Genomic DNA, 132,728 nt, shown 5'->3' on the forward strand with positions numbered 1-132,728 from the left:
TTTTCCTACTATAAACTTTACTGGGAATATAAATTGGATTTGGAGTATTTAAAGTAGGATTAAATGATTATTCGCTTTTTCAACGGCTGCTTCATTAAACTAAGATCTGCGCCAACTTTATTCACAATTTGTTTGCAATTTTGTGCTTGCACAACAACAACAGCAACAGCAACAACAACAACGCACAAAACAAATGTAAACTTTTGCGAACCACAACTCGGACGCTGGAAACTCTTGAAGTAGTTCGCTTTTTGCCACTTTATTAATTTCAAAATAAAATAGCACAACCATTAACAATGCGCACCAGCAACAAAAACAAATGCACACACACATACACAAATACACTTACACACCCTCAACGCGAGACATGTAGACGTGCTGTAGGTGGGCGTGTCCAAATCGGAAATACCCTAAGTAAACATACAGCGAAAATATTATAACACTTGTATTTGTGGGTATAACAGTTTGAATTATCTAAAAGGATTTTTTTTTTTTGTATATAATAATAATATATACAAGTTTTTAGTATAATGATTTATCTATTTAATATTTACTTAGCTAGTCTTGAGATAATATCAACTCTTGTACCTTAACTCGCATTTCCCACAACAAACACGCAGGTGCTCGGGTATACCCTGCTTCATAATGCTCACAGGGTATATGGCAAGCCACAATAAACAAGCAAAGCGGCAACAACAAATTCTGAAATGCAGCTGTGGGTAGAAAAACTATGCTCGCTCGCACATTGGCTGCAAACGTGTTCTTCATATTACAGATTTAAGTACTTAGAATGGGATCGTATACGCACACTTTTGTAGTGCAGTGTAAAGAGCAGAGCACAAGCTTCTGCTACAACTAGTACAGCTATTGCTGCTGCTGCTGCTGCTGCTTCTTCTGCTTCTTCTTCAGCAACTGTTGTTCGTTGTGCTTCTTCTTGTTCTTTGCACGCTCCATAGTCATTTGGAGCATATGTTTCGAACATTTTTCATAATCAAAAAGCTTTTAGCGGCGGACAGTGGCAATGATGGCCACGACGACAACGATGCGGCTGCCACACACACACACTTACCTATCTGCCCACTTGCCACGCCCTCCCGGCCAACCCTGTAGCCGCACTAAAAAGCTGCAAAACTGACTAACTTATTGCAGCCAAGTGGAGCTTATTGTCCGTTTCATTTTCAAGTGCAGCAGCGTGTAAAATCGCAATAATGCACTTTCCAAACGCTGCACAGTGCTCACTCGCAGCGTTTGCTACCGATTTGTGGCATAACGAAAAATACACAATAAACAAAACAAAAATCAGCTTGACAAACAGTTGCAGTTAGCTTGACCAACTGTGAGTGATGCCGAGCTAGCAAATACTCTAATAAGAATCCAGTAAGATTTGTGTACAGATATGTAAATAATGAAGTAAATCAGTGTTAACAGCATACATATATAAAATGGAGATGTAAGTTGATTAAATATAAAAATATAGCAGCCTCTCCATACAGCTCTCGATTGCTCATTTTGAGGAAATGGAATCGACAGGCTATTGCAATTATCATTTGATCTAGGCTTAAGCTAAGTTACTGTAGGGCAAAAAAAAATAAATAAAAAATGTTTCATTCGCGAAACAAAATTTGAAAATTGCACGAAAAACCATGAAAATACTATTAGCATAGACTGAGCAGTAAATGTTCCATAAAGATGTTCCATAATATATATACATATATTTATTTTATTAATATACATAGATTCTTCTTCTTCTTTGCTGGCTCCAAACAGCAATTTAAAAATCAATTTAGCGGCTGAGAAAAAAAGTGAACCAAATATGTATATTAGTTCAATAAAATAATGTTGGCGCATAAAATACAAAAATATATATATTTTATTTATTTTTATATTATTATTTATTTTATTTTTTTTTTTTTTTTGCCCAAGCTCATCAAAGGACAAACAGCATTTGTCATGCCAATTGATAGTCGACAACAAGTAGAATAACATCAACTAACAACTGAAAAGAGAGCGAAATAACAAATTCAATTTATCTAGCAAAACACACACATACACACACACACACACACACACATGTACATACACATTGTCGAAAAAACAAGACGAACAATTGAATTCAATTTCCATAGGCATTAACATGTTGCCAAACATTTATAACAAATTGTTTATAACATTGTTGAGATGCATATTAAAGCATACTTATTTGCCAAAGCAATTTAAAATTGTTTATTTATAGTTGACAGTTGGGCTGCGTATAATATTATATTTGCATTAAGCAAACATCAACTCCCACATTTAATTGTTGTTGGCTTTTGCTGTGCGTATTACGCATTTTATTACATTTCCGAATGCTTTTAATTGCCTTTCATTAATTTTTACGCAATGCCGGTCATTGTATGCAAATAAATTGCGCATACGCCTAGTTTGCCAGCTGCAGAAACAACAGCCAACACAGAGATGTACATATATGCGCCATAAAGCACAGGCGTAGTGCAGCTTGAGCTGAGCTAAATTCCAGAGCAACCCGTTAACTTGCCTTTTGATGCTACAAATAGAACATTTAGTAAATTTAATATATATTAGTATATTAATATTAATTTAATTTTAATTGCCGAATTTCTGGCTTTGTCATAGTCTTTGAAATTCCTAACTTTAGTCCGAAATTTGCACAAATACAGTTTCACACGGCCTTTGGGAAATATCGCTGTGTATCTTGTAGATCGAACTCTTCAGTCCGATTGTCGTTATCGGGGCTAGATTCATCATTGCTCCCTTTGGGACTTTTCAAAGCAAATAGAAGCAGGGCAACAACGAGGAATATACAAATTATGCAAAATATTAAGCAGGCAATCATCTTGACGCTGCTTCTCCCGCTGCAAATTGGAGAAGCTTACATAAGCAGCCCACATGCTCGAAGGGGGTAGAAGGAGGGGCTTGATGCTTACCCGCACATCGCACAATTACACATTCTCAACAATTTTGATTTTATATTTGACAAGTTCGCAATAGGCTCTTAGATAACTAAATAAATCAAATATTATATCAAATAATTGAATACAATTGAAATATTTGTCAGACTATCAACTAAAACAGCTGAGAGTGTTCTAGGTGATTCGATGAAACCTGCAACCAATTTCATGACTCTACTCATCGTGGAATCTGTTACGCCTCCTTCTGCATGGTACACACATTTATACAAAGGCATTATGACCAGGCTTTCCATGGTCAATAGCAAGTAGACGACTGCTGAATACTCATAAACAGCCCCATCAATTCATCGACTGGCCACACCCATCGCAGTGCCTATATTCCACAGCTGATGCGCATCTTCTGAACATAACCCAAAGCATTCCAAGTATCAGGTCTGCAAAGTCCCATTTCCCCTTGGCTTACAGGGTATTCAAATGATGCCCCGGCAGCATATTTTAGCTTTCAGCCACATAATATACATATATTTTTATTTGCGCACAATTTTGATAGCAATGCGATGGCAAATTCATAAATTCGATTAACTTAAGCCAGCAGCAGCGCATTCAATTGTTGTTAAGGGCCTGCAAAGCCAACTGCACAAATGAAATTTAAAAATAAATACAAATAAAACATAAAAAAGAAAGGAAGAAAAAAAAAAAATATATACATGCCGCATAATCGAAATGTATTCTGGGTTTTTATTGCGACTGCGAAGTCAAGGTAGCACTTGAATAGCCGAGGGTGTGCGGGCTGCGAGGGTAGCGTGGCAGGGGCGGTGATGGCAATAACAGCATTTTAACGCCTTATGGTCCATTTAGGTAAAAGTGCCATTTGGGCTGTGGGCTTAACAAGAAATTATTACCTCGGGGCGGCTCAGCCACAAGACTCAAACAAAAAGAAAGTATGTATTGATATAAAAAAAGCGGCAAAAAATAAGCACAAGACATTTGGGATTAAAGATATCGAGCGAAGGTAAGCTAAAGCAGAACTGAAAATCTTAAAGATATCAATATCAATATCAATCAGTAAGCCGCTTGACTTTGTTGTTTGTCAGTAAGTTTTTGAGAATGTGAATGTAGACAAAAATGATAGTAGGATATATACATATATATATATATATAAAAGTAGTATTCCAAACAAACAACAACAAAAGTTAAATCATCTAGTCATTAAAAGTTTCTAGCTCTTATATCTTCTGAAATCGACGAGCTCAAACATACGGACACACGGTCGGAGGGACAGACAGGGCTAATCGATTCGGCTAGTCATTCTGATTAAGAATATCCCATTAATTCTAAACCACTATTATATTACTTCATAAAATATCATAAGGATTTATAAATTCATTACAAATTATCAAAAATAACCACTTATAATTGACTGTTATATGGCAATTGGCAGTCGACTTCTTACTTTCAATTTTCCTTCAACTCACATCTAGTACTGAAACGAGTTTAAAATAACCTAATGAATTAAGTTCATAAATTTCATGACTTTATGCAATGCAAAATATGCAAACACTGCAAGCATAAACAAACACAATTCATATAAATATTACAGTTCCTATAATCAGTATTTTATATAATATTTACATTTTCCATTCTAGCCATCTTAGTAGACATTGTTTTTAACAAATTTCTTAAAATTATTTTTATAAATAAAAAAAAGAAAAATTAAATAAAAAAAAAAATTATTCAAATTGTAGGCAAATTTTACTAATTTAATCATGACCTATCGAGACCCAAAACTATTTGTGGTCTTCATGACTATTGTGATTTTTGATTTCCTGTTTCTTCAGGCAATTGAGGCTGTCAAAATGGATAAGCCGAAGACGGAAAGGAGCAAGTGAGACAGACCGATGGCTGTGCCAGCAAAATCTGATTGAAACTGAGCAAAACGTAAGAGTACTGCAATCAATGGAGATCAAGTCAAGTTCACTGTGATGGAAGCCGCAAAGGTCTGGAGAAATCGTCAATGAATACTCTTTAAAGCTTAGACCAAATATTCTAGATAGCTTTAATCTTTGTAAGCCTAAACAAATGAGATCAATGCACAACAAATGTCATGGAGTTAATAAGAAAATAGTAATAAAGACGATCAAGAATATATCTACAGATATATGTATATATATTTATTTAGATAGATATTCGGATAAATTGAGATTATCCCTTAAATACTGATTCAATTTGCCATTTCATTTCCATCCATTGTCCAGATTGGAGTGCATCGCTTCACGGACCTCCATTGAAGCCCGAGGCTGGCCACCTTTACGGCCGCTTTATATTAACGATGCGTCGAACTTATGGCGGGGTGCAAGTGCTCCAATTGAGCGAACTGTTGAGCTGAAATCTGTGCCTGATAGCTTTCAGGGCGCCACGAAATTTGGTGTGGCAAGCATCCACCCGCCACAGCCACGCGCCCCCCGTAAGCCCGCAAAGTTTCAACTACTTTCGTGGCGTTACATTTCAATGAAATTTCCATAAGGAAACCATTTAAGAGCTGCCGGAATACGGAACGAAGGAAATCTGTGAAAAACCGCAATGTCAGTGATGTTGCCCTTCACCCGTGGCCCAACGCCTCAATGCCCCGCCCACTCCTGATTGTTGTGTGAGGCAAAACTGATGCTAGTAGTTAACGGTACTTTGTATGCAAAGTGCAAAAAACGGAAGTAAAGCGCCGAATAGTCGAAGCAACTAGCCCAAGGGGGGCGTGGGCGAGGGCAGATGAGTGCCCGGCCGCAAAGCGCTCAGCAGCTTGTGTTTGATTATTTTCGTTTTTTTTTCTTTACGGCGGAGCGGCTGCTCCTAGCTACTTTCGGGTGCACTTTATTTTGCAGATTGTTAGCGTTTATATCCGAAGCAGAAAAGGAGCAGCACCAGCAGCAGCAGCAGCCGCCACGCTGACAGCTGACTGAAATGTCGAAAGTAAGTTGAAATCGCTTGGGTTCAGGCTCCATCCGTTTGGAAGTGCTCGACGTGTCTATGTATCTACGTATCTACGTATCTATCGTGTGATTAAGAACGTTGCCTTGTATTTAAGTGTTGGCCCTAAGCTCTTTGTTACTCTTTATGCTCCATTGAATGGCGATTGGCTGGTGTCGTGCGTTCGATGGTGTGCGGCGGGCGCTGCTGCGATAAGTAGGAGTGGCAGTGGTGCGAGCGCCAGCGGCCAGCTGCCTGCTGCCATGGATTGGATACTTGAGCATACCATTACCACAGATGCGGCAGCTTTGCGCACGGCTTTAGATACAATTTATCGATAGGCACTTAGTTTGCCCACACAACTGGCTGTACTCTATGCACAAATCCCAAAATATTGAACGTTTGTAGGCAATTTACTTTGAAATTTTAAATTAAAAATTAAAATAAAGTAAAAAAAAAAATGTTTTTAATAAACAAAAATTAATATTATAATGTAATAATGCAAGTTGAGATTTCAATATTTTAAATATATTTTTTCCAAGAAAATTACAAAATAATAAAGTTGTATATATTTTCAAAAATATTAATATTCTCTTAGATAAAAAAAAAAATATTTAAAAATATAATTTTATATAAATATATAATATAAAATAAAAAAATATTTAAGAATATAATTTAAAAAATAATTATAATATAAACAAAACCTTTTATTTCCAAACAAACAATTCTTTAAATTCTTAGTTTATTAATTATATTTTATTAATTATTTTCTCTATTTCTAAAGGGGAAAAAAAAACCTATAGAAGCAAAACAAAATTAAGAAAAAGAAATAAATAAAATTTTATTAATTTAGAAATAAAACTAAAAAAAAAATAAAAAGAAGTACGCTTATTTATTTTGTTTTAATAACAATTATGATATTTGATAATATTAATGTGCTCACATTTAATAATATATATAAATATACATTGATGTTTACACATATATTTTTAATTTTTTTATTATATTTAAAGCTTTATATTTAAATTAACCCAAAACCAAAAGCTTATTATACTAAAAATTTATACATCGAGCTTGAAGCTGTTTGATTATTGTAGATGAGATCTGAGCACGCATTTCTAGTCGTAGTCGTAGTCGTAGCCGTGTAATTTCATTAATGCCCTTTAATATGGTGTGCGCAACGCATCAATGAATTTCATTTCATTGGATCGTGGGGCACTTTTATTCTTTCATTATGCCGATGGCTTCCATCGTTGGCAACCTTCAATTTCTTATTTTTTCCAATTTTTTTGTTTCTGCTTTAAATTTTGTTTCTGTTTTTTGTTCGGTGTTGCCGTCACTTCTTTTTGATTGCCTTTTAGTACATTGAACATTTGGTATTTGCTATCTGCATGCTTCGTGGAGTGAATGGGGCGAACGGGAGGGCAAAAGAGAGGGGAGTGGAGCTTGCCGTTACTTCGATTTGTTTCTTATTTAAATTTTGTATACGCTTCGAGCGACACAGTAGCAATGCCAGGGCGTGCGGCTGTTGGACAGGGCTGCATTAAGTGCTTTTGTGGGTGCAAACGCGAATTAATGCGAGCCAAAAAAAAAAAAATGGAAAAAAGAGGAAATCGTTGCGGTTGCCAGCTGTAACGCGTTTAATTTATACGCTCGCCTCTGCCAGCAGAACAAAATAAAGAATGGCAAAAAGAGCAGAAATAAAAATATATATTTATTTTACAGCTGCTTCAGCACTTAGAGATATGTATGGCTGTGTGTGTGTGCGTATGTTGAAGAGTGTTGCGGGCAATAAAAAGCAGCCAGCGAGTGCCATTCAACACCTTTTTCTATTTTGGCCAAAAAGCTTAATAAACAAACGGTCCAAATGGGGTGCGGATGCGGATGCGGATGCGAATCCGAATCCGAATGCTGCTCGGGCTAGCAATTGGCGGTGACTCTGGGCCCAAACCAGCGCATAAACATTTAAGTCCACAATTTGCACAGCACGTAAAGAGGCAGAGCACACACACACACTTACATACACACACACACACACTGCACCACACACCCAACCGAATGCTAGCCAAATGCAATTTTCACGTGCAACCACAACGAAATTTATGCCACACCAGTAACTACAGTTACAGCTAAAGCTACAGCAACAGCAGCTGCTGCTACTGGTGGTGCTGCCACTGCTGCTGCTGCTGCCCCACCCGCATTCACATGCCACTGACAATGGTTGACACCGTTCGCCCGCAGCCGCAGCTGCTACACCTTTCACCACCAACGCATATGAGCCGAAGTCGAAGAGTCGTCCTCGTCCTCGTCCTCGTCCTCGTCGTCGTCGTCGTCGTCGTCGTTCTCGGCATCGCGGCTTCATGCGTGCCCGGCTACGTTGTGGCAACATAAACATAAGACCAACAACAGCAACAACTGAAATAACAACGGCAACACGCTGCATCACAGCAGACTCAAATGCATGCCCCATGGACAATCTGAGCCGTGAGCGAACCTTTTGGCCAGCTATAGCGATATGTCCACAACTATTTCCCAGACCAAAAGCTGCACTACGAGAAGAGAAGGCTTCTTTACTATGCTAACGCAAAGTTTTAATTGTCACAAGATTGTAGTACAGAATTAGGGGAATGCTTTCAGCTTAAGTTACTCGATCAGCTAAAGCTGAAATGGAATTTGGAACTCCAACAGATTTCCGTAACTTCATTTTAGCCTTAGAGATATTATAACATGATGAAGGGAAACTTTTTGCGCCAAAGAAGTCGCTGATCAAGTTGTACGAATGCAATAAGAGCAATTGAAGCTATTTCACATATCGAATATTACAATACAATTTTCATAATATTATAATATGAGATCTGATTTTTTTCCTTGATATATCTTTGAAAAATAAATTAAAGATATTAATAAAGCTTCAAAGCTGTGAATACCTTAAGGGAGCTTTGAGGATATGTGATGTTATCATTAAATATTAAAATAAGAATAATAAATAAGAATAAGAATAATAAGACTAAGAAAATATTAAAGAAGGAAACATGAAAGCCTTAAGCCTTGAGAAAATTTACTATAAATTTATAAAATCATCATGCTAAGCCAACTTCTGTGCTCTGAAAATCTTAGACAAGTCGCTTTGAGCCGAAGCTAAATGTATTACTAAACACTTGATGTCTCTGTCTCGAAAATTCTGAAACCATAAGACATTTAAGTAAATTAAGGTTAAACTATGAATTATGGGATGAACCTATTGGAGAATAAGAAAAAGCTCTTCGAAATTAAAAACAAAATAATAATAATATTTCCACTATATTACATTTGAGTAATATGTAAATATAAAATAAATACAATAGCAATTGAAAATAAAATATAAAAAGCTGCTGGAAACCAAGAAACAGACTGCAAATTGGCCATTGGCTATACGGGGCTATAGTTTCAAGTATTGGTCCGGATTCCTTTTGTTATACTATTTGTAATGTCTGTATGTGTGTGTGTGTGTGTGTGGGCAGCATTGTAATGCAGCGCTATCACCTGGAGCTGCATTTGCTCAGTAGCCAGCTTATTTATTGCTGTTGAATTAAAATGAAAAACGTTTTGTGCTGGCCGAGACTCTGGGCTCAGTTCATGTTCATTTCGAAAGGGGCCACATGATGACATAACCCAATGGAGAGCAAAGCGATGCGCTTCCGCTTACCAACGACACTGAGCAGGTGGAATGGACTGGAATGGAGTGGAATGGAAGGGCATGTTGGGGAGCACGATGGCTGGACGCACAGGCTGGACGCTCAGGCTGCTCAAGCAGTCATAAGCACGACTCATGGACAGCTGCAAGTGAGCTGACTTTGGGTTTCCGCTTCCGCTGCAATGTGTCGCCGCCATTATGCAAATGCCGGCAGAGCATCGCCCAGCCCCAGCCCAGCTGAGATCCTTGGCAGCCTGCACAGGTCCACGACTCATTGCAATCTGCATTTAAATGACCCACAAGCATTGTGGAACGCGAACGCGCTGAGATTTTATCGAGCATCGTCTTGTCGCATCATTTGCAAAAATATTAAAGAAAATATATAGCTATAGCACCTGGAATAATGCATAAAGCACCCCAAGGAGCCGACACAGCTAGCTGCGTGCCTGATGTCCTGAAATGAGATTTTTTGCATTTTTGTTTTCGTTTTTTTTTTTTTTATTTTTGGTTTCGTAATTGAAATTCCTTTTAATGCTGTGATTCCTATGGGCTTTGACCAGCCAGCCAGACGAAGTCAACTAATGATTCCTGGCCGTTTTGATTGATTGCCTTTTCAGATATTTCCAAGGAAATGCAAATGAGTGTCGTAGCTAACATAAGAGGACATCAATAAGCATTCCTAATAGATCGAATAGTCAATCAAAAATATTTAATATGCGCCGACATCTGACACAAATCTAAAGCTAATCGATGCTGTGCACTATGAGCCGATTGACAATTCAATGAGAATGAAGTATCGAATATGTAATAGACGGCAGTATTTTCAGTATTAAGTTATTCCTCTAATGCTACAGCTGCTTTAGGTTGGACCTGAGAGAGCGAAGCACCCGATGTCGTGCTTTCTAAAGAGAAACAATGTGTAGAGTCCCAAAGTATGTAAAGCAAGTATAAAATCTAAAGCATCAATTATAATAGCATAAGCTCTAATATGCCGAAAATTCTGAATAATTATTAGAGCTCTGACTGGGCAGTCATCAAATCCACAAATCTAACTCACCTAGCATAAAGCAATACAATGGCAACAACTAAGTTTGCTCAAGACCAAAAACTCGAGTCTTACTAGATTATTCAGTTATTGTTGTATACATGCGTGGCTTAACTTATTTATAGCAATATTTTGCTAAAGAGTTAAAGTAGGCAAAGTTGGCGCTGCTATTGTGCGACCGAGTCGAAAAATAATTTTCACAGCAAAGAGAAGAGGAGGAGAGGGAAGAGCTGGGCACGGCAAGAGGCGGCAAGGGGCTTCATTCCCCAGCCATTTTCATAACTTTGACAAGGTAACATGTAGAGTCGAAAGACTGCTAATAAAGTTACATGCAGACACACACACACACAGACAGACTGAAGAAGAGTGAGGGAGAGTGAGAGCGAGAGAAGCACTTAAATTGTGTGTAACTCGCGTTTTGTTATGAGCCAGCAAAGCACGCTTCAACTCCACACCCATCCACACACACACACACACACACGCATATCTACACTCACACACACACACACACAGCTACACTCACATGCTTGCCCAAGAGAGTGGTTAACGTTTTTTCATCGCCGTGTTTACTCTTTTTCATCTTGGCGCCATGACTCTAATGACAGGACCCCTCTTGCCGTCAGGTGGGTGGGCCGGGCAGGGCAGGGCAGGGCAGGGTGGACAGGTAGGCAGCGATAAGCGCCAATAAACATAAAAAATAAAAGTCAAGCCAGCTCACACCGCCTCCGTCCCGCCTGTCTGCTAGCACGGCGAAAAATTTTAACAACCACACGAGATTTTTGTCGAGCTTTTTTACGGCTCTCATGGATTTTCGCCGGATTTTCAACGCATCAAATTGTCCAATTGTTGTTGTTGTTGTTGCTCGCGCTCATACGTTGCCAAAAAGATGACTCACAGAGGCGAGCGAAGCTGGAGCCACTCTCCGCCCGCTCCTTGGGGTACGCAAATTAGTTCGCAGCGCAAATCCATTAATTGAATTATAATTTACAAGCGCAATTCCGGCGTTGCTGGCGACGCGCCCCCTGGTGGTGGCAATGTGGAGCAAGTAAACAATAAAGATGTCATATACACCAGCCTGCCGTGGGAGTGGGAGTGGGGCGTGGCGGTCGTATATTCGGGGAAAGGCCTTGTTATGCAAACGTTGTATTGGCAACAAAAAATTGTTTTACATATTGGCATACCCTTGATTTTATTCCTTTTTCGTACGCTGCTTCGTACGCTACCGACATTTCGATATACCCTGTAGGCATTTAGGCAACAAAGTAGGGTAAATCGCATTTCATCTGTAAGTTGATCGAGCTTAAAATTTATATTATATTTCCATTTAGAGTTTCATTTGTGACAGCTTCACATATGCCGTTGTATGCTATCAAAAAGAATACAGGGTGTCTAGCAGTCAGTCAGCCAGACCGAAAATTGCACTGAGCTTTTCACCTTGTTTACCAAGCATCACAAATATTTTGTATATATTATTATAAAATGAACACAGCAAATATTGAATTTCAATTCGTTATATTTTTTTAGAGTGTCTTTCTCTCTTTTATTATATTTGATTTTTTGCGTTGGATTTCATTAAAAATATGAAAAATTGTTAGCCGCATATTTGGAAGAGGAAATATTTTTTAAATGCAATTGATTGCGCTTTTAACGAGCATATTGTAAAAGAGTTGGATTTAATTAAGCATAGGAGAGATGTAAACAAAAATTTGATGAGAAGCCCGAAGTAAATGATTTTCCATTTATTTACATTTAATTAATATTATATATAATAATGAAAAAATATTATAGGAACAATTTGAGAGCAGTATGCAAATTATTTAAGAAATTTTCAATTAATTTTCGTACATTGTTTATTTAAAGGGAAGGCAAGGTAATTAAGACACTCGAGTCTACCCGACTTGCAGATACTCTGGTGTCAACCAAATGCCGGGATAAATATGTATATATAGATAGATTTAGATAGGTACAGTTATATATATATACATTGAGATAGATTGCAGAAAATATTGAGTATATATTTATTGGTTAATAAATAAATAATGTACCCTGATTCCGGAGCTCATCGAACCCATCTGGCAACCCTATGTATATCCTTTGACAAAGAGGCACTATATGTCTTACAGACTCCAGGTGGACATTTGAGAGATATCATATTATCGTCAACATACAAAAAATATTGTATTTTTATTATTAAATAAAAATCAAATATAGGTCTGTCAAGTATGAGCAAACCTGTAGAATTGCCAGATCGGTCTGTCTAATATGGACAGCCCTAATAATAATATTATTATATTTTTCAATATTTATTAGGATTTTCCATTTAAACCTGTTGGATGCGAAATTTCAGCTTGGTCCGTCATACACTATAAACATATATGTCATTATACCCCGCAATCAGCGTACATTTCCATCGAGCAATTAGTCATCAGCCTGGCTTCATTGAGTTAGCGGGCATCCCTCAAACATGTTATACTCCATTCAAGCCGAATGGAAATTGATACAAAGTGAGAAGCCAGCCAGCAAAGCTGACGAAGCCTATGGCAAATTGAAAGAAATGCAATTGAAGTGAATTGACGTTTGGACGTGGCTCATAAATTCGAATTATTAATAAGTTAGTCAGATCGATTGCGAGGCGTTTGTCAATTTGTCGCCTCAGCAGAAGAGACGCTGCCAGACAATGCCACAAGTTGCAATCCCAGTGGCAGTGGCAGTGTCGAATGCATGGCAAATAGAAATTGGCAAACACGCACCACAGCTACACAGATGTAGCAAGTTGAGCAAGGATGTGTTGCATGTCTCTGCTGTTGTGTCCTGGCCGCCTGCCCGCCTGCCCGCACTGTGCTGTGCTTGTCATGTCGAGCGTCAGCTTAACATGCGATCAGCGACAGTGAACGACAGGCTGAAGTGGCATGCTTTTGCAATAGACCAGCAAGCCACCACAGCAGCACCACAGCACCACCAGTGTGCACTGTGAACTGTGAAGGCGTTGACAGACAGCAATTTGCAATTGCTGAAATAATTTCGCTTTAGATTATTTGTCGCCCACTTTTGATGCGTGTTAACTGCCAAATCAATCGTGCCGAAAAGCGAATCCAGCAAAAACGCCATGCTCAGCGACCATTAAAAAGCAATTTAATTTACTCAAATTTAAGCTCACACACACACACACAGAGATACATACATGTATATCTATATGTATGTCTGCTATAAAGTATGCTGCACACATTTTGCGAGCAGCTTGCAAGGCATCAACATTTTTGCAGCTAGATAAATTTCAATTATTAAAATCGAATTTGCATGGCACGCAGTGGGCGGCCATAATGACTGGGGCGTGGCAGAGTGGATGTCGTGTCGTGCCGTGACACACACACTTATCGTTAGCAACACATTTAAGTTCTAGCAAATGTTATTTAGCTGAAAATCAAGCGGATATTTAAAATGCGAGTGGATACAAATACAAATTAAGTTTATATTTTAAAAAAATGTTGCAGTTATTATAAAATATATTAATAATAAATAAGATGGCTATACATTCGATTGAAGTGAGAGAAACCAGGATAAATCAATGGCAGGAAAAAAGTTAATCAATAATGAGACAGAGAGAACGAGAGAGAGAGAGAGAGAGAGAGAGAGAGAGAGAGAGAGGGGAAGAGGGAGACAGAGAAAACAAGCAGGAGAGAAATAATGTGTGGACGTGGGAGAGACAAAGATAATAAGAGAGAGACAGAGAGATAATAGCTACAAGGTAAATTCAATAGATATGTATCTTAGAAGTATTTAGATGGCATGTATAAAACTATATAATTTGGTTATATGCTATTTCTCTTAGTGGTATCTTATCTTAGAAGTATTTAGATGGCATGTATAAACTAAATAATTTGGTTATGTGGTATTTCTCTTAGTGGTACAAGAACTCAAATCTATAATAAAAATATATATATAATAAAAATATATATAATAAAAATATATATATATATTAAGCAAAACCAATTTTAAATTCTAATAACAGACTAAACTTTATTCATAAACTTAAGGAAAAATAATTATCATTTATAAAGAATAACTGTTTAAAGGTAAGCAAAATAAATCAAATAATATAAATCAAAGCAATTCGCAACACTAATTCACACTTGCCATGCTACTGCGCAACACTGGCGCTGCGTTGTTTGTATGTTCCAAGAAAAAAGCAATTAAAGCGAATATTTTTGTTTATTACCAAATTCATAAATTATCAGATTGGCCGCACTCTCCATATCTCTCTCTCTCTCTCACACACACTCTTTGTCTCTGTCTCTTGGGCGTGGTCAGTCGTGTATTCGATATGTTTTCCAATTAATTTGTATGTCGTTGCAGTGTTGAATAACGTGCTTATGTCCAGCTGTCAAATCTCTTAAACAACAACAACAACACAACTACAAAGTGTTTACAAAACTAAATAAACATTATTTCCCATACGCTCCATTTATCCGTTCTATGCAATAAATTTGTAAAATTGCGAATTTTCTGCTTCAATAAATTGTCAAATCTGCAAATCAACAATAACTTAATCTATGGGACCTTCACACAGCACAGCATCGTTCTAGGTGTAGGTGTGTGTGTGTGTGTGTGTATGCGACTGCATGCAATACACATACATATATAATGTGCTGTTAACGGCTCATAAAATTGCACTTTAAAACGCGATTCGCAGTCGCGAGTCGAGCGCAGCAAAGGACAAAACAAAAACAGGAAGTGTCAACGACAACGTTGGCTAGAATTGCCGACAACAGCAGCAACAACAACAACAACAACAACGAGGCAGCAACCGAGCAGCAACGACAGACCCAATAATTTTGGCCTGGGTAACTCAAGCAGTTGTGAATATATAAAATCTAATAAATAGTAAAAAAAAATCGTTTTTTATAAAATTGCATGAAGGTTGATTTCTTTTCTATCTGTCTTAATAAGAAGATAAACAAATAAATAATTTTAAGAAAAATTAATAGATATTTTAAACTTTAGAACCGAAAAAATTTTAAGCTAAAAGTATAAAAAAAAATAATAAAAAAATAAAAAAAAAAAAAAAATTTAAACACGACTTTATAGCAAAATTTTTATCACAATTGAATTACAAAAATCCCTTTAGACCTTTTTATAGATCTTCAGAGGTGCCAAATTGGTGTGCCGAATTGGGTATCTCTATCTGCATGTTTTTTATATACACGCTTTCCAACTCTCGAAGCCACCCTCGCACTCGCTTACAACAACAAAGAGGGAGCGAGTCGCATTGTCATTGCATTTGTGTCTGCAACATGGGCACATAAATTTGAAATTGGCGCTGCAGTTAAAAGCAATGCAAAGTTTATTTTCAAATGAAATAAACGAAAATAATCAAAGAAATCAAAGTTAAAACGGAATGTGGTATAGAAAGTAAATGCAGATGAAGTTAAATTAAATTAAATATAAGCAACTTTATTTAGATATAGACAGTGTCGACATGACTTTCTCCAAAATCTTAAATATATATTTTCTACTAAAAAGTTCTTCGACTTGAATGAAGAATGTACACAAATTATATAAATAAATTGGTCTGCTATTTATTTACTAATTTATTTTTTTATTTATTTATTTATTATTTTTTTTTTTTGTTATTTCCTTAAAATGTATTTAAAACGTATGACTTATTATTATTATATTTTTTTATTTTTAGTTTGGTTTGCTAAATTCGTATTTATACTCTAGACAATTAAGTTTAAATCAAGCCCATTTCCTCCTCTCTCTCACTCACTCTCTCTCTCCATTTTTATATATGTATCTCTCTATCTCTCTCTCTCTCTCCGATGCCCTCACATACACCCATGCGAATGTGTGACTGATAAAAATAATGATAAAAAAGTGTTGCATATGCACGGGCGCCGCGAATAATTTTGCGTTTTTTGCTGTCTTCCCCATTTGAGTGCAATTTCGCTGCGTTTGTGTTGCATAAATATGAATGCATGCACATATATTTATATGTGTATATTTTTTTAATATGCTCGCAAATGACAAAATGAAATAAAAGATAAATACTCGATACGAGCGCAAAAATCACACACAAAATACACACGCATACACTGAGAGAAAACAACAACAATATCAACAACAACAATGCGCATTTTAAAAACAAATATAAATAATGCATAAATACGATGACGAACAGCGAAGCGAGTCATAAGACACGACCCATTTAAGTTAAATGCTCGCACGGGACCAGTCGTTGTTGCTGCTGCTGATATACCCTGTAATTTGACCGCAGTGGGAAGTATGGAATGAACAGAAAGTGTGAGTGAAATTAGATAACCTGATTAGTTGGAAAATTATAATAATAATTTAAATTAAAATTAAAATTTATAATAATAATTTATAAATTATAATAAAAAAAAATGTATATTTATGCATGGAAATATTTAAATATTATTAACCGATTAAAAAAATATTAAGCAAAAAATCCATTAATGGAAGTGACTATATGAAGGTTATTGTAATTGCATAGCGCCAATTTAAATAAATATATCTTATATTCAATAGACCTCCAATTGTATTTTTTATGTATTCTATTATAAGTATTCTCTTGGCATATATTATCATACAGTTTTTATTTGTTTTCTCGATTAATGTTTTCAATGAAAAATCATACTACTACTTTTAATTCTATTTCAACTCATGTTACTACAGCCTGGAGAGAAAATTCAAAAGCATTTAGTTTTACAGGGTAACTGCTCGTCAAGTCGCATTCATTCGCTTTTAAGCTTTGGCTCGTTGTCATGAAATATTCATGCCATATATTTACATGGAAGGCATTAATTTTGCAATTTCATTGGCGCTTGTTATTATTATTATCATTTTTTACGCACACTTCACCTTCTTCTTCCTCTGCGTTTTTTCATAGGCGTAGCGCATAGCGCTAAACGGCGCAAAATTGATATATGACACTCCTTTGCCTAAAGCCCATAAATATGCAACAAATGACATGGAATTTCATACGGCAGTTGGGAAACATTTAACGAATGTGTTAAATATATATAGAGCTAGAGTGAGCGAGAAGTATATTTTTATTTATCCCTATCCAAATCTATATCTATATTATTTCCATATGGATAGACTCGATGCCAAGTTTCAATCATAGAGAACATTCTCAAAGATAAATATAATATTGTTGATTTATAATAATCATAATTCCATTCTCTCAGAGATTGGAAATATATTGAAAAGCTCATTAAGCTAGACATCTGCACCATTTAGCTATCTATTTTGTATAGATATTGATATTGTAATCGCAGTGATTTAATTTCGCGTATCTATAGTGAAATAAATGAGAATCAATGATTTGTTTGCATTGTTAAGCCCCGATTCACATTTTGCATGCACAAATAAATTAGTCAAATATGGTTATGATTTGCGCTGATTTGTAGCCAGCATCCATACACCAAAATTTAGAAATATTTATAATATATATGTAGGTACACGCAATGGATAAAGTAAAATAAATCAAATTTGGGCTGCTTTCCATTTTGCGCCAATTCATAGTTTTTGCTTGAACAATTGAAATTAGTTGAAAATATTCGAATAATAATTAGTGACGCGACCCGTGCCCTTCTTGATTATGAATACTACAAGGATATCCTTTTGATATCCTTTTTATAAACGAAGTCAATTAAGGGCTTGGACAAATCGAGCTCAGCTCGTTGATAGATGGATATTTTATGAATACATGTGACATTACTGACCAGCCGCATTCTGGCCCGAATGCCTGTCGGGATGAGGGGGTCGCCATTATAGGCTGCCATTTTTGATGCTGTTTTGTTTCCGCTTCCGCTGTGCACCGCATGACGCAATATGAGTGCACAAAGCGATGCGCTTTTGTTGTCGTTGTTGTTGTTGTTGTTGTTATGATTGCTGTTTTTATAATATCTCAATTGAATTGGCATGACAATTTCAATCAATACACAGCACGAAATTATACAGAGTTATTAATTTTCAACAGCACTCGTTAATCCCACAACAAATATGTGAATTTTCATATGAAATAACCGAACTATGCCGCAACACCGCAAAGAGCAAAGATTGAAACTACCAGCGCTTCACTCTGGGCAGCCAAGTCGCCCAGCGTATATATCAATATGAGCATATGTGAATAATTACATACATATATACGAGTTAATGACAATTATGTTGATTCACTTGAGTAGTTACCTGAGCGCACCTTTTAGAGTTCTTATGCTTACGCCTATCCGTTACATATGTGTGCATTCGAGTGGAACAATAGATTATTGGTCGAATGGTCGAATGGTCGGAGAGCAAAATAAATAATACATAAATACAATATGTAATGTATATTAGGGCCAATTGCGAATTGTCTCATGTTCGCTCATTTTCATGTTTTAATTTGAAAGCTGGCGCCATCTGCAGCCAACTATACATACATACGCCAAAGCTCGGATTTATTCAATTGTAATTGGGCACGCGAGCGCCATCTGCAGTTCGTTTTGTATGATTTAAGCAAATAAACGAAGCACACAAACCATATATATATATATATATAATTTATCACCAAATTTGGTGTTAAGAGGCCTATTTAGCCAACTTAGGACGGTAGTCCTATTGTATTCGTTAAATCATAAAAACACAAATGGTAGTTGTCAGAGTAAATTTGCACACACATTTAACAGATTTGCTCCACATGTTAACAGCTGAGCTGGGCCGGCGCTGTTAGCTTATTCGCTCATTCCTAGCTGCACTATCAGCTGTTTTGTTGTTTGGTTATTATTATTTTTTCCCGTCTTGTTACTGATAAGAAGCGACGCAATTAGATTGAGCCACTAAATGCAAAACATCGCTCAAAGATGAGCGGCAACATACACGGCATCAGTTGGTTTCCCAACTTCCCCGACAAGTTCGTCTCCTGGGGCCAGGAAATCAATTTGTACGAAGTTCGCAGCAAAGAGGACACAACCCAGAAAAGTCGCTTGCCCTACATTCCGGTCAACTTTCTGTCCAACGAGACGCGCTATCAGTACGCTCGCTGCGTGGCCACCTCCTATCACAGTGACCAGCCGATCATTGCCGTCGGCCTAGCCGATGGCAAAATCGGCATCTGCAACTTCCGCGACACCTACGACAGCAGCTGGGAGTACAGTATGGCGATATAGCGTCTACGTCTCCCATAAAGCATTTATCAATTCGAATTTTTTTCTTGTCATCTCTTTGCAGCACCCCGACAGCAGCGCATGTGCACGTGTCTTGCCTGGAACGAACTCGATGCAAATATATTGGCCATTGGCCACGATCGACATCGCTCCGATTCTTGCATCACGATTTGGGACATTGAACGGGGCGTGCCCAAGGAAACTGCGAATTTCTTTGGCCTGGCCGAGGCGGCAAATTCGTTATGCTGGGACCACAATCATCGTATGCTCATCGCTGGAATGAGCCAGAAACTGATCAAGCTCTTCGATTTGCGGCGTAATTTAAGCAAATTTATATGGTTGATGCCAATTTAATATCTATTCTTCTTCTTCTACGTCTCATTGTAGAGAGCAACACCACCTGCCAGTCCATACAGACGAAGACAGTGCAGGGCCTGTCCGTGGCGCCCAATGGCAACTATCTGTGCAGCTATGTGGACTCCGTGATCATGCTGTGGGATCTGCGCGCCATCGAGCGACCCTTGAGACAGATTCAGTCGTCCAGGAATCACATGCAGATCAGTTGGTGCCCCACGCGCACGTCACTGCTGTCGTCGCTGCAGCGCGACTCGCCGTACATCACGCTCTACGACATTCGCAGCGTGGACAACGAGTCCTGCCGCGACGTCTACCATGTGAAGCGCCAGATCAGCCCCCTGCCAGCCAAGTATCAGCACAGCGGCAAGTTTGCCGCAGTCAACTGGCTATCCTGGCATCCACGCGACTTTGAGCGAGCTCTGCTCCTGGCGGATGCCCTCAATATATTAGAATTCCGGCTGCCAGCCAGCTTGCATACGGCATTCAGTAATCGGAGCAAGCTGCCGCTGCTAATGCAGCGTCCTCTCTATGCTCCCGCGAACGTTGGGTCATCCACAAACAGCCAGCAGCCGACGCAGGCGACGAGCAGCTGCATCACGAACAGTGCCGGCAGCACGCTGAACGAATACAACGTCGGCTCTTCCTTGAGCTTTGATTTTCTGGAGCGCGAGCTGCTCGAAGAGAATCTGCTGGAAGAGACGCGACAGCGAGCGATGCTGGACTACGGCATTAAGCCGGACAACACGCGACTCGCTGAACTCCATCTGAGTCCGTATCTGCGCAACGTTTGGGCCACCCTCAACAATATGCACAGCGAGGAGCGCCTGACGGGCCTGAAGGCCACGCTCGGCATCAACCTGGGCCACACCTCGGAGGCGCTGATGGCCAGCTCGCGCATTGAATCCCAGTTGCTGCAGTGGCCCGACGGCATCAACAACTCAAACAAACTGGTTTCCTATAGGTAAGCGCGACAGAACCGCAGCTAATCCTTATACCATTTCATCATCCGTTCATCACCGTTACAGGAGCGAGCAGCGGGATAAGGCTCTGAAGCTATGCGGCTGGTCATTTGAGCACGAGCTGGACCGCTTCATCGACGAGCTGTATGCGAACAAGGAGTTCAGTCGGGCGGCCATGATCTGTGTATTCCATTTGAAGGTGCTGGCCGCTTGCAATATATTGTCCCGGGCGGCGGACAAGATGCGCGATCCAAGCATGTATCGGATCACGGCGATTGCGCTGTCCAGCTTCAATGCGGATCGCTGCAGCTCGACGTGGCGCAACCAGCGCTCCAGCGCGAACATGCAAATTCAGGATCCGCACTTGCGGGCCATCTTTTCATTCCTCACCATGGAGGGGGACAATTTCGATGCGGTGCTTCGGGAGGAGGGTATCTCTCTGGCAGATCGCGTGGCCTTCGCCTGCAAATACCTATCGGAAACGAAGCTCACAGAGTACATCAAGCAGCGCATTCAGCGCTGCATCGAATGCGGCGACCTGAATGGATTGCTGCTGACCGGCGCGTCCTTGGATGGCATCAATATACTGCAGGCCTACATGGATGCCAGCTTTGATGTGCAAACGGTAGCCCTGGTGGCCATCAATTACTTCCACAACGAGCATTTCGCAGACAATCGTATCCAGTACTGGGTGGCCAGCTACTTGGACTATCTGAACAGCTGGGGCCTGTGGGAGAAGCGAGCGGAGCTGGATATTAAAATCGAGAATATATCGACACGAAGCGCTCGCACCGTCTACCTGTCATGCAATTTCTGTGGCAAATCCGTGTCGAATGCGCTGCTGGATGAGCCGCGACCCCGCAGCACCAGCACCAGCACGAATCGCTTATCCTCGTGTCCCAGCTGCCGGAAGCCTCTGCCACGCTGCTCACTCTGCCTGATGCACATGGGCACCATGATAAACACGAGCGCCAGCGATAAGACGCCAACGGAGCTGCAGGGTGGCTGGCAAATGAAACCGTTCTCCAAGTGGTTCTCCTGGTGTCAGACGTGTCGCCACGGCGGCCACACCGAGCACATTGTGCAATGGTTTAAGTAAGTATATTCTTATTATTTAAATTGCATTGCGTAACCCGTCTCACTTTTGATTGCAGACAGAATTCCGAGTGTCCCGTGTCGTCCTGCAACTGTCGCTGCTTTGACATGGATGGCACCAAACCTAACGCTTTACGCGAGATTTCCTAGCTGCTCTTCACAGACTTGCAACAACAATTACATGAAATACGCCCACGCCATATGGTTCGCCTTAAACTGATAAGTGTTCATTGTACTTAGACAACGGCACATGTGCCCGTAGCTTAAGTTTATTATGACCTACAGCTTACAGCTGCTCAACTGCATTTTATAACTACATACATACATATATATATCAAAATAGAAGCACACACATGCATTGCGAAAAGATGCCGCCAAAGCAGTTAAATCGACTCAAATTCAAAACATTTCACATATTTACAGCACTGGCATAGAAAGTATCGATTGTCGATAGAAAACTATTGTATATGTTGTTTACTTTATTGTACATCTAATTTTTACTTTTAATATGCTATGCTGCAAATTTTTTAAAATCTTGTACTGGATATTGGTGATTAAATCGAAAATTTGTAAATTGTCTTTAAAAGAACATATGATTTAAGTTGGCCTGATAAATGAACTAAATCTATGAACGTTAATCGCTCGGCTCATTCGGTTCAAAAGTTTATTCATTTGAATCAATGTCAAATTTTGATACAAGTCTATTCTACACGTTTTTGTACGCGTATCACACTTTGTGTAAATTTATATAATTTTTTATATTATTTTGACTATAAACGTTGTTCGTTGAATTAAATACATATACCATACATATCTATCAGTTCTACCAAATTAATTGTTCAGCAGTTTGTGCGTCCCAAAGAGGCGAAAGAGCGAAATAAATCGCAAGTGTGTGTGCAAACTACGAATTTCGGAAGCAAGGGGCAGACTGAGATTACAATCAACGCACGCTTTGTTACGCATTCCCTTGCACCGCTTTTATTGTTGGCCGTCGGTTGTGGTGTCTGTTTATGTGCTAGAGTGGTCCGGGAGATAAGCCAATTCACGTTTTGCTGGTTTCGCTCGGAATTAAAAATCGTGAGTGCAGCTTGCAAATTAAAAATGCTAATAAACGTTGAATAAAGCTCGTAAATGGATGTTGCCAAAAATACTCCTAAGCGACTAAGATTAATAATAGATCAGAAGAATTTGATGTGTTCCTAAAATACGAAATACCTTGTCTAAATATGACGTCGATATTTTGTTGTTGCTGATATTGTTTTTTTTTTTAGTCCCAACAATGCGAACTGCGAAAATTGAAACATTGCCAAATAATATCAACCTGCTATCAGCGCGTGACCCTCAAAATTATTTCAATTATTGTTCGTATAATGCTATGGAAATTTGAGCTTTAAAGAGCTCAACATTTGTAAAATACCCCTTTCTCAACAGCTAGATCGTATATATTGATTTGAGAGACATCCTTTAATTGTAGACAAAACAGAACTTTAACACTCAACCAACGGCTTATTATGTCATTTAACTAAATTTAGATTTGAACGCACAACGCTGAAATACTTTGCATTTGAAGCTCTCTGGCTTAAGGCGCTCTCTCGCTCTCAATACTTTAATTATTTCTGTTTTGTCATGTCATAACTTTTTATACCTCAATCTTTGCTTCCCTATGCCATTCATGTTTATGTTGTTCCAGTTGTTGTTGTTCATGAAGTGAGCCGGCGAAATGCACAATGAAAACAACAGAAAGCAGCGAGTGCGATTGAGAGAGTGAGAGATAGAAAAAGAGAGTGAGCAACAGAAACAGCTGACGCCATTGAGCAAAACGGCGTCTGTTGAGGGAAAATTCAAATTATTGCAACAGTTATTTATATTGAACAAAGCGAGCCGGACAAGCGAGCGCTCGTCGCTCGGTCGAGTTTTTATTGTTGTTTGCCTCATTATTAAAAATAAACGAAACGATTCCGAACGATACCGAACCTATCCAATAAAACGCTTGATTGAACTGAAGCGTTCCTTTGCATATGAATGCAATATCGAAGCAAAGCTTAATAAAAACAAACGACTAAACTAAAATCAACACCTAAAACTCAATATCAAGGTCAGCAGCTTCAAGAAAAATCTATAAGGCGCACTTTCAGCTGGTGTCTATATCAGCATATAAATATTTATATTCATATTCTAATTGCATTTTTCCTTATGCCTCTCGAATAGAGATAGAACTCGGAAAAATTCTGCTTGCTCAGCATAATCTGCAGTGTGAGCTGCTTAACCAGTGTTTGATAAAGTGCATGAACTTGTTCGTCGAAGGACAAGTGCAAAGCGCTCTGAGCGAACTTCGAATTGAAAGCTCTCAGTTCCAATGTGCTCTTCCGCATGCGTTACGTGATCCATTGAGAGTGCACATCAAATTTGACGAGTCTAATTCTCACATTGTTGTCCCACAAACTATTCAAGCAGTAGCTGTCAAAATCTTTTGTTATTTGTCACAGATGCTGTACAAATATTGGGAATCACTGTAATTGCGAATGCAGTGATATTCTGTGATAGTTCTGTGAGTATGTATTGCGACTTTTGTAGCGCAGTGTAAACGTAAGCGTCACATGGCTATTTGTTTTGGTGCTGTCATTTGTGTATCTACCTGCCAAAAAAAAAAAAGAAAAAATCAAAAAATCTATGAAACATTTATATTGTTTTTGCATTATTTCATTAACATCTTGTTGAATTGTTAGTGATAAGAGTATTATATAACAACCAGTAGAGGATAGAAGATGACGCGCTTCATTAAGCAAACCCATGCTTAAGTTCGAGCGGTGGGGAGGCACTCATTGTCGCGGTTGATTATTTGTATTCATTTATTTTCTTTTATTGATTCCCTGAGCCGCAAATAGCGCCTAGTTAATCACGCAACATACCGTTAGCATATAATGTGGACCTTGAAAAGAGTTTTGCTTTGATCTCTACTTTCAGTTTGACGGTACGGTGTCCTCCATGCTACAGCGCCGAAGGTAAGGCGCGAGACGACGAAAAGAAAGAAAGATCATCCACATCATCATCCACACAGTAAACACATTCAATAAGACAGAATGTTACGCAATACGCCTTTCGCCGGCACGCCCACTTACAAATTACTGCTAGGCTTTGGCCTCTGTTCGCTGGGTAGTGCCATGCTCTACGCCTACTTCAAGTCCCGCAATGACGGCACGGATGAAACGGGCACGAACAAGCAAACAGCGGGGGAACAGGAACAAATGCAGAAACAGAAACCACAGCAAAAGGAAATTTGTCTCAAAATCGTTGTGGACAATGACCATGTACCGTTGATTATTGGACGCGGCGGCGCCAACATTAAGCTGATTGAGGAAAAGAGCGGGGCAAAGATAAGATTACGGTAAATATTTGACACAAGTCTTAGGCAGATAAAGAGAAGAGAAAGAGCTCAATTTCTCTCTCTTTGTTTGTTATCGATATTAAGCAAAATACAAATAATGTTGACCATTGTTATTCCCAGCGATAAGGACAACTCCCATAAGTTCTGCGACATAAACGGCTTGCCCGATGCGGTTAAGGCGGCTCGTGTTATGCTCATCAAGGAGATTGAGCGTGCGCCCATCGTCAAGATGGAGCTGCAGGTACCACTGCGTTTGGCCAACAGGATCAGTGGACGCGGAGGCGAGATAATACAGGACATTAGCCGAACATCATTGGCTAAGCTCAGCGTCGATCTAAATGGACGCAATGGCAAGGCCAAGATCATCATTGTTGGCAACCAGAAGCAGGTGAACATCGCCCGCAAGCTGCTGGACGACCAAATCGAGGAGGACGAGCAGCTGCGACTGGCTGTCGATGAGGTGGAACAGCATCGCGAACCACGACGTTCGCCCAGCTACAGTCTTACCTCCAGCGTGTACTCATCGCAGACGTCGCTCAGCTCCCAGCCGCCGCGAGACAAGCTAATGGCCTCTCGTGGAGATGACAAGCCCATGGAAGTGTACGTCTCGGCAGTTGCATCGCCCACAAAGTTCTGGGTGCAGCTGGTGGGCCCGCAGTCAAAGAAGCTGGACGACATGGTCAAGGAGATGACCACCTACTACAGCAATGCCGAGAATCGCGCCAAGCACCAACTGACCTCGCCGTACATTGGCCAGATCGTGGCCGCTGTCTTTAAGTTCGATGAGAAATGGTATCGCGCCGAGATCGTAGACATTATGCCCAATCAGTATAATCCGAATGAGCAGGTCATCGATCTGTACTTTGTGGACTACGGCGACAGTGAATATATCTCTCCAGCAGACATTTGCGAGCTACGCACCGATTTCCTAACCCTAAGGTTGGTAAATCAAATATTTGGGTTATGTATCCCCTAGTAATGGCTGCTAAAATGCTTCCAGGTTCCAGGCAGTTGAGTGTTTCTTGGCTAACGTGAAATCAACTATTGTAGATGAACCTAACACCTGGCAAAAGGCATCTATAAGCAAGTTCGAGGAATTCACAGAGGGTAAATATCATTTCCTTTTCGCATCGAATCGAACATTTTTATAAGTGTTATAATTTGGACAAACAGTTGCCCATTGGCGCAAGCTGATCGCACGGGTGGTCACTTACAAGGAGCGTCCGAAGGTGACGAGCGCCGCCAATGCGTCCACACGAGATGGAACACCACTGCCCGGCGTGGAGCTGTTCGATCCCACCGAAGGCGGTGAGGTGAACATTGGCGATATGTTAATAATGCAGGGCTACGCCCTGCCACTGGATGATGCATATCCGGTGCGATCGCGCTCCACGTCACCATCGACTCAAAGTGATTCCACTATCGAGGAGCTGTGCGCCACAAATACGCCCCGAACGCCGCTCACCCCTATGTCGCCCATGTCGTTGTCAATCACAAACGATGTGGACAGTGTGGAGGATGCACATTTTGCCAATCAGCTGCAGCACTTGGGGCAGAAGTTGAACGGCAATGACCTGAGCCATATCAATCCAGTTCAACTGACCACAGACGACATTAAAAACAGGAATGGAGAAGCCATCGAGAGCACACACAGCGATGTGGCTCGCTAATGCAGATTGGCTATTCTTAACTCTCAAAATTAGTCTAAGCTAAGCTCTCGCCTTATGATAATTGTGGGTAGTCATTGTAAAAAGGCAGCTCCCTACTTGATATGTATATAAACTTAAAGAAACCTAAAAGAAAAGGAAACAATACAAAACAATTTTTTAGACTATAAGTAATTAAGGTATTGAAACAATTTCTTAATTTATCGTACGAAATTTGACTGTTATTGTGCTATATGAACAAATTGCACCAGCATAATTCTTGATTTCTTGTTTATTTAATAGAAACGCCATGTTACTTAGGCTTAAATCAGATGTACCCGAGGTAACTGGTTAAATAATTTTGTAATTAACATAAATTGTACTGGACTATTGCATTATGCCAGATATCAGAGGCACATCAGAGCCCAGCTTTAGCGTTAAAATTCAAACTTTGTACATCAAACCCGAAATACAATTTAAAAAAACACTGTTGTACTTAATACTATTGCAGTCTCTTTAATGTGCTCAGAGAATAGACCATTCAGATGAGTATATCGTTGGTAGTGTTAATAGCTATAGGTGGCAAGTAAATAGCTCGGATCTGGCTGCGCAGGCGTGCGATTTCCATGTCGTCGCGTTCCATTTCGCGTATGAGCTGCGAGAACTGGACGAGACCCTCGCGATTGCCGGGAAAGCCATGCGCTTTGATTACCTCCAGCTGCAGCTGCATGACCAGTGGAAAGACGTGCTGCATCATAAGAATCATTTCTTTGCCCGCTGACGCTTTTGCTTCAGATAGTTTTTTAGAGTTCTCCGGCTGATTCACTGTGCGTATTATATCCATAAGTATTTGCTTTGCACTGTCATTATTGAAACTGGCCAGGTAGGACATTTCTAGCTAATTATATATATTTTTGTATTTTATGTTTAGTGCAAACAAAATATATATATATTCCTCCACACACACTGCACATACACACGCTCACCTTGCTCTCTGACACTCACGTAGAACTGGCCATTCACAATGGAACGCGCTTGTAGTGCTGTTAAGTACCTAAAGCCAGAGAACAGCTGTTCTTTGGTTAACACAGCGAGTTAAATACATTTCGAGCAGAAAAACTGTATACGTTGACCTACAAACTTTTTTTTTTTTTTCATAAATTTAATATTTGTTTTTGATTCAGAGGTGCTGCACCAATTTTGGTGTAAGAAGTATTACAACCGTGGCGTATGATTCAGTTCATCGTGCGCGGCATTGCTCAACACTAGACGAAAAATGTCACGTCGAAGAAACAGAAAAGACACAAAAAATATATTATAAAGCTCATTATGCGCAAGTATTTAAATAGATACAAAATAATATAAAAATATGCAATTGTATACTTAGTATGTGCTTTGATTGATTCGAAAAATTGTTAACGTAAATTATAAAGTTTTAATAAAATATATAAACAACAACGAAGGCGACGTAGTTTATGGGTGCATCTCTTTAGTGCGAAAAGAAGAAAAAACAAGAAGCGGAAAAAGTGTGACAAAACCAAAAAAAAAAAAAAAAAATCAGCGAAACTTGCAGTATAATAATAACACACAAAGTAATAACACGGAGCCACACACACACACAGAAAGACAAACGCACACCAACACGACAGAAGTACACAATAGGCAGCAAAGAGGAGGCAGGTGGCAGCTCAGTCAACAATTGTGCCACACATACAAAAAATAGAAATAAATAAAAATTAAGAAGAGACCACAAAGAATCATAAACATAATGAATCGTAGCGACGGCTTGGTTAGGCGCGCTGTCAAGCCACGCGAGAATGGAGCCGAAGGCGGTGGAGCGGGATTGAATGCGAACACACCGGACGACAATCAGGACGCGCACGACAGCAACAAGGATCAGGAGGATAACATCGATGATGGCGACTCCAAGGAGACACGTCTTACGCTTATGGAGGAGGTGCTGCTGCTTGGCCTTAAGGATAAAGAGGTGCGTTATTGTCGTTTACCTGCAGTATGATAAGACAACTTATCAGCTGCGTGCATATCAAGTTTTGTTTATCTTTAGTAAATAGTATTTCATTTCACCAATATACATTTATGTATGTATATAGAATTGCTTTTTTAGTTTGCTGTTAGTGACGACAGCAAAGTTTTCAAAACTACTTAATTGGCAGCTTCCGTTATTGTTTTCTGTTTTGGCTACTTCTCACTCCTCTTTCACTCATTCGCCAATCGTGCAGCTCATCATCAGTAAAGCTTAATCCATGCTTTTTTTTTTCATTTGCTGCTGTAGGCTTAATTCACGGTGCATTAGTTTGTGTTGAAGTTGTGTGTAATAAGCTTTAAAGCTCAAACTCCGTAATTCTGTTAACAGTAGATGGATACAGAGAAAGACAAGGAACGAGTTTAGCAGCAGCGCTATCAGAAGTATGCTTTGGCCTTTTCGCTGTTCAGTTTATCGTCAATTGTGTGAAAGCTGTGTGATTTATCAAGTGGCATAATTGAAATTAAACCCATACATCAAAAACCCAACTCTTGATGATCTTTTCAATTGCCTTAAAGCTTTTGGGCAACTGCGATCTCTTGAGCTTTTTCCCTTGCCGCATTTTGACTTCTGAGACCCTATGGTCGAATTCCAACAGATGTGCTTACGCACAGTCTTAAGCTTAAACAAGTTTCGTCAAGTCTTCCACACTCATATTTAGCTCGTAAGGTGCTCGTTTCACATTTGCATAATTACGAAATACTCATTAATCTCGCACATGCTTGGCAACAGCTGCTGATTCCAGTGGCTCTCTCATTGTTTGTATGTGTATGGAGTATCCATACGTGCCCGTATAGGGCTTGCGAATGATTCTCATTCTGCCTTTGCCCGTGCAATCGCATTGTGCTTTACTTGCTGCCCTGTTTTATCATCTCGTTCTATGAGCTTGTTTGTGTGCATGTGTGTCTATGTGTGTAGAGCTTGCTTCCAAACTCACCCACCACCCCCACACAAGTCGTGGAATTTCAACGTGTCGTTCGCTTTCCACTTGTTCGCTTTGATCGTTTTGTTTCGCATTGGATTGGTTTCTTCTTCCATCTACTGCTTCTGGTACTGCTGCCGCTGCTGCTGCCACAACTTTTCTTATCAGTAATTTTATATATACATATGTTTGCTTTGCTTTTTTTTTTTCATTTAGCTAATTACTTGAGGAAGTTACTGTAGTCCGTTCCTATTCTTATTTATGTACCCACTTATCGCAAATAACGTCATTAACAAAATGGTTTTTATAGCATTTCAATGGGAGTGATAATGGGAGTGCGTTGTAGCAGCCCTCGCATATTTCGATCTATGACTCGCTAATGGTTATTAGTTAAAATATGTACATACATATATATTACATGTTTATAATTCTTATATACGATATATCAAATGGGGTTACATTTTACAATTTTCTGGCTGGTTCGTCACAATCGAAGGGCCGCATTATATCGTTTAAGCTTAAACAAATTCAACTGTTTAAACTTTGAACAGTTGGCAACGACAGCTGTAAAAAGTCAGGAATATTTCGTATCGGACTTGTTATAATTCGGTTCTTATATCTACATGGAATTTTAAAAATAATATTAATCATATAAACAGTTATCAGACAAACACTTAATAGATATAAATATATAAATATGTCTTCATTATTATTGATAACATATATTATAAGTCCTAATTTGATTAGAAATTGTCTATTTGGATTAGGGTTAGTTTCTTGCTCTTTAGCAATTTGCTTGAAAAATATGAAATCCTTTATGTAATTTGGCATGGGTATGAATTAACAAATGTCTACTATTATACGAGGTCAAAATTATAAATTGCTTTTTATACCCTGAACCCATTAAAAATGGGAAATCAGGGTATAATGTTTTTGTGTAAAAGTATGTAACAGGCAGAAGGAATCATCGCAGACCCCACAAAGTATATATATTCTTGATCAGCACGATGAGCTGAGTCGATATAGGCCTGTCCGTCTGTGCGTCCGTCCGTCCGTCCGTCCGTCCGTCCGTCCGTCCGTCCGTCCGTCCGTCCGTCCGTATGAACGCCGAGATCTCAGAAGATATAAAAGCTAGAGAGCTGAAATTTTGTGTGCATACTCGTGTATACCATACGCAGTACGAGTTTGCTTTATTTTTTCGATAACTCACCCGATAACTTTTTTATCGAGAATAATCGAAAAATTGATTTTGTTTTTTAAGCCTCATCGGAGATCTATTATACGTAGAGATTTCAGATTTACTGTGTATATATATATGTAGAATACAAACATTTTGTAATCAACAGATTTTGGATACCACGCCCCCTCCGCCTCCAATTTGTAAAAAACGTATTTCAAGTACTAGAGACTTGTGCTTTAGAATGTACACACATTTTGACCATATGATTACGCTCTGAAAATTTCATTAAGATTGCATGTCTACAAAAAAAGTTATTTATCAAATAAATTCTCATACTATTGCCCACACTGCAGCGCAGCCCAAGCGCAGTCGCTGCTTACTGCGCAGTTAGCAGAGCGCGGGCGCGTGAGGGTGGATGCATGTAAATGTATGTGTGCGTGCATAAAAGAAGTGCAGAATGATAAGAATATCAGCTTGGAGGGTTCAGGGTATCTCCTAGTCGAGCAGTCTCGACTAGAGTCTTCTTACTTGTTCTTATTTATATGTATTATGTGTGCTTTTCTAAAGAGATTTCCATAAAAAACAACGACACGATTGGTAAAAAATGAAACACGAAACATGAGAGATGATGTCGAAGTGTCACTTCAAATAGTATATATAAGGAGTTATGAAATCAAGTTTAAAACCAAAGATTGTCAAGAGCATGAAAATTGATAGATAAAAATTTTTAATAGGTGCTAAAAATGCATGAAAATCGACAAATTGACTTAGTAGCAATGTCTGAGCTTCAATTGGAGCTCTACAAGTAATTCGTATTTAATACATTCTATTGATACTTTATTTTAACAGGGTTACACATCTTTCTGGAATGATTGCATATCAAGCGGCTTGCGTGGTTGTATTCTCATTGAGCTGGGCCTGCGTGGACGTGTTATGATCGAGAAATCGGGCATGCGGCGTCGTGGCTTGTGTACAAGGTATCAACATACATAAATCTGATCAGATCCATCATGATCGGCACTAATATGTGATTTGTGATTGTGTGCAGAAAGCTAATACTGAAATCGGATCAGCAAACTGGCGATGTTTTGTTGGATGAGGCACTGAAACACATTAAGGAAACAGATCCACCAGAGACGGTGCAAAGTTGGATCGAATATCTGAGCGGTAAGTGTTTCACTTGGAACGGGGTAAAACAAATTGAATGCTTAAATTTCAATTGCTGCAGGTGAAACTTGGAATCCACTGAAATTGCGGTACCAGCTGAAAAATGTTCGCGAGCGTCTGGCCAAGAACCTCGTCGAAAAGGGTGTGCTCACAACGGAAAAGCAAAACTTTCTGCTCTTTGACATGACGACTCATCCGCTCAGTGATAATGTGGTTAAGTGCCGTCTGGTCAAGAAGGTAAGTGAAGCCACATGCTAAATAGTTTTGTGCATTTCCGAAATAATCTTCAAATTCGTATTACAGATACAAGACGCGGTACTTTCCAAGTGGGTGAACGATGCGCAACGCATGGATAAGCGAATGCTGGCACTTATCTTCCTGGCGCACGCCAGTGACGTCATCGAGAATGCATTTGCGCCGCTCAACGACGATGACTACGAGGTGGCCATGAAACGTGTGCGCGAACTGCTCGACCTCGACTTTGAAGCGGAGGCGGCCAAACCGAATGCAAACGAAATACTTTGGGCTGTGTTTATGGCGTTTACGAAATAGAGCGATTTCCTAACTCCAGAACCCCTCCCGCAACCTGGCACCACAGCAGTCAGCAGCAACACACACACATACACACAGAGTCACACACATATATACACGCTCACACACAAACACACGCACACTTACACCAACACTCCCAAGATTTTCATATTCGGCTGCTTGTTTTCCCACTGAATCGGGTGATTCCAAATGCGCCCGTACTTCGGATTTCCTTCAGTTAATTTAAAATACAAAAATCGTGCGAGAGACAGTACGCTGGGTTATAGAAACAGATATGTATATATATTATTTTCTATATTCCGCCCTCAAAATATCCGATGAAAAATTATTCGTTTTATTTCGTTTATTTTTTGATTATTATTTCATTTCGCAATTTAATTTATATGAACGAATTGCTAGCTATTAGTTGAATTTTACTAACAATTATATGCCGTATTATTCCATAAATTGTGTTCTATGTAATTTGAAACATTTTCGGCATGCGAATAAACGATATATCAAAATTTCATCAGAGGAGGAGTCGTCATCGCTTAAACATAATACAAATAATTAAGTTGTAAACTGCAAGTTTAAATGATATATTCAATATTTTGAGCTGCGACCGGTTTTTTTATGTAATTATATAAACTTAACGTTAATTGTAAGAACTAACTCTGATGCAAACGCATTAGCATGTTTAGAAATCTGTCATCTGTGTGCCCTGAAAGTTTGCCTATGCTAGGATTCAATTTAAATTTAAATAAATTCTCTACTTGTAATTTGGAATCAATTTAAAGAGAAAAATTCACAGAGTGACGGACCGTGTGAGGGATTGCATCTTAGGCAATGTTTATTTAATTGTTATGAATTTCGGGAACATTGAAATCGAAAACTTTTCTAAACATACAAAACGAAAGAAAAAACAATCTAAAATTTATGTAAATGTAAAATGTGCACGTCAAATAATAATAAATCTAGATATTTAAAGGCCTAATAAATATAATACAATATAAATATATATACATATTTAAAAATCGTTTAACTACTTCTCTTTCAAATTTGTTAGGAAAAACTTTTATTTTCAGCATGCCAAATTTATCTTCATTTTAATTGAAATATTTTATTACAAACATTCGAATCCTACTGCTGAGAGCTTGGTAGGAAAATGGATTGTTAGATAGTCAAAATAGAATTTTTTCAGATCTCTGTTTATGAATTTACGAGGTATATCATTTTTCCAGCTCTGATGCAATTTTCGTATATATTTGATTGAGTGTCCACGGGAATTGTTTTGTTATTTTAACTTATTCTATAATCTATAAATTTATTCTCATGTTTATTAAAATTGAGTAAATTATTTAAGTCTAATGAAAACGATATTTTTTAAATATTTTTTAATAAACTTTTTATTTCCTTTTTTGCACAAAGATTTTGAGGGTTGTAAGGGAGAGGGGTCGCATATACCGATTAAATATTAAAATAATTCTCACAAGAAATTTAATAGGTATTCATAGATATTAATAATCATTTGAATTACGATACAACAAATACATTACGTGTGGATAACGAAATATTGCATGAGCTAACATAGTTTTTGTTTTCCAATTTATCTTGTTTTCTGGAAACTATGTAATTTCTCCATATAACTCAAAAATCGATGTGTAAACAATAATCATTGTATCAGGCTTAATTCACTGTTTAGCTTTAAACTAGGGAAATTTCTCGTGTAACTGTGGTGCTGACATTTTTAATTTTATTAAAAATATCCACGTAATTTGAACGGACAATTTAGAGAATGAAAAAATAAACACGAAAATAATTTGTCTAATTGCAGTTGCTCGTTTAACAAATGTTTATAGCGCAGAAATTCACATACAAACACACACCCACACACAGATAAGCATATGGAATACTTAAGATTGACAACAGAGAAGTATAGAGAACATGCAAAATGTGGAAAGTTTAATAAAAATAATGGAAGATTTGTAACGCTCGAAATGATGTCGCGGCTATATGTTTATATGTATATATATATGAATATGTATGTATAATTGAATTTATGTCTGCTCTATACGCTATCAATATGCCAACGCTCTCATTTAAATCGACGACTGCTGAACGAGAGACGACGCATGCGCGCCCGATTCTGTGAGTAGCTCCTGGACCAGCGCTCCTCAGTGGAATAGCAGCTGGCAGTCGGCGATTTATGTGAGTTGCCTACGTGCTAACTTAACAGGTCCTTGATCTCCTTGTGCATGTGGCACAGGAAATCCACATAACTAGCCGAGCCATCTGTGCCGCGATCCTCGATAAGGAAATGCCGAAACACGCTCTCCAGCTTGTCGTTCTGCCGCACACAGGTGACCTGGAAACAGCCAAATGGAGTCAATACATTGCTAACGGAGTTCACTTAGTTATTCTGCACAACTTACCCGCATGTATCGCGTGCGCTCTGCCATAATCTGGTCGATGATGCCAGTGATGCGACGTGCCAGCGGCGTATCGGCGGCGATTGCGAATCGCTCGGCATTCACCTGTTGCGTGCATTGCACACCGAATACGGATTGCACAAACGTGGGCGACAGGGACTGGCCCAGCCAAACAAATAGATGCACACCGTTCTCCAGTATGTATGCGCCGTCTTCGGTGATCTTCTCATGAGTGCAGCGCACCGGCGTTGGCAGCGACGACTCATCAACATCCACGTTGTGTATCGGAATGAAGCGTGGATACAAATAGTTGACTGACATATTCAGATCCATGGCCAGCACAAATTGTATAACATAGGAGCGATCATCCAGAGTCATATCAGAGCCGCCAGAGACGGCATCGTTCTTCAGCAAACAGGATGCGTACAGCGGCAATAGTTTCAGGCACTCGGGTAGTATCAATTGGCCAGCGGATGTTGGCGATGTGCAGTGCTTGCGATAGCAGGCCAAAATCTGTGCTGATCGCTGTATGAGATTGTCTTTGACCTGTTTGGGCGAGTGCTCCATTAGCTTGAAACAAGCCTGCTTTGCAAAGAACAGCATCATGGCGTCCAGGTCACAGCTCTTAAATACATCCGCAATAGTTACAGTTACGCGCAGAGCTAAATTCAATATGCGCAAACGTCGCTGCCCACTGCACGATGTATACAGCAGAGCCACCTGTAAGTACACATTTTCCTCCGGCGCCAACTTATCATCATGTTTGATCTCAATGCTCACCGACTTGGTGGCATCTGTAATATGTAAAACCAAAAGAATTTGTTGGAATTTGTTAAGCAACTCAGATTTATGCAATTGCTCGCCGGCTACTTACCAATGCTCGCCAGCTCCACGTCAGTGGTATTTGACATGTAGAAGTGTCCAAAGAATTCCGTAGGTCGAATACCGGCCGAGGTGCGAACACGCATCACTGCATCAAATGCGATCGGACGTGATACGTTCTTAATGATGTCTTCAATGAGACGCTTGCCATCGAGTTCGGCTTGGAAGTATGTATACTTGTAGACCTCGCCACCAGTCAGCCGCGACACTTGTCCAATGGTCGCAATGTCAATGTAAGCATTGTTGAACACAAATAGATCCACGGAACAGCCCTGCTGTACGCATTCCTGTCCCAGCTGATTGTACACTGTAGTTTGGGGCGTCAGAACCGTCTTCTCCTTGTCCGTGCCAAGCAGTTTGCGATCATCGCGATTCTTGAGCTTGCCAGGTGCCTCCGCGATGGGCAGCGTTGAATTGAATACCAATAGCTTGCCAGAGGCATTCGATGCCTTGAGCGCTTCCAGACCGGCCTGTATGGCCGGATAGAGTATAGTTTCTGTTTCCTTGGTGTCGACAAACATGCGCGGTATTTCCTCCATTAACGCATCGATCACCGCGGCAGACTCCTCTGGATGACAGAGGAAACCATCAAGCAGCGGCATAAACATCTCCTGCACATCGCCCACAACCATCATCTGTGGTTGAGCTAAACTGCTTTTGATGTTGTAGAAGTGAACGGTGCTGTTATAAGTTATGAAGCCGACGCGCACCTTCGACTTATCCTGGCCCTGGTCAACCGGCAAATGTTTGAGTATGTTCTTTATTTGCGAGCAAAGCAGATGCACCAATCCGGACTTGATCGTATTGTACGATACATCTATGATGAATATAAACGCGGGCACCTCTGGCGCCGTATTGTTCTAAAAAAAAAAAGGAGTCCGATTTAGCGAAAGAATGGAAACAAATCAAATGGTGACACATACACGACAGTAATCCTTGGTGGCGAGAAATTCATAAGTGCCCAAGAGCAGTTCCGGTCGCTCATGCTTGTCCACACGCTGTCCAGTATGATCCAAGTGCTGATAGTAATCGGGATGCACTACAAAGAATAATTTAAAAATTCAATTCAAGCTTATGAGTTGATTCTTTAACGTTCACCTTCCGTTGTAACCTTGCACATAAGGCACTGGAAACGGCGGCCAGCGTCCACGAACTGCATGTTGGGCGACATATAAGCTTTGCAGCGGTTGCAACGTATTGGGCCCATGTCTCCAAAGTTCACAATGGGCGGTTCCATTTCACCTTTGCCAATGCGCGCTAGAGGCGAAATGTTGAGCGTTAGGGGTAGTGCCGTCGTCTTCAACAAATCACCCGTATTGGGTATGCAGTAAAGCGAGGAGCGTATAAAGCGCGGTGACGAGTTGCCTTGATCGTTCACCACAAACTTCGTGGTCACCAGCGGCGGCAATAGGCCCGGCTGGTTTGTTACAAAGATTCCGCCGGCTGCTTGCTGATTTTCAATCATCACCTGTATGGGATTGGGCATTTGGTCGGGATCAAGGCGACGCGGTGGCGCCTGCTGATACATACTTCCAGCTCCTGGCATGGGCGGTTGCTATAATAATTGATAATTGATAGTATATTAATATCTTTGCAACAAGATCTATTGCAGCAGATACTTACGTTATAGCCAGGACGGCCGGGTCCTGGTTGTCCAGGATAGCTGCCAGGCTGGGGAGGATAGCCAGGCATGGGCTGTTGTGGTTGCTGTCCAGCCTGGGGCGGATAGCCGGGCATTGGCTGAGGCGGATAACCAGGCATGGATGGCTGCTGCAACTGTTGCCCGGGCTGTGGCGGATAGCCAACTGGTTGCGGTGGAGCTGCGCCAAATTGTTGTGGCCCAGCCTGTTGTCCTGGTAATGGAGGTGCACCTGGATATGCACCCTGCACAGGACCCGGACCCGGAGCCGGCTGACCAGCATACGAGCCTTGAAAGTTGCCAGGTGGTGGCACTCCATAAGGATTACTGTTTTGACCACCAGCTGCAGGTGGTTGTGTCACCATGCCAGGCTGCGTGAATGCAGCTGCTGGAGCAACGCCAGCGGCTGGTCGCTGAGGTGGCATGCCAGGCTGCGTAAATGCGGCTGGAGCAGCAGGTCCAGGCGGCATCTGCGGTTGACCAGGTCGGCCATAGCCTCCCGCCTGTGATACAGGTGGCAGTGGCTGTCCAGGAGCTGTAGATGTTGGCGGCAACTGCTGGGTAGATGATTTTGGTGGCATGTGCGGCAAGCCTGCCAAGCTGGCGCTATTGAGTGTCATCTGGTTAACGCCGCCGGGTACGTTTTGCGGCATGGTACCAGGTGCCGATGTTTGTTGTGCCATGGTAGATGCCGCTGATGAGGGTGGATACATCGACGGCGCTGGCGACGGTGAGGGTCCTGCTGCAGCTGCAGAAACGGGCGGAGCCGGAGACGGGGACGGACCTGTCGAACCGTTTGCATAGGCTGCAGCGTAGGCATTGTTGTTGTTATTAAAATTCATGCCAGAACTTGCCGGGGGCATGGGCTGCGACGTTGGCGGTGCGTTCGAGTTAAATTGATTAAACGGGCCCGATGGTGCAGCTACAGGAGCTGAAACTGCAGCAGTGGGCATGCCAACCGGTGGTTGCGAGGGCTTTAAGGGATTACCACTCACACTCAGGCCACTCATCGACGTGGTCAACTTTCAAAAGGCAGCCAAAGAAAGACAACGAGAGAGACGGGGAGATATATGTAGATAGAGATAAAGAGTACTAAATTAACTACATGCTAAAGCAATTCAATTATGTGTGCGCTCTTATCAGACAGCTTCCCATATGAAATACTACTTGACCTCTTTACAGTGGCTGCGACAGAAGTAAATAAAGGAAACACTATCGCCATAGCACATAAATTGAACTTATTATTTGTGGCAGTACCGATAACACGACTTAGGAATTGAAGCTCAAGCTCACCTGCTGCTGATAGTTGCCGTTTACATAGGGTTGCTGAGCAGATGTCACTGGAGCACCATATTGTTGTTGTTGTTGTTGGGTTGGTGGCTGCTGTAGTGGCTGTTGATGTGGCTGCTGTTGTTGCGGCGGTGGCTGCGATTGCAATGGTTGCTGTTGCTGCTGTTGCTGTTGTTGTTGTGATGGCCAACCCGTCGGTCCCCGTGGAGGCCCCGCTGGATATTGTGGTTGAAATTGTGTCGACGGTGGACCATACATGTTTGGATTCATTTCTTTATATATTGGCCTGCGAGCAGCGACTCAATATGAGCACATAAAACCGTAGCAACAACTTTCACACACACAACACACTCTAATTGCAGCTCAAAGTTCGCGTTCTCGTTTTCACGAATTTGAACGATTTCAAACGTTGTTTCGCTGAAATTTGGGCCTAGATGTGTTGTCTTGCGTTTGTTGTGCAATTTTTTGCAGCTTTTGCTGGGAATGGGCGCTCAGGTAACGCAGTTTTTAACAAAACTTCCAAGCAAAAACGAACTTCCACGTCAGTTCGCTAATTCGATTTTTTTTTCTGCTACTTATTAGTTACATTTGACAGTTTGCCACGTAAAGTTGTCGCCTGTGCGACATATATCGATATTTTCACTGATGCACTAACGATGCTTTCGATATGTTGCACGATGTTTTGAAATATATACTGTAAATGTGTTAGAAAAATCACAAATTTTTAAATGAATAGTTATTATCCATTCAAACGAATTACACTATTATTTATTATGCCTTATGAATCTGTGCGCTGAATGTGCAACTGCAAAATATAATTTTAACTATTGCAGTTGCCGCAATGAAATTAGAATAGTTGTGTGCTGATATATCGATACCTAACTACCAAAAATACTGCAGCACAAATAATCATTGCCACTCTGTTATTTAGCTTACAGTTACATTTTAAATACCAGTAGAAATGTAAAATCGAGTTTTATTTATGACAATTAATTTCGTAGAGTATTTACATGGATTGAGTGAATCGACTCACTAAAGTATGGACGATTGGTCGGTTGATTGTTAGTTTTATATTGTTTTTTCTCGAAACGCACAGTTGACTGAACACCTTCAAAAAACCGAAGACCAGTATGTCGCTCAATCTCGGCAATGTCACAGAGATATTCTACCAATTCGTTGCTGGTGCATGTTGAACTAAGTTTATTATCTATTATGTAGCCCTCCATATAGGGAGTACACTCCGGCAGCTGAGGATCAATAATAAGCACCTTAAAATAGTGTGAAGGCATTGGCAACGGAATCCAATCAACAATTTGATATTCCAGACTCCAATCCTCGCCAGGCCGACAACAAGGCAAATACATAGGACCCGTGTAAACATACACTGAATGGTATTTCTCAGTCATTTGGGAAACATGTTCTTCCAGCTTCCGCCAAATCTCGCGCTTAAAAGCTTTGCAAACGCGTGTGGCCCCGCAGCTCAGCACATAGACATCATTGTAGCGGAGGTGCAGTGCATCGCCGTCTGCCTCGGTTGTTAGTTTCCTATAGTTGCCCTTCAAATGCTCACACATCCATTTGGGAGCATTGGTACTTAGGTCTTGCGAAACCACATAGTCTTTGTGCACATATAAATTCTCCGTGCTGGGCAGGCCATATTTGATCAGATCCAGCAAATCGGGCGATAGCGACTCTGGCCTCTTATCGAAGAAGATACTGTTAAACATATCAAATAGCGCGTATATCAGACGATCGCGTATTTTGCTTGTCAGACATTTGGAGCGATTCCACAATCTGTCCTCGTGATCTGTTCGAAAGGTGGACACCTAAACAGGGATATTATTCAGGTTGAGCTATATCAAAATATATTAAAAATATACCTACGAGTGGGTATAGTTTTCGGCGATGGTGAAACACGTATGGGTCAGTTTTGATCATCCAGAACAATTGGCGAATCGCACTTTCCTGCTGGAAATAGGCACCGAAAACGAATCCCGTTAAGCCCGCCAGCGCATAGAATGCACAGCTCTGTGCCCCAGGATCTACAAAGTGTGACATAATGGATTGCAACTAATCTATTTAGGTAACTATGTCTTTTAGTGCCACCTATTTACTATTAATTTTGTGTTGGCTTTTACAGATCTCAATAAACAAGTGACAAACGTTAATGATATCATAGCCTACTACTAATCTCTAAAAGACATATTATGTCTGATATATGAATAGTATGTTTCATAATAAAATAAGTTCAACTTTTTGAAATTTATTTGACTTTTCAGCTTCACACGAAATTTATGCAAAATCTCGAAAAACTTTCGATTCACTTGGATAGTTGCTGCCAAAAATTGCACTTCGGCGCATGCCCTGAAAGAAATGTAGGCCTGCAAAGTGCTCAATCTCCCGAATATCGCAGAGGAAATCGCGTAGGGTCGATTGATTCGGTATGGGCGCATTGGGGAGCACATACGCCTCCATATAGGGCTTACCCAAGGGCAGCCTCGACTCCACCATGATCACCTTGAAGAAGTGCGTGGGCACTGCCACCATGTTTTCGCCAATCATTTGGTACTCCACGGTCCATTTACGATTGCCCTGTGCCCGGGGCTTAAACAACGGACCGGTACACACATATACCGAACCGAAACTCTGTGCTAACTCCCTAACGTAGATCTCCAACTTGTTCCAGGCACCGCTATTGAAGCCCTGGCCTATTTGTGGCGCTATGTTGGTCAGCAAGAAGGTTTCGTTGCAGTGCACTTGTTGGCCCCGATGGTTGCCAGCGGCCGCCAGGTGACCACGATCGAAGCCCGAGTGCTTATAGTCGGCGAGCGTTGAACGAAAGTTCGAAGGCACACTCAGATCTGCACGATAGGTGGCGCTAGCGCGACCAACGCCCCGTGCACCCTGCAAATTGGCCAATTGCAAGTGCTCGCAGACCCAATGCGCCACGCGATTGCGGCGATCGTAGGACAGAACGAAGTCACTGTAGAGCCTCACATCATCCAGGCCCGGAAATCCATACTTCATAATACGCTGCACATGATTCGGCGTTCCATTCGGAACGTTGAAGAAACCGAACTGTGGATCAGCTCTTGCATACTATGATTAACTTTAACCACTCAATTGGACTGGCATACCGCGGCGAAGATCTTCGGACTGATATAGTAGGCGTAGACATCCTGTTGCACGAGCTGCTGCAGCTGCCGTGTTGCATGGGTGTGTTGAAAGTAAACGCCAGCCAAAAAGCAACCAACTGCAGAGGCCAATCCAAATGCCACGCCCAGCAAGTGCCAAAGGCGTCGCATGAATAATAAAAATAGAACAAACTGTAAATTTTGAACTGGATTGATTCTGGAGTATTTATACAGAGTTACCTGCGATTTCCCTCTACCCCAACCACGAAGGGAAACTATAATAATAACCAAACTAAAAAATAAATTTATAATAAATAAACAATTATATATAATAATAAAAATACTAGTTAATAAATAAGAAATTGAAATGAATAAATAAAAATAAAAATTAATAAAATATATGGGTTCAATAAATTATTATATTGCTGAAAAATAATTTTAGTCAACAGCTATTGGATTATTGGATCGTTGTTCCTCTAGAAAAATTTTATTTCCTCACTTTTTGTGAAATAAAAATAAAATAGAAAAGATAATTTTGTTTAAAATTATATTCACAAATCATTTTGCCTGTAATGTAGTGTGAAATAGTTAAATTGCTAGTTAAGTTACGGTTAATGAAGACATTGCTCTGCCCATTGCAACGTCTAGAGCAGGCGAAAATGAACTGCATTGAGATGCATTTGGCATGCGATGACTGCTTTGATTGACAGCTGGGCAGGACACAAGGACATGGCGTGGATGCATAATGCATAATGCGCCTGCACATGGGCGTAGCGCGACGGTCGATAATGGGGGATACGTATTGAATTGCCGACAAACAAATTAGAATAACTTTTTTTCTTTAATCTGTAATCCATATGCTGACTTATGATTCAGTTCAAACAGATTCACGACTGTGAACAACTTTAAGGGGTTCTCGCACCCCGCTCGCGTACGCCTCGCACATCACGAACAGGAGTGTCTGCATCGAAAATGCCATTAATGGCTCTGTGCGGGTGTACGCATAATTAAGCTCGTCAAATTTTGGCCGGCTTTGGACGCCGTGAATGTTGTCTTAAGCGACTCTAATTAGCCAATTGTTGTTGTTGGCGATGATTGGCCTAACGGATGATTGGCTTAACTCCTCGTTGCGCCTGATAACAACAGATTTGCTCTGCTACCCAGATTTGCATTATACACTTCAGCATTTACATGTATATCAGTTAAGTGCGGCTGTTCTTACTCTGTTGCAAATTTTTCATTCAATATTTTGGCAATTTCTTTTCCGCCTGCAGTGTGACTTTCCATACCCCTAGCCCACACCCATTGCCCCTGCCCTCTCGCAGCGCATGAAAAAATTGCAAACCAAATTTCATTTTTGTCCTTTGGAGCTGCAGATAAAACGGAATTCGCAGTACAAAGTGCAGCGGACGTAAAGCTCCCAGCCCCAGCACCAATTGAATCGAACCAAGAGAGATAGAGAGAGCGAATGAGTAAGGTGATTTCCAGTCGATTTAATGGCCAAACAGCGGTCACATCCCGCACAAAGGCAAACAAACGGCGTCTAGCTGTCACTTAATCGAAGCCATTAGCGTTATTAGTGCAAGAACTCCATAAACTGCCGCGTCTACTCCCAGGCCTGACTGGCGGCCAGGTAGAGGGCAAACAGCGTCTGTATATTGTGTATGTAATCCGATTGGGTTTCCAGTGGCCCCTCCACACCGAAGTGTTCGCTCAGCGCCCGTACGTAATCGACCAGCGAGATTTGTTGCTGCAGACAGGCGCGATAGGCCTCGTCGACAGCCTCCTTGCTGGCTGCGGTGCCGAAGGAGCGGGGCCAGTTCTCCAGCAGGGCGTCGATGTCCTTTCGGGGCTGTGCATCGTACATGGATTGCGTCATGTGGACCTGCTCCACCTCGGCAATCCACTTCTCAATGTCCTTGGCCGTCTTTGCGGTGGGCACCTGCGTCGCCGAGCGAGCGGCATGGCGGGAATTGCCGGCTCGACTGCCGCTCAGCACCGAGCGCAGCTTCATGTTCAGGAGGCTGGGCTCACTCTGTGCGCCGGATGGCTCGTCCAGCAGCACGAGGCCCAGGCGCTGCAGCTGCTCATCCAGTTCGCGCTGACGCGGCGCCTGGGGCTGCAGCAGAGCCGGCGCCTGCACCTTCAGCATGGCGTCCACATCGCCCACGGCGGGCACAAACTCCGGCACAAAGGGCTGCAGGTGGTAGGGCGTCTCGATCGTTTGCGGCGTATACTTGAGTATGTAGGGAAAGAGCTCCTTCAGTTCCGGTTGCAGCGGCAGCTGCTCCCACTTATCCGGCGTCAACTCAAACGTGGTCCCCTTCTCCCGCTCCAGCCCAGCGCTGGACCGCTGCTGTGTCTGCGGCTGTGGCAGCTTTTGTTGTTGCTTCAGCAATTTTACGCCTGTTGCCAGCTCTCCGGCTGCCTCATCCGAGCTACCAAAGCTCAGCTGGTCATCACCCATGGCCATTGGCTGCACGGCATGCACATTCCGTGTGCTGCCCGGCCGTGTCAGTGGCCGTGAACCGGACGCCGCCATGCCGCCCAACTGCAGCTCGCTATCGTCATCGTCGTCGTCGTCGTTATCGCTGTCATCGCCCTCGTCGTCGTGGTCAATGATGTCTTGCAGCAGGCCATCGTCGTCCGCGGAGCTGCCCTGCATTTGCTGTCAAATGTGTTTAGTATATTGTTAGTATATACTGCATCGGACATAGATATACCATATCTATATATATTTCTCTCTAATTATTCACCTACCATATTCCGCTGCCTGCCGCCCGCTCGACTTGCTGCTCCTCCGCTCGCCCGGCTCGACTGGCGCTCCATTGGCACCCTGCTCAGATGCTTGCCATCCGCCGACCCACTGATTGTGATCTCTTCGTCATAGTAATTCATTTTCTAATTCCTTCCCTTATTGAGGCTGTTCGCCTTGATGTGTTTTTAGAATTTACCTTGCTGCGAATTCGAATTTTGCGTACTTCCGCCGAATCGCAGATTCACTTGCTACCTTTTGCAGGTGTTATGCTTTTCTTTTGCTTTACCTGCGCAAAGGAAAACAATTGTCAATTGTTTTGGGCCCATCCGTTGCCTTGGCAACCAGCGCGTTGCTGTTGTCGCTGTTGTTGTTCTCTGGTGTCCCGGCTTACTTACATGTTTTCTGGCGAAACTCTCTTGCTATCCGTGCGGCTGTCCGGCGGAGGGAGCGATAGCCATTGCTGGTCGGATTTAATTACATTGAAAATGGAAATCTGATTTTGCAATACCCTTCCAGCACCTCATCGATTGTCGGCGACCATTGCGACTGTTGTATACATTGTGAATACCTGTCTAATTAAATGAATGAATTCTCAGGCGTACGTAGGCCTGGTTTTACGACGACTGTTCATTAATGAATCCCAGTTTGGGTTTTCTTAAAATGATTTTATGATCGAGCTGAGATTTGCATACGCTCAAACCAAAGGCTATTTTGTAACTGGCGTCTGTTCTAATGGCTCTAATGTCTGGTCGGACTTAGCGTCAGCGAAACCCTTTTCTAAATATGTGGATCACAATAATTAGTTTCGATATTCTTTTAAAGCTCTCCGAAATACGTCTTGTTCTTAGAATAGAGATTTAGTACACTTAGTTTAGTATACTTCAAAAGTCCAAATTATTAAGAGTATTTACGAATAAGTAAGAATTGATTTTGTTAAAATTAAAAATATATAAGAAACATGATTGAATGATTAAACAAATGTTTAAGGGAAAATAAAACACAAGAACAAACAAAAACAAAAACAAAAATAATAATAATAATAATAATAATAATAATAATAATAATAATAATAATAATAATAATAATAATAAGAATAATAATAATAATAATAATAATAATAATAATAATAATAATAATAATAATAATAATAATAATAATAATAATAATAATAATAATAATAATAATAATAATAATAATAATAATAATAATAATAATAATAATAATAATAATAATAATAATAATAATAATAATAATAATAATAATAATAATAATAATATCAGAGAATTTTTTTTAGAATTTATTTTAAATTCCTTCTCAAACTCTCTAGCTCAACCCCTCTGATTACTTTCTAGCGCCGTCCATGCGCGCATTGGAACCGCTCGAGCGCGTTGCGGCTCGATGTGGTTCGGTTTGACGTGCAGCCACGCAACCGCAACAGACGTGAAAACACAACACAACAATTTTGGGTTTTCATTCGGTTTTGGATGTTCGCGCTGTGCGTTTCGTTGCGGCTGCTGCGTGTTTTAACGGAACTACCAAATAAAATAACGACAAAATACGTTCAAATTGCATGCTGTTTTTAACAAATGCGCCAACAGAACAACAACAATAGTTCATAAATGAAATATCTAAGCAGATTTGAAAGTAAACAAAAATTGGTAGAGTGAGCTATCAAATCGTTAAACAATTAAACGCTTTAATAATTAACGCTGATTACGCCGCTTTAAATACGCGGTAAATTTTGCATTAAATCTTGCGCAACTTAAAAGATATTTTTTATAATACGAAGTTAATTAATAGCGCCTTTATAACGCTCGGTGTGGCTAGACTTCATTAATAGCTGCTGTCTCTCTCCCTCTCACACTGTGCGTGAGTGTGTGTGTGGGTGTGTGCGCGTATAGGTGTGTGTGTGCCGCGCCTTGCGTCTCGCACAATTTTCATTATCAGACGCTAAAAGGATTACGAACCCGTTCATCTCCATCTTCTCCAGCAGCAGCAGCAGCAGCCTTGCTCTCCGTTTAGCCAAATATTTGCGAGCATACGCAAACGGTAAGTTGATGCCCCTTGACCATGCCCCTTCACCCATCCCTGGCTGAACCTGCTGCTTTATGTGTTAGCTTTCACGCCTACCTCATAGGTTCTCTTGTACCTCACCCAACTCTCCGGCAACAAAATGTTTTATATTCGCGCACTGTTAAAAAGGGTTATATCTGCCCCTGGCCCTGTCCCCGTCCTCCCAGCCTCACCCACAGCTCCTCTGGCAGCCGGGTCAACCAAGTGTTGGCCGCATTGTTAGCTTAAACTGTGCTTTGTGCCATAACTCGAAGTCTGCCCCCAAAACTTGCGCAATAAAATGAAATTGTTTTGAATTATTGAGATCCGAGGCTTGGGAGCCCTGTTATTTGTTCTCATACCCTGTAAATGTGGCCGACAAAAATAAAAAACTAGAAATCAATTTTGATTCCAAGGGGTATTCTTCTATCACATTGGTCTTACAGCTCGGTCGAATCATATTTTGAAGACGGGCAAGAAATATAGAAATAACATAATAATATTTTATTTTTGAATATATCTTGTGTAGTCATGTACAGGGCACCTTCAAGTCGATCATGCACCTGCTTAATGTAATTTATTTTTGGCCGTAAAGGTCAGCAAAGAGTTTTCATTGCTGGGCTTCGACTTGGGTTCCGCTACACATATGGAGAGTTTCAGGACTCGAATAGGTGTCTGGAGCATTAACAGTTAACATGTTGCGGTTTTTGATTGCTCCAAAATGCTGCGCGTTCCTCGTTTTCGATATATATATATATATATTTTTTTTTTATTCATTTTGGCATTCGCACAAAAAAAGGTTCAAAAGGTTCGCCCTTTTTATGCACTGCGAAACAGTTTGGCGAAAATTGGATATGGTGCAGAAAGTTTATTGTCTGGAGCTGAGCTTATCAATATACATATATATAAATATATGTAGGGAAAGAGAAAGATAGAGAGTGAGAGAGAGCGAGCGTCTGCTTAATCCATTCGAGTTTGATAACAACTGTTTTATGGACTGGGGTCAATGAACAGACATCGCATCTGACATTCAAAGATACCAAAAAAGAACATATTGGATAAATCAACGGCTTTGGCTTAAGCTTATATAATAATGAAACTTGCATAGCATTCTATTAGAAAACCTATATAAACATTTCCAGTTTTCTTTAACAAATTTCTTTTAAGAGTTAATCAGAACAGAAGATTCATTCAATCTGTTGTAGAATTTCTATTATATACATACATATATGATAATGTGTTAGAACTAGGTTAATATATTCTTTTGCTTCTTAGTTCACAGTTCTGTTAGGAATTTACAAAAATTGGTATCAACATTTTATTATCTTCACGCTTGTTGTTGTCTTTTGTATTCTACTTTTTATTAATTTGTTTCTATAGTCTATCGTTTTCTCAAGACGATATTTAATCAATTTTCTTAATCAAATCAATAAAAAGAATAATAATGGTTTTCATATTACTTAATGTATCTTGCCTATGGGCAATCTTGAGTTCAATTTTAGCCGTTTTCATGCAACCTTGGCCACAATCAATAGCAAACAGATTGAGCAATCTAGCTACCTGCGTTATTGATAGCTGCGTTTCATTACAGAATCGAATCGAATCGAATCGAATTGAATTGAATCAAATTGAATTTACTGGCCTCATGCTCGCGGTCAATTCTCAGCAGGTCGATTACATTTGGCATTCATTGCCCATTTGATGAGCGGCTAATTAATTTCTATTGAAGCACACACATAGATATATTCGACATACATATATCTAAAGGCAAACTTCCTTAAAATGGCCAATATAGATGCCATTGCTTGTGGACGTTTTTATTTGTATTTGCGGTCTGTTTTATTGTAATCTTTTATGGTGCAGCCCAATGTTTTGCCTCAACTCTCATAACTGCCGACCTACATATATACATATGTATATGTACATACTTGTGGTAGGAGCGAGCTTTATAGCGCCTAAAAGTGAACAGCACTTGCTGTCCACTTTCCATTTCATTGTCTCGTGCGCTTATCGCAGTCGTTGCTTTTGGCCTAAGCATTTTTATGTCTGTTTTGCTTTGTCTCTGTCTTTTACTTTTGTGGATACCCTGTATACAGTAACAATGGGAAAAATTGGGCATTATGTCAGAGTCATCTCCATCAAAATCCAAATTTGTCTGCTTTAATTCTTTTCATTTCCGCAGAACTTAACAAGTCTCAAAGTGAGATTTTTAATACGAAGATATCTTTTTTTCCTTTACTTTAATATTATCAATAGTATATTTAAATATACAATAATATTGACAAAACTGTCTTTCTTTATATATATATATATATTTCGAGTATAGAATCCAGTTTCATTCATTCCGTTCCATAGTAATAAATAAAATCTAGCCAGAGATAAATCTATAACTGTTGATGACTACTTACAGGGTATGCGGCAAACGAGTTTTCTCACTTATGTTACTCCTACTGCAGCTATGTTTGTCTGTGCCTGTGTGTGAATAGGCTTAAGGATGCTCGCGCTGGCTGGTGCTTTGCTTGGGGTCTGGGATAATCATCAGCATGCGCGGCCATGTTCTCAAGTTCGTCGACGCTTCAAGTTCAGCGAAAGTGAAACGTGTCGGGTATTTGGTTTTGGTTTTAGTGTTGGGTATAGGTTTTAGCTGAATAGGCTTAACGGTAGCGCCGGGGCCAACGTCAGGGGGAGCTATAAAAATAAAAATTGTTTGTGCCGAGTGGAAAGTTCGTTTGGCAATTTGAATTGAGTTGCAGTCACAGTCACAGTGACACTCACAGTTACGCTACGCCACACACACGCACACACACTCACACACACACACACACACACACACACAACAAAGGCAAACGACAAAGTTTTCAAGACCCGTCACAACACATAAAGCGATAAGATGCCAAGCAGTAGGCTCAAATTATGTTTGACATTTTCAGCCAGATTGGTTTTTATTTAAATTAGTTTCGAATACATGCTGTAGGCCTAGAGTACCAGCTACCCAGCCCCAAACCCCAGCTCATGCTCCCTATATGCTCGCTGAAGTGTAAAAATAAGTTTAGAAAAAAAAGCGAACAGAAAATAAGCAAAACAAATTGATTTGTGTGTTTTTTTTCGCTTTCTGCTGAGACTTGCAAAAAAGTTTTTAAATAGAGTATAAATAAAGTGTATTATAATGAAGTCGAACTTCATATAAGTATATAAAATTATATGAATATAAATTACCGAGAGAAACAAGGCAGAATAAACTCAAGCTGAGCTATATCAAACACTTTAAAGTCATATAAATATGTATTGAATTTAATAAATTCTTAAATTTATATTATATACTACATATAGTATATGTTTTCCATGCATACAATAAAATCTTGACCAAACTAAATTTTTAGATATGTATATATATTTTTAACAAGAATACCTTATTTATTTATATAAGGGTATCCAAATAGAGTCTATTAACGTTGTTTTTTCCTGTTTATATTTACTTTTCATTTTCATGTCCAACTGCTGCCTCAGCTGTTGTTCATGAGCTTTGATTGAGTTCCTTGAAAGTTTGCCAGCTATATGATATGCCATAAAAATAATAAGCAAAATCAGTTTCAGCTGCCGACTTTGAGACTCGGATTTCAGCACGGTCTCTCGATGACAAATTACAAATAATCGCTTGTTTGCAATTGAAAATATCAATACTGAAGGCTGTAGAGCATTTTGTTTTTATTGGATTTATTTTCATGTTCATTTTATTTATTTATTGTTTTTATACCCTGAACCCATTGAAAATGGGAAATCAGGGTATAATGGTTTTGTTAAAAGTATGTAACAGGCAGAAGGAGGCGTGGCAGACCCCACAAAGTATATATATTCTTGATCAGGGCGACAAGCTGAGTCGATTTGACCCTGTCCGTCTGTCTGTCCGTCCGTCCGTCCGTCCGTCCGTATGTATGAACGCGTCGATTTCAGAAGATATAAGAGCTAGAGACTTCAACTTTTTTTTAAAATGTCCGTATATATCACGGGCATATCGAGTTTATCACTAAAAAACGATAACTCATTCCGATACTTTTTTATCGATAAAAAACCTTATCGAAGATCACTTAAAAAATTATATCTCCTACATCTTTCAAGCTAGAGTCTCCAAATTTAAAATGTATATTAAGACGCATGTCATACAATTTCGGTTTTTGTTAAAATTTACCCCCCACCCCTAAATCCACCCCCTCACCCTCGTCTTTGTAAAAGTCGTATATCAAATACTAGAGACTTGTGCTTCGGTATACACATACATTTTAACATTATGATTACGTTCTGAAAGTTTCATTACGATCGTACGTCTAGAAATTAAATTATTCAACAAATAAGTTCTTATAATATTGCCAACACTGCAGCGCAACCTAAGCGCAATCGCCTGTATATGTGAGTGTGTGTGTATGCGTGTGTTTATTTGTATGTGTATGTGTGTGCGTTTGTTTGTTTGTATTCGTGTGTGTGTGTGTGTGTGTGTGTGTCTGTGCTATTTATTATTGAAATATCAGTTGCTTGTAGGGTTCAGGGGATCTCGTAGTCGAGCAGTCTCGACTAGAGCTTTCTTTCTTGTTAAATATATTCTCAAGCGAAACGAGCGTGCAGTGAGTCTAGGCTGTGTTCGATTTTATTTTAGCTTTTTTCTTTATAGTTATTTACTGCACAAGTTGTCGCTAAATGAAATGCAAATAATTGTTTAGCAAGTGTTGCGCCTCAAACTGTATAAATATATGTTGAAAATAAATTTCGTATTTGCTCAAGTGTCGTCATTGTTGACAATTGTAGGACCCACAGGAGAACAAAATGCCGGCTTTTGCCCCAGATTAAGTAACCTCGCTGACTACAGCACTCATTGTCTGAAGGGCGCACAAAACCAATATACCCCACTTGCACAGTGCAAACAGAGTATAATATTCCTTAAATTAAAATCTGCTCAGCTCTTTAGACAAGTCTGCAAATTACACTCCATTTGGCGTGAGCATCGTGAACAGTGTAAATGCCTCACAAACTTGGGGTCTGCCTCCGATAATAACATCTCTATATAAATGGTTTCACATCATCGTACATCAACTGAGCTGTCACCCTGGCTTAGCAAGTGCCTCGAGTGTGCCACATCATTAATGGACATTTATTTGGCCAACACCTGAGACGGCGGCGCCACTTGGCCGATAGAGTATTTATTTATTTCCTTTAACTTTAGCTGGCGGAACAATCAGTCTCATTGACAACGATGCCCCTACAAAAAATATTATTATTGTTGTTGTTGTTGGGTCTTCGACTGTGCCTTGATAGCTTCATTGGCAGCTCTTGTCATATGCATAACATTTCATTTGAGTCTCGCTTTTCCACTGCCCTTAGCCAATGTTAATTTTGATAAATGATACAACTTACATTTTCCGCTTCGCTCATCCAGTGATGAGTGCGTTTTTTGTTGTCGTTGACAGGAATTGTCTCTGGGAAAATGGGAAATCCAAGATTGATTTTTATAACTGTACTTGAAAAGATGTTGCTTGATATGTACATTAAAGACTTTCGGTAAAAATAATTCTATTTCTTTTAGAACTCATCATTAAGCTGCACTCTCAGTTCATAAGTAGCTGGTAACGCCCATTGCTGGCTGAAAGTTTTCACAAAGTTTCTTGCCGCGCTGCAGAGAGGCGGGAAATTCTCTTTCAAGCGCAAGCCAACACCAAAACAAAGCACTTTGTCACTTTGGTCAACAGAGCTGAGTGCGAAAGTTGGACAATGGCTGCAATCGCGGACAATTCGCCTTTTTTCGGGCCACTTTCAGCTACTTTTCGCTGTTTTGCGTCAAATGAGAAATGAAAAGTCTGAGTGTGGCCCGAGGCCGCTTTAGTTGTGAGTGGAAGGCACTGCAGTTGCATAATTAGCTAAAGTGGGCCGCAGGATATGGCGCATTTTATCTCTTAATGAGCCTTGGCATGGCCGGAGGCGCAGCTTAGATGAAAATATGGAACTAACTGCTTGCCAATGGCCTTGCATAATATTATTTAAATATGGAAACTGCATTCTGATGCAGCTCATCTGGCGTTAGGCACGTGCCGGCCTGACCCAATTCAACTTGGTGCAGCTGCATAACAATGGCTAGAACGACGAAAACCGCGCCCTCTCTTTCTCTCTGTCTCTCTCTGTTTGTCTCTCACTCTCTATCTTTCTCTTTCTATTATTTGCCACTTCTGCCTTCTTCTGACATTATTTGGATTGAATGGGATTGTCTGTTTCAAGGGTGTTTTTGGATTTGGCTGACAAAAAAAAAAAAAAAAACACGGAAATAAAAAAATGTGGGTCAGCATTGCGTATGAGTATTTTTGTGTGCGTTGACAATGGTGAACAAAAAATTTATAAAATTGATTAAAGTACGGCAAAGAAAATATAAAAAAAGCTGAAATTATCTAGAAGAATATCTGAATACACTAACAGAAAATATACGAATGTAATGTTACTTAAAAATACTTAAAAATATAAATATTCACAAAATTTAGTATTATTTTTGAATAGACAAATAAAAGCAATTGTAAATATTTCACTATAAAAATATTTATTATTTATAGTAAAATTTTTTAGTTTATTGAACACATTGCGATATCTCTTTGCTTTAAGCTAGTATGTAGAATAGGCAATAAGACCCAGACTGAGACGGCAAAGCCAGCTGAAGGGTAAGGCCAAGCAAGAAGCTCAATAACAGCAGCAACATGTCAACGACGACAACGACAGCAACAACAATGACAATAGTAACAACAAGCGCCCATGGCAAACGTGTGACATGCACGTGCGATATATTCATCATACGCCATGGAGACGCACCCTGGAAACAAACAGCCCTCGTCCCGTTCCACCTGCAGATATGTAGCTCAATGGGGGGTTGGTGCGTGGCCAATTATGAATTTGTCTCTATTTGTTTGTCACGCGAACAACAAGGGCAACAACAACAATAACAACAACAACGACAACAACACGACCAGCGAAACATGATAAAAAACATCTGCATAAAAGTTTCACTTGTATCTATCCATCTACAGCAGTTTTTATCTTGCAGATACTTGGCCTGCACTTGCCGTTGCTTTGCAGCAAAAGTTTTCATTGTTGTTGCCCCAAAAACTTTGGCACACACCCCACTGAATACACAGACAAACAGCAGCGAGAACAATCGGGCACGTGTTGACACTAAGTCACCTCTGCGCAGTCAAAGTTTCGCCTAAGCAATTTTTGGAGAAAAAGGATTTTAAACGATTTTTAATTAAATTTATGAGGACAGCTGCCATTAAGAACTTTTAACACACAGCTGCAAAATCAAAACAGCAATATCAACAACAACAACAATAACAACTAATACAAGAACCGTAAGCTTTTTTACCGCTCGATGATAAAACTCGGGCAGAGGGCCAAACAATAAAGCAGAAGAAAAAGTGTCAAAATCTACAAAAGAAAAACAACAATAACAGTAACAACAAATACTGACTCATGTAGAACAGACATAAATAAAAGCGAAAAATACGAACCCGAACCCGTAACCGAGCCGTACCCTCAGCCATAGGCCCCACTCCCCTGTCGCAACAAATTGCTTAGAATTAATCATAATAAACTTTTTTGTATTTGTTTAAATATATCTTATGCATACATTATAAATAGAAATTGCATTATCGAGGTATATATATTTAAATATAAACTCAACGCTATCTCTTATGAGCTCATCTATTGTCAGGAATTAATCGAAACCCGAACTCGGAAATATCATTAACCAAATTCTATTATTTTTTTCGTTTATCTCACGACGATTGGCTTTTAGAGAACTGCTATTGCTCATAACAATATTGGGGACAGTGTTTAGATAGCGTATCTTAGACAAACACAGACACATACATGCACACACAAACACTCACACAGATACAGCGTTCCGTTCCATTCATTGATATGAAATATTTCTTTGTTGACTCTTTAACTGTTCCATTGCTGATAAAGCAGTTTTAGCGGCTCTCTGCCTTACCACCTATTACAGTGGAATGATATAAGCGGCGTAATAATTTATGAGGTCAGTTATTTGGTAATTGAAAGAATGTGCTGAAAGTGGGCCGTATTAAGTGGCAAGTGCTTAGGGCTTGGATTAAACGGTACGGTGCGAGTCAATCGGTCTAGACCTTTGAGCAAACATGTGGCTATCATGAAGATTGCCTGGAATGAATCATGATCGGATTTGTGATGAAGATATATTAGGTGAATTGGTGTTGCATTATTTTCCTTCTCAGGCAAAAGTTTCTTGTAATTTAAGAACGAGTTCATAAGAACTAATTCACTGCAACTTTATAAATCTTTGCCTTATGCAATATTCAGGCATATTTTAAAAATAAATTATGGAACAGTTCAACATCAAAGTTTAGTTCTGGCTATAATTGAATATATTTTTATATACATATGTGTTATATATGAATAAAATTATAACTGAAGTAAGAATTAGCAACGCTCTGTGCTTTGAAGTTAATGAACTTCTGCGTTGTCGTAATATCAAATATAATATAAACATATAAACTTTAAATTATTTTTTTTTTTATATATATATATATATATAAAATACTTCCATATAGCATATTAAAATATTTTATTGCCACTTCTCTAAATGAACTAGTTCACGTATTGGTCCATTACGAAATCGTTTTTGATTACCATAAAAAAAATAAAATAAAATAAAAATTGTGCTAGACTTGTTACTCGCTTATGCTCCAATTTACATTTAAGGCAATCATTGCCCAACTTATGGACTTAACTTTTCTTTACTGGCTTATATTTAGACAGCTCGCTGTGTGCTCCACTATGGTTGTCTGCCGACACATTTTAGCTGTACGTCGATTGACTTGCATAATCCTACGATACTTATCATGCAGTTTTGCTGCTGCTCCATTGTCTCTGTCATTATTAATCCAATTAGCAGCAAAGAACATGGCACACTCCGGGCCAGGCACAGCAGGCCAAGGCACTCTCTCACCAGTGCATTGCACAACATTCACAAACACATGTGCACACTCATATGGCTACTCTCGAGTGTGTGTTTGTGTGGCAAAACGTGCAGCTAGCAAATTGGGTCAGCCAATGCACGAGACCGTATTGCCAATGTGAATGAGTTGATTCTTCGGTCACTGCTAATGCTTCTCTACTGTCCGTTCAGTCTGTTCTCTCTCTCTCTCTCTGTTTCTCTGTCTCTCTCTTTCCTCCTCTATTTTAAGCGGCTTAGACGCAGCTACTTAATGTCAAGCGTCGGGGCGTAGCCATTGATGAATTACGACCACGATGCCGATGCTATAAGCAGCTACTGCCAAGCCACTGTGAACCACTGTGCAGCGGTTAAGTGCATTCCGAGTCGGAATTTCCAGCCATGCCCATAAAAAGGTCAAGTTCAGACGTAAATAGCTCGGATCAGCACTTCTGCCAGTTGGTGGGGCTTGTGGTGCTTGTCGAGTCGAGTTAAGCGCTTTATAATTGTTTATAAACAGCTCTGGAAACACTTGCATAAAGTTTCAAATGAAGCGAGATTTCCAATGAACAACGTTTCGATAGGGAGAGCGTAAGAGTGTTAGACTACAAAGATACCCTAAAAGTTAACTAAAGTTAGTTTAGAGTTTTTAATATCAATTAAAAGTTTTTTCTTATTTAAATTATAGGTGTCTATTATATAATCTATAGGATTATAAACATACGAAACTGCTGTAATAATGCTTCAATTTCCAGCTGCAGCTATACAATTCACAAAATTCTTTATTGATTTATTAATAGATGTTATGCGTTTACAAATAGTTTTCTTAGATTTACCGTAGTTGAACAACTGGTCTCTTTAATGAGCTCGTTAGACGGGTAATTGTGATATACGCCAATGGGTTAAGCCGCCATTCGTTATTCGAGTTGGCTTTATCAATTGTTAACTGATACTGCCATTGTTTTCCAAACATAAGAACTTCCGTAATAGGCTGGGTACAGCTCCAGTGGATTAGCTTAAAGAACTGCGATAATGAATATAAGTTTGGTTTGTTTTCTTGATTGTTGTTATGTTAATGAAAATAACAGGCCAAAGAGAAAAATAAGTTTTCCAAGAGATAAATATGAAGGGATGACTTTCGAGCAAATATGTTCTAAAAGTTAGATGGGAATATGTCAAGTAAATTCCATTAGTTGCTCCACAACACAAATCGATTTGTTTTTCATCCTGATAGATTGGGACTTCCTACAAAGTGGATGTCAAATGTTTACCTTGTCAAGTCAATAGAAAACTGTTCATTTCCATTCAGATAATCTATCCGCAATTGTAAAAAACTAAAAAAACTCCTCCAATCCTTCGAGTGCAACTGCATTGTGTCAACATTTCTATTCGCACTCAATCAATCTGTTTGCATGTGACAATTGATAACAATTCTCTCTGTTTTCCATAGAGGAATTTTTTATTTTTCCATCGTTTCTCTTGTTTGTTTGTTTGTTTGTGATCCTTCTGTTGGCTTTTCCACTTCAGTTGAGTTAACCTTTGCGCTTTTGCTAGTGCCTAAGCCGCTTATTCGGGCATTCAGCATTGAAACGTTGGTCCGACAATTTTGAAGAGCGACGCCAACGACAGCAGCAACAGCAACGGCAACAGCAACAACAACAACCACTCATGACTAATCGCTTCAAAATGCACTGGACACACACATCCACTCACATACATATATACACACATACACATTAATCATCAACAGAACAACAAGCACAGCATAAAGATTAAGTATGTGTACTCATGCCCAGATCCAAAGTAGCTTTTGACAAAAAGAAAGAAGAAGAGAATAATAAAGTACAATTGCGGTTTATATTAAGAAAAGAAGAGAGCTTCGAGCTGCCGAACATGAAATACCCTTTATAATGATATAAAATAGATATATAATATGATATGGAGGCAAAAAATGCTTAGTTTAAAGAAGCTTTATCGGGTTGGTATTCCTACTCATAGATATATGCAAAGACTGGTATACCCCACTCTGTGAGGGTATGGAAATATGAAAGATATGCATAGTATATGAACCCAACAACACATTCCTGAACATCTGAGTGTTGATATGCAAGGGTGTGAGTGTGGTTTGATTGAAGCCCACTCACACGCACACACACACTCACACACACATGCAGATTTGCATAAGTTGTTGAACTTTAGATAAACGCTCGACTCAACGAGTTTTCGAGTATCATCTATGGGGTCCATTGCCAGAGATAGCTGGAAGAGAGTGTCAGAGGCTCGAGGCAAAATTATGCTCGAGCAGCTTGGAGAAAGAGCTGCTACGCATTTCACTGCGTTACTTTTTGTCAATTTTAATTTACTTCAAACCCCGAGGCCGATGGCTTAATTCAAGTGGTGCCAAGTGGTGCCCAAATTGTGTGCCATTGGGTGCCAGGCCAATACCGTAGCCAAAACCAAAGCCAAAGCCAAAGCCAAAGCCAAATGGCAAATAGAGGCCCCAACCTGGCGGTTGAGGTTGCTGGAGGTTGAGTTTTTCAGTCTTTCAGTTTTTCAGTTTTGATTTGCATAAATTGCCAATGGGCGTCAATATTTTGGCTGCCCGCCCAACTGAAAAGCCACAGAACTTGTTGAAAAACTCCGAATTGCGAATTGCAGCTACCTGTTGGAGGCGTGGCCTGATACGATTTTGCCAAAGCTGAAAATAAACCAAAAGAAAAGCGGAGCAACGGCTATCGTTGCCATGCAGAAATCGTAACACTCTTTATCAACTGAAAGTGAGACAGGGATTAAAAAGGATCTGCTGTTTATAGGAAATTCTGAATTCTGATCTTAAGAAGAGATCAAGACATTTTCGATTTTATTAATTACTACATAAGCTATATAGAATATAACACTAAGTCTCTTGTATACAAATTGTATGACAGAAACTGTAGTGCTCCCCGAAAAGAGTATACAGAAATAAATTTTTGTTACAGTTATTTGCTGTACGGCGCATGTTTTACGTGACATTCGGCTAAAGTTGAGCCAAAAAATGAAATACATTGAAAAATTTGCAATTTCTGTCTTACTGAGTGCGAACTGTGGAACGGGCTGTGCAATCGAACTGATTGAGCTGCGGTTCAAAAGGTTATTAAAATCAACATCGTATAAATTTTTTGTTGAATTGCCTTTCAGGCAGTTAGCTGATTAAGCTGAACTAGCTGTAAGCAACAGCGCGATTGATGATGTAAGGCTCAAACGAACGGCTTAGTGTGGCTGTCTATTATAAGTATTTTATATTATTTACTTAAGATTAAGAGTAATATAAATCTACATATACTCTATATACAAAATTTCTATATTAAATTGGTGCAATGAAAATAAACAATCCATAAATATCTTATATTACAATAATTAAGTATAAAGTACAATAATAATTATTTATAAGTAAGCTTGGGAAATATAATATAATAAGCTAACTAGTCATACTAATGGATCATACAATTATTATTGGTTAGCTATACCCCTTATGCCAACCATGAGCTAGAGCATAATAACTTCGACTCTATATAAGTGGACTGTAGTAGGAAACAGACTTTTTACTTTAGTCAACATTTTGGAGGCTGCGCTGTTCACTGTTCACTCGACTCTGTTGACGCTGATAAGCTTTAACAACAACAACAGCAACAACGCCAACACACATAAGGAACGAAAAAAAAAGAACACAAATTCGGAACGTAAACAGAAACGACATTATCATAATTGCTTATGCTTCATTACATATTTGCCCGTCTGGTATGGTGCTGGCAGAGCAGCGTACCATGCGCCGACTAGCCAGACTTAAAGCTGGAGGGCAATCCGAGGTCTGTTTTGCCCGACTCTCAGCAAAATCATTGAATAAACAAACTGATAAAACAAAAGCCGCATAAATAAGCGCAAATATTTGTTAATATTTTCATGGGCCCACATAGAGCCAAGTGCAGAGATATGGATAAAGATCAAGAAAGAGTCAGGCAAAAAACACGTCGCAAATGTGCTGACTACTGAGATACTCTCGTTATGAGAATGCCCCTTAAGTTTACTTTACTTTTAACGAATTTTGTTTATACTTAACTCTTCAATGTTATCAGGAAGTTGTGTTCCAGCTGGGAGCAGCTTCATTCCACGTACTGTACAGATGGCGACATCGGTAGTATACCCTTTTTTATGCAGCGTACAGGGTATCCAACTACAAACTAAAACCAAAGCCCAAAGCTCAGACTATTGGGACAGTGATCAGGTTTTTTTCTCTTGATTTTCTTGGGCTCGGTCAGGCTAACGGTATTGTGTGAGGCTCTTTGGTCTTTGTGTGCCACAAACGCGGCCGCTGAGCCGCAGCTGGGGCACAGTTACAGCACGCCCAAAAAGGGCATGTCTTCCATGTGGCCACAAGTCCAGACAAAGGCATCCATCGACATGGCCATCGCCATGTGGATCCGCTGGCAGTTGTTGTTGTTATTGTTGCTGTTGCTGTTATTTGGTCGCATTCACTTACGCGTCCGCCCGTGACTTGGCGATTTTATTTTCGCTCCATTTGTGGCCATAAATATTCAGTCAAGTATCATCCAGACATGGCATGTGTAGTGGAGTTTGAAATGAAATAGAGTTGCAGACGGGGCGAGGGCGAAGGCGTGATACATTCAAGTCGCGCATATGAGCCGGCTTACAGCCAGTTAAGTCACTTCTGTGGTCGCGACCAAGTGGCCCGGGCCCAGACCCAGACTCCAAAACCTAAATCCCAACAAAAAAAAGCCCCCCAACCGCCGAGCATTTGCCAATTGCGGTGCAGATAATTTTTTTTCTCTCTTTTAACATTGCGGCTAAAAAAAGAGTTGAGACTGTGTTTTATGGCTAGCGCATAAACATCGAGACAGTTTGGGTAGTCTATGGAGTATATATGGAGTTGGCAAAGCCATTCCAAAGTGCATGTAATGGGCCAAGTCGAACGAGCATGTTAACTGCCATGTGGGAGGCTGTTGGAGTTATGAAGAACTGCCGTTGCGCCGGATCAAACATACAACGCACATGCCATAATCTTCCATATAATTGTGAAGAACAGTTAATGGCAGATATGTGGGTCAGCTTGTGCATAAATTATAGCTGCGTTCCACAGTGTGTTAGATAATGGCATTAGAATGACTTAATTAGTCAAATTAGTTAGTTAAATCGAATGAAACTAAGCGGCAAGGCGAGAAACTCTGCTTAGTTTATATTCTATATTCAGTTTCGATTATAATGATATAGATATTGATAGATAGATATTGTAATATACTTAAAAGAGCTGTAAGCCGTGCCTGTGTAACTCTTTGAGTGCCCCTCGCTGCAGGCTGCACTTGCAGGACATTCACACGGAAGTGAAATACATATCATAAAGTATTCAGACGCGCGGCCTAATGCAGCATTTGTCTTCCCAACGGAAGTGCCTGGATTAACTGGGCACTTGAACACGATTAAAATGGAAGCAAAGTAGCTGGCCTCAGCATTCTCTCTCCTTCCCGCTCTCTCACTCTTACTTGGAGGCTGGGGAGGTGAATGAGAGCACTTCCGCATATGGTTGATTATCAGTTGAGTCAGTGGAGCCGGCAGCAGCTGCTTCTAATCACGATTTGTTATCACTGAATGCCCATCAATCAGTTGAGGCTTGCAGATAGCGCGCTATCTATGCATCCATCAGATGCGCTGGCTGATTCAGCCAGCCTTGAGTCAATCATTCGCACGTGCTTGAGTTAACGTTAACGCTCAATTTGGCTAAATGCAATTTGCATACATTTAAGTGGCGATTGCCCAGAGACTCCAAAATCTTACCATGCTCAGGCCTTACCCCCTACCCACCCTCACACACACAGAACAGGAGCTCGCTAAAATATTGCCTGACTTCATTTGTTTTGGTTGGGGTTATTTGGTTTGTTTGTTTTTTTTTTTTAAGGGAAATGCACTTGGGTCACGTTTTTGATATTTCATTGAATCAAAACAAATTGCTGGTGCCCGGACTTAGGGCCCAGGTTTTAAATAAATAAATAAATGCCCAGCCGCCAGGCACAAAACATGCTGTAACGAGCTCCGAGCTGTCCGCTCGTTAGGCAAATGGCAGCCGCCGCTCCGCACCCGCCATAAAATGTATCCAGCTCGTAAAAAATTAGATTAAACATCATAAAAATGTGAGTTGTACTCAATTAGATGGTCAAGCAAGCAACTGTTGCCATTGGGCCATGTCAAGAGAGTTCCTAATCCTCCAATTGGCTATTCTTAACAGGTTTTGCCTTTTCTAATGCTATTCGAACACTCTGTGTGGGAGGGGATTGCGAGTATATTGCCATTGATAACTGTTCAAATTTGTGTTCAGAACTTGCCGAAATCATAACAAACACGCCCACACTTAACGCCCATTTATATTTTCATAGAGCATCGAAAGATTCTTAGTCTGTTTATCGATGAAGTATGTTGCAGTCGCTTACACCCGTTCTTTTACACGCTTCGCCCTGCCTCAGCACTTTGCTAATTGACAATTTTCAAGCAGTTTTTTTGCTCCATAAAAACGAACTTTTCTAATAGCCCCAAACTCAGTCATTTGGTCTAAGCCATTAAAAAATTAATTGCCCGCTTCCCCCAGGACGACTAACTCAGCGTCGTCGTCGTCGTCGTCGTCGTCGTCGTGTCGTCGTTGTCTTCGTCTGGCCACGCCCCAAACATCGCGCTAATCCAGCATTTAGAGCGGTGCTAAACGCCTCGTCGTCAGCGGGCTCGACTCTTTTGCTAGCAGTTGTTTCCCATCAAATAAGGGCTTGCCTGTTGTCCGAGTTGCCAAAAGCATAACAAGAAAACCAGCCAAGACAGCGGTGCCATGCTTACACCTGATCAGCCCAATGATGCCCTGTAAAAAAAGTTAAGCAAGTTTTCTATTAGAGTGGACCGAAAGTAGGATCGATAATTTGTATATATGTATATTCTATATTATAGTCGTATATAAAAGCTTATCATAGGAAACTTCCGTCTGTACTTCTGCAATTACGGCGCATCGCATACCCCCACTTACAAAACCTGTCATATTGGGTATTCGAAACGTTTTACGTTGCCACAAGCTTCTAATTTCGTATTATTGCTTCGTTTTGTTATTAATTGTATTTCATTTTATTTTAGGTTTTTTCTTTCGAGCTTTTGTCTCGAGCGCTTTTGCCGCTGACCTTTTGTAAGCACTTCTCTAATTGAGGCTCTGACAAGCAACAAGCTGAGAGCGAGAGCGAGAGTGCCAGTTAGTGTGAGAGAGAGAGGGAGAGAGCAAGCAACTCGACGCTTAATTTAGCACAATTTTTTATTTGCTTTGTTTCGTTTTTTGATTTTTGCGCATTTTTTTTATTGTTGTTATTTCTTTTCATTTGACTGACTTTGTGTGGGTTGTCGATTGACTGACGCAATCTTCCAATTTTGTGTATTACTTTCCAATTTGATTGCGGACATAATACATAGTATAGTATAGTATAGACTGTGTATACAGTGCCTACATGACATGGCCGAGTGACGTCAGGTTGTGCAACGATTAGATTGATAGACGGCTTTCATACACTTAAATATGCATTATCAGCTGTGTATATTTTGTTTATCTTCCGGCTGCTTGGCACTTCCGGTCGCTAACAATTGTTATCGAAATCACAGAATTTCATGTGATTCATTTAAGAAATTAAGTCAAAGGTTTTATTGAACTTGCTAACCGATTCAGCAAAGATGCACTCAAAGTTTTTTAGCCTCCAAATGGGAAACGAAAAGTAGAGTAATCTAAAGAAATATTAACCTTTTCCATATAGCCAGCTTAGGGTATTCCCACTTCGTCTCTATGCCACTTCGAGTTCTTTGGGTTTCTTCTTTGTATGCACTTCATTTATGAATGACAAGCTGCCTGGCATCATCACTCGCCCGGCAAAAAGCGCAAATGCAAACACTCCGTGCAGTCGCTCAACGGAGAGACAACGCTTCCATGGGGTACTCCACTCATACAATTATTTCTCATTCTACAGCTACTTTGCCGCTGCCGCTGTGTTTCGCACACAGTGCGCAAAATTTTAATGAGTTGGAAATTTAATATCAGCCGCGGCAGATTGCAGATTGCACAAGGGTAACGGGACAACAGAGCGGTGCACTTAAGTCCTGAGGGGGAGGGTGGAGACGAGAAAGTTCACTCGAATCTCGACTACAACTGCGGTAGGTCTCGCTCCAAGGCGCACACAATTCAATTTGCTGTGTGTTCTTAAATAATTTAAAATTTGCATTTAATTGAGAGATTAATGAAGGGCCAAGAGGCTAACTGATTGACGGAGCAACTGACTGAGTGGTTGACTGACTGGATGGCTGAATAACTTGATGTGATTGATTTTCTGGCCCATTGAATAACGGATTGGTTGACTGATTGAATGATTGGCTGACTGACTGATAATTGTTAAACAGAGTGATTAATTAAGTAACTGATGGAGGGATAAAGACATTGACATCAAATAACTGACTGATTGACGCACTAAATAATTGAAGGAGAGTTTAACTATCGAACTGACTGACTAGCTAATAGATTGTAGGTCTCACAGATTGATTCATTGCATTGAATTGCAATAACTGATTGATTGACTTTGAATGTGTATGATTGACGGAGTGAATGACTGACTGAATCTTTACTCTCTGCGAGTATGTTTTCCTGCCAGCTGTCTGATTGATGGCTTAACTGACTAAATGATATACTAACAACCTAAACGATTCAACTAGCTAGCAGTTGGTTACGTAGCTCTCAGCGAAATCAGTTTTAATGGACTCTACGTTTTTCCACCAGCTCACCTTGAACTTGAGTTCCGTCTCAATTGGCGGCTTCATACACAAAATGGGAAAAAAGATAACAAAAGCCGCGTCTAATTTGAACATTATAAATTGTGTATACATATAGTAAATATACTACCATGTGTGATTCTCCAGAGCTGTGCAGTCGCTTCCGTTTGTTTGCACAATGCGCAATTTTCTTAGATAAGTCGCCGGCAAATGTCGCTTCAATTTAGCTCAGTTTTAGCAATGTGATTTAGATTGTATTATGCATTCAATTTATGCTAATATACGTATTTCTTTCTTCTTCTCTCTTTTTTCAGTTTTTGACAACTGCTGAACTTTGTCGGCGAACTTTGTGCTCTTGCGGAAATGTAAGTTCAACACAAATCTTAATTTAACCGTTCCCATTTAACCCAAATCCATGTTCGGCTATTTAATTAAGTGGTGCACAGTTTACGTGACGCCATAACTGTCGTCATCTTATGTGACAGTCCGCCCGACTCATCCATTAAATTATACACGTATCATGCGATCAGCGAGTTTGTGAACTTCCATTTCACGGGCTCTAATAATAATTAGTCTTCACGACGTTGAAACTCTCCTTAAAATCTTGGCTGGTGTATACTTCTTGGCCCTCTGCCCTCTGTCTGCCGTCTGTCCTCGTGCCCTGTCTGCCCTAACAGCTCCTCAGTTTGTGTGGCTTCTAATTGTAGTTAAACTTTCTGACATAATTTATGATGATTTTCGTGCTCTCAACTTTCTTATTGCTGCTACTGCTGCTGCTGTTGTTGTTTTGGTTTTGCTTGGAAGTTTTTATTCTACCTGCCCGAGTACCTTCTCGCTTTCTCAAAATTCTGAGAATCTTGAAATTGCATTCTGAATGCCAAAAAATGAAGCAAAAAGAAATAGCAGAAGAAGCAGCAGCAACAACATTTCAGGCTCTTGATTTATTATTTGAATAGCTGAACAGTTTGTTAGAATAATGAAATTATTTTGAGCTCTACAGAAATTTATATGCATACCTTAAAAAACTCGAGATCTTGTCGAAGTTGATAGGAATTTATCTGAAAAAAAAAAACGTTTTGGTCTTACCATGTTAAAACTTTCACATATTATTTGCAACATAAATATTTTTACTGAACTAAGTTAGACTTGAATGAAATTCAGAAATTACTTCCGATTCAGTAAACAAGAGTTGGAATGAATGCCAAAAGTTATAAAAAGTTTGTAAATATGCAATTGAGAGGTCATCAGCTTTAAAGTCGGCTTATAATAAAGATTTCACACAGCTCTATGGCATGCATTTAGTACAAAGTTAATATGAAATGTTTGCCTGACAGCCAGCCCATTTCACATGCAGTTCTCGTAATACCCATTACGAAAAAACGTGCATACGTAAATGTATGTGGATATAAAAAAAAAACATTTACAATCATATTGACGTGTCATCCTAAGGGTTATGTCTGACGTAAGAGATTAAAGATAAGTACTATTGACTACCTCCATTGCACAACGAGCGAGAACATCTCTATGACAATAAAATAAAAAAATAAATACCAAATTAGTATTCACAAGTGCTTGCATATGAATGCATGCAAAACATGAATGCACTTGTATATAGACAGACTATAATCATTTGCAAATAACTGTAAATGAAGCTTTTAGCGTCACATTGAATTGAAATTGAACGATGAGGACTGAGACAGGGCGCGAGCGAGCGTCCGGGTAGAGAGGGCAGAGGCAGAGACTCTGAGACTACGACTGAGACCGGGTCTGTGAGATTCTTACGAACTGTGCGACTAACTCGACTCTCAATCGCACACATGTGACCCTGGGCAGCTGGTGGGAACCAAAAAATAAAGAAGTTTTAAATAATAATGCTGAAAAGCACTCTTAACGCATGCCGAATATTGAATGCCCTTGTCTTTCAATGGCCTAGCTCTAATCGATTGTTTTGTAAGATCTCGAGATATTATAGTAAAATAATTGCAATATAAGAAATATATTTTAGTTACACTTTTCTACAAAAATATTTTGAAATTAAATCATGGATAATACAGATTTAAGACATATGATATGATATATATCAGAAATATAAATGGATAGATAGATTGGACTTAAACACATCGAGTTTTAGTACTGTATATATATTTAATAATGTTAATATATCCCGACAAACGCGCAATAGTCTCTAGTCAGAGTATATTATGTACACAAATGATAAACGTACTAAAAATAAGTATGTGTAATGCTTATAATGATGCTGCGGCTGCAATCGTTATGAATGAATGTTTTTACAACTAAATATTTTATTGTTTGTACTTTGTTGTTCCTGTTCTTTTTCTTTACTTATTTTACTGATGTATTTTTAACTATGTTCACATATATACTCTTCACTGACATCATCAAACAAAGCGCAATGCACTTTTTTACGTGTTAGCCACATTAAAAATCATTTATAAGGTTTTTCAGCCCGCGTTTAATTTACGCTCGATGTAATTTATTAAATTTGTGTGTTCCAGTTTTGTATATGCGTGTGTTTAACGCAAGATTAATTAAAGATTTCATTTTTGATTTATTGTGCTACAATTTTGGGTGGTCCCGAATGGCCGCTCCGCGTTCAGGGCACTGAATGAATTGCCTTTGTGTTCTGAGTTCTTTGGCATTTTGAAAGTGGCGCAAATTAATTACATTCGGTATAGGCAGATTTTTATATGAAATATGCGAAAATTTTGTTATTTGTTCAATATGCATATTTCAATTGAAAGCCATTAATTAATGAGTAAACACAAACTTTGTTTGCTTGCTACAATGCATTAATTTGTTAAGGCTTTTAAATACAATATTTGTTTTTTCTTTTTTTTTTTTTTTTTTTATTTTGCTTTTTGTGGCGTGGAGAAATTATAATAAATGCCATCTGCTTTGAGCTGCAACTATTTGAAATTGTTTAGCTGCAGCTGGAACACTTTAAATATTTCACATCACAAATAAAACAGAGGCTCACTAAAGTACTTTCAAATGAAAGCTAGCATTAGCAACTGTGGGTGTATTAGTGAATGGCTCTATCTTTATATTTGTATGTAAGCAAAGCTAATGAAAGATCTCTTCAAGAGTATATATGGAAAATTTTGAAATATCTTCTATGTAAAAAGCCTTGCTTTTATGTTGATTGTGCTGCAAATGTTGAACCAGTTCAGCTGAACTGCGGCTTGCATTCCTTTCATAATTCTGCTGTTGCCGCTGGCTGCCCACGGACAGGTGCGATTCATAAGTTTGTGCGCTGAAAAAACTGCGTTATATTGGCAACGACTTTTTGCCACAGAGTTGCGTAGCCCACGAGCCGCAAATGATATCAAAATTGGGTTAAACAACTGGCCCGGGCCACGCGTCTGTTGCAGTTGCAATGGCAGTTGCCACATTTAGTGTCTCCATTTCTGATGTTGTTGTTTTTTTCGAATGAAAATGAAAGCAGGTCCAAGCAATCAGAATACAAGTCTAATGCAGCTGCCAAGTGGGCCACTGATTTTCGCCTGTCGGCTTGTGAAAGTGAAAACTGAGCAAATGATAAACAGTAAGTGAGCGCACGACGCACAAATACCCTGCTCTGATCAAGATCTGTAACCTTCTCCCGCGGCACACCTTTAGCATAACAACCTTTTGCTTTCCCTTAATTGTTACAGGGTATGCCAACCAAATTAGTGTCTAGCAGCAATTGTCAGACATAAACAAACTGACCGACGCTCATTACATCAAATTTGTTTATTTTGCCTTACGCATTCATTAACTTACAAATACATATACATATATATGTACATCTTGTGGTCATGGGCATGAATTCTCAGTGGGCAGCTTTGTTGCTGAGCTGTTGCCGTGGGAGTAAGTGAGAGTTCAATTTGTCTAGACTTTAGAGTTGTGTATGGTGTGAAAGTTTGGGCTTATTTATTTATTTATTTTATTTTTATTTATTTATTATTTTTTTTTTTTGACTTGCTTGTTTTTGTAATTTTGATAACAACATTGTTAGCTGCCACTTTTCAGCCAAAGGATTATGTGGTCAACCGATTTGCATGTCAGGCAATGTCGGAAGTTGTCTCCATTCACGCAATAGTTGATCGGACAACAACAACGAAAAACGTGATACGAGCAACGCACATTCCAACCAGATCGATGTTTGTCTATGGGCTTTACAGCACATTAAGATTAACCTGTTTGGGAGTCGGTTTTCTTCTTCTTCTACAGCTGTTTTTTTTTATATTTTTTTTTATCTTGTGGTAAAACAAATTTTTGCTTGGCTTCCGAGTGGAGACTGCGTGTGCTTTCTATCCCAACCAGTTTCCATTTCTTTACAGATTTATTGCCAATATTCAGTTTTTTCTTGAAACTTTTGTTTTTTATTATTTTTGTATAATTTTTTATTTTAGTTTATACAAATTGCTTGAACAATTTTTGCGGTTACCCTGGCGAAAGTCGTTGGCTTAATTTGGGTGATTTTTTCACTGCTGTTTATTACGGTTGTTGTTGATGTTGTTGTTGCTGTTGTTTCTTAGCTTAGGCGTTGTCCCAGTCACTGCGATCTAATGCTAGCTATGTAACTCTAAGAGCAACTTTAATTAAAGTGATTGCTCGTTGGCACGATTTCGATTTCCAGCTAAAAAGGCGCGTTCGAGCCACATTGCCGAACGTGTCTATCATTAGGCCAGGGTTCCGCTGTAGCAATCATATTGCACAGATTTCGGGCATGATAAAAATGCGTACTACTGAAACGTATTAATAAACTTGATGGAAATATATATATAGAAAGAACGTGTTTTTTGACATATAATTAATTAAATTAATATGATAAATACAAAAAAAAAGATATTTGGTTTGCAATTATATATAATTGAAATATATTTACGAACAAAATAAAAAACATTTAATTTTCAACGAAATTTTCAATTGGGTATTTTTGTGAATAAAAAATTAAAAATTCGTTTTTAATAAAAGCAAATATATATTCTATCATAAAATTGAAAAAAAAAATTTTAAATTTTTTTTTTTTTTTTATTTATATATGTATACTTTAAGTACTAGAGTTAACTTGCATATATAGTTTTTTATACATTTATAAAAAGAGATAATTTATCAACAATTTTAATTAAATAGCGCTTATTTAAACTTTTTGCTAATAAATCAAACTCAGTTGAGTGTGAGTTAAATTAAAAATATTTCAATTGCATTTGAATTTTATATTTATACTCTATGCATAGTTAAAAAGTATTTAATGAAGTTATGCAAAATTTAAAACATTGGAAATCGAAATGAATTCTCTGTTCGCTGGCAGCAAATCAAATACGCACTATCCACAATTTGATGAAATTTATTATGCATTTAATAAACAGCCGTTGTCATGCCAAAAAGTATATATATATCCATATATTTGTGTATGTATTTCGTGATAGATATGTAGAGAAAAGCTGATGGCAGTTCATTGTTTAAATGCTGCCAATATGAAAGGCACATAAATCGTGATGGGCCTGTTGAGAGTGAGAGTGCGTAGCGCATGGAATACTGAATACTGAAGAAGTATATTAGGATAGGCACTGGGTCTGGGGCTCTGGTTAACTCCAGTGACGCCCAAGCCGAAGGAATATGAATGTGTGCCACTTATTTGCATAGATTGGCATTTTTTATGTGCCAAAATAAATTTGTTTTGTATATGTTTTTGTTGTTTGCCTCTTTCATTCAATATGTCACGTGATGCTGAAAGTCGACTTCATTTTTTTTTGGCCCATTTGGGGCCAAAATATATATGTATATATATACGTATATATCCATGTCTAAGTGTATGTAACATGCTGGCTCTTCTATATTCGTTTTGCGTGTTCTGTACTTTTGTCATCAATATCTGTGCAGCACATCAATAAAAGCGAAAAAAAAAAAATTGAGAATTTTTCTTATCACGAAGCACGCATCAAATTGGAATGTAGTTGGTTTGGTTTTTCACCCGATAGTGTGTGGAAACGAGAGTTTTTAATTAGTTTTTTTATTACGTTTTCTTTTTCGACGCTGTAAAATCGTTGTTGAGTTATGTGATAGCCCCAACGACAAATCAAAGTGAGAACATAAGCGACTGCGTCATGCTCGTTCACAGTTCAACAACTGATTGCCAGCCGAAAGGTTGCTTTATTTTTTATAAGAAAACTCTGACTAACTCTCAAGTTGTGAAAGATATGGATCGGCTATATAAATTATGTTGAATACGTATGTACATATATACCATACAATACGTATACACTTGTAATTCAAGGAGCCAGCCAATACACCCGTTTCACTTGATCAGCTTCTGTTAATATATATTGCCAAAACGGGTTGCATTTAAGCAGGAAACATGCGTATATGAAGCCGGTTTTGATTTTGGCAGACTTTTACTGGCAGTTATTAATTCTCTTCTTCTTTCCTGTTTGGACATCAGAACTCGTTCCTGCTCTCCTTACTTCACTGGTTTGTTGTGTGTGAAAATTAACGCACGTTCGCTAAATGTAAAGCAAAGTGCAAAAACATCAAAGCTTATATGCCAGTAAATGTATATAAGGAAAGACATACATACATACATATGTATGTATATTCGTACACATGTTTGTTTATTTATTTATAACAAAAGCGCGTTAATTCCGCCAACGTGCATGCGCGACCTTTGCAAGTCATCAAGATATTGGATATTGCAATTTGTGAGCCGCGTCACGTTTAAAAAGCCCTTGACAGCCTATAGCCATAATGTATACATATATACACACATACATATGTACCGAAATAAGTACTCGACATCAAAGTCGCACTTTTCAATTGTGCTGTGAATTGCATACTAATTAGCGTTTGGTCAATTGATTGATTGATTGACTGGCTTTGATGGGCAGCTCATAAGGCTTACAATTTTTTGCCGTTACAAATATATCGCATAATGCACACCCACAACTGGAAACTGTGCGCGGTGGTTTTTACCCATTGTATTCAGCCACCAACAAAACAAAATGAAAAATGGTTCAAATCTTCAGCAATTGCAAAGTTTTCGCTTTCAGCATTTGAAGGTCTTGTCAAAAAAAAAAAGATATATATATATATACATTTATATATATTATAAAAAACTTCTTTTGGTTTTCGCATTGTATTTTTAAATATTTTTTTTTTTTCGCTTTTGCTGGCCTTTGCTGTCACAGAAAAGGCCGCACAATGGGCGCTTGTTAAGGTTGGGGCGTCAAAAGAAAGTTCAATAATACCCTGTAAAACAGCAAATTTATAGAGTGTACACGGAAGTAGTTCTTGAATAGAAGCAATAGAAGTCAATAAGTGCACCCTATATTATATGAATATAAACACTAATATATAATCTGAAAACTTCATTATAATTAATATTATATTTTAAAAAATTTTAAATAAATTTATATATACAGATCTTGTATTCCAAATTCTATGACAGTTTTCACCTCTCCTAAGACCTCTATGCATACCATATATACGTTAGGTGGAACTTTTCTTTACCCTACTCGATGTTTCATCAGTCAATCAATCAATCAATCACTTGTCTATGTGCACTAAAAATAGACACGAATGTGAACCGGCTTTTTGGCTGTGAGGGGCGTGGTCAATTGATTGCCCGCTGCCACGCCACGAATCTTGAAAGTAATTTGACAGCACGGAGAGACAAATGCGACTTGGTGGTCTTTGGGCTAGTGTCCAAAGTTTTGCGAACTGCTGCACATGTCGCTGGTATTTTTATGGCTCTCGCCTGACCATAAACACACATAATGGACTTTCACTCTTTTTTCATTTATTTACTTTGTTGTATTTTCTCGAGCATTGATCTCGTAGAGCATTTGGCGTGTCCAGCGCTTGATGGATGTTTCGATGTGGTGGATGCTGCGGTGGCGCTCAGAAGCCAAAAAACCCAAAAACCGCAACATGCGCCCAGAGTCTACCAAATTTCACTTTTTATCATGAACATTTTTGTTTTCCATATTTTTTTTAATTTTGGATTATCAAAAATGTTGAATGTCAGTTGATGGCTTTGATTAGCATAAATTTGATTGTTATTATGGCACTAATTGGACGACATAAGTGTCAGTGTACAGTGATATGAACAGTTCGTCAATCAGGCGATCGATCAATCAATCAATCATTCAACTGCCATTGTCATTCCAATTCACATGCGTTGCACGCCAGCTTTTCTTATGAGTTTTTTGACACTCGTGCGAACTGCAATTAACAACAAATTTGCAACCGGTATGATATATAGAAAGGAGCCGTAAGTGTGGAGGCTGAAGAGTGGAACGCAGGATGGCTGTTGGCAATGGCATGCAACATGCACAGAGGCCACGATGCGTCACACTTTATCCGCAACAAATTGAAATTGACATCAACTAAGAGTTTTGATAGAAGAGGCTTATGAATGCATTCGTTAGAGCTAACTTAATTTTGGAGAGAGTTCCACACACGTTAGGGTTTTTTATTTGCATATAACATAGCAGACCTTAGATACGATACATATGATAATCAAAGCCCATTAAATTGATGCCTCGGGTCAATAATCGAAATAAATCGATTTTCGTGGAAAAGAGGAAAGTTTTGACAAACCTGATTCATAAATAGCTAATCACATTTCGAATTCATTAATTGGACAATCAGCCCTAAGATCATTTTAGCATCACGTCTAATCTACGCTTGACAAGTTATCCCCCATTCATTATAGAAATCAAGAATTTTATCTGCTAGCAAATTTTCTGCAAGTTCCCAACAATAGAAACTTTGGTGAAGGGGGAAACTGTGAAAATTCTGCAGCTTCTTCAGTGGCAGCTGCGTTGTTAATTTTACATATTGCAACATTCGACTTGGCTGTTGCTGTTGCTATTGCTGTTGTTGCTTCGAAACTCATTACAATGACTGCGCAAATGCAGCGCAATTCGCTTGACAATCTCCGCCAGCCCCACCAGCTCCATGGCTAGCTCATCCATTGTTGTCGTAAAACTTTGCTGCTTATATTGTTGCTGTTGTTGGTGGTGCTGTTGCTGCTGCTGCTTCTGCTGCTGTTGCTGTTGCTGCATTCATCGTGTTGACAACAAATGGCACTAAATTTTTGGCGTTGCATAATAAACTCGACGACGTTGCCGCTGATGATGCGCTCAAAAATAGCATCCAAACAGGGCATGCAGCAGAGTGTATTGCGCGAAGGGCTGCGGGGTGGAGTTCACCACGGACACGGGCACAGAGGCAGAGGCAGGGGCCGAGGCAGGGCACGGGCACAGCTGAGTTCAGCGAGTAAGACAATAACTTTTTCCTATGATGACATTATTCACGTGAAAAGTTAAGCCGCCTGCGAAAGAGGAAGCGAGACAGCGAGCACGGCAGTTAAGGGAAGTGAGGTAGATGAAAGTTATGTGAGCGCTCCAATGAGGAATCGATTTTGGCAATGACTTATAAATAGCAGAGATTGTCAGTGGACAAAGAAAAATAAGTTTGCCAGCTTATTACAACCGGCAAATAAAAACTAGCAGCTATAATCGAATATATAAAATCCATACTTGACATTGTTTATTTTATATTATAGATAGATTATATATTGTATATACATATTCTAGAATTGAAATTATTATTTTAAATCGAAAGCCAGACAGTTTGGAATTTATGCATTTTCAATAATGAAATTTTATTTATTTAATATTGTTTTCCCTTCCATCCCTAGACTTTTATGTACACGTATGTGGGCATAATAGAATTTGCCATTGGCTTTACCACGTCGCACAGAATATTTCCCAATTTTCTCCCAGTTTGAAGGAGAGCAGCTCAGCTTGTGGCCCAAAATAATAATATAGCAACTCATTTGATGCAGTGCATTTCCTGCTCGACTCCTGCGTCTGTGTCTCAGCTGCTGCCAGAGTTTCATCTCATTTATCTGACGTTGCTGGCCCGCTGCTCACCCTAGCTCATAACTCAAGCCCCAACTAGGTGCAGGAGGAGCCCTGCCCTGCTCAACCCTTTTTGGCTGTGAACTTTCTGATGCTGAAGTTGCATTGACAACATTTCAGATTGCCTGCTGCATGTTGCAAATGGCAAGCTTAAGAGCTGCTGAATTGGAGTTGCAGCTGCAACAGCAGCAGCAGCAGCAGCAGCATCAACAGCAGCTGCAACTGCTGCTCGAGTGGCAACTGAAAAGCTCTACTTGCAACTGTCGGCATGGGGCTTTCGCAATCAGTGGAAAGCAGCCAGCGACAGCTATTGCAATCGCTGGGCTTGTGGCATGACATTTGCCTTCTTCAGCACATGCAACTAATCTAGGCCCTGGTAGGCCCTGTGCTTTTTCATCTTTTTGAAACAGTTTTTTTTTTTGGGTTTCCATGTCAGCCGACCTACAAAACCCGCGATAGTCTAACTCAATTTCCCCATTCTCTCATTTTCACATCTCTGCCGCCTGATGATGCGCAATTTCGCGTGGGATTTGCGATGTAGAGACAAGTGAAACTAATTTGGGGCGAGACGGTGAAATGGAGAAACAAAAACTGGCGACAAACTCAACTCTTAAATTGTGTCAAATGTCGTTCAATTAAGTTGCGCTTGCACAATGATAAGCGCCTGGGATACCTCATAACAATAGACGACCCAAAAGGCGTACTCCCCCTTAGGCTAGAGGTGTTAAATGAGGGGCGGTTCGCCAGTTGGATTGATAGCGTCATAGACAACACACTCCCATGCACACACACACAATTATATGAGGCTTCGCCGCCGGCTTCTAATCAAGCACGTAAATAAAATTAAAGTTGATACATGGAGCCATGCACAAATAGCGCCAAAAGCCCTCGGCTCTCACATCAGATCAATGGGGCCAACTCACCTACAGGCCCATACACTCGAGGGCCCCAACAAAAGCGACCAAATGACAACATCAATGGCGACAGCATATGTGCCCGCACTAAATACACGGCGAGAAGCGCTTTTAAATCCTAGCTAAAGCTCCGCTGAAGCAAACAATTGCAATGTGACCAAGGACTGGTATTCAGTGAACTATATTTCTAGCTAAGTCTATATTTTGAAAATTAAACAGTTAAACTCACTATGACTGAGTGAAAGAAAGTTAACGTTAAATAGATACAGTCGAGTCTCGATCATTTATACCGTGCTAAGTCCAAAATCGATATCCCCTTGAACGAAATTCGTTCTCAATAATTCTCAAAAATGTGTAAATCGAACAAAAATCTGTTTTAATACATGGAATAAAGGTGCTGAGCATAAACTAATAATTAAACTTTGGACAAATTTATATTTACTATATATGGATGATGAAGTAAACTAATTGTTCAAGCAACTTTCGGCTTTCTTACTCTGATATAAGGCTTCACTAGAACCCTAGCAACGTGCGACCGCCTTGAGTTTGAATTTAATAATGACCGTCATTTATTAAGCAAGTGAGAATACAGGGAGAGCCAGCAAAGAAAGAACGAGCATAGGGAGAACGGTCATCCGCCTCTTACAAATGCAACTTCATATGCGGCTCTTATGTAAGAGAATACTTTTTACTCTATAACATACATATGCATACAACTGACAACAATGAATGGTCACCATTGATATCATAGAAAACGAATTAAAACTTGTAATAAAAAAACAATGTTAAAAAAAACAATATGGATTATAATAAATGATTGACAATAATTTAATCTTAAATATGGCAGACAAATAATGCAGCCCAGCTTCAATTTAGCAGCAAAGAATATTAGATTTACTAATTTCTAAAACTGAGCTTTATTCTCTAATACAAAATACTCTAACACAAAATACACATACATACATATATATGTCTGCTACTTCAAGAATGTAAACCTTGCTAACTCCAAAACTGAGCTTAAATAACTTTCAATTCCTCTTCTACAATTCCAGTATTTTTCACAGTGTATCGACAACATATGGAGTCAGCTGCCGCTATTTAGTATGTATGCATGTATGTGTGTGCATAGTCAGAGTATAAATATAGTCGTAGCTTTTGCCCAGCGGCAACAACAATAAAAAAATTGCTAGCTCTATGTAACATTTGATTAGGTTGTGAAAGGGGGCTGGTAGGAGGGTAGCTAGGTGGGTAGCTGAACTCCGCTTGCCATGCTACCTTCTGGTGTAGTTAACAACAACAATGGAGGGAAATGTTTATGGGCCATTCGGGGGGCTGGCGCGGCAGCTGCGTCGAGTGGGCTGCACTTTGTGGGGCGAACGTCGGCAATTAGAAATTGAAGTTAAGTTGGCTCGGAGATTACTTGCATAACCGCAGACGCATCGTAGCAGGCAGCAGTGTGTATCGTAAGGTCGTTGCATGTACGACAATATTTACTGTACTTTGAGCCGCAACAACAACAACATTCACTGACAATGCACAACTCAACTCAACTCCTGATAAGTTCGACTGCATCTCAAGTGCAGCGATGTGTGTGCGTGGCGCAGAGCCAAGCCAGTCTTCCAATTGTTGTTGAAAACTTGACTTTATTTCGGAACTCCCACACATATGCACATGCATACAAGTTCCAAATATCGTAAAGTTTCGAATTTGGCAGAGATACCTGGAAACTAAGCAAACTAAAGTTCAGAATCGCTGGACTTGTTAGTAAACCGAAAAACAAACTGCCTTTAAAGTTTCGCAGGTTTATGGGACAGCGAAAGTTTGGAATAGAACAGACTTTACTGCTTCTCCTAATACCCGGTGCAGTTTTACAGCAAATATATGGGGAAGTCATAGAATTTGAGTTTTATATCCGCTTTGTATGATAAAAGCTGCGCTCTAATCTAATCTAATCCAAGTCAATGTCGATCTGCTTGCATATGTTATGAGAGGCAGGCAACGGGCTGCCAAAAATCTGTATGCCCTCAGTCATCCGTATGGCTCACTGCTTTCCCCCCTATCTAAAATACACATTGTATGCCACAGAAGCAACAACAACAGCAACAACAACAGCAACAGCATAGACAACAACAATGTAGAACATGCACACACATCCGCTTATCGCGATAAATCAAAGCCACGAGTGCTGTTAATTTTCCAAGAAAATCTCAATGTACATTGAAGGCTGGAGTGAGATGGCACCCAAAATGGAAGCTTTGCCCAAAAACGTGTGTGCGTGTGTAATGGTCTCTGTGTGCGTGTGCGTGTGTGTGTGTGCGTGCATAAAAACAAGTTGAATTTATGTTTTCACGGCAAAAAATTATCTTAAGGCGAGTGCGATGCGAGACATTTGCCAAGTCTCTGGGAAGTCTTGGCGCGAGCTCTCGCATGTTGTGGCAAGTTTCTGTCTGATTCTAATTAAAAGCAACAGCAATTGAAGCTGTTAGCAGCGCAAACGCGCTAGAGAGCGCAACTCAACCAGAAAATTATCAACTCTGTGGGGAGATCTAAGCCCTCTCAAGTACAACCATCAAATACAACCAACAGAACACGAACAGCTTCTGGTTGGACGCGACCAAAACGATGTCGTTCCGAGTGCCTTTATTTTAGCAGGACAAAGAAATGGCAATACGAATATTAAATACTCTTGAAACAATTTTTTTCCAATTTATCTTGGGCTAAAACATTTTAATTTGAATTATAATAAAAATATTTTTAAGAAATGATACAGAAAATATAAAAATATTATAAAATTTCTTCAACATGAGCTAATGAGCTTAAGTCAGCTCATTCTACCAATATGGTCTCCCATAGCGTGTTACACATTGAACGTCTTCCTGTGCATACCCAGTGTTAGCGTGTATAAAAATAGATGGTAGAACGAAATTAAATTGTGCACATTTCCGTGCAACGGAAATTGCCCAAGTTTGTCACGTGAAAGGCAATATAACAATAAAAACCATAAGCACAACAACAACAACAACAGCAACAGAAAGCAGAGCATTATGCGGCCTGGCCATTTTTAGAATTCTTGTATATTTTTGGCAAACTCCATGAATTTCCATTAGTTAAACGGGCGCAGTTTATCCGTGATTCTGTAAATCCGTTTAAAATTGAAATTCATAATTCGTGCAAACACACACACACACCCACTAGCAGGTGTAAATGATGTGTACATTAATTTATGCGCTACAGCAACAACAACAACAACAACAACAACAACTAACAACTTTATTGGCCATCTGGCAATACAATTGAATTTGCAGTAATATTAGCCCGGGATTATGCAAAGTCCACAATTCGCTGTAATTTGTGCGTGCGTGCTAATTTAATAAATTTAAATGCATAATTAATTATCATTATAATCGCATTGAAAGCTCTGGCAAAGCCACGCCCCCACTTGCCATAATTCAATTGAAAGTTTTCGCGCATTTGGCAACAGTTTTCACTGTGTTTGCGACACGAATAAATCACAATTTGTAACAATTTATGGCATTACGTTTCATAACTAACTAACAAAGTTAATTTGGGTAATATTTAAAATATGTATAAAAAAAACGCTAAGACATTTTCGTAATATTAAGAAAATGTTGACAAATAGATTATTAATTAATTAAAATAATATAGGCAAAATATACACATTCAATATGAAGTTTTATTGTGTGTAAATGTAATATATTATAAAAAAATAATATTTATTAAATTAATTAATTAATTATTTATATTGTTAATAAATTTAAAAAATATAGGCAAAATATACACATTCAATATGAAGATTTATTGTGTGTAAATGTAATATATTATAAATAATATTATTTATTAAATTAACACTTTATGCTATTTTAATTTGCTTTGATAACTATACAGAGCTGAAGAATATATATTGACATCATCAATTATTATTCAAATGAAAGAGATGAAAAGTGACATTCATATTTATTTAAAAAATATATTTTTGATATAATTTGTACACTGCCTTAAGCCCTTACAAATGAGTAAAGTCAATGTAAATGCATTGCACTTTGTGAGCAAATTACATTTAAAAAGTCATTACCTGTCGTTCCCAGCTTTAACTATACATATATATATATATATATATATATAGGTATGTCTACATATACAGTCTGTTGGCTGAATTTAACGCACTGTTTAAGCGCCTAAAGGAATTCACAGACACACTCACACACATACTCACACAGACATAAATTAATTAAAAGTCGGAAACAGATAAAAATATACATAAATATAAATAAGTAAACACACACACACAGAAGCAGCAAATGCAGGCGACCGTTGCGACAATTATTAAAGAAGCAACAACAATGAGAACAACCGAGCTATAGCAGCAACAATTGTGACAACAACAACAATAATCAGGCCAACAAACAAACCAACAACATAAATAAAACAAACAGCAAAGCAGCTGCACGCAGCACCAGCACCAGCAGCACCAGCAGCAGCAGCAGCATCAAAAGAAGCAGCCGCGTCATCTTTGGCTGCATGTTGCACGATGCACGTTGCACGTTACACGTTATGCGTTGCTGTGGCAATTCTGTATACATGTGTGTATGCAACGCCGAACACAAATTGAAAAAGTCAACCCCCAGCTTCCCCAGGCTCAGCCAGCGAGTCAGCTAACCAAAGAAGTTAACAGAAAATCAAGAGTCCAAAGCAGCAACAGAGTTAGTGCATGATATAAATACACTGAACAAAATATTATTAGAGACATTAAAAATTATCATAAATTGTGCAAGCAATTTTATAAATATTTTGTATAAAAAAAAGAAAATTTTTAATATTTTTGAATTGTTATTTTTCACAAAAAAAATTATTTTCGTTCTATTTGTGTTTTTTTTAGTGTACTTAATGCTTTGTATATATACTCTATAAGCATGAGTACAACAGCAATAATTGTCCCTCACAATTTGTTTGTCTGCTTAGCAGTTACTCACCAAGATCAGCATGATAACAATGTTTTACACACACACACACACACAGTTAAAATATTTAATTGTTGTACAAATAAAGTGTATACTCATACATATATATAGTATATATACATATGTATATAAGTTAAGAATGTCTGACTCTTATTTATTTTTATTACTGTGTAACCCTGAGGTCGCGTGGGTCGCTGCATGGGCACCTTTTGAAGCACGCGGAGAGGCAGAGTGAAGTGTCGAATTAAGAGAAGTGGTTAAGTGAATATGCACAAAATATGTTCAAAGTTCAGAGTTAAGATGAGCCAAGTGAGTTCAGTGGGAACCCAAAAAGAGAAGTAAGTGTGTAGTAATGCCACTCATAAGAATGGCCGCGTCTCTTTCAGCCAAACCTGAACGGTGGCTTAGCTGCCTCATTAGAAGCCAAATAAAAGACTTTGAGAAGTTCATAAAATTAATTTATAAAGCTTAAGTATGTATTTAAGCCTTTATATAATGGCATAATAAATCTTAAGATTTCCTTCTCAACTGCTTGAAGCACAGTAAGGTTTCTAATAAAAATTGACTGCGCGCTATTAATCTCTCTATTAATTTCATACTGAATTTGCTTTGTCTACTTATTGTTAAAAACTTTTTTAAAATGCTCCCAAAGTTTGCACAACTTTTGTCAAACAATTCACAACAACAACAACAAACGGCTGAACAACAAACTAGCAGACAAAAGTCGTATGTCAATTGGTTAATTAAAAGAGACGCGGCTGATAACCTTTTATGTCAGGTTCGTGTAGTTTTTGTCATCACATTTTTTATATCGTATGCCCTGTGAGCAATGATAAAAGTCGGGTATGATATTTGTGAGATTGCAATAGATTGAATATTTCATTGGCTAGTTGAGGCTATAATAGTTTTCAGACTATCAATAAGTCTCCAATCATTAAGTTTCTCATACTAACATATGAATATCTCTATACATATTTGTATGAATGTATGCATGCATATAGCTGTTCTTTTCAGTTGTAATATTGTAAAATGGATAACAGAGTCTCTGCTATTGTAGTTGCTTCTCCTCTATTATTGTCGTTTACAGTTTTCTAATTCTGTTCAATTTTTTGCTTGATTGTGTTTTATTACTGGCAGTAATTAAATAATAAATAATAATTAAATATAATTTTTTTTTTATTTATCAAAAAATAATTATTATTTTTTAATTTTTTGCTATAAAAATTATAATCGTTACGGTCCCTGATTACTGCTGCAGGATTTCATGTAGTAAGAGGCGCAGAGCTTGCAGAGAGTTATTAAAGTATTATCCGAATGAGCTGACGATAGACAGAAGCAATTTCTGTAGCTGCTATGCTAGATTGAAATAGCTCGCTGAACTCTCTGTACACAAAAGGGGAGTAGAACTAGCCAGTCAAGAGAAGAGTCTCATGTGAAGTATTTAATGAAATTGGATGGCGATGACTTTGACACAACACCGACATATTTACTTATTTATTATATTACATATATTACAGGGTATCTTTTAGTGCACCTTTTAGTGCTTGCAACTTCACGCATAACTTGTTTATTTTAGTATCTTTCTCTTTTGGCGTTTGTTGTCTCTCCCAAAAGTAGTTCAAGTTTTCATTGAAATGTTCATTATAAACGTTTGTTTTTTTAAGCCATGCCTAAAGTTCAATAACAAACTGCAGTAATGAACTTTAACTAACTGAATTCAATAACAAATGAACCTGTTTACATGGTACATGAGAAAAAATAAAGATAAAAATGAGCAACAACAAACATTGAATATGTATTACAGAAAACTTTTTACAAATGCAAATTAATATTTAACATTTTGTGTTTCTCTTTTCCGTTTCAGTTCACAGTTGGTGCAGAGCCACACAAAAGTCTTGAATTATGGTAAGTAAATATGCTGCTAATTGGGGTTCTCTTGCAGCGCATATTTCACATGCCAATTATACGCTAAAAAGGCAAAAAAAATTTCAATTTACATAAAAAATTAGCAAACACTTAAGTAATTTCTCCATGTCAAATGTCGCCAAGAGAGAAATATTTCTTAATTTATGCCACTGGGTTGACTCGAACCTCTCCGTCTCTCTTGCTCCCACTCTCTCTCACTCTATCTGTCTCTCGCCGTCGCTCTCGCTCTCATTCGCTCTAGTATGTAAATGAAATTTTTATGCGCTCGCATATTTCACGCCGCTTCGTCTGCTTTATATTGCGCTCTTAAAGCTTAACAAGGGGCGCGAAGTGGTGCGGCGGGGATGCCCTTTTTGACCACTTAATATGCAATGTGTAATATTTAAATGTAACCAGGACAATGCCAGCGAGCAGCTGGGTGCCTGCACGAAGAGCTCTCTATTCTCTTCTCTTTTTTGACACCCATGTCCCTAGAGGCCTGGGCAAATCTACGAGGAAATCTTGTTGCGAATCTGCCAAGCAATTTATATTCGGTGCCTCGACATGTGGCAACTGGGTCAGTGCATGTGAAGAGCGGGCTTCATCTGATTGTTGTTGTTGTAGTGCTTGCTGTTTTCCTTTCAAGTTAAAACTCACGTATTCTGTGAGCTCTTTAATTTTGTATACTCGGCTGACGACGTGAACTCTGGCTTTTGATAGCTAGAGTAAAACTGAGAGAGAGACTTTAAAAGTTGGAAGACCGAAACTGATCCCATTATGAAGAGAGCTTGCCAGAGAGATGTATACTATATTAGATGGTTTTTATGGTTATAGTAATATGGACTGTAGAGGTCAATCCATTCAATATATATTCCTTAAATCTAACATATTAAAATTATATATATTACATTTGCAATTTCACTTAATAATTATTATAAAGGAGCAACCACACTTCACTTCACATTATCGACTTCTATGGACTCACTTTGAGTCCACACAGCCGTGTACGCAATTAATAATTCGTGTGCCATTAGAAGCCAGAAATACAATTTCCGGCTCATTACAAGCAGCTCCTTTGCCCGCTGTGTCTCCGTGCAAGTTCAAAGTCTAGACTCTGGCTGCTGGTCACCCACAGAGCGCAATTAATTTAATGCCCGGCCATAAGATTGAGCCGGAGGAGAGATTGTTAGGAGTCGGTTGTACAGTTTGCAAAATGCTTTGCACTGATTGCAATTGCTAGCTGTATAAGCTTTTATCGCACGCATAGTATACCATCCTCAGCCAACTTGATAAATGAGTTCATAATGCGGCCTAATTGTGGTCTCGTTAGTGGCTAGCTAACTGGGATGGCCAACAGCAGCAAGGCGACACTTGGGCCAGCTGATAAAGTACGGAGACCGAGTGTCTCCATGTGACTTTTGCAGATTTCCATTTCGGCTCCAATCAGACAATGCCGCATGTCATGTGTATTGGCAATAAAGCAAATCAAATTTAATGATAAGCTCATGTGCTTGAACATGTCTTTTACGCTTGATGAGTTTTCCACAACAGCAACAGCGGCAGCAGAGCCAGCAACAATGCGAACAACAAGCACATAGAATGTCTAATTTAACGGCGTTGCGTATACGCCGCGTGTGCTCGCTTCGCGCACAAGGACCAAGGACCTTTGGCATTTACCATGCTACGGCTAACGAAGCGAAATGAACAGACAACAAGAACAACAACAACCCAATTTGAAGCCATAATTTACTGCTTTTATTTATGGCATATTTTTAGGTGCTCACAGCTAGCAACACACAATGCTTAGATGAAGTGTTGAAAAATTATAGAAGGAGAAAATAAGGGCAAATACGTCAAGTGCTGCATAAATTAAATTCGTTTCTAAATTGAACATTTGCGATAATTGCTTTGCCTTAGGATTTCACGCGCTTTCAGTTGAATTTTCAGTCCATCTGGGGAGCTAATAAATGGCGCCGGCAGATGTGAGACCTCGACCATAGCACTCGCATCCAGTTCCAGATCATAGCTCTGCAACAGCCTGACAAGCGCCAGCTTAATGACCATTTTGGCAAAGTTTTGTGCTGCCGGTGGGAAACTCCGTTAGTTTTTGTTTACCTTCGAAGGTGTGTGCCACTTACCCACGCACTGAGCCCCGCCTATGCCAAAGCTCGCTATAACCGAAGGACACTGCTGGCCTCCTCCGTCGGGCTGGTTGTGTAGAAAACGGAGTGGCTTGTATTTCAGTGGCTCGCTGAAGTATCTGCCATCACGCTGTATGGCCAGCAGCGGCACCATCAACGTCTTGCCCACGCCAATGCTCAGCTTGCTGCCGGGCAGCGTGTAACGCTTGCGGCAAACGCGCTCTATTATGGGCACTGGCGGGTACTTGCGCAGCGTTTCTGTGGAGCAGAAAAATTGGGGCATTAAGTTTGAGATGTAACTTGTTGAAAGTAAGCCACACTGGAGGCATCAATAAGAAGGGACAAGAAGCTTAAGACTGGGATGTAACCATGACAAACTCTACTCTAAGGGGGGCAAAATATATCTACCGTAAATAATGCAAATATATATCTTGTTTTGCTTTCGATAGAGCTAAGATCTGATATGATAATAGTGTGTAGCTAAAGACAAAATTACTCAAAGCAAATCTTGCAATGAAACCTTCAAGTTTAACGATGTTAAAGCAGTTTACACAATAACTACGATAGATATGCTGTAAAAGTACTATGGTGACGCAAAAGTCAATAAGGACATTCAACTCTGTTGAAGAAGAATAAGACATAGATAATCCTAGTAAATCTGTTAAAGTATTCTCTCCAATATGTAGCTATATCTTTTAAGACTATTATTTCATTGCCTCTATAATATGCTCTTATACCTCTTATTTTGTCGCATTTATGTCAACCAAATACCGCATCTCAAAGCACTCACCCTTCACACACATATCCATATATTTGAGCCCCATCAATTGCTCGAACGCCAGTTGGCCATCCTTTAAATTGAGCTCCTGGATCTCGGTCTGCAGCTTCTCCACAATCAGCGGCTGCTGGGCAATCTCATAGAGTGTCAGAGTTATGGTGGAGGCAATGCCATCCAAAGCAGAGTGCATTAGGTCCTCGGCTACCTTAGCCAGTCGCTTGATGCACATCAGCTTGTCCTCTTCTGCAAGAAGGGGCAAGAGCAAACATCAGCTAAAGTGTGGCAGGAAGGCGTTGCTTAACTAACCAATGGCATGCTCGATTTGCCACTTGTCGCTGCTGAGATCGTTGCCATTGCGAAACTTGACCAACAGCTGGAGCATGTCCTTGCGTATGATGCCGTTCTCCTCGCGCTGCTCCACATTGTGCTTAATGATGTCTATGAGGCGATAGGCGAGCGACGACTTCTGTGGCATGCCTCTCAGCGTGCTGTGCCCCATAGCAAATATTAGTTGCATGTTGAGTTGCTACCAAATTGATACTCACAATGATTGCAGTGCACCGTATTGCGAAGGATGCTGCACATAGCTATTGAGTAGGTGATCCCTTTGCACGAAGTTGTTCACGTCCAAGCCGTAGACCAGATTGCCTATTATATTGACAGCATATCTAGAGGAAGACAGATCAAAAATGTTAGTATAAATTAAAGTTTTAGTTAGGCTCAGTCTTCTTCGCTTACATTCTCATCAGGTGCTGCAGATCCAACTCCAGCTGGCCCTGCTCCTCCCTTTTCGCCAGGTACTGCATCATATGGTCGGCCACATGTTGAGCATTGCTGAACATGGAGGACAGACGCCTTGTGCTGAACATGGGCGACAGTTTCTCCAGCAAGTTGAAGCGTCTGTAGCCCTTGACGCAATCCCATTTGGACTCGGTAAAGTGGCCATTCGACTGCTGCAGAATGCTAAAGGCCAGCTGTGGTTGGCGCACCAGCAATACGGGTCGAAAGAAGCAGTAAATGCCAAACAGACGATCGCGCCCTTCCTGGTAGGCCTCACATATGGCCTCCACGTGCCGGAACTCTCGTTGGTAGGCCAGCGTGAGAAACTGCCAGGACAACGATGTGTGCTCGCTCGGGAAGCGCTTGCGTCGCCAATAGCTATAGATGTGTCGCACATACAGAAAGATCGCCGAGTAGGCGATAATCGGCAGCAGCAGCCACATGTTGAGGCTCTCGCAGACGTTGATGGACTGACTGACTGAATGCGTTGCCCGGCGATAATTATGACAGGTTGTGCCGCATCCAATAGAAATCGGGAGTCACGTCTCAGTCGCTGCTTCGCTCGGTTCTTGTGGACAACAAGTCAACGCAGTCTGGCGCAGTCTGACCAAAACCATACAAAAAATGTGAGAAACAGAAGGAAAAAACCAAGTCCGGCAACTGAGATGCTATCGCCCTTGCACTTATCTCTCTCTCTTTCTCTCTGTTTCTTTTGCTTTACCTCTGCATGTGAGCCTCTCTCTGTTTCTTGTGTCTTTGCCTCTCTCCTTCTTTCTCTTTCTCTCTCGCTCTCTACGTCTGGCTGATAATGAGCATTGTCTCTGCCTCCTGATAATTTATGCAGCAGCAGCTGTACCAGATGCCTCCGCTGCTTGCCATTTTATCAGTATGCGCATCTCTCTGCCCAATATTTTTGACAATTTTTGTTTACATATCTCTCTCTCACTCTGCCGCTGCAGAGCTTCTATCACGGTGATAAGTGAGGTACGTTTTTATTTTATATACTATACCTTGGTACCTACATAGCAACCAAAAGCTTTGGTATTAGTTGTGCATCACTCAAGAAACGCAAACTGGATCTGACGGCTTTTTTATTGTTCTCTTCCTTGCGAGCTATGCCAAAGTTGGCAGGTTTTTGTTCTGGCCAGGGCCAACTTGAAGCTGACCTTGCAGCGCAAATTGTCTGTGATCAGGAGCAGCACTTAATAACCACTGTCTGAACATTGTCTGGATGGGCAGTGAGCACAGTCTAGGGCAAGCAATATGTGTGTATATATATTATATTATATATGTAAGTACATAATCACACTGCTGCTGAAAAGCATTCGCAGATTAAATACTCTTTTATAGTCTGAAGTTGCATTGACAGACTGATTGCATGAACTATACTATACATACATTCATATTATACCTAATCTACATAAATACCTTTGCGCGAAACTTCCCAGTTTTCTGCCCAAACATTTTGTTGCCCGCATGTCTAAGAAATTTCCCATAAATACCCAAAGAATATCTGCTCATTTTTAGCCTGCATCTAACTCACTTAGGTAGGGCTAAACTTCTCCTCTTGGGCGTAGTTCACTTCAGGTACGTCGCTGCACACACATTATAGGTAAACCGGATTTGTTAATAAATTTCCACAAGTATCTAAATCTAAATCTAAACAAAGATAAGTCAGCCAGACACTAGACTCTTTGGTTTGCAACTAAATGCATTGTTTCTACCAAAAGACTGAAGGAAAGCAAGCAACAAGTAGTTTAAAGCTAAATTGCAGACTAGAAAAATACCCTATAATAACAGCTGAGTTTGACAATAGATGTATTCAAGACAGCCATGACAGCTATCTGTATTTATTTATATATGCACATATATAGCCTTAATATTCCTCCTAAACAATTTTAGAATTACAGGGTATAAACTGCCATTAACCCAAAGTTCGTTTGTAATTAACATTATTTGTGGCCTATATTTGCATATCATTTATTGTAATACTGACATCCGTAAACTGAGATCAGCCTCACATCAATTTTACTGCTTCAGTTGACAAGCCAAACTAAGTTTGCCTTCCACTTCATCAATTCAAACTATATATCAAGAATCGCTGCTAAAGGTTTGTCTAAGTGTGAGTACTTTTGAGTGCTCTTCAATCCTTGGGTCGTCTATGACGATGTCTGGCTGAAGCTCAATTCGCAACTAAATGTGCAAAGCATTTGATAACAATTCAGTTAGCAATTATGGCCACTTCAAATTGGCAAAGCACTGAAATTGAGGCCTGTTGCTTTTAGAGCGTTAATTAAATGTTGATGTGCCTCAAGTGAGGCTGAGCCATGGATATTAACTAATGTCTTTATTATAGACTTTGGTATGCAAATATGCGCATTGAGTGTGCGCAAGTCGGGCAAAACGAGCTGATCAATATTTATTCATTCGATTCGTGAGTATAAACAAATCACAAAGAAAAACAATTAATGAACTTATTCATCACGATTCTCTTCAGTTGAGGCATTCATTCAGCTGCGCAGCACGATTTGAGAGAATTCAAAGTATGAATCGGAAATATCTCTTGGATTATTAACTGAAAGAATCGAATACGATTTAAGATAAATAAGCAATTGAATTGAATTTTCAAAGCTATTATTGTTTGAGCTTTTCGTTATGTAACCCGACTTTGTTTAAACATAAATTTAAACAATGTTTATGAACTATGACTTTCAATGCTCCATTGCCTCTGGCTGGCAGCTGAGATAATATTTCAAAAACTTTCACTCTCTATTTCTATTTATCTATTTCTATTTATTATGAATTAATATGCTAAGCAGCCCTTTCATCATGATTGAATTCATATATTTGAAGCTACGATACACAGTTTTGATTTATTTATTTGCATAGAAATATGTGCTGCGATAATTTTGTTTACCCAATTGTAATTCTATCTGTACTTCATTGCATTCTACTTATTAATATATACTTGATACTTGAGTCATACAACAATTTCCCTTGCTATTCAGCACCGACTTCTTCTCGCTTCCCTATGAACTACCAACTTATCCAATAAATCATTATGCTGTCACACGCTGAGTGATCCAACTATTATATTACACAACAATTAGGCAACGGCAACAACAGTCAGCTCAAGTGTCAACGGCAATTGGGATCCGAAGCTAACCAAGTGTGGCATAAGCCAATTCCTGCTACCCAAAGGGAAGCAGTTAATCACACCCATTGCATGTGCAGCAACAAAAATGCAAATTGTGTGTGCGAAAACAAGCTAAAAAGTGGTATAGAAAAAGAGCTAAACAAGAAAAAATGCATGGAAAAAATGCACTGAAACACGCCAGCAGCAAACCGGAGGCAATTTTCCACAGCATACACAATTATTTAGTTCAGCCGGGCGCAGGCGACGGGGCGTCGCTGCTGCAGCAAGTGGGAATTTGATTTAAATGCGTAGCTAAGTAGAGCAGGTTACATGGCCAATATCAAGCGTTATGTGCCACTCGAATTTCCCACAACGAGAAAATAAAGTCAATCAGGCTGCAACAGTGGCAGCAAATGGTTGCAAGGTGCCCCTAAGTTGGCTCACCCGAGACGCCTTTTGACTGCCAAATCGATTTGGCCCAGCCACTCGGCAATTGAATTTAGTTGACCATTTGCCAGGCTTTGCAGCTTTTTGGCTTGTGTCTCTCTGCCATGGCTAACAGCAGCTAACAGCTAACGCTGTTTGTGGCTCATCCACTTCAGCATTTGGCTCACTCATCGCCTCCATTGAGTCCTTGCCAGCTCTACCGCTCGCTCTTCCTCTCGCCCCATAGCATTATCCATTCACTCATGTAATCGCCATGAGTTAGCAGTTTGGGCACACAATTACTGAAAATGGCGAAGCCCTTAAGAAACTTGAAAAATACTTGGGGATTCTTCAAGTTTGTTTCTTTGTACATCTTCCTGTTTATATTTTATAATATATAAGTTTAATATATAAGTTTTTATTTTGGCCTCTTTTTGTCGCATTTCCTTGTTTACAATTTTTACAATCAATATTTCGATGGGTGTATTAGACATAAATGGCTTTAAAAAGGTGCACCTAAAGGGATACAATACAATATATAAAATAAACATATATATAATATGTAATTTATACATATAGAAGACATACACAAACAAATTATTTTTTTTTTTTTATTTTCCCATTGGCATTTTTATTTTCATAAATTTTTATCGCATTTTTCAAAAATATAAATAATTGCTGTACTTTTTTAGTTAATCTTTGTTGAGTGGAGCTTCCAGATTTATCGCTGAGAAATTCCCTCTTCCGACTGCGCAGTCAAAATAATTAAAAATAAATATTATTTTATCAGAGTTTCAAAAATTGCGCACATTGCTTAAACTAATTGCGATAACCACTTAAACATTGGGCACTAACACTGGCTTTGTGCAGCACTGATTCTAAATATTTTCCAATTAAGTAAACAGCTAAAACACAATTTGCTCCATTGACTACTTTTGGCAGCTAGCTGTGCTTATGTCAAAAGAATCAAAATTAATTAAGCACTTGCTGTGATTCACAAACATCCACAATATTCAATCACGAGTGCATTCAGTATGCCAGGCACGTGTCATTTAATATTTCAAGTCAAATTGCATTCACCGCGTTCCGTTCGATTGCCTGCAAATGCTTAATATGTAAAATAAATAATTGCGCTGAGAAATTTCCCAAAGACGACGACAACGACGACATGTGCTTGTTTTCAGTTGTTGTTTCTATTATAGCTTTTTAGCTATTTGTGTTTTTCTCAAGAATTGCTTTATGTAAATTTCAAAATGTTGTTAAAAATTCGCTGCTAAAAAATGTTGTCATAAAAGCAGAACGCACAGGCACAGGCTCACAATGCAATTCGAGCAGCAAGCTGAATGAATGACTATTGTATAAGTATTCACACACACACACACACACACATGTACACCCACGCACATACACAGGCTGTGAGCTCCGCTCAGTTTGCTGTTTCTGGTGTAGCCAGCAATTTGCAAGTTAACAAAAATATTAGTCAGCTACTTGACAGCCACGTTCCTATACACCCCCAACCCCCTATAGCCACCCTCAGTCCCATTTTTCAGCCTCGTCATCAGCGTCAACATCTTCAACAATGCCGACGCTTTGTGAACAACATTTGCTGTGTGCCAGCAGCACGTTGCTGAAGTTCATGAACAAAAACCAAACAGCAGCAGCAAAAGAAAATGAAAATGAAACGGAAAACAAAGATCGTGCAATATGAATTATCAGATTGCCAAGATGTAGATACCCTATAGATGAATGTTCTAATGATATGTGAAAGCCATCTTTATACAGCATTCTACTCTATGATATTGAATTATTATCTTTGTAGACTTTTAAATTTTATATTTTGCTTTCAAAATATAAGTAAATAGTATTAAAAATGAAAAAAAATATATAAGCACAAATATAAGGAAGTATGGCCATTTAATAAAAATAGATAAAATAATATAATAATTACTCAGGATATATTTGTTAGTTTTTATATAGAATAGATATCTCCAAAAAATACAAAAAATTATTTTAAAATACTTTAATATTTTTATATATTATTAATATTGGTTACATATGACAATATTACTTACATATTTCATATATAGTATTTTCTTCTAAACAATATATTTCCAATGGAATACCCTTATGATAAACTCTCTCCTGCAGCTCGATTCGCTAACAAAGAGTATCAGAAATGGCAAAATGTATTTACATGTAAATTACTCAATGGGGTAAAGTGCAGTGCGGTGCGTAGGGGCGAAAGCGAAGGAGGGCGAGGACCACTTTAGAGGGGTTGGGGCTGTAGAATAGTACAACTAGCAAATACAATGGTGCGAAATTTGCATGTTTATGCGAAAAAGCATTGCGTTGGGCTCTTATGAAAAATTGTTGGTATGCGCCGGGTGGTGGGTGGTGAGCGGTGGATCAGGGATTGTGGTTGGTCGGACAACGTGTCGTATGAGCAACGCGGCAAATTTTGAGCTTGACAACTTGAGCGTCACTGGAATTTGCGCGATTTGTGGTGCCAACTCAGCGCATATTTTGGAGAGAGAAGAAGTAGGGACAGATAGAGGAAAAGAGAGAGAGAGAGAGAGAGAGAGATGTTGTGGTTATGGATATGTCAACTTAGTTTCGGAAAGAAAGCACACGGGCTGAGGAGGGGGGATGATAGCAGATTCGGCTGCAGCAACGGCTTCAGCTTTGCATGCAAATTGCTTTATGGCCAAACGAAATTGGTTTAATAACAAATTCAATTTAAGTTTAAGCATTTTTTGATACACATACGTGAGCACACAACCATTTACAGAGGCGGAGACAGCGGTAGGCGTGGCCGGGCGACGGGGGAAGGAGGCGTGTGCACTTGGCGAGACGTTGGCTTTGTGCATTTTAATTGAATTTTCCCCTTTGGCTGTTTGGCTGTGGCCAACGTCACAGAAAATTTAAATCACGGCACGTTTCATGTTTCTTTTTATTTTTTTTATTTTTGCTGTAGCTGTTGTTGTTGCTGCTGTTGCACTTGAACAATTTTTCATAATGCTCGGCTATGAAAAGCGGGCAGAAATTAACATAAAGGCCAACTGTCCAACTGACCCCAGTTCCAAGTCGTTTCGTATGCCACGCCCATTGCAACGGTATCTAATTGGAAAAATCTGAATGCGTGTATGTGTATTCCCACTGCCCACTCAATTTGTTTGATTTCTGCTTTCTGTTTGTATTTCTGGCCCTGACATGGCCAACATTTCACTGACCTACCCCATAAACCCATCCACAACAATAACAGAGAGAAATACAGAAAAAACGATTTGGTTTCTCTTTTTGGATTTATTCGCTTCTGCCAGCACAAATTGTTGTTGATTTGCTTTTGTCGATTCTTGGCCTGTCAATTTCAAGCATTTTGTCAAATGAAATATGAAATCTTGACAGCGCTTCAACAAAAAACTGTTGATAAGGGTCTGAGTGCGCGCAGTTCGACTGTGGAGTATAGAAAATTCTTTGTGCTTTGTTATCGAAAATTATTTGTAGTTAAATGATTGTAAAGGTCTATTTCTGCCTATAATGTGTACTAGAAACGCTGATAGATTATCGCAAAATTATCAGCACCTGAAAATAGTTTCAGTTCTATTTAATAATGTCGAGACGTTCGTAACAGGTTAGGACTTTTCTTTTGTGCTAAATAATTAATTGAGATTTCGGAATGTATTATGTACCATTCCGATATTCCAATATTCGCCCACATAGTCACACCAAATTCCAATTAGAGCTCATTATTCACTACGATACTCTGGACTGATTAAGCAGCCATTAGAAGTAGCTAATCAAGAAATATAGACAGAGATCTCTGTATATAAGCGCAACTATTCATTTATAATAAGCATAAATAACAAGCGTTGTTGTGTTTCGATGATTACCTCTATAAATAAAAGCAACGCCAGCGAAAACAAAAGCCAAGCAGAATAATAACGAAATGTTGCGCATACGCCGCGTGGCTTAGATGGGCTTGACATTGAACTTGCTGTTATATCGATGCGACGAAGGCCAGTGGGAGTTGAGCTGGCAGTCAGACAGCTGCAAGCACATTAAATATTCATTTGGTCGATGGCGGCCACAACAATAAAAATGTCAGGCTCGTCCTGCAGGGCAAAACTTGTTTAATTGTTAGACCGAATGTTTGCACAACTGGCAATGGACAAGGGTAAAGCCACAGGGAGCTGGCACGAGGGACCCTGGCGAAGGGACGAGAGACACGTAATGAAGCCACATAAATCTCAGCACCAAATATATTTGCCTGAAACGAACCTCGGCAGAGCAAGGCAATTAATCTTAGAGAGCAAGATATTTTTTTGTGTTTTTCTGCTTTCCTTTAATGTTATTAGAGAGGCAGAGCGAAGGGACACGCATTAAAGACGCTCGACTCGGCACAATAAATGTGCATCCGAGAATCGGGCAAGCCGCTCGACATGCTCGACATGCTCGACATGCGCTGTGTGCGTGTAAATTATAGATAACCGCGTTAATGTTGCAACTCCTCGAGTAAACTTTGCGCCAACTTTGTCGAGAACTTGGCCTAAAAGTGTGCCACAGCTTCCGCTACTCCAATCTCTCGCTCCATCTCTCTCTCTCTCTCTCTCTCTCTCTCTCTCTCTCTCTCTTTTTTGGCTCTGCCAAACCGGAAAAGAGATACACAACATCGCATGGCTTCCGACAGGTCCTGCTGCCTCTTAGCGTCTCTCTCTCCTTCTCTTTCACTCTCGCTCTGTAAATGTGTCGAAATGTTAACTTTTTGCATTTTATATTTCATATTCCTTGGTTTGTATTTATTTCTGCGTGTGGCATTATTATTTATGGCCTTAGCGTGCTTTTTACTTTAAGTTTTTCAAGTTTTGCTCCGGCTTCGCACTTTCCTTTTTAGCGCTTGAGTTTTTTCATTGTTTTTTGCCACTTTCTGTTGCAAATTAGCAATTTAAATAATTTAATTACAGCGTGACCAACAATTTGTGGCGTTAATTAAAACGTGCCCCCGTCCACGTGCCAGGGTTTTTACGGGCTTAGAGTTTTGTGGGTTTTGCGGTTCCCTCCAAATGCGCGAAATTTCCACATTTTCACATTTCCATTCATTAGTGCTTTACCATTTGAGTTCGGGTAATCAGGTATTCAATTTCAATCGATCTTATTTGCATTGCATGTGAGTTGGGTTTTTTTTTTTTTTTTTGTTGCTGAAAATTCATCAATTTGCTGCCAAGTGTGTGCTAAATAATTAAACTTTAATTAACATGACTGTAGATTACGTTTCAAATGCTGTTGACTGTGTCCGAAATGCTTGAAAACTGATAAATGACCATTACAAATTATAATTGATATGGGTAATAATGTATGGCAGCAACTCAAGAGGAGCCTAGCTGAAAAGACAAAATTTAATATAAAGAAATCTAAAACTAAATTTAAATATATATTTTTGTAAATAGTTGTTGTGGTAAGCTCAAATTAATAAGAATAAATTAATGCAACTAAATATTTATTAACGAAATTAAGTTTAGATATTTTTTTCTAGACACATTTGATTAAAATATATAAAGCTATTTTATTATGATTTAATATTATGGACAAACATGCATAAAAATTGTTATGGATTTTTTATCTTCGATTCCATTGTAAATTGTTTGCCTTGCCTAAGCTCTAATTGCCTTAAGACGAGCTGTGCTTAAATATTACGCATACGCAACGTTGCAGGCAAATAAATAAAGCAAATTCTAACCATTTGCAGCCACATTCAACCACAAAGAATTTAGATTTATGCTCACAGATAAATTCTCTGATTGAAGAGACGTATTAATAAATAAATTTTCGATTGGCTTAAATAGTTTTGGCAACGCATTTTACAGACGGGTTTTGGAGCGGAAATTGATTGTGTATAATTTCCAGTTGAGCTAACCAGATGAGCGACCGCAAGCAACAACAAATACAAACAGGGCCACAGAAGTAAACAGAAAGGAGGAGCTTAGACCAAAGTGCAGCCAAAATGTCAAAAGCGCGTGCTGGGGAATTTGCTTTTAGCCAACTTTGTACGTGATGCAAGCGGAAAGAATAACAAAGTCAGCAAGAGATACCCTGTTTGATCAGATAACTATAGAAGCAGCAGAAACTAAAGATATCTATAATTTACAATTACTTTAGGTGAAAGATATATAGATTAATGAGATTTATAGATAAGACTTTCTGTCTGGTAAATGAGCATGCCTAAAATGGTGTAATCTCTTGTACAGGGTATACACAGTATTGCACTGGCGTTATATAAAAGCTAGTCTCCGCCTCCGTGTCCAAAGCCCTAACAAATACAATTGAAAAGCTTTTACACTAGCCGCAAATCTAATTAAGGTTTTCGTGTGTTTCGCTTTGTTCCATTTCAGATGTCACATCAGCAGCAGTTGCAGCAGCAGACACGTCGGCGCTTGGGCTCCGTTAGCGACTCGGCGCCGCCGTCGGAGTCCAGTGAGGGCACCGCCTCGTCGGAGCAGCGGGATGAGCTGATACTGCATCCGGACTGGTCGGCCCACTCTCAGTCGTCGGCACAGCGCAGCAGCGCCCATGGCACCACGTCGCTCTACAATGCATCCGACATCGATGCGGACACCATCAGCACCGACACGAGCAGCAACACGAATCTATCCGAGTACGAGCGCGGCCAGGTGGAGAGCTTCTTTGCAGGCCTGGGCACCGAGATCTTTGTCAGCGGCGCTCTGGCCAATCTGTACGAGGGCACGGGCAACGATGGCGACTGGCGTCTGGTCTTCACCGGCATACCGGTGATACTGCACGACAAGGGCAACGCACGGGCTAGGTCCATGCCGCGGCTAACACTGGTGCTGGCTGAGCGCGGCTCGTGCTTTGCTCTGTGGTCTGATCGTGTGGACAATCTGTCGAATTATCGAATTGCGGGACCCTCGTTTCACACCATGTGCCTGTCCAGCAATCATCAGCAAATGATTGGCTTCAGCTTCGACTCAACAGATGCGGCTCGTGAGCTCTGGCTGCACGTGGAGCGTCTGGTCAGCGATCCCGAGAACATTGCGCTCTCGGTGCCCGGTCGCAAGCAGAAGAAACAGAAGCGAGTCAAGCCGGCTCCGCTGCCGCCCAAGTCACAGATCTCGCATCCATGCCAGTTCCATCATGTGACCAGCGTGGTGAAGGAGGACAGCGATCGGTACTACAGCATGCAGGCATTCGGTCCGCCCCATGCGCAGCAGCATCGTTGATCAGGGTCGGGCGCGTGGATCTGGAACACGAGCGCCCTCTGGTGGCAGAATTAGACCCCACCCAACGAATGACACGAAAAGAAAACAAAAGAAAAGAAATGAAACGAAATGAAGGAAACAAAACATAACAAAATTCCAGTCCCAAAACAAATGCATACAATTAAAAATATTACTTTAAAAATTGGTTTAGTTGCTAGCTCTAATTCTATCTGATATATGTACATACATAAATATATGTGTATGTATCTATATATATATTATTTGTTATAGCCAGTTAGGCCTAAGTTATGCCAATGTGCGTCCTATACAGCTGTGGGGATCGCGCATTTATCTGTGATACCATTTAGGCGTCTACATATTCCTAGACTTAGCATTCGGAATATTGCGAAAATCAAACAAAACAAAAAAATATTAAAATTAATTAAATATGATGAATATGAAGAACGAAATAATAAGTGAAATCAATAGACTTAAGACAATTCGAGCGAGTTTTATAACGTTTTCTAATATCGTCAACGTACATCTGTCTAAATGCAAAATATATGTATGTGCAAATCTATATATATATATGTATATTTATATATATATACCATCGTGTTTTATATCTATCGGTCGGTTTTTGCATTTTCTGCATTCTTAGAAATTCATATGTAGTTCGTCCAATAAGTCCATATAATCACTAAGCTTGTTTTCTTAACAAATTTTTACTAACTGTTTTACATATACACACATACATATATATATAATAAATATAACACATATATATAGCATATATCTATGATTATAACGAATCGTATGTACATAGCTCTAAGCTTTACACATTCAAAAATCGAACCTATGTATTTCTTAATCGTCAAATTGCATACGCGAATGTCAAAAAAAAATAAAGCTGAAAAAAAATTAATTGCTTTCGTTTCATTGACAAATTTACTTTCTTTTATATATAGGTTTTATCATAAATCTCATTTTCATTTTTTATTGAATTATTTAAATTGAGTTGAATTGAGTTTCCATTCAATTTGTGGGAAGGTAAGAGTTATATGTTGGCCAATTCGTTGGCCCCCATATAGCCAATCATTGCCCTTTAATTGTGCCACCAATTACGATAACAATTACAATTACCATTTCGATAGTGAAAGAGCAGAGAGGAAGGGCAGCGCGTAAAGTAAAGTAAAGAGTGCCCGCATAATTAATCAAAGGGCATGGAAAAACTTTCGACTTGCTGCTGATGAAGTTGTTGAAGATTCTGTTGTTGCTGTTGTCGTTGCTGTTGCTGTTGCCATTACTGTTGTTGCTGCTGTTGCCATTGCTGCTGTTGCTGCTGCCGCTGCCTCTGTTGCTGCTGCTGTTGCTATTCCTGCTGTTGTTGCTGCTGCTGCCTCTGTTGTTGCTGCTGTTGCCATTGCTGTTGCTGCTACTACTGCTACTATTGTTGGACCTGCTGTTGCCGCCAATCATTTCACTGACGATTTTTCTACTGGGGCAGGTGTTGTTGCTGCTGCTGCTTCTATTGCTGTTGCTGTTGCAATTGCTGCTGATGCTGCTGCTGTTGCCATTGCTGTGGGGGCTTCATTCGTTTCTCTAAAAATGTTGCCACTGTTGCAGGTATTGTTGCTGCATTTTGCTGTTGTTGTTGATATGGTAGTTACTATTGCTACTACTGCTGCTGCTGCTGCTGCTGTTGCTACGACTACAGCTGTTATCAGAGTCGCTGTTGCTTACGCTCTTACTTCTCCTGCTGCTGCTGCTGCTGATTGACTGCAGTCAACGCAATAAAAGTATTTAAATCAAGTGACAAAAAACTTCACAGTGCTGTTGATGCTACTGAAGCTCTCTACAGCATTCATTGTTGTTGTTAATGTCGTTGTTGCTGCCTTTGTTATTACCGTTGCCTCTCCTGCTGATGCTGCTGCAGCTGATTGACTGCCGCCAGTGCAATAAAAGTATTTAAATCATTTGACACCAGCAACGCCGAATGTTGCAGCTGCCGTCGCTGCTTCGTTGGTTGGTTGAATGCAGCTACAATTGCCATTTGGCTGAGGTTAATAGTCCGGGTGGGAGGGAGCCACCTGCTGTGTAAGTACCACCAATGCAGGCCGCAATAAGCGTTTATGCTAATTAAGACACATCGAGTGCCACTCAGCAGCGACCCACGGGACAGACGAGCTGAGGATGAGACTGGCGCTGAGGTGCGGTCAGCCCCAGTGGCTGCGGCTCTGCTCAATATTATGAATGTGCTTGCATTTTATGGTCGTTTTATTGCTGTTGCTGGTTTCATGTAGATTGCCATTATTAATGCCATTATTCAGCACATTTATTACGCATATATTTCGTGTTGCGGCCATTTCAACAATTTAAATGTTTTCAACATTTTCAACATTTCATGTCAACGCAGTTAAATAACGAATGCGCTGGCGGCCAGACATCAAACAAGTCTGTAAGCAACAGAAATGCTGCAATTTATTAGAAAATCTCCTTTAACGTTTCAATTGACGAAATATCTTATATAAATATTGAAAATATTTTCGTAAATAAATTGGAAATTAACAACACATTAAAAGCGGAAAATGTTGTTATTAAATTTATCAAATAATATTTTAGAATCATTCTCAGAACTTATAAAGCTTTCAGCACTTGCAATTGGTGTCTAATTTATTCAAAGTAAAAGACAAATTTCCTAGCATGTGCTAATTCATGATTTCTTGAATTTATAATCTCCTCTTTGCTCTATCTTTCTCTGCCTGCATTTTGCAATTTTAGTAACCACTTCATTGACAATAGAACTTTTGGCCAACTGATGCCGATTGAAAATTCTACAGCAAACATGCAAATTGCAAATTTGTAAACGAAATTGCATCAAGTTTCAATGATTTAAGTTGGCTCTATGAAATTCAAGCAGTAACAGTTTTTGTTGTTGGCGTAACAAGTCTATAATCAGGCTTTTTCGTTTTAATATGTTTTTTTTTTTTTTTAATATTGTTTTGTATCACGCAAATATTGCAAATATTTTAGATTTATTTTTCATTAACTTTGAATGATTATAATCAATGCCTATAGCACTGAATACATGAAATATTTGTGTTTATGTATACAAAAAACGGACAGAATGCTAATCGTTCACTCTCTCTCACTTTGCATTGGCCTCGTCCCCCCTTTCTCTCTCACCCTCTCTCTCTCTGCCTCCCCTTACCCTTCCCATACTACAATTATATTCGCCATTGTATGGCTCGCCCCTTCTTAGCCATATTTGAATTTCAACTTTTAATCGAGATTTTGTAAGCGGATTTGGCCCCAACCAAAAAATAAATGTAAATTTTTCACTGCTGTTGCACCCATTGAAATTCATTTCGTACATGCCACAGAATGTTGCTCAGTCGAAATGGGGAAGCTCAAAATTTCTGCTTTGTATTTGCCGATGATCTGCAAATGCATCAAATTTATTTTCATTTGCAGCACTCAACTTGCTGCTTTGGCGTCTGGTTTACAGTTGCTGCCACATAATGTGGCACATGCATTTACCAATTGTGCGTGGGTGTGCGGGTGTGCTGCCAACAAAGCCGCAAACATTTTGATGATTTTAGTTGACTTGCTGCAAAACTGCGGCTTAATTGTTGTTGCAAACAATAAGCGGAAGCTTGCGGTGTGTGTGGTCGGAGTGTGTCTGTGCTATGGTGTAGTGGTGTTTGTGTAGCGTTTGTGTGTGTGCCTTGTCGCATGTCGTAAGTAAATCTGTGCAGATTCGTTTAACTGAATATTTGCGAGCAAAATGTTAAAGCTGTTTAAACACCCAAAGAGACGCATGGCTCATGCCACATGCCGCATGCCGTATGCCGCATGCCTCATCAACATCGTCAACAGCATCTTTCGCAATCAAAATGCAAGTCAGGCGCTGAACACGCATTCCAGATTATACTGTTTGTGCCTGCCTTTGTGCTGCCTTTGAAAAACCATTAAATCTGCTAAAGCTGAGCTGAGCGGAGAAATATATCAACAATTCCACTTTCAAGGTGAGGCGCCTACGAGTGTGCTTTGGTTTTTTGCTCTCAGGACATCTTAGGCAAACACGTGTTTTGTACTGTAAATAACACGCACACACACATGACCTTATATGTGCAAAGTCCAAAGCAACCTCAAGCTACAAAATAAAAACTAAAATTTAGATACCTATGCCACAGCTTCAAATTGCTTTTTTGCAAAATTGCTAAAAAGAAAAAAAATAGAAAAAAAAACTGAGAAAAATATGCGCAAATTCATTTAATTTATTGAAATGTAAAATTTAAAACTTTGACAAAATAAATTAAACACTCAGGTGCAACTCAAGGGATTTACAGGGTATAACAATGAGAAGAAACTGCTATAAGACTTTTCAATAGTTATATCACACGACATGCATGCATACATGCACACGATATATGCGCACATTTCAATTTCTATGGGAATCCCATTTGCCACGTAGGTTGGCCTACTTCCTAGTTGCCACGCACTCAACTGATGGTTTTGACACGTCCGAAAGTGATGGCGTCCACAACCTGGACATCTCACAAACAGGTGACACAGCGGGCGAAAGGTGGAGACGAATGAGTGGAAGAGGGGCAGGTGAAAAACATATTGCTTTTGAAGCCTGAACACACACATTTTGAAACATTCAAATTGTCAACATTTGAATTGGAATTAGTTCAACCGAAATGGAACGTGTCTATATTTGTATATGGCTATTATATATCTCTGGATATATATCAGTGTGTGTATATACACAGGTACAACCTCAATTCGGACACGAAATGCCAATTATAAATTAATGTTTATCAATTTGCACAAACAGCAAATCCGGCAGCTTCTGCATATGAATCGAAGCTGTGTTTCAATCTATTTCATTAACTGTTTTGCTGAAATCAAAAACTATTTACCTTGCTTGATTGAACAGGAATGCTGTAACTATAATTAGCATTAAATAAACGGCTAAAAAGTGTTACTTAGTCAAAAGTAATAAAAACTATTTGAAATTATTAAAATGAAAATTATATTATAAAAATATTTTCAAAAAACTAATTTTTGTAATAACATGGCTTATATGCATACATACATTGTTTACCATATTTTTCAAAGTATTTATTTTCATATGCATTAACTTTTCCATGAAGGGAGAAAACTGGATTGAATTGAAAAATTTCAATTGTTTGGATAGCTACAAATAATTTTCTTAAATTTCTTATTTATTGTTATTATTATTTCCAAACCATATTTCGAATTACTTTGAAAATCCGACAGTAGCTAAATTAAATTGATGCATGTTTGTTGCAAATCTGAAAACTAATTTCACACAAGATCAGGCAAGAGGCAAGAGCCGGGAGCTCGTTTGCTAGCTATCCCAAAGAATTTTGCCGCACCTGAGTGGCTTTAGCTCTAATGGGCGAATCTCCGCATGTTGTGCACACACACACACACACATATATATATATATACCTATGCACACACCCATGTGTGTGTGCGAGAGATCATAAGTCGCATTTGGCGGCTGGCAGTTGGAAAAGGAGACGTAGATCAAAGAGCAAACCTGTTATGTAGGGGTGTCTGCGGGAAGTGTGGCTGGCCATGCAACGCGTGTATGTGGCAAGATCAGTAAAACGAGCATATGTGGACTGCCACAGAGTGGGGCTGCAGTCGGCAGCATGCTTTTTGCCAGCATTCTTCAATAGCGACTGCAACGGCGACTGCGTTCTGACCGAGTGCAACGAATCTGGCATTCCCCTTGCCCTTTGGCTGTCTGCCAGCAGCCAGTCAAGCGGGTCGGGATCTTATGCCACAGCGCATGGCGGGGAGTCAAGTTCATTGCACCGCCGTCTGGTGGTAATGTCTACCGCTCTCCGTTCACGTGTCGCGTCATTTCCCATTTGCTAAACGCTCTCCAAAATGGTTAATTTTGATTGGCACCACAAAACTGTATGCATATGAAAAATGCAAATTTGTTGCACTTTTGATTAATTGAAGATTTGAAAGCGCTACTGAAATTAACCCCAGAAACTGGTTGCATGTCGCATTTTAATTTGTTTCCCATTTGACAACTGCGTAAATTGGCAAAGAAAATGAGTTTCCTAGTTTGCATATGCTGTGGTGTGAAACTTGGCTAATATGAGTTTCATAGCGGGCAGATATTGCTTGCGTGCAACGCCGTGTTTATCACAAAGGCAAGTGGCGCCATCTGTTGAGTTTCGTATACAAATCTCAATTGAGCTGCTGTGAACATGAAGTTTTAGATATAGAAACGTTGTTTTGTAACTGGCAGAATTTACTTGTGTCTAACAAATATGTTTGCCAACATAGCACAGACACACACCACACTATTAGCTGCTTAATAATTGTAAAGGGGAACCACCTAAATATAATGCAATAAATACGCGGATTCTTCGAAAATTAAAAAGTTATGTATTTATTGTATGGCTAAGCTAATAAAAAAGTTTTCTTTACAAATATTTTAATTTGATCAAACATATTAAAATAAACTAAATATACTTGCTCTTAAAGTCAAAGTCCTCGTCACAACTGCCTCCCGAATTGTTGCCCAACAACGGATCCTTGCAGCCGTGATGCAAGCGATGCACATCTGAGTCAAAGCACTCATCGTGCAGACGCTTATCGCGACTCTTGCTGCGTTGCCTCTGATGGCGACCATGCAGGGTTGAATGGGTGTGTCCGTGCGAATGGGCGTGGTCGTGATGATGGCCACTGCCCGCGGTGGTGTGGCGATGCATGCTCTCCGGGCTGAGATCACGCGGTGGGCGGCAATGGCTGGACGGTGGCACGGGATCATCGAAGCGCGGACAAGGATGATCGCCAACAGGCGAGGCAGTCTCATAGCGTTTAGAGAGCAGGGTAAACTCCTGGTGGGCAGAGCACAGCGCTTGCAAACGATGCAGCAGATCCGTTTCGGGCAGATCTCGCAAATGTAAAGTGCGAGCGACCGAAGTGCGGAATGACTGCAAGTGCGATAGGCGTTGATTTGTATCCGATAGCTGGGCACTCAGACGGCTAACGTCGTCGCGCAGAGACTACCCCGAGAGAGTAAAATATAAACATTACCAATGGATAACTAAGCATTAAATAAAGCCAACTCACATTGATGAGCGCCTCGTCACGGCAGCGTCGATTTTGATTGGATTCGCAGGTGGATTTCATGCGTTCCTTCATCGCGTTCAGCTGCGAGAGCAGCCTAGTCTTCTCATCCTCCAGATCACAGATCTGTGTGCTCAGCTCATCAATCTTACGAGCACGCTCCAGTGCTGTGATCTTGTACTCCACAGCCTCCGCCAGCTGCGCTTTAACCTCGGCGATTTGGGTGCGTGCATCGGCGAGCTGAGCGCTCAGCTTATCCACTTGCTTGGCCGCTTTTTTGGCACGGCAAACGGCGTCATCTCGTTCGCCTTGCAGCATACACTTGCCCCGTGCCCCGTCCTCAATGATGGCCAGCTTGCGACGCAGCAGCTCCAGATGGAGATCTCGGCGTTGCACCTGCTCCCTCAAAACGCGCACGCGGCGCTGCAAATTGTAAACGCTGCTGCTCTCCTTGATCGGCAGATCGTGACAGGATCGTTCGCGTCTCAGCTTTCCCTGGCCGGCATGATGGTGATGATGGTGCTGATGATGATGATCGCAACAGCTTTTGTCCAAATCATGGTCACAGTGTGCAGCTAAACGCTCTGCACGCTCCAACAGGCTCTCGGCCATAAGATTGGTGTCGGCACCCAATGCAGGTGGAGCCGTACATTCGCTCCAGTTGAGCGCATTGGCCAGCCGCTGCAGGTACTCGGACAGAGCCATGTGATCCTTGCGCAGCGTGTGTATTTCCGCATGGCACTTATCCAGCCGCTCAGCCAGCTCACACTTTTCCGCCTCACTCGAACGTAGACGGCATTCCGTGGACTCACGCGACTCCTTCAGCTTCTCGTGCTCGCTGCTCAGCTGATCGCGCAACGAGTGCAATTGCTGTGTAAGAAGACAGAGAAATTAGAGCAAAAGAGAGAGAGAATTTTGAAGTAATCCCAACTCACCGCCTGCAAAGCCTGATTCTCGCCGAGCAGCTCACGCAGCTTATCTTTGATCAAAGTCTCGCAGGGCTCGGGCACATTTACCAAATGACTGAGATTCCGCAGAAACTGCAGCCGATCGCCCTGGATGCGATCCAAGTTATTTTGCAGCCGATGACATCGTGATTCGAAGCCACGCAGCTCCTCCTTCAGCTTCTCACCATTTATCTCCGATTCGGTGAGACGATCCCGTTGTATTTGCAAGTCCCGCTCGTACTGGCGACACCGACCCTCGAGCTCATGATTGTGGTTGCCGGCGCCGTCCAGCTGAGCGCTCAGGCGCTGCTTCTCAATGTTAGCCAACGACTTCAGATTAAGCAGCTCGTTCTCGCAAGAGCTGAGGGTTTCGCAGGTGGACGTGACCTTCGCCTTGGCACGCTGCAACTCGATCACCAACTCCTCCACACGGGAGACAACACACTCGGCCGACGCATGGACATTCTCGTCGAGGCCCAGGCAGACGCTCAGGCGACGCAGCAGCTCGTGATACTGAGCCTTGGCCTGCTCCTTGTGGGACTCCTCGCTGGCAGCGTGCGCCTCCAGGTGCTGCAGCTTGCAGATCAGCTCCTTGTTGCGCTCGTCCGAACAGCGTTTCTCGCGCTGCAACGTCTCTATGGTGGCATCGCAGCGCGTCTGCACCGCATGCTCCCGCTGCTCGGCCGCCTGCAGTCGACTCTGCAGGGATGCGATCAATGCCGTCTGCCGTGCCGCCTGCGCACGTAGATTCTCCACATCCGATTCACGGCCACACAAAGCGCTGCGCACTTCAGCCAGCTGAAACCGTTGATACTATTAGAGCCACTCCCAGCTCCCTATCACCATATCAGTTCTCACCTCAGCAGTCAGACGCTCCTTTTTGTACGACAAGGCGGCCAGTTCACTGCGCAGAGTCGTCGTCAAATCGATGCCATGATGATGTTCTGTCACCGTAATCCCTGTATTTCCACAAGAATTGTCCAGCTGCAAAGCAGACAGCGTTACTTGGATATAGCTTAGACTTAATACAGTTCGACAACAGAAAAGAAATATTTGTTTATGACTTGATCAGAAATGTCGCGTATTGCGGATACGAATCTTATTCATTTAGCTTATTCATTTTTTTAAACCCATAAGAAAACTCGTAAGCTAAAAACTTAGCCGCTCTACTTCTGCGAAAGAAAGTCCATATGTCTTTCTACAGTCAATGGGAATATGAATCGCTTAATTTCCTAGATATTAGATTATACAATATTTTTTTCCTCCCAACCAATCGTTTCTCAAAAACATTTTCTTGGCTCTCTAGCTCACAGTCTTTAATAAAAATAGGTATTAAGAACTAATTCTAAAAGCTCCTATTAAAAAATAAATACCAAGTCGATTTAAAATTTCTTCCATCAATTGAAAAATTTGGCCGTCATTCACTAAAATATTTGTTTCCGTACCAAATGATGATGATGCGGAGATAATCCACCACTGAGACCCAGATGATGGTGATGCAGATGATTATCACTGGGCATATTTAGCACAAATTAGCACAAACAGATTTCTTTCCTTTATTTCTTTTATTTTTAGGTATCCCAACGAACCGTTCAATGAAAGCCCTCGATGCGAACTAAGCCCTGTGGCTAGACTTCCTGTATTTCCTACAAGCCGTGGGCCATTGACAACAGCCTAACAACTGGGAATTTACCTCAACATAACATCACACAAACAATATAAAATTCTCGTGATTTATGCTCCAGCCTGGTTTGGGGGTCGGACGAACGGGTTGGCAGGCTGCCGACATAAGTGAAAACGAGCTCAATGGCATTGTATGGGGAAGTTGCAAGGCGTTTAGGGCAGCTCCAACTCAGCAAGCATGAGGTTTGCACATTCCAAACTTTTCTCAGTTTGTTTTCCGTTATTTGGGTCATTCACATGGCAAATGCAATTCAAGCCAAAGCAACGTACACACGCAAGGCAAGATATGGAAAGCGATTGCCTCGAGGCGGGCTAGAGGACGCCTCGAGCACAGTGTTTGGCTTAATTTTTTCATTATTCAACCGGAAACGGAAATTGAGGTGTGCAAATGCCGACTATGCTTACGATCAGTAAAAGCTAGCTAGCATGTGCATAGTTGTAGAGATTAACGAACTATTTAGATCTAAAATATATGTAGACTTAGTGAGCATCTGAATTTGGGTTCATGTTCTTTATGTTATTTAATATTACAAATATTTCAAATTCATCATTCAAATCATTCCTTTTCTAAATACATATTTTTTTAGATTTTGGTATCTATCTAATTTATTTTTTGTGCTAATTATGTGAGTAATAATGTTGATTTTCAGCCACTGTGCAGTCAAATATAATGCAAATCGCTTTGAGCCATCGATAGTTGCTCACTCACAAAAAAAAAAAAGGAAGAACAAAAACAACAATGGCAAAAGTTTGTGAGCCTTAACAACCGCATAAATTTCACACCAGAAAAATAACGAACCTAGATTATGGATGCGACTGACTACTCAATACCCTGTACTCAGTGTATAAAGATTCCAAAGTAAACAGAAGGAATTTGATTTATTTTTTGATTTCTTAGTCTGAAAAAACATCATCTATAGAGACAGTAACTCATCAATGTTTCTGTCTGTCAAGTTAAAGTGTTCATTGTGTAAAACGAATATACCTCTTTTCACTTTGTATGCAGAGTATAGAAATAGGTACCAGCAAAGTTTTGCTCGTTGATAAGGCTGCCCGTTGATTATGTGCATAGAAAGCTCAATTTGCCAAAAGGAAATTACATGAAACACATATGGATATGCAGATATATACATATGCATATATGTACATGAAAAGAATCACTCAGATGTTTTTATTACACATTCTTATGGAATATAAAATTTGCCGAATTATGGCGATTTGTCACATGATTTTCGGGCAACTGGAGGCACATTGAAGTCAGGCAAAGATATCGCCAGAACTTACCGCAACCGAGGAGCGTGCAGTGTTTGCCAAGGGAGCTTCTGGCGACATTGGCAATGACGCTGAGGACGACAGCTTTCCGCATAGGAGTTCAAAGGCATACCAGTCCTCGGCCGTGTTGCCATTTGTGTCGGGCCGCAGATTCGCTGGCATATCGAAACAACAAATATGTATATGCTTAAATAAATAACTCCGATTTCGTGTAGCTGCGCTTGAACCGTGTACAAATTCTACTATTCTATCTATTTTCAAACTGTAAATATACGAACAACAAACAACAAACAACCTGGCAACAGTCGCATGTTGCAAAAGCTATGCTACAACCAGTTGCCAGGCGCATAAATAACGATACATAAAATGCCCCTCCAGTGGGGGCGGACAGCCAAACACGTGGGCGTTACTAGGGCAATGAATGGCATAAATGTAATTTGAAGAGTATCCGATTAGAATATACTCTAGAAGTACGATCGATGCAGGCAATGAATAGATCTCAGCTGTATAAGCATTCTCTGCTAGATTATGATTAAAGTCTATATATAGTTCACTTTAAACACATTTTTACTATCTTCACCCATACTTAATTGAATACAGGGTGTACGCACGCACATACATAATTTTTGCAGCCTGGACAAATGCATTTCAGTAAATGTTTACGCAAAAGTTATTTCGTTTGTTTAGCCTGACTTTGATTTAGATATGGGAATCAATGAGAAGTCCCTCCTTGTTTTTTTTTTTTTTTTTTTTATGTATATATATTTGTGAGGGACTCGATTCTATTCCACTTCCACGTTTATGATTTTCAACTTTACTTTGTTTAGGTTGCCAACAAACCTAAATACATAGCTGTTGTTTGACTATTTGTAGCCCCAACAGCGCTAGGCGACTTATAATTTGAATGCTTATTATTTCTTTTTCTTCTTCTTAATATTTGCAACCGATGTACTCTTTCTGGCTCTAGAGATCATCTAGGAAATGGGGAATCCCGATTTGAATTATATTTTAAAGAAAATTATAAGGCGATAAGAGAAACTTACAGAGCTGGCTCTGGTACCTCGACGTAAAATGGGTGCTTGCTCTAATTCAATGAGTTCCCTAACCTCGCTTACTCGACGCCTAAACATTTCCACTTCCTCCTGGTGGAATTTGAGATCATCTCTCGCCTTTATCCAAAGAGATCGCGTTATATTGCACTTCAGTTCGGCGGCCTCTAAGTCGACGGCGAGACGTTCCTGCCATTCGGATATTGACGACCTATACGTATCTATTGAATAATGATAAACAAAGTCAACAAATCCATATGTGGTGACATCCAGCGCCATCTTTGATTGCAGCTCCTTAATCTCGTCCGCATAGAGATTCTCCTTCTTCTGCAACAACATTTGAGCCTGATCACCACAGCTGCGCAGCCAATTGCTGCGATAGCGCATCTCAATCAGAGATAAAGCTGCAAAATAAAGACTCGATCAGGCCCGGGTCAGATATTATCTATAAGATCTCACGACTTGCCATCTGTTTTATCGGCCTCGGCCTCCAATTCGACACCGCATTGTGATGATATACGAAATGCACTACCCCGGATAATTGAATCGAGATTGTGGTAGACCTTGCGCAAATCGTTTAATTCACTTTCCCAAGTTGAGTTTACCTCATAGTTCGAATCGCTAAATAATAGAAATGTATGAATACATATTAATTTAGTTAGCCAATATCGAAAGCTAAGCCTGGAGACCTGTGTAGCCTTTAATATTGGATTAAATAATTGAACCTGAAGTGATTCAAGATGTATGATCATAGCATGATGATCATATAGTTGGTAGTCTGACTCACTTTATAATGGACGAGGTGTTGCATATATCGCGACCATTGTTAAAGTCTTCCCTTATTAATTCAAGAAGGCGTATGATTTCAGTGAGATCGGTGCAGAACTTGGCACAATTCAAATCCGCCTTCGATCTTTCCATAACCAAAACATCCAAATAGAGTTGATTGACCCTTTGGCGACGTAGGAAGAACTCCAGCGACCAGTTAAACAGTTTGTGCGGTATTTCGACAGCCTCCCCAGGCCAAATATGTAGTTGTGTATCGATTTGCTTTCTTAGTCTAACGGAAAGGAATTGTATGGCTGCCTTCTGGAACTGGTAGAGACAAACGGTATAGAGCTTCTCCAACTGCTCATACGTTAGGGATGGTCGATAATGTGATATGGATTCAGAGGGCGGTGCCATTAAAGACCTCTTCAGCATATCCAATATCGCGATCCCCTCAGCGGTTGCTGAATCATAATGAATCGTATCCAGTTTTGGGACTCGTCGCCTTTGTATGCTCACGCGCTGGACTTCTACAGATAAGGTTTTAAGAAATTCATCGCGACATAGAGAGGGATCCGTGTGCTCCGGCAACGGATATGGCACAAGCTGTGTTTCAACATTGTCGAAAAGGGAATCATACGACGAAAGGTCATCGTCATCTTTGCTTGACGGCGTTTGGATCATCTTTTTGATCGGTTTTGTCTTTAAGCTTTTTTTTTTTTTTTTTTTTTTTTTGTAAATAATTCTTTGTATTAGTTACTTAACTTTGTGTGTATTGTGTAAAGATTTCATTTTAACAGGGGAAAACAACTTTCTGAGCTCATAAAATCAAGTTTGACGTAAAATCTGTTAAACATGGGATCTATAGGAATACTTTTATGTTGATATAATAATCAAGAAGGGATCGCGAATTTAGGCAGGAAAAAAAAGAGATGCAACACTTCTCTCTGGAATAGAGCTCACACAGAATGAAAAAGAAGACAGACTTGATGCTCGCTTCCGGTCAGCCGTGCAGAATGGTCCAGTGCCAGTGGCAGGGAGAGCAGAGCAAAGGGCTTGGCGACCCGGTTTTCGCATGGGATGCCAGCCCGACCGACTGACTGCCTGGCCTGGCTGCCTTTTGCCTGTTGTTCGATGCTCGCCGCTGCTTTCTGCTTGCTGCGTGTGGCATGTTGCCTGCTGCAGCTTGCTGCTGCCCTGTTGCAGTTTCTAATCGAATCGAAACCTTTTACCCAAATGTTGCCCACAGGCGCTTAGTCGCTGCCGACGAGTTTGTTAGCTAAAAAAATATCGTGAGCCCTGTGTGCGAGCAGGGCTCGCAATTGTTATCAATGTGTGTGTGTGCCACATGCAACACACAACCTGCAACACGGCTATGTTGTTGCGGCTCCTAAATGCTGTTCGCCCATTCGAAATTGTTCTGTTAAAATCTGTGCGCTGCGTTGACAATGCCGCAAAATGTTGCACAGCATCTTCTATAAGGGCAAGCTCGACAGCGTGTGTGTGTGTGTGTGTATGTTGCGTTCTCGCTCACACGGCAGCCCTTTGCGAGAGCATGTCTGTCTGCTACAGGCCCTCCATCCACCCGGCTTCTCATTCAACAAGCCCATGCCAGTCAGTCGCTAGGGCGAGGGACACACACTCTCGCCTGCATTCATGCAGGCATAGCTATGTACATACGTACATATTTATGTATATGCTGCGTCTATGTTGCCGTCCCTCACACACATACAGGCATACATACGTATGTATGTCGTGCGCCGTTCTGTTCTTTTCAGTTGCTGGTTCTGCTGGTGCTGCTGGCGCTGCTTCTGCTGCTGTTCGCCTGTTCGTGCGCACCATCGAAATTTCACATGTAATTCCCACGGCCTGAATTTTCCCACACAAAGCGAAGAAGAGGAAGCGAAATTCAACAAAGCGACATACGGTCGATTGGGACAGACAAGAGCAGCAGCAGCAGGCAGCCGCAGCAGCAGCTCACACAGGCAGGCAGGCAGACAGACACACACACACACACACACACACACAAAGGCAACACATTTTTTTATTGCATTCAACGTGGTCCCAGGGTCGCTGCTCGCTAATCGGCTCGTCTCCTTCTTCACAAGCACACACACAAACGCTGCCACAAGCAGACACGCTCACACACACACACACACGCTCGTATATTGTTTCGTTTTCTTTTTTTCGTTTTGACATTTTTTTCTTTGAGCCACATTTTTGTTTCGACAGGGATGCAAGCGCATATGCTATGTAAATTATTCAAAATACTCCGTATACCCTATCTAAATTAAACTTGTAGCGCCCAATATGTATGCATGTGAATAGTAATATGAAGAATTAAAGGATATTTAATATTTAGCATTATAGTTTATTATCGTTACATATATGAAATTTATTTATATTAAATTCTTGAATGGGATGGTAGACATTAAAAACGCAAATCTTAATATTATAGTCCAGTTTCAACATAATAATTTACACACACAGATTTCAGGTTATGTTTACTTACCCTTAAAATTTATGTACATCTATTTTAAGTTTATTGTCCACTTGACCTTGGAATGCACTTCTAATGGTCCATCAACCTGTGCTGCTCAACTGTGAACAACTAAACTAAAGAGCATAATAGAAGGGCGGGAGATGGGTTAGAGTCGGAGTTGGGAGTCGGAGTCGGACTCAGAGTCAGATTCGTGTCGCCCTGCTTGTAGCATAGCCGTCATTCCAGTTATTTTTAAAGGCATCGACTGCAACGCCAGCTTCGGCTACTGCACTCCTGGTCTATCAATATGTTCAAGGATTTTTTCGTGCTTCCAGGCATGCCATTCCCTGTCCATATATGTAGTGACTGTGTGTGCGTGTCTACGTATGTGTGTGTGTGTGTGTGCTGATGCCTTCAATTTGGCAGCCTGACTTGAAAAGTCATGAGCGGAACACATGCGTACACACAATTGAGTGCCCTCCAACGTAATGATGTTAGAGACAGAAAGAGAGAGAGAGAGAGAGAGAGAGAGAGAAGAGTGAGGGCGTGAGGGAAACAGAGGTGGCTTAGTATGGCATTTTTTGGCAGTTCTTAGCATGTGTGCTACATTTGCTGCTATCCTGTGGCCCAAACTCAGCAGGAGTAACAAAAAATGCGCTTAACGAGCAACTTTCCAAAAACATTTGCTCAAAAATACACACACAATCATACATAAATATGTATGTACATAGCCACAACAAAGCCGATTCTTGCTCAAAACGAAGCTCAAATTTCATGTCACTCATGATAATATAATACATTTAAAGCCTAATATTCGCTCAGATCTGACTGACTGCTTAATACTTGCTAATCCAGCTGCAAATGCTCATTAATTATTGAAGAGAAAACTGTGTTACGATGTCAACTTGTCAAGTCAACTTGACTTATTAACCATATCGAATATGAAGATTTAAACAAAATTTAATATGCCCAACATGAAACTGTTGAACCAATATGCTCTTGATTATTATTATTAGCAGATCATCAAAAGTGGGAACAGTTTCTAAAATGTGATCTGTAGAGTATTTTATCACAGCCATGTGCATTAAAAGAGTAACATATCTGCGACTGTTTAATTCAAATATTCTAATTGCCAGTTAAGATTTAAAAGTGAGCTTTTAGGTTGTACACGTTTTGTATTTATGTATATATGTATGTAATGTAATATCACAAGTGTAAATAAACTCACTAGCATTTGTGTAACTCCTCTGCAAGGGTATTGGAAAAGCTCATTGTGCATTAAATGGCTTCCCTTCAACTTCTCGAACGTACATAGTACATACATACATCTGATGCTCAACACCATTTGGCGCCATTTCCCCATCGGCAAAGCTTTCGCTAAACAAACTTTTTGCCTAACCACACAAGCGCACGCTCGCTACTCACACTCGCATACATACCACACACAACACGAGCACGCGAGCGCACACATGCACACACACACACATGGCCAATTCACACTCATTTAAACGCAACGAAATGAAACGGCGAATGGGCCGTCGAGTGAATGTCACGGCGAGAAATCTCTCAAAGCTGCCTGCTCGAAATGCTGAATGCCTGTTCATTAGAGTCCATGAATTGAAATTGTGTGCAACGATGACGGCGACCGCATGACCAAAAAAAAACTAAATAAGAGAAAAAATCGCGGCTTGGGAATGGGAGGAGGCGTTTTGTATGTGTGTTGGGTGGTGCGGCGGATCAAGTGTTCAATTACGAGTGAGCCACTACTGTCTGTCTGTGTGTGTGTGTGTAGCAGAAAGCTAATGGCGCTTGAAATCCATAAGCGCTCAGAGTTGAGTGCCCGCCTGGGCTTGGGCACCGCTGGAACTGGAGCTGGAGCTGGGTTTGGGACTGGGCTCAAAGACTCCACGCTCCGTCAATTCAATTTGCGCGCAATTCGCTTGCGCTTCCAAATGAGAAGGAAAAAATAAACTAGAGCAACAAGCAGCATCATTTAGATTTAGACCGGAATAGTAACAGGCGCGCAGCATAGCTTGGCAAGCGGCCCGTAGGTACAATTTTGTTTGCCGTTGGAAGTACAGCATATGGACATCTCGCTCTTAGTCACTTTAGTTGTTGCACTCGCACGCATTGAACTTTGCCTGTGAGCTTTCTGCGGTGATGTTTGGCGGTAAATTCAAAATCAAGTATTGAGGGAACATAATTTGTTAAAAAACAATAAAAACAACTTCGCTGACATGTTTAAATTGCCATTTAATATTTTGCACGATTATTTACTTTACATTCGCTGACAACATATTACATTTAAAGAATTTTGATTAGGTATTTGGCGGGCATTTTGACAATTTCCCAAAGCATATATTTACAAATATTGTTATTATATTTTGATATTGTTGCTATTACAAAAATATATATACATTTGATGCGATATTATTTAGATCCTTATAACATTCTTAAATTATTTCATATCATCAGTTGTTTTGACTTGTGTTCACAAATTGCAGTGCTGCCACTTAACTAAAGATAATAGGGATGCCAGAGTGCTAGAAACACATTTGCTCAGTCGAACGAGGCTGCCAACTTGTGTACAGCTTAGCGCGTAGTTTGAACGATACGGACTGATTGCATTGTGCGCTTAATTGCGTTTTATAGCACAACAAAGTAAGCGAAGGCTCAACAACAAAGTGTAATTTAATTGCCCAAGCAACAGCAACAACAGCCACAATCTTACCGCAATGATGAATGAATGCAATTTGTATTTAATCAATAAGCACGCCCCGCAGTGTTTTAAATCAGCGCACAGCGCCGCTTTACGGCTTAGCGCCAGCATCCGCAGCACTCCTTCCGTCTCGCTCTTTCTCTTTCTATCTTTCTCTTTCGACGCATCCGTGCAGAGTTAGGCAATTTTAATTGGATTTGCATTCACAGTCGCTGCTCGATACCCGTTTCCACACACACACGCGCGCACACCCAACTGTTGCCTTCCTCTGGTGCTCCCTCTTTCGGACCTTTTGCTCGGCCGTCGTACGCCTCTGGCCTGAAACATAAATTTATTTTTAATTTACTTATGTATGCGCGACTTTGGTAGGCTGCCCTGCGGTTGTTTGATTTGCGAATTAAACAGCGTGCAACAAAAAAAGAGGGGAACAAACAAAATTAAGGCAGCGGCTCGTTAGCGCTCTTGCAACATGTCAGTGGCGCTGGCTGTTAGGGGCAGGGGGCTGCGTGTGGCATGTTGGCCACTTCTGAATTGTCATAGGCCATATCAAATGTAAAAATTAGAATAGAGTATCACTTAAATGAGCGATAAGAATGTCGAAGGCGAGCATCGAAACTGCTAAAGGTTATTTTAAAAGTGGGAGTGTCGCCTATCAATGTTAGCAAACAGTAATTATAACGGACAGCTAAGCAAAGGGCAGCTAAGCAGTGAAGAGAATATCCTGTAAAGAAAGAGATTTAAATACAAATGAAAATTAGTTTATATTAAAATTTGTTATAATTGATCGTGCTAACGAAATTTGTAAGAATCTAGTTTCAGTCACACATACATATATTGTTAATACGCCTACTCATGACATCATACGCCTCATATACCCCAGCGCTATTTAAAATGCATACAGGGTATAGAGAATAAATCTTGTATACATGTAGCTCGTCTCGACTAATGCACAACGGCCCCAAATCAATCTTCAGATGAGTCCCAGCATCTTCCACTCAGCGCGCCTGTTTTAATATCTCTCTCTCTCTTTCTCTCTCTCCCAATGTCTTTCACTCTTTCGTTGTCAGTCCCTCTCACTTGGGCCGTTGGCCACACAAACAGCGTCCGTGGCAATTTAAAAATCACATTAAATTAGTCAGCAAGAAATCAGCGCAACGAAACCATCAACAAATCATCTCAAATTAAATTCATTCAAGAGCTCACAGCTCCAGCTCCAGCTTGAGTTAGAGTTTTACATTTTGAGTTTGGCCTCAGCTTCATTCATGCTCCGTGCGAACGGGTAGCACTTGGTCAGCAGCGGCTCTCTCCCTCTCTCTCTCTCTCTCTCCATCTTTGCTGGGCAATTAATAAAAATGTAAATTCAATTAAATTTATATGACAGCAAGCTGTCAGAAGAGCTCAAATTAAAAATTACTAACAAGACCAGTTACCAACTTGCAGTCCACTCAACTCCAGCTCCACTTCGGGCCAGGCTTAATTAAAAATCCAACAACTGCGCGCCTAAGGCAGACGCTGAGCCAGAGACCGAAGCAGCGCCAGGGAGGCAGTGGGGCTGGAGCCGTGGCCAGTTGCTCAGCAATTCTCATTTGCGAGACTTCAATTTGAGTGACGTTCGGTGGCCACCCGAATGCTTGGGATGCTGCAGCGGCTGCTGCACATTTGCGAGGTAGCCAACTGCCAGTCAGTCACCAAAAAGTCGAGATGAGCTGGATGGATGGATGGATGGATGGATGGATCGCAGTTTTTGCTAATAGCGGAAGCGTTGCGGGGCTGAGGCGGCGTTCCTCGACGGACACCGCCTAATAATTAATAAATTAAAAAACAAAGTAACACGCACATGACATGAGAGAAACGAGCCAACAGTCGGGGCTGGCCCAGAGCCAAATTAGCCGCACACACACACGCATACCCAGAGAGGGGGAGAGAAAGGATAATCAAATGCTGATTTATGGCAATTTGTAGTCGAGTTCAGAGTCGACGTGGCACATCACTTCCGGCGCGACGGCAGCTGTGTGAGGTCCTGGCGCTCAGCTGACCCTCATCCTCATCCTCATCCTCATCCTCAACCACATCCACATCGAGTTAGAGTTTATGTGAAAATTAGTAGCTAATTTGCGCTGTCATCATTATTGTGTGTTGTGCAAACATTTGTTTGACTCGACAACGACCGACTGAGCGATCGCGCGGCCGTCCCACCGTCCGAATGAGCTCGTGAGAGGCGCACAGAGAGGCGGGACATGCATATAAATGAGCAAGCATGACGGCGCACCGAATGGACCCACTGAATCAGCCACCGATCAGGCACTCAAGCACCCTGAGCATGTTGGCTGCTGTTGATTGCGGCCGTGTGTGCTCCATGTTCATAGATTGTTATTAATACAAAGTTTACAGCATTCGCAATGGACCCCACAATGAAACACTAATCAACCAACCGGCTTATGACTTCGAGATGGATTGATTTGATATAATAGTGTAGCCTTTTCTACATATTTTGATTATTCGACTTGTATAATCCAGAAAGAATTCTCCAAGATATATGTATGTACTAGTTCAGAGTTCCGTCTCGTATATTAAAATTCCACCTATTCTCTCTCCATCTGAATCAGCCACACATATGTATATTTCAGACTAAATGAATGGCTACACAAATTCTTAATAAATAACCATTTAAAGCCCAAAAGCAAATGGTAATTGAAATGTGTTGCACAGTGTTATAATGTTAATGAAATTTTATGGCTACGGGAAGACACGCGCATCTCGATCGCCATGTGATGCCATATTTAAGAAGCTAACGATCTGCCGAACAGCCAATTAATATATATCAAAAATGCATATTCATGATGTGTTCGGGCTTCTCTCTCACTCCCTCTTGTTGTTGGCCAGCCCACGCAGTCGAAAGTTAAGCGGAACGAAACGAAACGAATCAAGAAATCAATAGAACGGGGCAGCATAATGAGCTAAGCAGGGGCAGTTGCCTCAAGGGGGAGTGGCATAAGTTTAAATTATGCTGATTAGCTAAGTGAAGGGGTGGAGGGAGTGCGAGAGGTTTGGGTATATTGGGGGCATCACATCAAAATGGGCATAGCTTATGATTATAATGACGAATAAGCCTGAAGCCAAAGTAAAACGAAAGATTTGAGCAACGAACTTGTTTTTGTGAAAATCTATTCTTTTTTTTAGCCATAAATTAACTCATAATTCGCAAAGACTTATAAACGAATGCTTATCAAATTAATTAATTAGTAGTCGTTGCCCGAATATCATGAATGATTAATAGATTAGTCAAGTGAAGGTTCAGCCTGGTACGAATTGACAGGTCATGGGTTAATTACGATCCGAGAGGCTGGCCGAACAAGCTACAACAGCAGAGCTTATTTGGTGTATGCTCGAATGCGATTCGATTTCCGTTTCGCGTCAAGTTCAATGACAGAGCATCGCAGCAATAATACACTCTAATCAAATGTCTGACCCTCAGAAATCGAAACACTTTTTGGATTAACGCGCAAAATGAAAGATTTTAATCACATTAGGCGCAATTTTCTGGACTGGATACGTGTTCGCAACCGATTTCCGGGCAAATTGCTTTCGATTATTTTGGGAGAGACAACGAGCGCTGCGATTGCAATAAGCATTCTGGAGATATCTTGTGCCAGGCGTGGCCGGTGCTGTTTCAAAGCCTCAATTTGCAAAACTCCAAAGCAATTTATCGAAGCACAGCGCAAAATAAGCTGCGGATTAGCACTGTAATCTCTCATGATTAGCTGCCTGCAAAGTATACAAAAAGAGTATAGTTAAATCATATGTAATTGCAGATGCCCATAAACGTTGCTCTGCAAACACATATTTATCTTGAATTCCTAAAGGACTTAGCTAAAAAATCTAAGAGAAATCATTTATTGTGAGAAAATATGAAATAAATAGTCCAGAATTCACAAGGTTTTCATCATAGACAAGGTATACATTTTTCTTGCGTTGATTTAAAATTGTAATTATTTTTCGTATGAAAAAAAAAGAATTTTTCGATGTATTGATGATGAAATAAACAAGTTAAGTTTGACTTTTGATTATTATAAAAAACATATTTGAAATTTGTTTATGTCTGTGGATTTTGTGCTAGTTAATCCGTCGGCGACTGCCTTTACAGTCGTCTCCCTATCATGGTTATTGCCTGAAGCTTTACTGATGGAGGCCCTTGTTTCATTGTTTTTGGGTTATTTTTCATCATAAGAACATAAGAACAGAATGTTTCGATGTCCGATCAATTAAGATGCAAAAGAGAAGAAATCTTATTTTAATGTAAAAAATATTCGTACCTTATAGATATCGATACCACTGGCAAGTCCATTAATCTGCAAAGATAATACACATTACTCACTTTTACTTAAAATAGGAACTACATCTTTCAAGATTTAGATTAGCAGTTGACTTGACATTTCAATTGTTGGCCAATATTAAAATGTGTAAAAACATGGGCATACCAATCGAAAAATAGACAGTCAACAACAAATAAATTAGCTGCTGGCAAATACATTAGCAAAACGTGGCTCACATCAGTGGTAGGTGTTAGCCCGGCTTACGCCCATTCACGCCCACGCTAAAATATGCATGCCGGCAAAATATTTCGCGCGCACACTTATCAAATTTATTAAAAAATAATGTAAAACGAATTAAATTTTTTAAAATAATTTTTTTATTTATATATACATATTTACAATTTGTGTGCATATGTATGCAAAACTCTGACAAACTGGAGAATAACGAAACTTATTCAATTACCCACTTTGGATAGCATATGCATTCAAATTAAATTATGTAGCTGCAACAACTACAACTACAACAACAACAACACAGCGACTGGTAATGGCAATTACAGCTATAAAGCCGCCAAACACGAATCGCGTGCAAAAACAATTTAAAAAACAATCAAAAAGAAACAAAGCAAAAAAAAAAACAACATCAATGGCAACATAAAATACCATAGACCGAGACCTCTAGTCAAGTGACAGCTCCACACTTCTGTGCATTTGCAGTCACGTTTCGGTTGGCCAACACCCACACACACACTCACACACAAACATTTGGCCACTTTACACTGGCCCCAAATGGTAAAAGTTTAAGTAAATAAAACTTGAGTGGAGCGCTCGATGCCAACCCTGCCAGGCATTGCCCTACACTACTCTGCCACTCTGTTCTAGCCTGGCTCGGCGCATACCCTACATTGTCTGCAGATTGGGCATGTTGAAAGAAATGTGTATGTTGCATAGATATAAAGAGCCAATAGCAATCAAGTTTGTATGGTAACTAGATCATTATTAGAAAACAATTATGTAGTGGTAAAAGTCTTATAAGCCCTAAAAAGCAGGGTTGTTAAACTTAAAATTGAATTAAATTCCTATTATTGCAATAAATAAATTATGGATAAAGTCTTTATATTATTATTATTTTTTTTTATATATTTATATTTATCTCTCTCTGTCTCTTATCATCTCTCCACATCTCTTCGCAGCGTATTTGCCCGTCGTATATGCCCGAAGCCTTCTGCCTTTATTAAACTTACGTTTCATTTTGATTTCATGTAAATTGCCTGTCGACGACACAACACCAACAGCAACACCAACACCGTAGCAAAAGCTAGCACACACACACACACATACTCAGGTACTCCATGCGGCTCTCTTTGCGTACACTGAGCATGCGACACGCTGATTGGCTGACGGCGCTGAGCGAAAAGGGCGGCGCTTCAGAGCGCCACATGAGTTCGAGAGGCAGATAAAGAGCGAAAGAGTGAGAGAGAAAGCGAGTGAGTGCACTTGCTAGGCGAGCTGAGCGTGAGCGGAGAGTTGACTGGGGCAGGTGTCGCCGCAGCAATTTGCTACTTAACTCGACGCGTTGCCACACTAAACAAATTCGAAATTCGACTGCCGCAGATTTTAAATGAGATTCGATTGAGCTCCCCTTAAAGAATGGCAAGAGACATAGAGAGAGAGAGAGAGAGAGAGTATGGCAACTGCAGAAGGCCGACGGCATAGCGAATACAGCTTGAAGCCAATTAGATATAACAGTTTAGCAAGTCGCGACGTTCGTTTTTGGTCAAACTCTTAATAATATTAATTTAAAATATGCATTGCTAAATGAGTGTCGCAGCTTGGCAGACCGTATGACCGTATGATACCATGCCATAGCGTGGCATAGCATGCGATGCCATACGCTCCATACCAAGTAGCTGACACCTTAATAAAATCGAAGTGCACTCCTCTTCGACAGAATCGCCAGTTGCCAACTCGTTGAGGCATGCTGCAAAAATGACTATTTTTGGTTGCTGCTGCTGCTGCTGCTGCTGCTGCTGAATGTGGAAACGGATGGATGGTTGGATGGATGACAGGCCTGCATGCCAATCACGCGTCAATTGCACTGACCATTGCCAGCTATTTAGGTAGCCAGCCGCAAGTCCCCATTAAGGCCGCTGTCAACGTTGATGAGTTGATTCTCTCGCTGACAGGCGATCCTTATGCAGGAGCCCAAACTGTTACGCTGATCGTTCGCAAATGGCAAGAGCTTCACACAAATTAGAAATCAGCTTGCAACTCAGTTCTAGTTTCTTTTTTTTTTCAAATTAATTCAATTGCTGTATATATGCGGCAGATATCGTTATTCGTGATTCGTGATATTATAAAGACTAATTTGATATCGCCAATCTGCGAAGGCTTATATAGCATTCTCTTAATGAGTGAATAGCTGTGGCTATACGAGTAGGAATTCCACTATGGAAACCTTTTTAAATGGCACAAAATTAGGGATGATGAACGAATGAATCCATTGATATTTAATATATTTTATTTTTATTATTTTTTTTTTTTTTAGACAATTTTATACTTGTATGTATATAATGTGCTTTCTAGTCTCAAACAATATTTCATAAATTTTTAATTTTTCATTAGATAAGGTGTTCAATATTATAATAGCTTAATAATTTACTAAGATGCCATTAATTTGCTTTTATTAATTTTTAGCTCACAGATATAATGGATATACTCAACATCAATTTCTTTCAAAATATGAAGAATTCTAATTTTTATAATATATTCGTCATCCATCGTCATCTATTTTGGAGTCATCACACTGCACATAAAGTTGCTTTAAATGACCCATTGAATAGTCCAGTTCCTGACCCCACTCACTCTTCCATTCACTGTGACTAATGCGCCGATCGAGTCCCGGGGGCAAACGCCGCTTATCTATGGGTCTGTGGCATATGTTTCGGTCTACGGTATATTTGACTTTTTTCCCGATTCTTTTCGGCTCTAGTCGATTTATGACGATCGTTGTTGGTGTTGTTGACTGTACGTATTAGGTGATATCGTAAACTCCAAAGCTGTGATAAAACCATTAACAATTTATTAGCGTGTTCGAACTTGTGTCAGCCATTTGTAGTTAGTTATGCGATCACGTGAGTCATGTTTTTCTCTATGGGTGGCATGCGTCTTGCTCTCTCCATTGCGCTCTCTTTCTCTTTGTGCGCAACGGGGCTACGGGGGGGTTGCACTTATCAGCCTCCAATTCAATTAAGCGAACAATCAATTATGATTTGTCACGCGAGCTCCAAAATAAGCACAAAAAAAGAAAACAACAAACAATAGAACAAGTAAGAAGACTCTAGTCGAGACTGCTCGACTAGGAGATACCCTGAACCCTCCAAGCTGATATTCTTATCATTCTGCACTTCTTTTATTCACGCACACATACATTTACATGCATCCACCCTCACGCGCCCGCGCTCTGCTAACTGCGCAGTAAGCAGCGACTGCGCTTGGGCTGCGCTGCAGTTTGGGCAATAGTATGAGAATTTACTTGGTGAATAACTTCTTTTGTAAACATACGATCTTAATGAAACTTTCAGGGCGTAATTATATGGTCAAATGGTGTGTACATTCCAAAGCACAAGTTTCTAGTACTTGAAATACGTTTTTTATAAATTGGGGGCGAAGGGGGCGTGGTATCCAAAAGCTGTTGATTACAAAATGTTTGTATTCTACATATATATATACACAATAAATCTGAAGTCTCTACATCTAATAGTACTCCGATGAGGCTCAAAAAACAAAATCAATTTTTCGATTATTCTCGATAAAAAAGTTATCGGATGAGCTATCGAAAAAATAAAGCAAACTCGTACTGCGTATGGTATACACGAGTATGCACACAAAATTTCAGCTCTCTAGCTTTTATATCTTCTGAGATCTCGGCGTTCATACGGACGGACGGACGGACGGACGGACGGACGGACGGACGGACGGACGGACAGACGGACAGGGCTATATCGACTCAGCTCATCGAGCTGATCAAGAATATATATACTTTGTGGGGTCTGCGATGATTCCTTCTGCCTGTTACATACTTTTACACAAAAACATTATACCCTGATTTCCCATTTTCAATGGGTTCAGGGTATAAAAAGGTTTGCGATAGGAAAGAACACAACACCCGCACAACCTTGGGCCTGCCTCGCCATAGAATCCCGTCTTATCATATGGTGCGGGCCTCTCGTTTTATGTTTGACATTTCTTAATTATTGATTCTATGTTTTCGCTACCTTTTGAAGATTGAAACATGTGTTCTGCAGCACCGGCTACGAAACGGAAATGAAATTAATTGGAAAAGTGCGTACATACGAGTTTCCCAAGCATTCCAGCAACTTTTCCAAAGCTCTGCTGCAAGCAGGCTAAGCCTCTAACGTCCCGTGCCCCACATCGAGACAGACACAATCTCGTTCACATTTATCGTGTTCAGGAGAGAGAGTCGGTGCTAGCATACGTAGAGAAATATATATGTATACACAAAAGCTCCTGTAAAATATATTAGAATTTTCACAAAATCAGAGACTAAACTCAAAAGCAACGTAGCCCTTTCGAAATGTTTCGTTCGTATGTGCGGGAGGCCGTTCGATCTAGCCGGGCATTCGCCCGGGCCTACTCCAAGGATGTGGCGTTTGGCGCAGATGCGCGCGCAAGGATGCTGCGCGGCGTGGATGTACTCACGGATGCTGTCGCCGTCACACTGGGTCCTAAGGGACGCAGCGTCATATTGGAGCGGCCCTGGACCTCGCCTAAAATAACGAAGGACGGCGTTTCGGTGGCGCGTGCGATTTCTCTCAAGGATCAGCACATGCAGCTGGGCGCACGTCTGGTCCAGGACGTCGCGGACAATACGAATCAGTCGGCCGGCGACGGCACCACAACGGCAACTGTGCTGGCTCGTTGCATTGCCAAGGAGGGCTTTCAGTACATCACGAAGGGTGCCAATCCAGTAGAGATACGACGTGGCGTAATGCTGGCCGTCGACCATGTCAAGCAGGAGCTGAAGCAGATGTCGCGTGCGGTCGAGACACGGGAGGAGATTGAACAGGTGGCCACGATTTCGGCGAACGGCGACACGCAGATTGGACGCCTCATTGCGGACGCAACGGATCGTGTGGGCCGCACCGGCACCATCACCGTCAAGGAGGGCAAACGGCTCAAGGATGAGCTGGAGGTGCTGCAGGGTCTGCAGTTCGACAAGGGCTACATCTCGCCCTTTTTCGTGAACACAGCCAAGGGCGCCAAGGTGGAGTACACCAATGCCTATGTGCTGATCACACACAAAAAGATCAAGTCGCTCAGGCAGATTCTGCGAGCGCTGGAGCAGTCGCTGCGGCAACGCCGTCCCCTGCTCATCATTGCGGAGGACATTGACGGCGAGGCGTTGAACGCTCTGGTGCTCAATCGGCTCAAGCTGGGTCTGCAGGTGTGCGCCGTGAAGCCGCCTGCCTATGGCGAGTACCGTAAGCAGCTGATTGGAGACATTGCGGCCGCCACGGGCGCCACGGTGTTTGGGGATGACGTTAACTATGCCAAGATCGAGGAGGCCAAGGTTGATGACTTTGGCCAGGTGGGCGAGCTGGTGGTTACCAAGGACACGACCATGCTGCTGCAGGGCCAGGGCAAGCCGGAGCTGCTTAAGCGACGCATCAAAGAGCTGCAGGATGAACTAAGGGATCCTGCAACCAAGAACGAGCAGAAAGAGCGCCTACGTGCTCGCATTTCCACGCTGACCAATGGCGTCGCTGTCATCCACATCGGCGGCACCAGCGAGGTGGAGGTGGGCGAGAAGCGGGACCGTGTCACCGATGCCCTCAACGCGACGCGAGCTGCCATCGAGGAGGGCATTGTGCCCGGCGGCGGCACTGCTCTGCTCCGCTGCATACCTCGCCTGCTGGAACTGAATCCGGACAATGAGGACTTGAAGCACGGCATCGCCATCGTTACACATGCTCTGCGCGTGCCCTGCCTGACCATTGCAGCGAATGCCGGGGTCGACGCCGCCATGGTGGTGGCCAATGTGATGAATGGCGAGGACGACTTTGGCTACGATGCCATGAAGGGTGAATACGGCAATCTCATCGACAAGGGCATTATTGACCCCACCAAGGTGGTGCGTACGGCCATTCAGGATGCGGCAGGCGTTGCCTCGCTGCTGAGCACCACCGAGGTCATCATCACCGATGTGCGCGATAAGGATCCCCTGGCTGCTCTTAATGCTGCCGGTGGCGGCGGAGGTGGATTGGAGGAGGCTCTCGGCGGCATGGATCTAGGCGGCATGGGCGGCATGGATGCATTATCTGCGTTGGGCGGCATGGGTGGCATGGGCGGAATGGGTGGAATGGGCAGAATGGGTGGCATGGATGACATGGGGGAAATATGCAATAAGAGTAAGGCCGCAGAGATGAACGAGGCAGTTCAGAGTATTCCCGGTATGGAGGATGTCACGGTACATGATATTGATAGCACTCAGTTATAGATGTTGTACGTCGCCTCTTGCCTTCTCTTTCTCTCTCTCTTTCTCTCACTGTCTGTCTTTATGTGTGTAGTTTTTAGCCCCATATTACTTTGTGTGTTGGATACTTTGTTTTTGTAGTTGTGAATGCCAAATTCTTGTTTTGCTGCCCGAATAAAGGAAAAATTGTTAACAGTGCACCAAATGGAGATCTCAATATGAATAAGGGAATTGCTATGCTCCGCGGACGTCTACAACCTGTGACCCAGTGAACCTGCGTTTGTAATGCTATCAATAATTAAGTGCTGCTGCCACCTCAACGGACAACAGACAACGGCCCAACTGGACGCGAAACGACGCGACTGCTGCTCGGACTGGGACTGGTACTGGACTGGACATGTGGACAGCTGATGAGGCCGGGACATGGGCTGCTTAATAAGCGGCGGCTGCTGCATAAATTTCCGCCAAAAACAAGAGAAATCCATCCACAATCGATAGCAACGAACAGCGATCTCTCTTTATAGTATTTGCACTAGGTGCGAATCGCTTTAGCCGGGACTGACGTAGTAAACCAAAGTATGGGTAATCTAATCAATGCGTAATATCATATTTTGTGAATAAATTGAAGTCTTTGCCATAGATATGGCAGGGCACTAGTCAATGGGCAAAGAGATTATAATACACTGATTAGCAAAGCTTCTCGATGTGGGACAAAAAAAGACAAAAATGAGAAATATCACAAATTTGTTTCTTTAAATTAAGCTATGAGATAATTCTTGTTGTTGGTCCAAGCTTTAGTCCCAAAAGCAGCATTTGGCTAGCCAAATACAATGAAAAAGTTAAGAGAGCCATTGTTAGGGCATTTGGCAAAACTGAGTCCGGTGCTCACCTTTTGAATGCGCACGCAATGCAAAAATCTTGTTAAGCGTTGGCAACAGCCAACAGCGATGCATGGTGCATTGGCGCTGGCCATGGAGCTCACCATTGGAACATGTGCAAATGCGCATGCGTAATTATTGAAACAAGTTAATTACTGCGAAGGTGCCTACTTCGACTCCAATTCCTGGCTCCGATTCTCGACTACAGTTCGAACGTTGCGCGGGCGACCGTTCGAATGTGGCGACTGGTTGCTTAATATATGCATCGGACTTGGGCTGGGCATGGGGCATGGGGCTGGCGCATTCCAAAGTTGTTGTTTCTGGCATCCTTTTATGGCTATGTGGCTTTAGGTCCTGCTGCCTGCTGCCTTCTGCCTGCTGCAACAGTAGTTGTACAGCGTGCAGCGTGATCAAAGTGTGAAATGACTTGTTGCTGTCTGATGGCCGAATACAAATTGCTTGATGCCTGCGATTCCAATCACAAAGTCTTCCCCCTCGCGCTCTCACTGTTTGATTCTGTTTGAGTGTGTTTATTCTTTTCTTTTCTTTTTTTTCTATGCCCTGCCGTAATTAAGTTGTTCAGCTTTGCTTCCCAGGAAGTCCAATGGCTCGCGCTCTGTTCCCGCTAAACGCCAAGTCCATAAACTCAACCGTAGAATGCGAGAGTCGCAGGAGCTAATGATCTAATGAAATTATGGCTAAGTGAATTTCAATTAAGAGCACAAATATGGAGTTTAATTCCTGCACTTAAATATATCTATATCATAATTAGGATGCTTTCAAGCAACTTAAAGAAGGAAACAATCTGAGAGTGGAGCGAGGCTATATTTGTAGGGTCAACTTCTTGAGTTGAATATTATTAATCGAGGCTTTAGTTCAAGCCATCACTTATCTATTTGCTATGGGACTTTTATTTGGCTTATCAATAAAAAATATTTTAAATACATCTGCTAAACACACATGAATTATGTTCTATTAAATTTTATAGCTTACTTGTTTTACGCCAGATTTTAATAAATAAACATTCAGTTCCGATGTCATCGATACCGATTTCGGGGGTCCATTGCCTTAACAAAGCGGCTACGTTTGAAGTTGATGTCCCGTCAACAAAGGATCGTCCGATAAGAATCGGAGACAACGGAGCTGTAACTGTGGCAAATCCGATAAGAAACTAGTTGCTATTGGGGGCAGCACGTGCTCAGCGCATCGGAATCAGTATTTCCAGAGATTCCAGTTTCTGGAGTCCCCGAGGTCAATTAGCTGGGACGTCCCGCTAGCAAATGATTGGACTGTGCTTTGTTCCATGCCCACTAATTATAAGGTCTATCGATTAATAATCGACTTAGTTGCCGAGTCGTAGTTCAATCGAGCAACGCCCTCTCCACGGTAGTTCCACATTATTTGCATTCTTAATTTGTTCCTAATTAAATATTCATCTTTTGTGCCTGGCCAAGTGCCTGCTGTGGTGCCATCTCCGTCCCTTTGGCTCTGTAGCTCTCACGCTGTGTCACTTTTATGGCACTTGATTTATTCGAATATCTCTGATTAATTGAAGCCGACTCGCGTCTAATTTTTTTGTTTTTTGTTGTTTTTTTTTTTTTGGAGAAAGTCTGAGGCGAGAGCGAGTCGGAACGGTTGACTTGGCTATGAGGCTGAATTGGGCTCTTGGGGATCCATTAGGGCTCGTTAAACAGGCAGATCGCCCTCACTCACTTTGTCTTGCTCTCTCTCTCTCTCGCTCTCTTTGTTTTGTCTCTAGCTGTGTCTCGTCCTAAATTCGCTACGGTTTATTTTTACGCTTGAGCCACATAATTTAATAACCTCGTGTCGTTGTCTTGCCATGTGCATAAGGTCTTTAGGCTTATGAGTTGCTTCCCCTTCCAAGACAAATGGGTTTATTATATGATGTCGGAAATTTATGCGCGCTATTAAATTGTTTATTAAACGACCACACGGCGCAAATGGCGAAAATAAATCGCTTTTCACTTTAAAATTAATGCAGCCCTACTCTTCCTCTCTCTCTCTCTCCCTCTGAGTCTCTGTCTCCCTCTCTTACGTTGTCTTTTCTTCTGCATTAGCATCTGCTGCCGCTTGACCAAAGGAGCTGCTGATGAACTCATTTGTCAACGTCGCCGCGCCAACGGGAAGAGCTTTGATGAGCCCTCGACCCATCTCTTTAATTATCAATACGTTATTACCAAGTAGCTTGTGCATACTCATAATTGCATTGCATTTGCTCCTCCCCAAAGCTCGGTCTCTGCACTCAAACCACAGTGAGCATCACTTAAGAGCGTTGAAACCAGTTTCGTTGCCACTTGTGTAGCTGTATTTCCTTTTCGTAATATTTCTAGTTATTTTATTGTTAAATTTACTCACTCGCTAACTATTTCGTGAGTCTCACTTGTAGATAATTGAGGCTTGAAAATATTTTATTTTTCTTTTTCTTTTTTTTTTCTATTCTTTACTCTTTGGTTTATCTAGTGGATACTTTATTTATTATCTTATTAATTAATTTAGGCTTTCTTTTCGATTACCCACACTTTTTCTATATATTTACCAGTCGTTCCAATTCCTACTCGTTCGATTGGCCACTCGTTCCTTTTCCTGCTCACTTGTTCAATGGTCTATTCGTTTCCCTACGAACCCCATGGTATTTTCACACATTTATTTTCTACATCCTCATTTATTCTGTCGTTATGTTTCGCACATATTATAAAGCAAATTCTTTACTTCATGCACATCTGTTCTTTCACAGTTCGTTTTTATGGCATATTCACTGTACTGCTCGGCGTGGACTACCGCGCGCGCAAATGTAAACGGAAGCCGAGCTTAGTGCGAAATTCAATTTGCGAGCTTCTGGGAAACCTTTTGAAAACTCCAGCAGCAGCCTCAAACTCATAATGATGAACGCCCAGGCTCGTGCAACGGCCCAACAGAGTGGCTGACTGACTGACAGAGAGACAGTCGGGCAGGTTGGGGTATAAAATTTACATTCATTAGCTCGTTATCAATCTTAATGCGGTTCGCAGTCATCTTTAGGTACTTATGACTCTCAAGTGGTAGCTCCGACTAGCGCGGCTTGCCACATGCGGCCAGGCTATAAAAATTTGCAACTAATTACAAAATGTAATTAATAGTGAGCTCAGCTCTTAATGCTGCCCCAGCGGCGCCGAACGGGCGGCCATGCCCGAGGCCGCCTTAGGCCAATTTGAAATATTCGTAAGCGTTTCGCAATGGCGGCGTGAAATCAATAAATTAATATACGACTGGAGAGACGAGCTAGCCTTGGATCGAAGATGTGATTCCCTTCATCTGATCTTAAGAGAATGTATTGAAATTTGAAATATTACATTGAACTGAAGAAGCCATTGTATTAATATGCGAGTATTATAATACCTTAAGAAAAAGGGTGAGCACAGAGTGTGCTGGACTCGCTAGCAAAGGTTCATTGACAGCTGATGTGATCATAAATTTAACTAGCGGTGACATCAGTCGCCAGCGAGCATGCACAGGCACATGGACACGGACACGGACATGGACATGGATATCGATATGGTCATCGATGGGGAAATGAATATGAACGGAAGCAACTTGGTAACTGATCAAGGGTTATCAGACGGAACAAGCGAGGGGCACTTAAACAAACATCATTTACAAGTCAATAAAATCAATTTGAGGGGAGGGGAAGCGCTAAGGCACAAACAAATTGCCGACAGACAGGCAGACAGACCGACAGACAGACAGCAAATTAGGATATTACTTAGGATAACACATGCCGCTGACCAATTATAATTCTAACGATAGCCCGCGTCCCGAATATCCGTCCACTCACAGCTAGAGCCTACAGAGGCCGACCTCTAATTAATCAATTATAAAACAAACGAATTCGATGCGTTGATAGCAGCAGAAATGAGAGAAACGAGGGTCGCGTCGCGCCAAAGGGATAGCTGAAGATTATGTGGCACACACACACACAGCTGGTAGATGGTCTGAACAGCTGCTTGCGAAGTGGCTCGCTTAGTAACATCCAGCCATACGAATTTGAAACCTGTGCATCTGCGGCTACCAAATATAATTCCTGAGAGACATCTGAGGCTTCAGTAAACCTGGCAAACTTAAAAATATTATTCTCAGCAAGTAATGTATTTTTATTTCTATATAAAGTTCAGATTAAAATGGAACTCTCAAATATTTGTGGTAAATCCACGTCTAATCCAATTATATATATATATATGTATATAAAATAAATAAATTTGGTTCATATTAAAAACTCTATATGATAGCTGGTCTCATCCTATCAAGAGTTGACATATTTGGAAATCTTTTTACAGATAATTCCCAATGAAGGTCAGCTGCTGAACTAATGTTCCAATCGTATGCGTTCCGAACTGGTCAGTGGATAAATTATATTTAATTTACTAAATGCTTTAAAATATGAACGAGATAAACTTTAATAATTTTAATTGACGCACATTAAGCTGAAATTGACTAAAAAACATTAATTTGCAAAAACAAAAAGGCGAAAAATGAAAGTCAACAACTGAAACTTAAAACTAAAAACTGAAAAACGAAAACTGTGGCGAAGCAATTAAGTAAAACTTTGGCCCGTTACCCTGGCTATACGGCTACCCCTACCAGCCAAGACTTTTTTCAGCCTGTACACGCACTAATTACCAAAAGTATTTTTCATTTTTACATTACGATTACGAATAGCCATGGCTAGTGTTTGTTGTTGTTGTCGTTGTTGTGGGCTTCCATGTTTTCCACAATTAGATTTACGAACAAATGAAATTACCGCGCTTTCGTTTTAATTGTTGGCTGCTTATTGGGCAGCCCGGGCAGTCGGAATAGTTTGAATTGTTTGGGTAATCGACCCGTACCCGCACCCTCTGTTCGGCTGCTTATCGTTAGCTGGCAATCGGGCGATTATGGCTTGCATAAACCAGTTAATAACGCGCTTCCGCTTAAGTCAAATTTGGTGGCCACGAAAATTGAGTGAAAATGCAGTTGTCGCTTGGAAAAACTAAAAAAATAAAGAAACGGAATGTCGTAATGAAAGCAAGACAAATCGTCGTATCAAATTACCAAACATTGTGGGCGTGCACAGCTCGCAAACAACTCAAGCTGGGGGAATGCACAGAGCTCGGCCTGGCCTAGCTCTAGTCGGAATTACTGGGTACTCCTTACCCTCTCCTTGTCATCATTAGCTTTCGGGGTGATTATGTCACACGCCTGCCCCATTTTGTCGCAAACGCAGCCATTTGTAATTGAATTAATGTTGGTCGGGTTTCGGGTTTTGGCTTTTTGCTATTCGCCTGTATTTGGCCGAGGCTATTTATGGTCCAAATGACAGGCGATGTCGCCTTATCGCTGGCATTTGATCGCGCGACTCCAGTAACCCTAACTAATCGCACGTAATTAAATATAATTTGGTATCGTTTACAGTTGCGTTTCGTGTTTTTTTTGGTTCCATAAATATATTTTTGTTACCTCTGTGAACCAACGCTATGATAGCGGAGGCTATAGTGGGTGGTTACCTATGTAGGTTAGACTGAGATTATGTCGAACGCCTCGCTCGCTCGCATAATTAACCCGCCCTCGGGCAATCTCAAAGCCTAAGAAAGCAGAAATTTCCAGCGTGAAAGTCTTTAATACGCAATTGAGATAAGGCATGTCTAAATTAAGATAACTTTAAGTAAGTTGAGTACACAAGTAGAATAAATAATCTGA

At 40.4% G+C, this 132,728-nt stretch overlaps 13 protein-coding genes and 1 long non-coding RNA gene across 16 annotated transcripts; 5 read left to right on the plus strand and 9 right to left on the minus strand.

The window, feature by feature from the left end:
- The first annotated feature begins 19,348 nt into the window (after window positions 1–19,348).
- On the plus strand, window positions 19,349–22,472 carry mio (GATOR complex protein mio). Its single transcript, XM_030382745.2, has 5 exons — window positions 19,349–19,759; window positions 19,835–20,086; window positions 20,158–21,088; window positions 21,153–22,181; window positions 22,241–22,472. Exons 1-5 carry the CDS (start codon window positions 19,468–19,470, stop codon window positions 22,329–22,331), a joined length of 2,595 nt encoding a protein of 864 aa, XP_030238605.1. The 5' UTR covers window positions 19,349–19,467; the 3' UTR covers window positions 22,332–22,472.
- Window positions 22,473–22,881: 409 nt separating this feature from the next.
- On the plus strand, window positions 22,882–27,714 carry papi (tudor and KH domain containing protein papi). 2 transcript variants are annotated; one of them, XM_030382747.2, is made up of 5 exons: window positions 22,882–23,258; window positions 25,146–25,566; window positions 25,687–26,505; window positions 26,567–26,673; window positions 26,740–27,714. In XM_030382747.2, exons 2-5 carry the CDS (start codon window positions 25,262–25,264, stop codon window positions 27,234–27,236), a joined length of 1,728 nt encoding a protein of 575 aa, XP_030238607.1. In that variant the 5' UTR covers window positions 22,882–23,258; window positions 25,146–25,261; the 3' UTR covers window positions 27,237–27,714. The 2 variants fall into 2 exon arrangements, with proteins under 2 accessions (XP_030238607.1, XP_089114587.1); XM_089258461.1 differs by lacking the exon at window positions 22,882–23,258 and adding an exon at window positions 24,024–24,276.
- Window positions 27,703–28,104, minus strand: LOC115562033 (protein C10). The gene has a single exon (XM_030382749.2). The coding sequence runs from the start codon at window positions 28,102–28,104 to the stop codon at window positions 27,754–27,756; it is 351 nt and encodes a 116-aa protein (XP_030238609.1). The 3' UTR covers window positions 27,703–27,753.
- A 377-nt stretch (window positions 28,105–28,481) lies between these two features.
- Window positions 28,482–33,842, plus strand: sau (Golgi phosphoprotein 3 homolog sauron). The gene is made up of 5 exons (XM_030382748.2): window positions 28,482–29,199; window positions 32,208–32,335; window positions 32,407–32,525; window positions 32,587–32,762; window positions 32,829–33,842. The coding sequence occupies exons 1-5, from the start codon at window positions 28,981–28,983 to the stop codon at window positions 33,075–33,077; spliced, it is 891 nt and encodes a 296-aa protein (XP_030238608.1). The 5' UTR covers window positions 28,482–28,980; the 3' UTR covers window positions 33,078–33,842.
- A 1,033-nt stretch (window positions 33,843–34,875) lies between these two features.
- On the minus strand, window positions 34,876–39,917 carry Sec24CD (COPII coat complex component secretory 24CD). The gene is made up of 7 exons (XM_030382782.2): window positions 39,300–39,917; window positions 37,991–39,028; window positions 37,466–37,922; window positions 37,291–37,406; window positions 36,360–37,227; window positions 35,489–36,279; window positions 34,876–35,421 (listed from the first exon to the last, which is right to left on the minus strand). The coding sequence occupies exons 1-7, from the start codon at window positions 39,564–39,566 to the stop codon at window positions 35,281–35,283; spliced, it is 3,678 nt and encodes a 1,225-aa protein (XP_030238642.1). The 5' UTR covers window positions 39,567–39,917; the 3' UTR covers window positions 34,876–35,280.
- A 302-nt stretch (window positions 39,918–40,219) lies between these two features.
- On the minus strand, window positions 40,220–41,478 carry Tengl3 (Testis EndoG-Like 3). The gene is made up of 2 exons (XM_030382730.2): window positions 41,181–41,478; window positions 40,220–41,122 (listed from the first exon to the last, which is right to left on the minus strand). The coding sequence occupies exons 1-2, from the start codon at window positions 41,352–41,354 to the stop codon at window positions 40,286–40,288; spliced, it is 1,011 nt and encodes a 336-aa protein (XP_030238590.1). The 5' UTR covers window positions 41,355–41,478; the 3' UTR covers window positions 40,220–40,285.
- Window positions 41,479–41,564: 86 nt separating this feature from the next.
- Tengl2 (Testis EndoG-Like 2) lies at window positions 41,565–42,686 on the minus strand. Of its 2 annotated transcripts, none has more exons than XM_018111180.3 (2): window positions 42,434–42,686; window positions 41,565–42,374 (listed from the first exon to the last, which is right to left on the minus strand). In XM_018111180.3, exons 1-2 carry the CDS (start codon window positions 42,599–42,601, stop codon window positions 41,589–41,591), a joined length of 954 nt encoding a protein of 317 aa, XP_017966669.2. In that variant the 5' UTR covers window positions 42,602–42,686; the 3' UTR covers window positions 41,565–41,588. The 2 variants fall into 2 exon arrangements, with proteins under 2 accessions (XP_017966669.2, XP_030238592.1); XM_030382732.2 differs by having other exon boundaries at window positions 41,565–42,395.
- Window positions 42,687–43,903: 1,217 nt separating this feature from the next.
- IFT46 (intraflagellar transport 46) lies at window positions 43,904–45,959 on the minus strand. The gene is made up of 3 exons (XM_089258213.1): window positions 45,584–45,959; window positions 45,191–45,474; window positions 43,904–45,098 (listed from the first exon to the last, which is right to left on the minus strand). The coding sequence occupies exons 2-3, from the start codon at window positions 45,326–45,328 to the stop codon at window positions 44,037–44,039; spliced, it is 1,200 nt and encodes a 399-aa protein (XP_089114339.1). The 5' UTR covers window positions 45,329–45,474; window positions 45,584–45,959; the 3' UTR covers window positions 43,904–44,036.
- A 691-nt stretch (window positions 45,960–46,650) lies between these two features.
- On the plus strand, window positions 46,651–98,185 carry MESR3 (misexpression suppressor of ras 3). Its single transcript, XM_030382690.2, has 4 exons — window positions 46,651–47,237; window positions 65,373–65,423; window positions 82,748–82,788; window positions 96,436–98,185. The coding sequence occupies exons 3-4, from the start codon at window positions 82,786–82,788 to the stop codon at window positions 97,279–97,281; spliced, it is 849 nt and encodes a 282-aa protein (XP_030238550.1). The 5' UTR covers window positions 46,651–47,237; window positions 65,373–65,423; window positions 82,748–82,785; the 3' UTR covers window positions 97,282–98,185.
- Window positions 84,521–87,495, minus strand: Cyp310a1 (Cytochrome P450 310a1). Its single transcript, XM_030382675.2, has 6 exons — window positions 86,446–87,495; window positions 86,253–86,375; window positions 86,014–86,195; window positions 85,720–85,950; window positions 84,927–85,187; window positions 84,521–84,869 (listed from the first exon to the last, which is right to left on the minus strand). The coding sequence occupies exons 1-6, from the start codon at window positions 86,928–86,930 to the stop codon at window positions 84,670–84,672; spliced, it is 1,482 nt and encodes a 493-aa protein (XP_030238535.1). The 5' UTR covers window positions 86,931–87,495; the 3' UTR covers window positions 84,521–84,669.
- A 5,596-nt stretch (window positions 98,186–103,781) lies between the features above and the next one.
- On the minus strand, window positions 103,782–106,940 carry LOC115562015 (coiled-coil domain-containing protein 170). The gene is made up of 5 exons (XM_089257916.1): window positions 106,784–106,940; window positions 106,197–106,322; window positions 105,327–106,136; window positions 104,395–105,261; window positions 103,782–104,327 (listed from the first exon to the last, which is right to left on the minus strand). The coding sequence occupies exons 1-5, from the start codon at window positions 106,856–106,858 to the stop codon at window positions 103,782–103,784; spliced, it is 2,424 nt and encodes an 807-aa protein (XP_089114042.1). The 5' UTR covers window positions 106,859–106,940.
- Window positions 106,941–109,088: 2,148 nt separating this feature from the next.
- LOC115562014 (uncharacterized) lies at window positions 109,089–110,876 on the minus strand. Its single transcript, XM_030382716.2, has 4 exons — window positions 110,130–110,876; window positions 109,809–109,963; window positions 109,337–109,746; window positions 109,089–109,267 (listed from the first exon to the last, which is right to left on the minus strand). Exons 1-4 carry the CDS (start codon window positions 110,792–110,794, stop codon window positions 109,205–109,207), a joined length of 1,293 nt encoding a protein of 430 aa, XP_030238576.1. The 5' UTR covers window positions 110,795–110,876; the 3' UTR covers window positions 109,089–109,204.
- Window positions 110,877–124,070: 13,194 nt separating this feature from the next.
- Window positions 124,071–126,325, plus strand: Hsp60B (Heat shock protein 60B). The gene has a single exon (XM_030382664.2). It carries the CDS (start codon window positions 124,222–124,224, stop codon window positions 126,142–126,144), a length of 1,923 nt encoding a protein of 640 aa, XP_030238524.1. The 5' UTR covers window positions 124,071–124,221; the 3' UTR covers window positions 126,145–126,325.
- Window positions 126,326–131,424: 5,099 nt separating this feature from the next.
- Window positions 131,425–132,398, minus strand: LOC149091816 (uncharacterized). The gene is made up of 2 exons (XR_016196608.1): window positions 132,084–132,398; window positions 131,425–132,021 (listed from the first exon to the last, which is right to left on the minus strand). It is a non-coding gene; the product is annotated as an uncharacterized LOC149091816 (long non-coding RNA).
- Between the last annotated feature and the right edge of the window lie 330 nt (window positions 132,399–132,728).

This window comes from Drosophila navojoa, chromosome 3 (assembly GCF_054131105.1).
Source record: "Drosophila navojoa isolate 15081-1374.11 chromosome 3, UAZ_NAV_1.0, whole genome shotgun sequence".
NCBI classification, from domain to species: domain Eukaryota; kingdom Metazoa; phylum Arthropoda; class Insecta; order Diptera; family Drosophilidae; genus Drosophila; species Drosophila navojoa.

Bases quoted from the DNA above. Each gene is read 5' to 3' on its own strand.
- mio (XM_030382745.2), top strand. From the start codon at position 19,468: ATGAGCGGCAACATACACGGCATCAGTTGGTTTCCCAACTTCCCCGAC. The intron at 19,760-19,834 runs GTATGGCGATAT...ATCTCTTTGCAG, and splicing joins CGACAGCAGCTGGGAGTACA to CACCCCGACAGCAGCGCATG. The intron at 20,087-20,157 runs GTAATTTAAGCA...GTCTCATTGTAG, and splicing joins CAAGCTCTTCGATTTGCGGC to AGAGCAACACCACCTGCCAG.
- papi (XM_030382747.2), top strand. From the start codon at position 25,262: ATGTTACGCAATACGCCTTTCGCCGGCACGCCCACTTACAAATTACTG. The intron at 25,567-25,686 runs GTAAATATTTGA...TGTTATTCCCAG, and splicing joins GGGGCAAAGATAAGATTACG to CGATAAGGACAACTCCCATA. The intron at 26,506-26,566 runs GTTGGTAAATCA...AAATGCTTCCAG, and splicing joins ACCGATTTCCTAACCCTAAG to GTTCCAGGCAGTTGAGTGTT.
- LOC115562033 (XM_030382749.2), bottom strand. From the start codon at position 28,104: ATGTCCTACCTGGCCAGTTTCAATAATGACAGTGCAAAGCAAATACTT.
- sau (XM_030382748.2), top strand. From the start codon at position 28,981: ATGAATCGTAGCGACGGCTTGGTTAGGCGCGCTGTCAAGCCACGCGAG. The intron at 29,200-32,207 runs GTGCGTTATTGT...TTATTTTAACAG, and splicing joins TTGGCCTTAAGGATAAAGAG to GGTTACACATCTTTCTGGAA. The intron at 32,336-32,406 runs GTATCAACATAC...GATTGTGTGCAG, and splicing joins CGTCGTGGCTTGTGTACAAG to AAAGCTAATACTGAAATCGG.
- Sec24CD (XM_030382782.2), bottom strand. From the start codon at position 39,566: ATGAATCCAAACATGTATGGTCCACCGTCGACACAATTTCAACCACAA. The intron at 37,407-37,465 runs GTGAACGTTAAA...TATTCTTTGTAG, and splicing joins GTGCAAGGTTACAACGGAAG to TGCATCCCGATTACTATCAG. The intron at 36,280-36,359 runs GTAAGTAGCCGG...TACATATTACAG, and splicing joins CGTGGAGCTGGCGAGCATTG to ATGCCACCAAGTCGGTGAGC.
- Tengl3 (XM_030382730.2), bottom strand. From the start codon at position 41,354: ATGTCACACTTTGTAGATCCTGGGGCACAGAGCTGTGCATTCTATGCG. The intron at 41,123-41,180 runs GTAGGTATATTT...ATCCCTGTTTAG, and splicing joins GCCGAAAACTATACCCACTC to GTGTCCACCTTTCGAACAGA.
- Tengl2 (XM_030382732.2), bottom strand. From the start codon at position 42,601: ATGCGACGCCTTTGGCACTTGCTGGGCGTGGCATTTGGATTGGCCTCT. The intron at 42,396-42,433 runs GTATGCCAGTCC...AGTTAATCATAG, and splicing joins GTCCGAAGATCTTCGCCGCG to TATGCAAGAGCTGATCCACA.
- IFT46 (XM_089258213.1), bottom strand. From the start codon at position 45,328: ATGAATTACTATGACGAAGAGATCACAATCAGTGGGTCGGCGGATGGC. The intron at 45,099-45,190 runs GTAGGTGAATAA...CACATTTGACAG, and splicing joins GCGGCAGGCAGCGGAATATG to CAAATGCAGGGCAGCTCCGC.
- Cyp310a1 (XM_030382675.2), bottom strand. From the start codon at position 86,930: ATGTGGCTGCTGCTGCCGATTATCGCCTACTCGGCGATCTTTCTGTAT. The intron at 85,951-86,013 runs GTTAGTTAAGCA...CCCTTCTTGCAG, and splicing joins GCAAATCGAGCATGCCATTG to AAGAGGACAAGCTGATGTGC. The intron at 85,188-85,719 runs GTGAGTGCTTTG...TCTGCTCCACAG, and splicing joins TATGGATATGTGTGTGAAGG to AAACGCTGCGCAAGTACCCG.
- LOC115562015 (XM_089257916.1), bottom strand. From the start codon at position 106,858: ATGCCCAGTGATAATCATCTGCATCACCATCATCTGGGTCTCAGTGGT. The intron at 106,323-106,783 runs GTACGGAAACAA...TCTGCTTTGCAG, and splicing joins CTCCGCATCATCATCATTTG to CTGGACAATTCTTGTGGAAA. The intron at 106,137-106,196 runs GTGAGAACTGAT...CAACGGTTTCAG, and splicing joins AGGAGCGTCTGACTGCTGAG to CTGGCTGAAGTGCGCAGCGC.
- LOC115562014 (XM_030382716.2), bottom strand. From the start codon at position 110,794: ATGATCCAAACGCCGTCAAGCAAAGATGACGATGACCTTTCGTCGTAT. The intron at 109,964-110,129 runs GTGAGTCAGACT...TCTATTATTTAG, and splicing joins AACACCTCGTCCATTATAAA to CGATTCGAACTATGAGGTAA. The intron at 109,747-109,808 runs GCAAGTCGTGAG...TTTATTTTGCAG, and splicing joins CGAGGCCGATAAAACAGATG to CTTTATCTCTGATTGAGATG.
- Hsp60B (XM_030382664.2), top strand. From the start codon at position 124,222: ATGTTTCGTTCGTATGTGCGGGAGGCCGTTCGATCTAGCCGGGCATTC.